General features: G+C 41.5%; 4 protein-coding genes across 8 annotated transcripts in view; all 4 read left to right on the forward strand.

The window, feature by feature from the left end:
* The window catches only part of gripap1 (GRIP1 associated protein 1), a 37,935-nt gene extending 17,635 nt beyond the window's left edge, over positions 1-20,300 (forward strand). For all 5 annotated transcript variants that reach the window (XM_063885814.1, XM_063885823.1, XM_063885840.1 and 2 more), the window contains 8 exons: positions 881-976; positions 2,095-2,151; positions 2,469-2,568; positions 5,123-5,253; positions 6,774-6,890; positions 8,401-8,494; positions 17,146-17,345; positions 17,890-20,300. In XM_063885814.1, coding sequence (XP_063741884.1) covers positions 881-976; positions 2,095-2,151; positions 2,469-2,568; positions 5,123-5,253; positions 6,774-6,890; positions 8,401-8,494; positions 17,146-17,345; positions 17,890-17,967 — 873 coding nt within the window. In that variant the 3' untranslated portion in view covers positions 17,968-20,300. The remainder of the gene's footprint in view (positions 1-880; positions 977-2,094; positions 2,152-2,468; positions 2,569-5,122; positions 5,254-6,773; positions 6,891-8,400; positions 8,495-17,145; positions 17,346-17,889) is intronic.
* A 33,646-nt stretch (positions 20,301-53,946) lies between these two features.
* On the forward strand, positions 53,947-99,948 carry kcnd1 (potassium voltage-gated channel, Shal-related subfamily, member 1). The gene is made up of 8 exons (XM_063881893.1): positions 53,947-54,153; positions 56,288-56,533; positions 58,521-59,233; positions 92,781-92,943; positions 93,295-93,378; positions 96,728-96,823; positions 97,664-97,914; positions 98,733-99,948. The coding sequence occupies exons 1-8, from the start codon at positions 53,998-54,000 to the stop codon at positions 98,938-98,940; spliced, it is 1,917 nt and encodes a 638-aa protein (XP_063737963.1). The 5' UTR covers positions 53,947-53,997; the 3' UTR covers positions 98,941-99,948.
* A 4,544-nt stretch (positions 99,949-104,492) lies between these two features.
* On the forward strand, positions 104,493-121,175 carry LOC134863386 (suppressor of tumorigenicity 14 protein homolog). Its single transcript, XM_063881881.1, is given in 20 exon segments — positions 104,493-104,861; positions 108,369-108,531; positions 109,160-109,221; positions 109,223-109,291; positions 109,600-109,670; positions 110,449-110,642; positions 110,765-110,800; positions 111,104-111,332; positions 111,546-111,682; positions 112,541-112,638; positions 112,728-112,828; positions 113,356-113,489; positions 113,600-113,704; positions 114,443-114,550; positions 114,668-114,784; positions 115,181-115,306; positions 115,661-115,844; positions 118,943-119,214; positions 119,716-119,852; positions 120,036-121,175. Coding segments are annotated over 20 exon segments (2,547 nt in total). The 5' UTR covers positions 104,493-104,819; the 3' UTR covers positions 120,198-121,175.
* A 3,401-nt stretch (positions 121,176-124,576) lies between these two features.
* ptpn18 (protein tyrosine phosphatase non-receptor type 18) overlaps positions 124,577-128,741 on the forward strand; it is a 21,288-nt gene continuing 17,123 nt past the window's right edge. The window contains 1 exon segment of the mRNA XM_063881905.1: positions 124,577-124,872. Within this exon segment, the coding sequence (XP_063737975.1) occupies positions 124,801-124,872 (72 nt within the window). The 5' untranslated portion in view covers positions 124,577-124,800.

Genomic DNA, 128,741 nt, shown 5'->3' on the forward strand with positions numbered 1-128,741 from the left:
GTGTGTGTGTGTGTGTGTGTGTGTGTGTGTGTGTGTGTGTGTGTGTGTTTCAGGAGACGCGTGTTTGCTTTTATTCTCCGTCAGGTGGGCGGCTGCAGCCTGGAGGAGGCTTTTTTTTAATGTCGATTTTTAGTCAAATTAATTAGCCGCAGAAGATTAGAGGGGAATTAAATGTAGTGTCTATTTTTTTAAATGAATCCCAGAGTCAGCTGGATTAAGAGTGAGGGGGCACCGCTCAGAAATGGAGGTTTAGACTTCTTTAAATATTTCCATTCAGCAGGAGAGCTCAGGGATCAGAGGAAGGAAAGTTTCTAAGAAGTGTTGCTGCCTTTTCTTTTGTCTCTCCTGAGTTTAGTTGGAAAGCGTCTTCTTATCTTTGTAAATAAGGGAATGGGATTTGAAGCGCTATGCAGAAATGGGAACAGTGCATGTACTGTGTAACCACAGGGGCTCCCAATTTTGTATTTATTTTTGTTTATTTCTTCAGAATTTCTCTTGAAAAATGTCTTCACGGATTGACAGAGATTGATGGATTTATAATCAATCATATTTGCCCAAATGAAATGATTTCACATACTCTTACTGACACTTTTCTGAGTCCATATCCATCAAAACAAGTAGATTAAAGGATATTACTAATATTTAGCATTGAATTGAAATTGAAAGTGTATTTCTCCAAAAACAATTCAGGTCAGGTCAAATTCCACTGTTTAGAGTCAAATCGTCAGTGCAGTCACGTTGATATACAGGATTTAAAAGTTTCACCCTGAAACAGAAGTAAAAAAGCGACTACGTAGGAGAGATCCACAGTTCCTTGTACTGTAGTCATTCAGAGTATGAGGAAAATACAATGCCCTCTCTGTGTGTGTGTGTCCTGCAGGAGAAGCAGTCGGAGATGGAGGGCTTGAAGCAGCAGCTGCAGGAGGTGGAGAAACAGAAGGAGGAACACAACGCCGCCATGGAGAAACTCAAACAGGTAACAACTGGGGAAACCTTCTCCCAATACAACTTACATACAAGTACTACTGCGACATGTACTAAGTATGCCTCTACCAGCAGTGGAGAAGTGAGAGTCAATAATCAGAAAGTATTTAAAGTATCTCACTTAAACATATAAAGTTAGAGGGAGTTCATGTACAATATTACAACCTCAAATGCCCCTAAAACTAATCGAACCCTCACTTCTAAATGCTCCCTTACATCAGTCTTAATTTAGGTTTGAATCAGTATTAGATGCTGTACATCAAATGTGGTACAAAGTAGTAAATGCATTTCAGAGTAGAATGAGTTGTCTAAAAGGAATTTAAGCTTTGACAAATTACAGTAACAGATCCTGTCGAGACCTATTTTAAAATCAGACTCAGAGTGCATCGTTTTAGCTTTAAAGGAACATTAAAGGGCTGTTTCACCTACAGATGCATTTGTTTTATCCCCTGATTTAAACTCAGGGTATCGGTGCAGAGAACTGATCTGGTTCCGGGGCCTTGTCTTCAAAAATATAACCTGAATTTTTATCTCTTTTTGGAGATTTCTACAGCTACTTCATTTATCAGCTCACAAACACTTTTGCATCTCTGACACACACACTCTCAAAGGTCTCATGTGACACAGATCTTCAGCAGTACCAAATCCAATTCAGAATGTACTTCCTGTGATACTTTTAGAGCTCTGAAGGGTCAGACTCTCAGACAGGTCTCCAGAAAAGATGGACCTATTCAACCCAAGGGACACTTTTGTGCCGCAGCTGCAATAGAAAGAAGGAAAGATGAATCATAAAGCATATGAAATATCAATAAGGTGCAAAATTCTGAAGTCTGATCAGGTTTTGGAGAACATCCTGACCTTCCCTTATCTCCTCAGATGTTTTTACACATTTGAAATCGTATGCTTTGCTTCTCCAGAAATGGTGCGACATAAATACACTATTAACTTAAAATCAGAAACCAGGAAGATAATAGATGCATAATCAGCGGTACGGTGCTATATCTGCGTCGGTATCTAGGAGAAATATAAACTGTATTTATTTTTTAAGCGTGGTGATATTCATGTCTGTCTCTCTCTAACCCCCATCGATCTGTTGTTGTCTCTCTGCAGGAGATAAAGGACACTGTGGACGGGCAGAGGATTTTAGAGAAGAAGGGAAGTGCAGCGGTGAGTAAATGTGCATCGACGGATGTTTCCACACACACACACACACACACACACACACACACACACACACACACACACACACACACACACACACACACACACACACACACACACACACACACACACACACACACACAGCAGAGTGATGGACTAACAGAGACACAGACAGACAGGTGGATGCTTAGAAAGTGTGGAATTTAAATGGAGATGAGTATATTTTGCAGATTAATTTAAGAGCAGCCATGCATGGAAACTAATAATTAGAAAGTAAATCTCTAACTCTTTGCATGTGTGTGTGATTATGTGTGTGTGTGCAGCTGAAGGACTTGAAGCGGCAGCTGCAGCTGGAGAGGAAGAGAGCGGACAAACTGCAGGAGAGGCTGCAGGAGATCCTGACCAACAGCAAGACCAGGACAGGTACCTGAACGCACCGTTAAACCCATCCCCCCTGCGCTGTCCCATCACACTCTGCTCTAACATGTCCACTAAGATGCACTTGTCAAAGTCTCTGGACAACATTCAGCCTTAACAGAATGCTAGATAAAAAATAGGCCCTCTGATCAAATGGCATCTTTTTCTGGCTTGGCGTTGGGCAGAGACTCCTCTAAGCATTTCATCGAAAACGTTTGCCTCTTATCTATACAGTACATTTGGTCTACTTTGTATTTGTCCCCCCTTGTTTTTTCACCATGAGCTCCAGCTGTAAGATACTTGCTCTCACACTTTGTATGAATGAGCTTCACCGCTCAGTCCGACAGTGGAATAGCAATGCGGATAATCCACGTGCAGAGATAACATAGGCAGAAACATCCAGGGTTCACTCACAAGCGTGCTTTTCGGCCTCCCATCTGAAAGACACCAGCTTCACCTCCAATTTCTACAGTAACGTTACCAGCGCTTCTGTTTGAAAATCAAACAACACGTGTACTAATCCGAGCAGCCACAGAAAAGTAAAGCTTTCAGAGTGCTAATTACACTTTTAAATAAGAACAAATCTTAGTCAAAATCAGCGGGAGAAACACTTAGAAGTGTTCTCTTCTTCTCGTTTACAAAATGAAATGAAAAGCCGGAAGTCTCATCACCAAACATCCATCAACAACTATTGTCCCTCTGTATCTCTGCCAAAAAACACCCACGATTTTAGGACTAAATCAGATCAGATTCAGCTGTTACTAATAAGAGGAACAACCCCAGTCTAGAGATGCTGACTCCAGCTCTGACTGTCTATGAATGGTTTTAATATCTGGTGTTTTTGATGCAAAGGCTGTGATTTTGACACTGAATTATTAGTTTGTTGATTCAGTTCTGATTGGATGAGTTGGCGGTGGAACACCTTTTTCTAAATGTGTGTGTGTCTATATTTAAACCCGACAGAAAGAGAACTGGTGAATGAATGATGAAGTGCATGAGGATATTGTAACATGGCTCACCTTGATGCATGAAACGGAGATACATGTCGTATTTCTGCAGGTTTCTGCTCTTTTAAGCATCTCTTCTGCAGCTGTTGATCCCCGTGGACAGTGGGGAATGGAACGAGCATTTATTCATGTTTTATTTTAAACATTTTCTGGGGATTTTGAGCGGTAAACCCTGTCCACAGACTGTCCTTGTCTTAATCATTTCCCATTTCTCTGCAACAAATGGATCTACTCTACCTCAGAGCTCCATTCACCGTCAGTGGAGCAGAGCCTGACGTGACATTGAATCTAACCGGAAGAGTATTTAAATCCTCCTAAATGGACGGCATTCTCCCTTTAAATGCTTCAGTAAGGAAAGACGGCAGTTCTTGGCGTGTGTGTGTGTGTGTGTGTGTGTGTGTGAGTGTGAGAGTCCTAAGTGGCTGAAATGTGATTGTAACGTGACCGATGGGTCCGATAATCGGCGGTGTGCTAGCCCTGCGTCAGGAAATTCTGGCCCAGTCCGGAACCTGCTGCTCAATATTTAATGCAGCGCTCTGATTCCAAAAGCTGACTTGGACACAGTGGCGTCTGCCGGCAAAACACACACACACACACAAACAAACAAACACAACACACACCTGCGCAGTCTCTCACATCTCTCTGCATTTTAATCGATTCACCCACAGAGTGTTTGTCTTGTTTCACATCTTTCTTTCTTCTTCTTTCTTGGACTTTCCTTTAATTATGTGCATTTTACACACACACACACACACACACACACACACACACACACACACACACACACACACACTCTCTCTCTCTGTCTCTCTCTCTCTCTGTCTCTCTCTCTCAAAACGGTGCAGGGCAGTCCTCAGCATCATGTATAATCTATGAGTGATAAATGTTTAAAAGGCTCTTCTGCACAAACCTGAGAATCAGACATTTTAAAGTAGCCTACTTATCCCTCTGCCCACTCACAGCACCTGCATTAAAGGGACAGTGCACTGCAATAAAGGGACAGTGCACTGCATTAAAGGGACAGTGCACTGCATTAAAGAAAGGGACAGTGCACTGCATTAAAGGGACAGTGCACTGCATTAAAGGGACAGTGCACTGCATTAAAGAAAGGGACAGTGCACTGCATTAAAGGGACAGTGCACGGCATTAAAGGGACAGCACCTGCATTAAAAGGGGGGTTCAGGGTATTAAATGGACAGTACACTGCATTAAATGGTGGGTTCAGTGTATTAAAGGGACAGTACACTGCATTAAAGGGTGGGTTCAGTGTATTAAAGGGACAGTACACTGCATTAAAGGGTGGGTTCTGTGTATTAAAGGGACAGTACACTGCATTAAAGGGTGGGTTCGGGGTCTTAAAGTGATAATAACAGAAACGTCTAAAAGGGATAGTCCACTGCATTAAAGTTTCTGGCCACTGACCTAAAAGGATTTCATTGTCATAATAAATTTCCCCCAGCATAAAAAAGTTCCATCCTCTCTTTTAGGTGTCTAAAATACATTTTGCTGCTGCTCTACCTCTACATGGTTGACCAATATTTCTCTCTCTGCAGGTCTGGAGGAGCTGGTTCTGTCAGAGATCAACAGTCCCAGTCGGACTCAGCAGACCGGAGACTCGTCCTCCGTCTCCTCCTTCTCCTACAGAGACATGATGAAGGAGTCCCAGCCGACCAATCAGAACAAGGTGGGTGGAGCCTGTGAGACAGTTTTGACAATTTTAAGTAAGGAGTCAATCTCCAAAGGCCTATATGGTAAAATGCCCTGATTCCACAGTACAAATACACTTGTTAAAAGCCTGGAACGCAAAACTGATACCCAAACCTACTGAAATGAAACATCCCATCCTCCTCTCTCTCTCTCGCTCCCTCTCCTTCATCGTATTCTCCTTCGATTTTCACTCCTCTCTGTTTTTGCGTCATCATTACAGTTGACTTTTGTTTTAACAGAGTCTTTGAAGTCCCTCGGCTGTTATTTTTACCCCCCATAGTGTCTCATCTTGTGTGTGTGTGTGTTTCTATTGATAGAAACACTGTAAATAGAGCAGACAGGTCCGTTTTATGTAACTGAGTTTTCTGTCAAAAACACGAGACTGCTGAGGCCACCGTCAGGTCAGTTTGCTGTGTTTCGGCGGTCGTCATTAACAACAGCATCACACAACAAATAAGAGATTGGACAAACGTCCAGTCACGACATATCCAGCCAGAAGTTGAAAAGGTGTAAATGCATCCGCCTCTAACATCTATTTCAGGTTTTTTGGTTGTTGCAGAAATAAACTTTGTGGCAAACACGTTTATGATACCTACAGCACGGTCACATGACTTCAGGTCACCTCCGCTAAGCTAAAGGAGGCTAATGTTGGGCTATAAAGGAACTACAGCACGGTCACATGACTTCACGTCACCACCGCTAAGCTAAAGGTGGCTAATGTTGGTCTATAAAGGAACTACAGCACGATCACATGACTTCAGGTCACCACCGCTAAGCTAAAGGTGGCTAATGTTGGGCTATAAAGGAACTACAGCACGGTCACATGACTTCACGGCACCACCGCTAAGCTAAAGGTGGCTAATGTTGGTCTATAAAGGAACTACAGCACGGTCACATGACTTCAGGTCACCACCGCTAAGCTAAAGGAGGCTAATGTTGGGCTATAAAGGAACTACAGCACGGTCACATGACTTCACGTCACCACCGCTAAGCTAAAGGTGGCTAATGTTGGGCTATAAAGGAACTACAGCACGGTCACATGACTTCACGTCACCACCGCTAAGCTAAAGGTGGCTAATGTTGGGCTATAAAGGAACTACAGCACGGTCACATGACTTCACGTCACCACCGCTAAGCTAAAGGTGGCTAATGTTGGGCTATAGAGGAACTACAGCACGGTCACATGACTTCACGTCACCACCGCTAAGCTAAAGGCGGCTAATGTTGGGCTATAAAGGAACTACAGCACGGTCACATGACTTCACGTCACCACCGCTAAGCTAAAGGCGGCTAATGTTGGGCTATAAAGGAATTACAGCACGGTCACATGACTTCACAATATTTGACTCGTTTCCATGCACCGCTCTATAAGCCCTGTTATTGACGCGTGCATTTCACACCTAAAAAGGCTGCAAGTGAGAACAACCTGAAGACATATTTCTCTCTGTCTTTGCCTGATGATATCTAATCACGTTTTTTCTGCTTTCTGTGTCTCAGTCTGGAGGAGGCAGCCCTCAGTCTCAGCGTCCAGCTGAGTTATCTGATGACGAGGTCGGGGAGTTGTTCCAGCGTCTGGCCGAGGTTCAGCAGGAAAAATGGATGCTGGAGGAGAAGGTGAGCCGCCACATCCCACCTGTCCATCTCTATTAGTCTACATGCCAGCAGTTCGAACCTGAAAATGTGCACCATAGTTTGATGTTAGAAATGTATAGTACGGGTCCCCAGCACATCAGAACTGCTGGATGCTAACTTGCATATGTTGAGCAATTTGCACAATTAGCTTATGCAGACAACAGCTAAAAGAGTGGCTTGACCGATTTGACAAATTTTGGTGTGTTTTTGAGTTATATTGAGGATTTTGAATCCAGTTTTGAGTGTCCTAAGACTTAAAGATCGACAAAAATGTATCAAAAGCAGCCGATCAGGAGTACAAAAACGGCCATTTTCTGGTTAAAACTGGATTTTTTTATCCTGAGAATGTCATAAATGGACTCAGCATGCCCAATAACCCCCAAAACCACTAAAGTATTGTCTAAGTTGGCCAAGCAATTTTTAAACTATTATCGGTGTATGCAAATTTATGCATAGTATGCTAATTGTGAAAATTGCAAGTTAGCATCCAGCTGTTTCAATATGCTGGGGACCTGTGCTATACAATTCTAACATAACAATTTGAGGTACTCAACATCTCCAGGGTCACAATTAGACTCTATGAGCTGCAGACAGACCTGTCAGTCTCTCACTGAACCCCGCTGATAAAAAACAACATCAAGATGTGTACAAAGTCAAGCAAACCTTCACCCTGTCCTGCTCTAACGTCTCCGTGCTGCCTCGTGACATTTCACCGCTTCATTTGATGCCTCGAGTCGACAGTCGGGTCAATGATAAAAAAGTTCCTCCTGTTTTTAGAAGGAGGTTTATGTTTGTAGATGCATTATTAATATCCTCTGCAGCATTCAACGTTTCTGATGTCTCCTCTGCGGGGTCGGGGCCGGGTCTCTGAAGACGCTGCAACAATTCATCTGATGGGTGATCGACGCGTTACTCACGGACACTTAATTTTGATCAGTAGTCGTCTGTTTTCAGGAAGTTATACAAAGCCCCGCCCACTTTCAGGTGTAAATCCTGCATTTGAGCGAAGCGGAAAATAATAGTCTTCACGTCTTAAAGCTGCGGAGTCATATATTGCACCTCAAACTACAAATAAATCCAGAGCTCTGGTTTCTTCACTTCCTCTCCAGAAAAAAGGAGAGTAAAGAAAGGATCAGAAATCTCAGTTTCAGTGTCAGCCTGCTGCCTGCCACTCGTCCCCGGCAGACCCACCGGACATCCATCCCCTATTTATTCTCCGTAAGCTGTCTCTGCCGTCTGACCAGACATCTGAACAGACATCTGACCACATCTCCATATTTCTGGACTCATTAAACCCTTTCTGACAAACAGAGAAACTGTTTTCTGGCATCACTTTAACATTTTACGGGGGAAATCTGCATTTTGGTTTCTGTTACCTGGTTAGGTAAAATCCTAGTGCATAGAAATAGATACTTATACTTTTTTAGTTTTAGTAATAAAGGTTATGAAGATGTTCTACTTTTTGAAACATCTCAACATTTTCCTCCTTCAGGTGAAACACCTGGAGGTGAGCTGCTCGTCGATGGCTGAAGACATCTGCAGGAAGAGCTCCATCATAGAGACCTACGTGATGGACAGCCGTATAGGTAACGCAACGCACACACACACACACATACACACACACACACACACACACAGATCATGAGTAACATTGGTGATGAGCACAGATTAAATGAGAAAGTCAGTAAAATGTCCAGAAATGAGTGAGTTTTGTTTAATTCAACAGAGTGAAAATGTAACACTAGAATATAAAGTATGAAACTGAAAGCAATATTTGAAAGGCGTGGATGATTGTTGGGCAACATGTTAACATATTCCAATATATTCCTGGAGGTAATGGAGGCAAAAAAGCTGAAAGTTGTTGCGGTTCACCATAGGGCTGCACAATTAATCAAATTTTGATTCACGATCACGATTTTGGCTTCCCACGATCAAAATCGCGTGATCGAGCGATATTTGAAATGTGTCATTCGGTTCATAGAACGCTCAGTATCAACGTTTTTTTCCAAAGCCAATCTAGCGCTTCTAGCGAGTGATGGAGAAAACAAGCGTCGTATACAACACAATACACAATACTGGGTTTTCGTTTTAAAACGGAGGCTTTTGGAAACGCTGCTGGCCCCGGGGCTGCTGCTTAGTGTGGACAGGCAGAAACGCAGACTTTTGGAAACGCTAACGTAGGCACCCATGAGCGCTTTCTGATTGGGTCTTATCGATCACGAGTATCCTTCTCTGATTTGCCACGCTCCTACCATGTGACCCTTCCTTACCCGGAAAAATTCAAATCAGCTGGGTATTGGGTCAGATCAGCTGGGTATCGGGTCAGCTGGGTATCGGGTCAGATCAGCTGGGTATCGGGTCGGATCAGCCTTGACTACCAGTGGTAAACATGGATAACGAAGTGAAAGCGCTGTTGACCTTGTTGTCTGTGGTAGCAGTTGTTGTGCAGGTAAATTCTGCATTTTATAATGCTGCAACTGCAACCGGCACGCGCATGCCCAGTATGCGTGAATGGTCACGTTTTCGTTTTAAAACTCCGGATTAAAACGAAAACGCAGTAGTGTGGACGAGATATAGACCTATTTTATTTTGATGCACAGGGATGTAGCACCTGGATGTGAAAGCAGGAATAATGAGCCTCTGTGTCAATAAAAAATGTTTTGGTTAAAATCTAACAAATAATCGTGATATTTAATCGTGATCTCAACATTGATTAAAATAATCGTGATTATCAATTTGGCCATAATCGTGCAGCCCTAGTTCACCAGGCAGAAAGTGTCTAATAAAAAGACACTGTTCAGTTGCATTATGGGAAATGTAGGATCCTGTGTTTTTAGAGTTGTAGTTACACGTTCAGACTTCTCAAATCTGAAAGAAGCTCTTTACTGAATCCTTCACGTGATGTAGAAAGAATACATTGCTGCTAACAGCCTCTCCTTCTTCTGCAGCGTCTTCAAATGCTCGGATTATACTTTGACGTTATTTTGCAGACAAATCATTGACTACCCGTCTTATAATAGCTTTAAGCAACACCACATTATGACCCCCCTGGTTCTCAGTGTTCAGAACTAAACCAGGTCCTGATAAAAGTGCATTCGTCGGCAGAAAGCTTGCCGCCTCAGCACGTCGTTCATCTGAAAATGACACTTCATTACAACCACTTTAATCCACGGCCTCAATTACCGCCACACACCGCTTTCCACGGACACACAGCCGGGGAAACAACACCGTGTGGTCGCTGATCAATGATGCGCACATGCAGCAGGGTATCTACAGTCTGAAATATCATATCCAACATTTAGTCCGTCTCTCTGTGAGAGTCCTCTGCCTCAGTGCTGCTATTCTTAGCTGATGCCGTGTGTGTGTGTGTGTGTGTGTGTGTGTGTGTGTGTGTGTGTGTGTGTGTGTGTGTGTGTGTGTGTGTGTGTGTGTGTGTGTGTGTGTGTGTGTGTGTGTGTGTGTGTGTGTGTGGGTGTGTGGGTGTGTGTGTGGGTGTGTGGGTGTGTGACAAGTGTTTTTTAATAACTCCTCAAACTATCAGCTGATTTATTTTTCAATTAAATACCCTCCCCCTCCTCCTCCTCCCCCTCCTCTCCTGTTCTTTATAATGAGCATTGCTGCAGACACACATGAATAATGCTGTATTAAACTATAACTATAATAAGAGGAACTACAGCTTTTTCTATTCTGGTTTCACTTTTATTTCAACAGTTGATCATATTAAAGTAAGTATCTACTCTCTCACATTGAAGCGGCAAAAGTCTGAACATTACGGATAAGAAACGAGGACAATCTGAGCTTTTGATGAGTCGATCGCCAGAGAAATAAGTCATTGTTTACTTCCTAACATAGTGCTTCTATTGGCTAGTGCCCAGACACATTGTACGTGATAAGCAAAGGGGCGGGACATCTCTATGCTGGTTGACCAATCAGAGCAGACTGGGGTCTGGTTTCAGACAGAGGGTGAAAAGAGGAGCTGCAGCACAGGCAGTCTGAGAAACATAAAGAGCTTTTGACATTAAAGCAGGAGACTCTTTAAAGTAGAGACTCTACATACTGATATACACCTGAACATCAGCAGGAGAGGACTCTTTAAAGTAGAGACTCTACATACTGATATACCCTGAAGCATCAGCAGGAGAGGACTCTTTAAAGTAGAGACTCTACTTATCTGATATACACCTGAACATCAGCAGGAGAGGACTCTTTAAAGTAGAGACACTACATACTGATATACACCTGAACATCAGCAGGAGAGGACTCTTTAAAGTAGAGACACTACATACTGATATACACCTGAACATCAGCAGGAGAGGACTCTTTAAAGTAGAGACTCTACATACTGATATACACCTGAACATCAGCAGGAGAGGACTCTTTAAAGTAGAGACACTACATACTGATATACACCTGAACATCATCAGGAGAGGACTCTTTAAAGTAGAGACACTACATACTGATATACACCTGAACATCAGCAGGAGAGGACTCTTTAAAGTAGAGACACTACATACTGATATACACCTGAACATCAGCAGGAGAGGACTCTTTAAAGTAGAGACTCTACATACTGATATACACCTGAACATCAGCAGGAGAGGACTCTTTAAAGTAGAGACTCTACATACTGATATACACCTGAACATCAGCAGGAGAGGACTCTTTAAAGTAGAGACACTACATACTGATATACACCTGAACATCAGCAGGAGAGGACTCTTTAAAGTAGAGACACTACATACTGATATACACCTGAACATCAGCAGGAGAGGACTCTTTAAAGTAGAGACACTACATACTGATATACACCTGAACATCAGCAGGAGAGGACTCTTTAAAGTAGAGACACTACATACTGATATACACCTGAACATCAGCAGGAGAGGACTCTTTAAAGTAGAGACTCTACATACTGATATACACCTGAACATCAGCAGGAGAGGACTCTTTAAAGTAGAGACACTACATACTGATATACACCTGAACATCAGCAGGAGAGGACTCTTTAAAGTAGAGACGCTACATACTGATATACACCTGAACATCAGCAGGAGAGGACTCTTTAAAGTAGAGACACTACATACTGATATACACCTGAACATCAACAGGAGAGGACTCTTTAAAGTAGAGACTCTACATACTGATATGAACCTGAACATCAGCAGGAGAGGACTCTTTAAAGTAGAGACACTACATACTGATATACACCTGAACATCAACAGGAGAGGACTCTTTAAAGTAGAGACACTACATACTGATATACACCTGAACATCAGCAGGAGAGGACTCTTTAAAGTAGAGACACTACATACTGATATACACCTGAACATCAGCAGGAGAGGACTCTTTAAAGTAGAGACTCTACATACTGATATGAACCTGAACATCAGCAGGAGAGGACTCTTTAAAGTAGAGACACTACATACTGATATACACCTGAACATCAACAGGAGAGGACTCTTTAAAGTAGAGACACTACATACTGATATACACCTGAACATCAGCAGGAGAGGACTCTTTAAAGTAGAGACACTACATACTGATATACACCTGAACATCAGCAGGAGAGGACTCTTTAAAGTAGAGACTCTACATACTGATATACACCTGAACATCAGCAGGAGAGGACTCTTTAAAGTAGAGACACTACATACTGATACACCTGAACATCAGCAGGAGAGGACTCTTTAAAGTAGAGACTCTACATACTGATACACCTGAACATCAGCAGGAGAGGACTCTTTAAAGTAGAGACTCTACATACTGATATACACCTGAACATCAGCAGGAGAGGACTCTTTAAAGTAGAGACACTACATACTGATTTACACCTGAACATCAGCAGGAGAGGACTCTTTAAAGTAGAGACTCTACATACTGATATACACCTGAACATCAGCAGGAGAGGACTCTTTAAAGTAGAGACTCTACATACTGATATACACCTGAACATCAGCAGGAGAGGACTCTTTAAAGTAGAGACTCTACATACTGATATACACCTGAACATCAGCAGGAGAGGACTCTTTAAAGTAGAGACTCTACATACTGATATACACCTGAACATCAGCAGGAGAGGGTTCCTTTAAAAAGTGTCAAACCCTCTCTGATATGCCACCGATAAGCCATTTACTCACTTCGTAAACAATGACTTTAAATATGTCTAAAACTCTGTGAATGACTGTGTGTAAAATGTCCTGTACAAAAAGTTACCCCCCCCCTCCCCCGTTTTCCTTCTCTCTCCTCGTTTCTCTCCCACTGTTTTCAATTTCATGTCTGACTGGTTTAATTCTCCTCTCCCTCTCTCTGTCCCACTGCCATTATCGCTGGAATAATGCTAAATCTAACGGCCAGTAAAACCCAGAGCTGCTCCTGCACGCTGGACTGTGTGTGTGTGTGTGTGTGTGTGTGTGTGTGTGTGTGTGTGTGTGTGTGTGTGTGTGTGTGTGTGTGTGTGTGTGTGTGTGTGTGTGTGTGTGTGTGTGTGTGTGTGTGTGTGTGTGTGTGTGTGTGTGTGTGTGTGTGTGTGTGTGTGTGTGTGTGTGTGTGTGTGTGTGTGTGTGTGTGTGTGTGTGTCAAACAGCTGCAGTATCAAATATTCAACACCCTCTCACACACAGCGTTATATACATCCAGCGCTCGTTTACATTCAGTTAGAATTCGACGCGTCGAGCGAGCGTGTCACCTTGATTGGAACCCGCCGCAGCGTTGCTAGGCAACAGTGTTAATCTAATGGAGAGCAGGTTGGAGGTTTGCTGCCTTGCTTGAGGGCACGTCGTCAGCTCCTGTTCAGAAACAAAGTAGGAATCAGATCAGAAACTGCAGGAGAGTACAACTACCATGCTGGGAAAATACTCCAAGTCGCATCTGAAAGCTGACGTAAAATAATCTAGTGTGCATTCAAATGTTTGACTATTATATCAACTGCTTCTGGATAAAAATGACAGCTAAATCAGTGGAAATGGTGGAGGTCCCAGCAGGTAGAAGCCCCCCTGATCCCCCATGATTCATAAACACAGCGGCTGATTTATAACAGCAGGAGGAAGAACTACTTTATCAAGTAAATATCTAATTATTTTTGTCCCAACCAAGAACCAAATAATCCTTGTGGTGAAAAAGCATCCTTTAAATCCCCAGAAGTCATCGAAAATAAATACCTAATATCAGACAGTAAAGTCAGAAGAGTAAAAGTCGTTGTTGTGCTGTAAAGTATTTCCTGTAAATGTGAAATAGTATTACTATATCTGATCTGATTCATATCACAGCTGTAGAGATTTGTGATTCCTTTATGAACTGTAGAATCGTTTTATCTGCAGAAATGCTTCATATTCTACGAGATGTTCGCCTATATTCGGACAATTTCATTCAGATTTTGAAAAAGAAAGTTGGCCATTAAACAAACATTTTTCCAATCTGTTTTTTTGATTCATTTCCCTTATTTTTGTTCAGATTTTTCCAGATCATTTTAGGATTTGTTCCATCTTTTTGGGTTATTTTTTCAGACTTTATTCACAGTGGGAATTTCGCTTTTTCATTTGAATGTTTTTCCTCTGGTAGAAACAGGTCCGATGAGCAGCAGCTGACGGGCTGTAAGTCATCGGGCAGTAAAACACAGATACACGAGTTCTGATGTAAAATATTTACAGCTCAAACTGCACCGTCAGCACCTGCTGTGTGTGTGTGTGTGTGTGTGTGTGTGTGTGTGTGTGTGTGTGTGTGTGTGTGTGTGTGTGTGTGTGTGTGTGTGTGTGTGTGTGTGTGTGTGTGTGTGTGTGTGTGTGTGTGTTGCCTCCACATGATGAACAGTTTCTCTTTTCTCCGATTCATTTGATCTTTCTGTCATTCCTTTCCTTTTTAACCCTACTCCCCCTTCATCTGTGTCTCTGTTTGTGTGGTTTTTTACGCAGCTGACACACACACACACACACACTCACACACACTCACACAGTCTAATTTTATGACATCAGATGTGATGAGTAAGTGTGTGTTTGGTTGTAAAGATGTCTTATTGACAACTGATCTTCATAAAAACACACAAATCAACATCTCTCCTCTCCTCTCGTTTCCTTCCCTTCCCCCCTGTCTGCCTCCCTTCCCTTCTTCCCTTGTCTCCTCTTATCTTGTCGTTTCCTCTCCTCTCTCCTTTCTTTCCTCTCTCCTTTCTTTCCTCTTACCTGTTTTATGTCCTCCTCTGTTAACTTCTGTCCTCACCTTCCCTTCTTTCCTTTCCTCTGCTCTCCTCCCTCCTTCACTGCTTGCTTATCTTTTGTCTCCTTTCTTCCTTTGTCTCCTTTCTTCCTTTGTCTCCTTTCTGGTTATTACATGTTTTTTCCTTCCTTGTCTCCTTATGTCCTTTCATCATGTCTCAACATTTCTCTTGTCTCCTTTCTCCTTGTTTCATCTTTTGTACCCTCTCCTTACGTCCTCCTCCCTTAACTTCCTCTTCTCTTGTCTCATCCTCTCGTCTTCTATCCTCTCACATGTAAAGACCAACACCCAAAACCATTTAAACTACTTCTTTACTTCCTGCTGTGTAAATAAACCCTAAATAATAATACCCACCCCCCCCTGTAAATCAGCCTCTCTGTGAATGACCCCCCTCAGCTCGCCTGACAGGTAGTGGACTCCTGAGGAGCGTCAACAGCTGTTTACTGTCAGCTCTCTGCAGACATCACATTCATCATCTCGTTACAGCGGGAGGTCAGAGTTTCCGAGGGAGAGGAGGAGGAGGAGGAGGAGGAGGAGGAGGAGGAGGAGGATGATGAGGATAAATGGTACACAGTATGTGGCCAAACGTATCCAGACAGACTCCCGGTGCAGCGGATTTGATGAGCTCTTTATACCTACAACTCTATTAACATGCCAGAAGTTAAACTACCCCCGACGTCAGGTGTGTCGGCCCGTTCACAGACCCTCTAACGCAGCCGTCACATGTCAAAGGCAGTCGCTTAATCGGTGGTATCACATGCAGCACCGAGTCGTACCACAAACTTGTTTTTACTCGTGCCATCTGTCGTGTCTCTATGCTTCCTGCTGGGCAAAAAACACAAAATCACAACAAAAAAAACTCCTTCAACTCTGGGATTTTAGCCTTTGCAGACCGTTTACATGCACTTAAACCTACAGAACACACTACAGGAGAGGGAAAACACACAAAAGCATAACAGGGCCTTTTATTCATGCTCAGGTTTTATTACCTGTGTTAATGTGTCTTTAAACTACTTAGATATTGTTGAAATGTGGTTTAATTTCTGTGCCCCTCTGAGTAAATACTGATGCTGATCATCGGGTTCTTTATCGTGTCCAGTACGTTGCTTTACGAACAAACCCCTGTTATTGAGATTCCATCTAAATGTGTCTTCACTGCTAATTAGCTACTCTGATGTTAGCATGCTAACGTGCTAACCTATGCAGTGTATGCTAACGGAGCTGCTGCAGGTGTAACTGTAGACTGAGTGGTGTTATCTGATCTGAGATGGGCTGACGCCATGCGGCTGTCGACCCCTCGAGGAAGACACAGACAGACGGATGGATTGATTGAGGAAAGACGAGGAGAGAGAGGGAGCTGCTCGTGGTTTAACAACGAGCTCCATCGGGACACCAACAGATTGTCCGTGTAGCTGAAGAGTTTCCCCCTTCAGTCAGACTTTTATTCCCTCTACTCATCGTCCCCTCCGGACAGATCTCTGCAAATTATTTTTGGGAGCTTTAAGGGAGCTGTCTTTAAAACACATTTAAAAAAGTTGCAGTGATTGAGCTGAAACCTGCAGGAGCAACAGGTTCATTACAGCTTTGCTATCGGGTTTAATGATCAGTACTTTGGGCCACATGCAGCAGGCGATAAACAGACACAGTTCCTCTGGTTTATGTGTGAATCCGACATCTGTTCCTCCTTTTTAAGTACAACATTTATTCCTGGGATTCACCAACGTTTCCTTATGTTTGGTCTCTTCCACACGCTTCCAATTTATGATAAAAGTGGGATTAATCCTCCAGCTCACCTGCAGGGAAAGAGCAGGTGTGGTCGGTTAAGAACGTAATGGTGCATCACGAGTTGACATCTCTGATTTGTTACTTTTCTAACAGCAGTTTAAGAGAAATATAAGTGAGATTTAGGAGAGCGATACGAGTCCAAATGAACTTCTACCTCAGTCTGACAGCAGAGCAAACCCAAACTGAGAGCGTTTCTCGTGATTCTTCTGGAGACACTCACTCAGTCCTCTCCTCCTCTCCTCAGATGTGTCGGGCAGCGCGGTGGGAGGTCACGGAGTCCACGGGGGACACGGTGGTCATGGAGGCTCTCTGGGGGAGAGAGGAGGTCTGGGCTCGGTGCTCCGGGACCTGGTGAAGCCGGGAGACGAGAACCTGAGAGAGATGAACAAGAAGCTGCAGAACATGCTGGAGGAGCAGCTGACCAAGAACATGCACCTGCAGAAGGTAACACACACACACACACACACACACACACACACACACACACACACACACACACACACACACACACACACACACACACAAGACTGAGCAGTGTGACATACCTGCCTCAAAGGGGTTTCTGGGTAATGTAGTTTAATGTTAGACAACATTACGTAACGGCTTAACTCAGCACGATGGGCAGAACATAAAGGTGTGTGTGTGTGTGTGTGTGTGTGTGTGTGTGTGTGTGTGTGTCGTGTGAGCGTGTGTTAGTGTGTGGTGGTTACTGTTCCCATGACAATGAGCAGGAACAGCACCGTTTTAAACATGTCTGCTATCTGAAGCGGGGGGGTGTAGCCGTGTTTTGAGGAGTGCGTAGGAGGACACATCACCCAGAGGGAGGTCCAGGTTACACACACACACACACACACACACACACACACTGCTTGACAGAGGACAGAAACAGTTCCTGTTGTTAAACTGAGATATTATGGTCTGTCTGTGGTGGAGTTTATCTGCTCCGTTTTAGAAATGTATTTTAACACAATAACCACTTTCTCTGCAGGACCTGGAGCTTTTGTCCCAGGAATTAGTCCGTCTCAGTAAAGAGAGTCCCGGTGGCGGTGCTGCCGGGTCGGGGTGAGACTATCACCTGGTAACATCCGTCCCTTCGCTTTCCTTCCCACTACTGTTGATCACCTCAGCTGGAGAGTTTGGGCTGGGCTCAGACTAACACCTGGCACCAACATTTCTTCCTCTTTCATTCGTTGCGTTTGTGACCTCAGAACGGTCGTCTCTCGAAGGAAAGAGGAGACGGTATGTTGTGAAGAAGAAGCTTAAGACAGGAGGGAATGGAAACGTTTGGTCAGCTCATTTGTGTCGCTATTGAATGTACTGTAATTAGACTGCACCACTCAGTTCCTCTGAGCCCTGGCTACAACCTGGAAAACAAACATTGTAACTGACTATAATGCTTTACTTTATGCTTGTTTCTGTATGAAGATTCTGTCTGTCTCCTGGGTCCTGGCTATGTCCTGGAAAACATTTGCCTGGTGTATAACTGAGTGAATGGTTTATTTTCTTGTTTATGTGCAGTAACTCTGTTGTGATCTGGCTATTTACTGGGCTTCCTGTCTGCAACTAAATACTTCAGTAGTAAATGCCCCGGGGTTTGGGGGGGGGGTCTGTCTATGACCTGGATTGAAGAGGTTCAGCTTTGGTATTTATTTTACCTGGGCTCAATATGACTTTTTTGGCCACATTTCTGAACGGTTTCCCCTTTTCGTCTCTTAGACACAAACACATAAAGAGAATAGAGTAAGATTTCCATTTATACATGGGAGTTAGTCTCAGCCAAGCTGCTACACCTACAATAATCAGCGAGCAATTCAAAGAAAGATGTCCAGGTCTGCAGCTTCTGCTAACAAACCTTCAACGCAAATAACGATGTGCGACACCATGCTGTGAGAAGACAGTTAAATAAAGAGAATGATATAAATATTCACATTATTTTCTGATAACTCCCTTGAACTTTAATCAGTGTTCATCGGCCATGGCTATGTCATGGAGCACAAACTGTAATCACATGTTAATTGATTGACTTTTGTTCCTTCCATTAATTTAGTTTTGCGGTTGTTTTTGGGCCATGGGTATGTCCTGAACATGATTTGTGTCTTGTGTGGATGTTGGAAAGACACGCCTGGTTATAATGTGGGACATTTCTGCATTTTTAATTTATTCTGCAATGAAACAAAAGATCCTTGTTGGAAACGCACCTCCGTCTCCTGTCACTAAATGTTACAGGAAAGTCATGGTTCAGGGTATTTGCTGGATTTTAAAGACTGTCCTCATCTGTAATGCATTTAGGACTTGGTGTTTTTGGGGTTTTATCCAAACAATATAAATGTAATACATTGATCAGATTATGTATAATTTAAAGGCATGAAAATATAACACATTCAACGCTCGTTTAGTTAAAAGGATCTAAATTATTCACTGCTTTTTAAAAAGTTGGTTTTGCGTTTGCCTTCACATCCTCCGGGGCGTCTGATTTATTGAAGTCTGGGTTGGAAATGTCTCTGAAATGGAAACTCAAATGTCTCGTCTCTTTGCTTTGTTTGTTTTGGATAATTCAGCTCTGTTGAATCACATGAACTGTTTGTCTTGCACTATTACTTTTTTGTGTGACTTATTTCCAGCCCTACTGGGGACACCAAACGGTGCAAAAAAAATAAGTGTTTTCTGTTGGGCTCGGTCTACTTCCTGCTTGAAACAACATTTTATTTTGACTGTATCTTAAAAATCTGTAACAAAAAGTTGAGTTTTCAACACTCACGCTTCCTGTCAGGCTCTGCCTGTGTTTGCTACATGGACCCTGACTACGTCCTGGGCTGAACCTCTGGCACAGGCTGCCTCTGGTGACCGGGCTTTGACTACATCCTGAATATTATGCTGGTAGCAGACTGTGCATTTTATGTTGTAACTGCCTGTACATTTCTGCTTCATTTTTTTGTTTGTACTCTGCAAAGTAATATACATTTCAGTCAGAACTTCTCAGATCGAATGAGAAAAACTTGACTTGTTTTCAGGCAGCTTTTATTCAACCTCAGATCCTTAAGACCCAAACGTAATGGCATTATTAAATATTTAAATGAGGTGAATGTAAAAAGAAATATGATCTTGATGTCACAGTGTAAATCTAATTTTAAACACTTAATAGTTAAGGGTTTAGCTGCACTGAAACACATGAAGGTTTTCCCTCTTTCACTGAGACTGACTGAGCGGGATCGGTCTATGTGCTGGACAGTGACTCGGCCCGTTGCTTTGTTTTGTTTGTAATGTTTAAATCTGTATGTGTATATACACGCTGTGATATGACTTCTAACTATGAAGAATCAACTGATCTATTTATGAGTCTGATGAATATGACGCTAATTATTGTAACATGAAAATATGATATAAAAATTATTGTCTGGAGTCGAGTCCGTGTTTTTCTCCACAAAGATAAATAAATGGAAAAACGTTGAATTTAAATCTAGTTTCAGTGAATTGTCAACGATCAACAGAAGCCTAGGTTAGAACCGATTTCTAGCTTTTTAATATCTTCCTTATTTTATAAATGATCAATATTTCTGTTGTTTTTTAGGGTTATTGGATAAGAGGTACGTTTATTAACTTTATGGGAAACTCTTTGGCCAGATAATGAGTGAATGAGACGTTATAAATATAGAGTGTGAGAGGATCACAAACAACCAAGCAGAATGGAAAAGAAAATTACAACAAAATATGAATTAAAAACAAGCAAATATATAAAGTGTTTAAGAAGTTACACTACGACCATAGTGCAATATCAAAAATCATACAAAGACAAGTGAGCTTTTGAAAACTAACTTTACACTGTTTTTATTTGATTGTGTTTCCGGTTTATGTTCCGTTTACGATGTTTTCTAGATTTATGAAATAAAAAATTGGACTTTTTATGATTTGGGGCTAAAACAGTAAAGAAAAATGATGTCTGTGGATTAAGTTTATCGTATTTACTTAAATATAGTTAAAAGGTCAAATAAATGTTCAGCTAAAATGAACATGGGGCAGCAGTGGCTCAGTCTGTAGGGATTTGGCCTTGGGACCAAACAAAATACGGAGTGGACTGGTAGCTGGAGAGGTGGCAGTTCCAAGTCCTGGGCACTGCCGAGGTGCCCTTGAGCAAGGCACATAACCCGAACTGCTCCCTGGTGCCGGCACTGACTGGCTACCTCTCCAAAATGCACGTGCATGTGTTCACCTGTGTGTCTTCGAACTTTCTTCTTCTTAACAAGAATCCCTGTATTTTCTGACGGGCTCTGTCTACTTCCTGGACTAAATGCTTAATAAAGGAGCGAGGAATGAGAGGAGAAGACATCTTTTTGGTGTTACTGTCTTAAAATGATGGTGAATGTCTCATGAAATCTGCAGAAAGTTGAATGGAGCTTTCTTCTTTTGTTCTCTGCAGGTGACTCTACATGAGCTCCCACAATGCTCTCTGTTTGTGTTGATTAAAACTCCTCAGTAAAGTTTTAGTGATGGAGGTCGAGTTTGGGGCCCTCCGGTGGGGGGAGGGGGGAGGCACTAATTAGCTGCCGGGCACTTCCTGTCCCACAGAGAGAGAGAGACAGATTAGAGGGGTGACGGGGTCTGCCTTAACGAGATAGCGCCTGATTGGCTGGGGCCGGGGTTAATTGAAGGGGAGGAAGTGGATGATGAGTTCTAAGAAATGTGGTTTTAATTAAACGGAAAGCTCGGAGGAAGAAGTCTGTCTGTCTGTCTGTCTGTCTGTCTGTCTGTCTGTCTGTCTGTCTGTCTGTCTGTCTGTCTGTCTGTCTGTCTGTCTGTCTGTCTGTCTGTCTGTCTGTCTGTCTGTCCGTCTGTCCGTCTGTCCGTCTGTCTGTCTTTTGTTTTTTTTGTCATTTTTAATGTCTAGTCTCGTAGTTTTTCTAATTTTGTGTAATTTTGAGTGTCTTTGCAGTTATTTGATTCTAGTTTTAGTCAATGTTAGTCTTTTTGTAGTTGTTTAAGTCTCTATAGTCATTTTGAACTACTTTGTTGTCATTTTGTGTCTCTTTGTGTACTATTTCTGTGTCTCTTTGTTGTCGGTTAGTGTAACTTTGTGGTCATTTTGAGTCCTCAATCATTTTGGAGATTCTATATTTGCTTTGTGTGTCTTTGTGGTAATCATGTGTATCTTTGACATTGCATGATGTGTCTTTGGGATCATTTTGAGTTCTTAGTTGTCATCATTTCTAGTGTCTTGTGTGCTTTTTTGACATCCGCAGTCATTTTGTGGGGGTAACAGTCATTGGGTGGAGGTTAGATCCTAGACCTTCAAGATCACACACACACACACACACACACACACACACACACACACACACACACACACACACACACACACACACACACACACACACACACACACACAGAGACAGACAGCAGCAGATATTATCTCGACATGTATCTCGTTCTATAATTAAACTGTCGTCCTTCCAGGATCAGACTGCAGCTGCATGAGACACACAACTCTGTCCTTCTTGTCCTACTACTGTTCTCCTATTGCTCACGCACACACACACACACACACACACACACACACACACACACACACACACACACACACACACACACGCTGATAAATATGGAGCTTATTTATTTTACTTCAAGTGCTGATGGTTAGTTTGTAAATCTTGTATATAATAATGTGATTTAATATATAATTGTATTTTTGCACTAAAACACGTAATCTGCAAATTATCAAATTACATGGAATAAGAACCTCAAAATGTAAAAAAATAAAACCTCAAAACCAGTCAAATGTATGTCTGTGTCACTAAACTGTAATTATAAAGAAGAGCATCAAGATAAAACAATACTAAAGTTAATTGGAGCTTCCGGCCGTTAGCGAACTCTAGCATTCTCGTGTCGCTATTAGCATTAGCTCCGGGTTAGCTTGGTAACAGTGATGGAGGAAGTGTCAAAAACCGTCAAAAAAAGTCTATTTGTAGTCTTTTTGAGCCCGGAAGTGTCTTTATTTCTCTGTGTTGTCATTTTATCTTTTTGTCGTCATTTTGTTTCTCTTTGTGTCTCTTATAATTGGAGCTTCCGGCCGTTAGCGAACGATAGCATTCTGGTCTTGCTATTAGCATTAGCTCTGGGTTAGCTTGCTAACAGTGATGGAGGAAGTGTCAGAAACCGCCGGAAGACAGCTGCTGAGAGACAGATACTAACGGCTTCACCTTCGCGGAGAAGACTTTCATAACCTTTAATAACGAAGGTAAGTCAGATACACTAAGTACTTTTGTTACAGGAAGTACCATTCTTGATGCGGTCCTTTTACTTGAAAGAATATGAAGGTGTGTTATTTTGAAACTATCTGAGTTGCTAGTTGCGCTGGCCTGCTACCACCCTATTGAGTCTTTGATTATGGACAGTTTTCTATTGATTCTTATCTAAAAACAGAGGGACAATATATATATATATATATATCTGACACAGATTATTTTTCTGAATGTCAGTTTTTGAAAATGGCAGTTTTTTTTTTCAAAATTATCAGTTTTTCCCAAAAATGAATTACTGGCCAAAAGGCTTTACAATTATTAAAAGTAAGCAGGGGAAACACACACACACACACACACACACACACACACACACACACACACACACACACACACACACACACACACACACACACACACACACGCCTAAATTGTACTAGAATATTTCTTTTGTTACCTGAAGTGCATTTTGCAGAAAGGTGAGATTTTAAATGTTGTATTTGTAATGTAATATTTTGACATGAGTGTATGTCAGTGGAAACTCTGCAGAAACCTGACGCTGTGTGTGTGTCCCTGCTGATCCTCTCTTTGTGTCCTACTGTTCTGACACACAGACCAACAGCAACATGTGTGTGTTACCTCACCTGTGCGTCTACCTGTTCAGACAGTGTGTTCTCTGCTGATGTAACCCGAGCCCTGTGTCTGCAGGACTCACTGTACGGAAATCAAACTCCTCTCTGTCCTCAGGCTGACGGCGGGCACGATCAATCATCTTATGTTTATGTTTAGTGGAATTTTAAATAGCTATTACCTGAAAAACTAAGTTTCTTTTTTGTTGACGGGTTTAGTCGATCCACAGAGAAATGATTGGAAACTATTTTGATTCTCCAGGTTATTTTAAAGCAAACAATGCCGTGTTCAGCCTCTCTTAATGTATATTTCCTGCTCCTTTTGAGTTTGTGTCAGAATAAACTAAATATATTTTAGTTTTTAGACTTGGATTTTGAGAACCTTGGATGGATATTTCCCCCTATTTTTTTTTTTAATCTTATAGATGAATGAACATTTTGACTTATTTATTTTAATTTCCCCTACTTCACATGTGTCCTACACTTCATCTTAAAGGTAAATATTGTACTTTTTAAGATACTTTAAATGTTTTTGGGACTGAAGGACTTCACTACTTCAAATTGATTTTCTGCACAATCACTACTGTGACTTTAAGTATTTTACTGCATCAATAAATACGTTTACTTTAAATACCTGTGCAGAAAGATATTTTTGCTGCACAGTACAAACGTTTACTTCAAGTACTTAAACTACATTTTACTACGCAATACATACTTTTACTTTAAGTACTTTAACTGCATTCACTGCACAAACTGCACTTATTATTTAAGTGTTTTAACTACATTTTAATGCACAATCAGTCATTTTACAACAAGTACTTTAACTTTATTTGACTACACATTCAATACTTTGACTTTTTATGCATTATACAAACTTAGATACTCCGAGTACTTGATTTTACAACACAACCAGCACCCTACTTTAATAAGCTTTATTTGACTGCACTGTTAATACTCTTCACTTTATTCTGACACTGATACCTACTAAAGACTACCTTTACTTAAATAATGTGTTGAATGCACGATTGTTTTTGCAGTGGAGTATTTACAGTGTGTTATTAGTACTTTTACTGCAGTAAACACTCTAAATACTTTGATTTCCAGCCTCTCTATGACCCAGTAATCGGTATCTTGCTGTCATTAAAGGAGCCTGATGCATCCTGTGTCGGCTCAGCTGTAGATCTGTCTGCGAGGCGTTCAGGGCCAACGCTCCTCTCAGCCAGAGGCAGCTTTATTATGTTGAGCGCTTGTCCGTCAGCCCACCTGTCGTCCTTATCTACCTGTGGATCAGCCGCTGAACCGGCAGTCTGTCGGAGACTTGGCTCCCGCCCCAGACTCGCTTTGTTTTGGGCTGTCAGACGTGACGGGGCCGCTCTGCCAGCTGGGAGCGCGGCGGCGTTTTGTTTGACTAAACATTCATTAGTCAGCAGCGTGTGGCGTTCAGGAGCCGGCCGTCTGCTGTAGGGATGCTGCACGGATACATGGAGCAGGAAGACAGTAGTAGTAGCTTACAGTCAATCTATAAGCTCATAATTTAGCTGATCATCATTAAGTCCTTTATAATCCATAGTGGTGTAGGAATGAGTCCTCAAACTTGGAAATGAGTCAGCAAATGAGCTCTTACAGGCTCCTCTTGTCTTGTATTCTTTATTTGAATGTGTTTTTGTGAGATGCACCCACATTATACTCGCAACAGATTTATTTGTAATAGTTTAAAAACCCTTTCCACTCTCTGTTTCCAGCAGTGGAAAATGTCCAACGTGTTTCCGCTGACCTGCTGACCGGATGAAAACTGACCCCTGATTGTTATCAAGGTACAACATCCCTTTCAGATCAGATTTACACTCAGAAATAACATGTAAACAATATTAAATAAATCAGTTTAAGTTTCCATACGAAGAGTTTAACATAAATGTGGTAATATATAGTTTTAAATGTCATTAAAAAACAATGTTTTATCAGAAAGGTGAGCAGTAAAGAGTCCTGAGTGTCAGCAGGAGGGGAACAGGATCCTGCTGCACTGATGAACCTCATTAAAACCAATCAGATCATATAGCAAAGAAAGAGAGGGGGGGGGTAGACGGACAGCAGGGTCATGTGACCTGGTAGTCAGGTCAGTCTGGCTCTGATGTCTGAACACACACACAACAAAAGAGTCAACAACACACACTCACCTGGGCACTGCAGTAACATGAAGCGCACGCCGAGGCCAGGCTCTGTTTTCAGCGGTGAAGAAAGTAGAAATAATGCGTGGATTCAAAATGTTATGGGTTCTTCGTGTTACCATGCTTCTCTTTCTCATTCCGTCTCGCGGAAATCAGGTCATTGTTTTGTGTAACTTTGCTAATAAAAAAACAGACAAATTGAACCAAAAGCAAACCCTCCTTGACTTGAATTTAAAACTACCTACAGTTACAATCAGCTACATTTAAATCAGCTGCTAATCTTCCCAATAAACCACATATGTTTTTAAATGAAATTAATTATCTTTATTCTATAAAATGTCAGAAAAGAGGGAAAAACATCCGTCACAACTATTAAAAAAGAGACGTTGAACCTTAATTCATCCCCAAATTGGAAATCCAGGTGTTGCATCAGCACAAAGACAGAAATAAGTACAGATAAAAACAGGAATCAAACCAAAGCAATTCATTTGAAGAGGTGAGGTGTATACATCTACTAAGGATTGAAGTAATCATACAATTAGTGTATTATCTCTGCAGGTAATCTGACACAATCAACGTACTACATTTCATCACAATTTATCCCATAATAAGAGGTAATGAAAGAAACCAACTCTACGAAGACTTGAAGTAGCCTCAAACTGATCGAAACACAACCAGAAACTGAGAAAGAAATAACAAAACAAAGAAATGGATAAAGACGGAAAATAAATGAAGAAATTAATCAAAGAAATGAGAGTGAAGCCTCCTACACTGTGTGTGTGTGTGTGTGTGTGTGTGTGTGTGTGTGTGTGTGTGTGTGTGTGTGTGTGTGTGTGTGTGTGTGTGTGTGTGTGTGTGTGTGTGTGTGTGTGTGTGTGTGTGTGTGTGTGTGTGTGTGTGTGTGTGTGTGTGTGTGTGTGTGTGTGTGTGTGTGTGTGTGTGTCTTGCCGCAGTGCCACATCTCCTCCCACTCTGAAGCTAAAAACAAATGCAGCGTGGCTCTCATTACACACACACACACACACACACACACCGTCCAATCAATACACTGGGGCCTCTGGGGGCTCACACTGCACTCTAAGTGTGTGTGTGTGTGTGAGAGTGTGTGTTGTGAGCAGTCAGCCATAAGTTAAGTCTGTTTAAGGCGGGTAGTGTAAAGTTGACCTGAGCTCACACTTTTAAACAACAAAACAACCAACAGAGGACAACAACGTGATGCCTTCAATGTCCTCCTCTGTGATGCCTTCACTGTCCTCCTCTGTGATGAGTTCACTGTCCTCCTCTGTGATGATGCGTTCACTGTCCTCCTGTGATGATGTGTTCACTGTCCTCCTCTGTGATGATGTGTTCACTGTCCTCCGGTGATGATGTGTTCACTGTCCTCCTCTGTGATGATGCGTTCACTGTCCTCCTGTGATGATGTGTTCAATGTCCTCCTCTGTGATGATGTGTTCACTGTCCTCCTCTGTGATGATGCGTTCACTGTCCTCCTGTGATGATGTGTTCACTATCCTCCTCTGTGATGATGTGTTCACTGTCCTCCTCTGTGATGCCTTCACTGTCCTCCTCTGTGATGATGTGTTCACTGTCCTCCTCTGTGATGCGTTCACTGTCCTCCTGTGATGATGTGTTCACTGTCCTCCTTTGTGATGATGTGTTCACTGTCCTCCTCTGTGATGATGTGTTCACTGTCCTCCTCTGTGATGATGTGTTCACTGTCCTCCTCTGTCATGATGTGTTCACTGTCCTCCTCTGTGATGATGCGTTCACTGTCCTCCTCTGTGATGATGCGTTCACTGTCCTCCTCTGTGATGAGTTCACTGTCCTCCTCTGTGATGAGTTCACTGTCCTCCTCTGTGATGATGCGTTCACTGTCCTCCTCTGTGATGCGTTCACTGTCCTCCTGTGATGATGTGTTCACTGTCCTCCTCTGTGATGTGTTCACTGTCCTCCTCTGTGATGAGTTCACTGTCCTCCTCTGTGATGATGCGTTCACTGTCCTCCTGTGATGATGTGTTCACTGTCCTCCTCTGTGATGCGTTCACTGTCCTCCTGTGATGATGTGTTCACTGTCCTCCTTTGTGATGATGTGTTCACTGTCCTCCTCTGTGATGATGTGTTCACTGTCCTCCTCTGTGATGATGTGTTCACTGTCCTCCTCTGTCATGATGTGTTCACTGTCCTCCTCTGTGATGATGCGTTCACTGTCCTCCTCTGTGATGATGCGTTCACTGTCCTCCTCTGTGATGAGTTCACTGTCCTCCTCTGTGATGAGTTCACTGTCCTCCTCTGTGATGATGCGTTCACTGTCCTCTTTGGTTATTTGTTTACTATTCTTGTCTATTGTGATTAAGCCTTATCGGGATGTTTTGATGCGTTCACTGTCCTTGTCTCATGGTGCATTCACTGCCCTATGGAACTTAATCTTTTGATGAGTTTACTTGTCTTCTCTCGTGATGCGTTCACTGTCCTTTCAATGATGCATTCAGTGTTTTTTTGTGATTCCATTACTGTCTGTTGATGTGTTTACTGGCCTCGTCTGGTGATGTGTTCACTGTCCTTTGGTTACGTGTTTAATGTCCTCTCTGGCGATGCGTTTACTGTCCTTGTCTGAAATGTGTTTACTGACCTCAATGAGTGGTGCGTTTACTGTCTCATCTTGATGCTTATATGTCTTTTAATGCGTTCAGTGTCCTTCGTTGTGATGCGTTTACTGTCCTCCGTTGTGATGCGTTTACTGTCCTCCGTTGTGATGCGTTTACTGTCCTCTGTTGTGATGCGTTTACTGTCCTCTGTTGTGATGTGTTTACTGTCGTCGAGGAAGAAAAGACAGCACAGCATGCTTACTTATGAGGCGTGTTGTCAGACATGTTGGTAGAACAATAGGACAGACTCTGAAACACACACACACACACACACACACACACACACACACACACACACACACACACACACACACACACACACACACAGGGTCTATATTTAGCGGACTGCAGCAGATGAAAACTCGTGAATTTTTAAAACTCTGTAACCCGACGTCCACCTCACTCTCTCCGTCTCTCCGTCAGAGATGCGGGGATCTCCGTGGCAACCCCCCCTGGTTTCCCGGGCGATGAGGGAGCCCTGTTTCATTACATCATCGTCATCGTCCATCCCTGAACTCCATCGCGCCCCAAATTCACCGTTAGTGTGTTTAGAAACAGCGCGTCTTCTGGCCTCAGTTTCTCAGGGCTGGAGACGCCTCATCCAACATGTCAGACATCCAGTGAACCGTCAGAAGACGCTCTTTCCACCGAGTTACACTCCGTCTTTTTCCTCTCGCATTTGAAGTTTAATAATCACAAAAAAGAATGGTTGAACCTGTGTTTTACTTCTTGTGCTTCAGGCACCAGAGTCCCTTCTGCAGCCGACCCCCCCCCTCTCTGAAAGTGAGTCTTTGGCTCGTTTTCATTTTAATTGAGTTTGTTTTTGAGGGTTTTTTCTGATGCACTTTATCGCAGTGTGTGTGTACATTTAGTTTACTGTGTTTACATTTTGTATTGTAAAGCTTTGAGTATTTAAAAAAAGAGCTCAATAAATTAAACGTGTTATAATTCATATAAAAAACATTCAATTTGACATCATTTCAAACCAAAATGATTACCAAGACTAAACCTGCTTAATTGTTTGAATGTCTTATCACAGAAGAGTTTACCCTTTAAATTAGTATTCTGTAAATCAAGAAATCTGATAAATTACACTTTAAAATAATATTTCATCATTTGATTTACTTGTTATCAAATAGAATGATAAAGAAATTGTGGAGAAGTAGAACCGTAACTTTAAAATGAAACGTACCATTTTGTAACTTTCCTTTTTTAATTCCCCGTTGTTTTACCGAGGATTCAGCTCATTTCAGAACAAATGAGCCCTTTGTTTTGGTTTTCGTTTCTGTAAGGTTCATGTTCACACTGACTCCTTATTGTTACTCTAATTGATGACTCTGTCACACAATTTTTGTTGGACTTCATGAAGTGTACCGGTTCACACTGAGGACACAAACACAACAGATTGATTGATTGATCTGGAGAAAATACTTAGTGATGCACGTACACGTAAACAAATGCATTGCATAGATATAAACATCGGGTATGCAGAGTTATTATAAGACGTGTTCCTGAACAGTCGGTTTATTTAGTTGTAGTTTGAGAATAGATGTGAGACACTAGCAGGATTTTAAAGCTACTACCAGACTTTTTTCACTGCAGCTTCAAGAAGGAAATTCATTGAAACGTGACTTACTGTAAAACACAGGTAGAGTTTCATCAGGCTCTTTCTCTCCAGGTTGATGAGAGTGGATCTCCTGCTGTGTGTGTTCTTTAGAGCTGAAGATGAAGTGAGCAACAACACACAGATGCAAGTGCTAACCCCAAGGAAGGAGACGGACAAAAGGACACATGGAGCAAAGAGAAAAGGTACCAGACACACACAATATGGTGTGTGTGTGTGTGTGTGTGTGTGTGTGTGTGTGTGTGTGTGTGTGTGTGTGTGTGTGTGTGTGTGTGTGTGTGTGTGTGTGTGTGTGTGTGTGTGTGTGTGTGTGTGTGTGTGTGTGTGTGTGTGTGTGTGTGTGTGTGTGTGTGTGTGTGTGAACTGTGTGAGAAGGAAGTGCCTACTAGCTCTCTTTAATCTAACTTGACCACCTGCTGACCTTCAGTGTGTGTGTGTGTGTGTGTGTGTGTGTGTGTGTGTGTGTGTGTGTGTGTGTGTGTGTGTGTGTGTGTGTGTGTGTGTGTGTGTGTGTGTGTGTGTGTGTGTGTGTGTGTGTGTGTGTGTGTGTGTGTGTGTGTGTCTGACTGCACACTCACATATTTTGCACTCTGTTAGTATCTTTCCTCACCTCCTCCCCTTTCCTATTTCCTTCACTCCAGCCTTCACTTAACTGCAGAAATGTAAACATTTTCTCCTGCCTTTAAATACATAAACCCTCAGATAGTCAAACCCCTCCTGCTCCTCCTCCTCCTCCTCCTCCTGCTCCTCTTCCTCTTCCCTTACTTCCTCCTGCTTTTAAATAGAGTATTGTTTGCATACACATAATAAAGCTCCCCCTCTTCTTCCTCATCCTCTTTCCTCTCCTCTCATCTTCACTTCCTCCTGCTTTTAAATTCATAAATATAACCCTTCAGTAACACTCCTCTTCCTCCTCTTCCTCCTCTTTTCCTCGCCTGCACTTCCTCCTGCTTTTAAACGCAGTCATAAAAACAAAGTAAAACTGCTCTTCCTTTTACTCTTTACCCACTTACTGTGTTTCCCGTCGATTTCCTCCCTCCCTCCCTCCCTCCCTCCCTCCTTCCCTCCCTCTATAAATCCATATCTTCTTACCTCCCCTCCTCTCTCTTTCTCCCCCCTCTTCACTCTCACCCTCTTTCGGCTCTTAAATCCACAACTTTGTGTCTGAACTTGGCTCATTCTGTGTGAGTGTCTCATCTATCATGCATGAGTGTTAAATTATAAACTGTGGGTCACTGCACCGCCCTTAGCTCACACACACACACACACACACACACACACACACACACACACACACACACACACACACACACACACACACACACACACAGATGGATATCAAGTCTCGATGTTATCTGAAGTTGTCCGTCCTCCTGCAGCTCTTCTTCTTCCTGATGTTTTCATGTCTCTCTATCATCTTTGAGGATCTGAATCTTCATTCTGCAGAGCACACAAACTCCCGAAAGTTGACATGTTCTTCATCTTCTTCGCACAAGATATGAAGCCGATTTGCATAAGATGTATGAGATAACTTTTGCAAACAATACAAGATAAAAGATATTGTTGTTTTTTTGGGCTTTGCTTATTACGATACGATACAATACTACTTTATAGTCCATTTCAAGTCTTAAAAGGTTCCTGCAACTCAGAAATGTCATTTGGAACATCAACAAGGACAAAGTGCTGTGACATGAAACAAGGAAACAGACATTAAACATAACCATTATTCTACTTCTTTGGTTTACTTCCCTAAATATCTGTATTTATGTTTGAGGTTGTGCTGTTGCAGCCACTTAATTTCCACCATTATCTACATGCAGCCTCTTTCGAACACTCAGAAAAGTCCTTTGTTTGCAAACTAAAACTATAGAATTTAATAAAAACATTGTCTGTAGCAATAGCTGCAACTTCAGTGTGTCACGTCTAAATAAAAACCTTGAAAGAGGAACTTTAGAGAGGAACAGTATTCATAGTGAACCTGCAGAATGCATCCTCGACGCTCGTACTGCAGAACGGGATTAATAGCTTTCAACCCATTTTCTAAAAGTTGCTTCCCAGAAAATGTCATGTACCTGGGATAAACAAGAAATCTGCTTTCGCCAACTTTTCCATGATAACTTAAATAAAGCAAGCAGAAATAACTCAAATACTTTATGGAGTTCTGCAACAGTGTTTCGTTGGCTGTGAAGGAGAGGAAATCTCATCTGAAGCCCATTTCATTACAGTTAATCTCATTAAAATGCATCTTATGTCAAATTTAAAAGGTGTATCTCTGTCCTGGGTGACTTTGTGTGATGCACTAAAGTATTTATCTACTACAAGTATCTGTTATGTTCAATAAGCTGTAATAATGTGTTGTCATTTACGTATGGGATCAATGTCATGTAGCAGTATTTCGAAGTGTGTCATCCGCATAGATACTTAAGCATATATTACGTTTCCTCGTAATGTTGCCAATTGGGATCATGTACAAACAAACTAAAAGTATTCTGGTTTGGACAAAACCCTAAAGACTTAAGTGGTCTTCAGGGTTTTGTCCAAACTGGGTAACAGGGTCTCTGCTCCACTGTGGGCATGCACCCTCAAATCAAAATGCAGATTTCCCCCGTAAAATGTTAAAGTGCTGCCAGAAGACAATCTCTCTGTTTGTCAGAAAGGGTTTAACGAGTCCAGAAATATGGAGATGGGGTCAGATGTCTGGTCAGACGGCAGAGACAGCTTAAGGAGAATAAATAGGGGATGGATGTCCGGTGGGTCTGCCGGGGGACGAGTGGCAGGCAGCAGGCTGACACTGAGACTGAGATTTCTGATCCTTTCTTTTACTCTCCTTTTTTCTGGAGAGGAAGTAAAGAAACCAGAACTCTGGATCTATTTGTTGTTTGAGGTGCAATATATGACTCACAGCTTTAAGACGTGAAGACACTATTACTTTCTACTTTGCTCTGATGCAGGAGTTTCACTGGGAAGTGGGCGGGGCTTAATTTGGTCCAGAAGTGGCGTTAGCGTGTCAATTTAAAAAATAAATAAATGCAATAATTAAACAGCAAAGGTGATCATGTGTTTCTGTCCTTTGTCATATATAATGTAAGTGTAGCTTCCTTCCCTTGAACACATGCTGTGTTTTGTCAGACCTTAATAACACCTGACTGCTCTGAATGTGAAGCAGCACTCAGGTGTGGCAGAGCAGCGCTAAGCTAATCCTGGCTCACCTCTGCTGAACATTTTACACCTCAGCATGAATCATTCATGGAGGGGGGAATCTTATAAAATAGACATGAAACAAACACTTACCTGCTGGCCACATGCCTGTAAACCCCGTTTTCAGGGTTTACAGGGCCCTAAATCCACTGAGGAGGCAAACACACGGACAATGTCCTAAAAATTCTGACTTTTTAAAAAAAATATTCGGACCTTTTACAAAAAATTCAGACTTTTTGGGGATTTCCGACTATTTCTTCAAAATGTTCACTTTTTCTTTAAAAAACTGATTTTTTTTTCAAATGTTTAACTTGTTTTCTAAATGACGCACTTTTTTCAAATTTCTGACTTTCTGAAATTTCGACTTTTTGGATTTTCCGACTCCATCCATCTTCTCCCGCTTATCCGTCAGGGTCTCGGAGGTAACAGCTCCAGCAGAGAGCCCCACACTTTCCTTTCCCTGGTCACATCAACCAGCTCTGACTGGGGGAATCCAAGGCGCTCCCAGGCCAGCGAAGAGATATAATCCCTCCACCTGGTCCTAGGTCTACCCCTCGGTCTCTTCCTAGCTGGACGTGCCTGGAACACCTCCCTAGGGAGGCGCACAGGTGGCATCCTCACTAGGTGCCCGAACCACCTCAACTGGCTCCTTTCAACGCGAAGGAGCAGCGGTTCTACTCCGAGTCCCTCCCGGATGACTGAACTTCTCACCTCATCCCTAAGGGAGATGCCAGCCACCCTGTGGAGAAATCCCATTTCGGCCGCTTGTATCCGCGACCTCGTTCTTTCGGTCATGACCCATCCTTCATGACCATAGGGGAGGGTAGGAACGAAGATGGCCCGGTAGACAGAGAGCTTTGCCCTCTGGCTCAGCTCTGTTTTCATCACAACGGTGCGGTAAAGCGACTGCAGTACTGCTCCCACTGCTCCGATTCTCCGGCCCATCTCACGCTCCATTGTTCCCTCACTCGAGAACAAGACCCCGAGATACTTGAACTCCTTCACTTCCCGACTATTTGTTCAAAATGATCACCTTTTTCTAAAAGATCTGACTTTTTTTCAAATTTCAAAAATGTTTTCCTCAAAAAATCTGAGTTTTTTTCTAAATGTTCGACTTTTTATCTAAATTTCGACTTTTGGGATTTTCCGACTATTTCTTCCAAATGATCACTTTTCTTCCTTGTGTTTTATTTTTCTGATGGTTTATAGATTTTTTGTCTTCACGGTCAACTTGTATATTTTCTACTCTGACGCTGGTTCTATTTTCAGATGTTTTAATTTCAGAATCGTCTATTGCCACTCTTTTCATTTTGATTATGTGCAATGCCTTGTTTTTTATGCTGCTGCAACTTTCACATTATCTTAAAACAAAGGAGTCCAATGGAGGTGATTCAGGCAGGGTTGTAGTGGAGAGAAACCGATGGGATTTTAGCCTTTGCAGTCCATTTTCATGCACTAACACCTATATAAAACCCTACAGGAAAGCAGAATAGGGACACATGAATTTCCCTCTGTCTAATTAAAAAACTGCAACTTGAATCTTTGAAATATCCCTGAAAGTGGAAGCATAATAAATAACGCGTTAAGGTTTCCAGATTAAATCCTGCTGCTCGTTATGGAGGAAATAATGCTGCTGTTAATAAAAATACCGTCCTGTAGGTAGTGATCCTTTTTCTACTCTTCTGTCCGGAGTTAAATAAACTCTCCTTCATACATCATCCTTACTTCATATATTATTATATACATCCACGCCCAGTCAGTGGGTTTATTAGTTTTCCTCTCAAGAGGCTCCAGACCAGACTATCAGACAGGGAGGAAGAGCTCGATATTGCAGATGGAGATTGTGATCCGACAGGGAAACGTTGTTGTGTTTGTTTACGAGATGAGTTTTAAACTTATGAGCGACGACAGGAAGTGACTCCTGTATTGGGAGGAAAATTAAATGCCTATATAAGCTAGAAGAAGGAAAAGCAGTTGCACTAATATTAAGGGTCACCTATTACTCCACTTCTTCGTGTCTTTTATACACATGTGTCCCCTCTGTGTTCTGAGACTCTGGAAGATTCAGGAGCAAAAACCTGTCTGAAAATCAGCTGACTGGATTTTGACCACTTTGCGATGTCACTATGTTTTTTTGGGTTGTATAACCATTAGCCAATAACCAACCAAGGAAACCCCACCCCCCACCTTATCACCTTGATCTCCTCCTAGAGTACCATGGTGTTTGTTTTTAACCAATCATCTCTCAGAGGGGCGCGGCCAGCAGCAGCTCATTAGCATTTAAAGCTACAGACACAGAATCAGGAACGCCCCGGGGGTGGATGAGATCCGGCCAGAATATGCTGAAGGCTCTGAGTGTTGAGGCACTGTCATGGTTGACACGTCTCATCAACATTGCGTGGAAGTCGGAACAGACGGGCGACCGGAGTGGTGGTTCCCCTTTTTAAAAAGGGGGATCAGAGGGTGTGTGCCAATTACAGAGGCATCACATTACTCAGCCTCCCCGGGAAAGTTTACTCTAAGGTGCTGGAAAGGAGGGTCCGGCCGATTGTCGAACCTCAGATTGAAGAGGAACAATGCGGTTTTTCGTCCTGGTCGTGGAACGACGGACCAGCTTTTTACTCTTGCAAGGATCCTGGAGGGGGCCTGGGAGTACGCTCATCCGGTCTACATGTGCTTTGTGGATTTGGAGATGGCGTATGACCGGGTTCCCACGGAGATACTGTGGGAGGTGCTGCGGGAGTATGGGGTGAGGGGGTCTCTACTCAGGCCCATCCAATCTCTGCGTGCGGTACTGCAGTCGCTTTACCGCACCGCTGTGATGAAAACAGAGCTGAGCCAGAAGGCAAAGCTCTCTGTCTACCGGGCCATCTTCGTTCCTACCCTCACCTATGGTCATGAAGGAATGGGTCAGGACCGAAAGAACGAGGTCGCGGATACAAGCGGCCGAAATGGGATTTCTCCGCAGGGTAGGCTGGCATCTCCCTTAGGGATAAGGTGAGAAGTTCAGCCATCCGGGAGGGTCTCGGAGTAGAACCACTGCTCCTTCGTGTTGAAAGGAGCCAGTTGAGGTGGTTCGGGCACCTAGTGAGGATGCCACCTGTTCGCCACCCTAGGGAGGTGTTCCAGGCACGTCCAGCTGGGAAGAGACCGAGGGGGAGACCTAGGACCAGGTGGAGGGGTTATATCTCTTCGCTGGCCTGGGAGCGCTTTGGATTCCCCCAGTCAGAGCTAGTTGATGTGGCCAGGGAAAGGAAAGTTTGGGGCTCTCTGCTGGAGCTGTTACCTCCGCGACCCTGACGGATAAGCGGGAGAAGATGGATGGAGACACAGCATCAGCACTTTAGGAACAGGGCTGAAAAAGAGGGGTTTATGGGATGCTACAATGATCTAGAGACAGAGGAAAGCACTCAAATCAGAGACAGGTTCTGTATATATCTGAGACCTGGAATATATCGTTGAGAAAGAGTAATAGAGGACCTTTAAGTGTATTTGGATATAAGCCAAAGTAAATGTCATTTAATTCACTTTAAAAAACTCTTCTTCATAGTGACTTTTTACTTCAGAAATCAGTATAAGAAATCCTTTATCTTCATCCGTCTTATCTACAGAGGGGAAATGACCAGCGTTACAACAGCAAAGGTTCAGAGCAGATAGGCAAAAAAAAAAGGATTGGATTTAGTATTATAAATAAAGAGGTCAGCACACATTACAGATAACTTTTAGGACCTTGGTTCTTCTTCTAGGTTTGTATACTAATTCTTCTTCGTTATTTGATGTCCTTATACTGTATCTGTTGCTTTGTGTTTCTGCAACACCTGCATTTCCTGTTCGGGGATCAATACGACTCAGTGTTGTTATACATCTTGTGTTTGGACTTCTTCCCCCTCTGGTTAGAAGACAGTGGAAGTGATTTACAGTTTTGTATTTAGATGAACTGCTTTTAATTTCATGCTGTTTCTGACAGACATAACTTCTTCTATCAAATAGACTTTTTGCAGGACTTTCACTTGTAACAGAGTATTCTAAGACTTCAGTATTAATACTTTTACTTGTATGAAATGATGCAGTACTTCTTCCTCTGCGTGTGGAGGTCAGTGTGAGCGGTCAGTTAACTTGTTGTCTGACTCTCGTCTCCTCCCGATGAACCCTGAGGACGTCTGGGAGTTCCCTGTTTGTCTGGGAAATGTCAGTCCACTCAGCACTGCTGCCTATATATAGACAGCACACACACACACACACACACACACACACACACACACACACACACACACACACACACACACACACACACACACACACACACACACACACACTCACTAGCGAATATCATCATTCACGTGTGTGTGTTCGTTTCTCCTCCCTTCTTCTTTATTTAAGTTCCCGTTTTCTTCCTCTTCCTCCAACACTGCATTGGGCTATCCTGAATAATTAATGAGGTCACACACACACACACACACACACACACACACACACACACACACACACACACACACACACACACAGTCAAAGTGTGTCTCCTCTTACGATCAATACGTCCACAAAAAGCCTTTCCTATGACCCTCCCTTCACTTCTTCTCCTCTTTCCTCCTGAAACGGCTTTGGGGGAAATTAAACCCCGTTATATTTCACTCTGCAGATTTCTGAGAAATGTTATTGGTCTTTAGCAAAGAGACCCATTCATAAAATCTCCTTTTTTAAGTGGAAGGTAATAGAAATGTTTATATAGATGTATATAATAATGGTTCTTCCTTTCCTTTAGTGTGTTATATAGGCTTTAGTGAAAGTCAATGGTCTGCATAGGCTCAAAGTTTCCTCCAAAGTGCCTATTTTCCTAGCGCTCCAACACACTGCTCGTGATAGTCTAAGGGGCGGGACATCACAACACAGCCGAGCAGACTGGGCTCTGGTTTCAGACAGAGGGTGAAAAGAGGTGCTGCTGCACAGGCAGTATGAGAAACATAAAGAGCTTTCTGAACATTAAAGCATGGAGACATGTCCCAGGAGTATGTCCTCTTGTGTCAACTTCAGCTCATAACTGTGTGTGTGTGTGTGTGTGTGTGTGTGTGTGTGTGTGTGTGTGTGTGTGTGTGTGTGTGTGTGTGTGTGTGTGTGTGTGTGTGTGTGTGTGTGTGTGTGTGTGTGTGTGTGTGTGTGTGTGTGTGTGTGTGTGTGTGTGTGTGTGTGTGTGTGTGTGTGTGTGTGTGTGTGTGTGTGTGTGTGTGTGTGTGTGTGTGTGCTTTTTAAGTTAACCCAGGGGAAGGCAGCAGGAGTAATGGGGACTCAAACAAACCTTCCCCCGAGTCCAAATGCCCCCCTCACTACCTGATTAAGTGTGAGAGAGTGTGTGTGTGTGTGAGTATGTGGGTTTCCCATCTTACCAATGCGGTACAAAGAAGTCAACACAATTACAGCTCAATCTTCACCACAAGTGGGAAAAAAAGGCGACAAAGAAGAGAGAGAGGAGCCGGGGAAACATTATCTATCGAATGGCAGTCTAATTATATTTAAAGGTATGTCTTTATTTTAAAACCAGCTGAACTCGTATTAGGTTTTGAGAGTAACAAAATACCTGACAAATACTTCTCGTTGCGTACATGAGTTACTTTTCTCAAACATTATATTATTCCAGGGAAATGATCTGTGGAGTTGCAGGATTGTTCAGTTGCATTATGGGAAATGGGTATGTACAGTTTTGGGGAATTTGACCCAAATTTAACGACAAAAAGTCAGGATATTTCCAACTTTGCTTTGTGACAGAGGCATATTTACTCAAGTACTGCACCTGAGTACAAGTTTGTTGTACATTAGTAAGAGTGTCTAAAGATTGCTTAAATAAGTCTGAAAGATATATGAATCCCATGATACACTAATGAAGTTGATTTGAAAAATATCTGCAGAAATGAATAATAAAAGATAAAGATCTGAAACTTCTGAGAAATGTCTAAAAACGTAAGATAAAAAATAAGAAGATCCATGATCACGCAAAGACAGTACAAAGACAGTACAAAGACAGTACAAAGACAGTACAAAGACAGTACAAAGACAGTACAAAGACAGTACAAAGACAGTACAAAGACAGTACAAAGACAGTACAAATACAGTACAAAGACAGTACAAAGACAGTACAAAGACAGTGCAAAGACAGTACAAAGACAGTACAAAGACAGTGCAAAGACAGTACAAAGACAGTACAAAGACAGTGCAAATACAGTACAAAGACAGTACAAATACAGTACAAAGACAGTACAAATACAGTACAAAATAAACGTACAATTTTCTATCATATTTTTGTAATTTATAAGATATAAAATATTTCTAGAAAAAAGTCAAAACTTTCCAAAAAAGGTCTAAAAAAGCTTCTGAAAAATATGTGAAATATGTACAAAAAATACCCGATAGTTTTGTTAAAAAACTGTCTGTTAATGTTCACGTAAAACATGTGAAAATGTCCAAACATTTCTGAATAAATAATTACAAATCAATAGAACCATTTGATGATTTTATATAAAACCAGTTAAAAATGGCATTCAAATACTATAAAGAAAACTGGAAAATAATCCATGAATATGTGAATAAAGTCCAAAAAGTTTTAATGATCATTTGTATAATTCAAAAGATTTGAAACATTTCTGATACGTGTCAATAATTTCAGAGAAATGTGTAAAAAACTTCAGAAAAAATGTCCTGATAGTTACGTTAAAAGCTTTAGAAAAGATTGAAGAGTTAAAACATTTAAATGGCAGTAAAATGTGCAAATAAAGTAAAGAAATGCAAAGAAGAAATATAGAATGTTTTTATAATTTATAAGATATAAACATTTGTGATAATTGTCCAAACTTTCAGAAAATGTGTAAAAATCTTTAGAAAAATATGTAAAAATGTCAAAAACATTCTGAATAAATATGTGCAAAACAAAACAAACACATGATTTGTATAATATGATTGTTACAGTATATAAAGGAGGTAGAAACATGTACAGCAGTAAAATGCAACATAAACCAGCAGTCATTTTAGAAACAGATAGATAGTAAAACACTGACTTTGAATACACTTATATTTCTTCTTGTATTTCATGAAGGTTTTCAAAGCCAGACTTTTACTGTAGTGTTTTTTCCACTGCAGGTTCTTGTACTTTTACTGCAGCGAACCTTTGCTTCATGTCCGTTAATTCTTCTTTTTATAGAAACTGTCCTATACGCGGGGAATACTAAATAAATTAAGCGTTCTTTTAAAAGGCCACACATGTTTTTCATGTCACACAACATTAACTATGAATGCTGCTGCTGACGGTCTCTCTGAAACACATCTGTCTGTTGGATTGTCTTTCTCCCTTCCAGGCATTCATGTTCAGGTGTCAGCGTTACATCACCTTCTGTGTGTACAGCAGGTAATCAACACTCAGGACAGTAACACACTCACACACACACACACACACACGTGCAGGGTTGTTCATCTTCGTTTCTGCACAAAAAAGTCCGCTTAGAAGCAGTTTGAGGAGGTAAAAGGACGTAAAACAGACAGAAAAACATAGTGGAAGCAAAGAGATGAAACCAAACTGAAGCCTGGAGGCGAGGCGGGGAAACCGTGGTTAGCTCTTTGTGTTGAAACAAGAAAAGATATCTAAAAAATGAACAAAAAGAGACAAATAATAATCATTTAGATTTTCATAGCGCTTTTCTGGGACTCAAAGTCGCTTTACAATATGAGGGAGGGTTGGGGTGGGGGGAGTATAAACAAATGATCCAAGAGAGAGAGAGAGAGAGAAAGAGAGAGAGAGAAAAAGCTGGAAGAATTAATGCCGAAAAAAAGATCAAATGTTCTTTTAACATGGCAGCTCCTTCACTTCTGATAAACTGCACACATTTGAATGTTTTGTTATTGTTATTTTATTTTAAGTAATTCATTTTTTATATTTTACTTTCTTTTTTGTCAATTTTTCACATTTATTTTAATTATTTTATTACAAATATTTCTATATTTTCTCATTATTTGAAATGTTACATCCTGATCCTCTTAATGTATTTAAGCCGAAGCAAATTCCTTGTAAACCTCCTAGGGCAATAAACAATAGAGCAGGCATTTACAGCATGGGGGGGGGGGTTAAAGATTAAATGTGTGTGGTTTATGAGATGTGTTTTATTTTGGGGTAATTACCCTTTAAGGATTTATTCATGAAGAACTGAAGCGTCTCAGTAAAATATTTTTCTCAAAAACATAAAAAATGGATACACTGTCCAGCTGTGTGTGTGTGTGTGTGTGTGTGTGTGTGTGTGTGAGTGTGTGTGTGTGTGTGTGTGTGTGTGTGTGTGTGTGTGTGTGTGTGTGTGTGTGTGTGTGTGTGTGTGTGTGTGTGTGTGTGTGTGTGTGTGTGTGTGTGTGTGTGTGTGTGTGTGTGTGTGTGTGTGTGTGTGTGAGAGAGTGAGACAGTCGGACAGCTGACCACGTTTTTTTTACATTCATTATTCATATTTAACTGAACTGTGTGTGTGTGTGTGTGTGTGTGTTCATATCCATCATGGATGCAGCTCGTTGTGTGTCTGTGTGGGCGGATACAAATGCTGCACATGTACCTCCAGGCAGTGTGTGTGTGTGTGTGTGTGTGTGTGTGTGTGTGTGTGTGTGTGTGTGTGTGTGTGTGTGTGTGTGTGTGTGTGTGTGTGTGTGTGTGTGTGTGTGTGTGTGTGTGTGTGTGTGTGTGTGTGTGTGTGTGTGTGTGTGTGTGTGTGTGTGTGTGTGTGTGTGTGTGTATCTTCTACATTTCCTCAGTAAATCGGATGAAATCTTTATGTTTCCTGGAGTTGTGTGTTTCCTGCAGATCGAATCAGATTAATGTTTGTTCCAAATGTCTGAGCATGCTCACTCTGTGACTTACAGTATGTTACTACGTTTATTGGTGAAATGAAGCTGTTGATTGTACACAGAACATATAGAAACAAACAATAACAATAACAATATGTTACTCACAATCACTCGCAGTGTTTGAGGTTTAGACAACATAATATCTTCAGAGTGTTTATGCTTACAGAGGATATTTAAAGTGTGTAGACTAACAAGCAGGAGTTCTACTCAATGCTGCGCTGTGTGTGTGTGTGTGTGTGTGTGAGCAGTATTTTGTCTCACTAAATGTTTCAGCTGGCGTGTTTCTCTCACGTGTCTAAGGGAACAGATGAAACTTGACCTCCTTCACGAGCTGCAACCGAAACCTGCGTGATCACACTCAAGCTAAAAACTGTTTCTAAAATGAGTGTGTGCACATCAAAACATGTTTCATTTCAATTGATCAGCATTCAACATCAGCAGGAGAGGACTCTTTAAAGTAGAGACTCTACATACTGATATACACCTGAACATCAGCAGGAGAGGACTCTTTAAAGTAGAGACTCTACATACTGATATACACCTGAACATCAGCAGGAGAGGACTCTTTAAAGTAGAGACACTACATACTGATATACACCTGAACATCAGCAGGAGAGGACTCTTTAAAGTAGAGACACTACATACTGATATACACCTGAACATCAGCAGGAGAGGACTCTTTAAAGTAGAGACACTACATACTGATATACACCTGAACATCAGCAGGAGAGGACTCTTTAAAGTAGAGACTCTACATACTGATATACACCTGAACATCAGCAGGAGAGGACTCTTTAAAGTAGAGACTCTACATACTGATATACACCTGAACATCAGCAGGAGAGGACTCTTTAAAGTAGAGACTCTACATACTGATATACACCTGAACATCAGCAGGAGAGGACTCTTTAAAGTAGAGACTCTACATACTGATATACACCTGAACATCAGCAGGAGAGGACTCTTTAAAGTAGAGACACTACATACTGATATACACCTGAACATCAGCAGGAGAGGACTCTTTAAAGTAGAGACTCTACATACTGATATACACCTGAACATCAGCAGGAGAGGACTCTTTAAAGTAGAGACTCTACATACTGATATACACCTGAACATCAGCAGGAGAGGACTCTTTAAAGTAGAGACACTACATACTGATATACACCTGAACATCAGCAGGATATGTCCCCTTAGTTTTCCACTTTCATGGTTAAACTTACTTATTAACTTCATCTAAGTTTAATAACTTTAAATATTTTTGTGAAATGAAGACGTTTCAACTCTCAACACAAATTGAAAATGAGCCAAAACACATGTGGAGGGAAACCGGCTTCACTCTCTCTCTCTCTCTCTCTCTCTCTCTCTCTCTTTCCTTTCTCTCTACATGATCTCCCATCAGTCTGTTTAATGTGGAGCAGTGTGGGTGTGTGTGGGTGTGTGTGTGTGGGTGTGTGTGTGTGTGTGTGTGTGTGTGTGTGTGTGTGTGTGTGTGTGTGTGTGTGTGTGTGTGTGTGTGAAAAGAACAGCGAGGGACACAAGGGAAAGAAGAAGAGAGTGACAACGAACAGAGAGAGGGAGAGTGAGAAAAAAGGAGATGGAGGGGAGGGTCGAGCAAGCAAATGGGAGGTGGAGCCAGCCTGTGTGTGTGTGTGAGAGAGAGAGAAAGGGGAGGGATGACAGGAGATGTAGTTGTTGCAGCGGCAGCAGAGCAGGACTGATCTAAGACAGTAATACAACTCCTCCTCCTCTTCCTCCTTTTTTATTATTATTCCTCCATCTCTCCTGCATCCGTCCGTCCTATTTCCACCTGGAACCAAAACAAAAAACCAACCTGCTTGTTCTTCTTCATCTTCTTCTTCTTCTGCTTCTACTTCCACACCTTCATCATCATCATCACCATCTTCATCACAGTGGTAAGTAGGATGGAAATTGTTCCACTTACAAATGCTTACATGCCTCTGCTGCTGCTGAGAATAGAAAAAGAAAGGGAGCGGAGAAGTCGAGAGGAAGAGGAAGAGGAGGAGGAGGAGCAGGACGGGACGGAGGGGAGGAGAGAGGGCAGAGTTTGGAGACTAAAGACTAAAAAGATGAGGAAGAAGAGTTGACATAAAGAGAGGAAGAGAAGGTAGAAAGATAAGAGAAGGTAGAAGATGTTTAACTAGAAATACAAACTGGAAGAAGAGTAACGTCTGAGAGAGTCCTTTGAGTTCTTTGATATACAAACTTGCAAAACAGGACAGAAAAATGTCCAAAAACAAGTGCAGCAGACCAAAATAGCTAATTGGGAGTGTGTGTTCATCTGCGTGTGTGTGTGTGTGCGTGCATGTGTGTTGAAGTTGACGTAATTCGGCGGTATGAATTAGTAATGAAGTTCTGTGTGTGTGTGTGTGTGTGCTATTAACGGTGGTTAGCATTCCGAAACACACACCTGCATGCCTTGCACACACACTTTTCATATGCATGCATGCACACACACATTGTGCTCATTAATATCCACACACCTGCCACTCCTGTTGTCCTACGAACGATATATTATACTCTATCTGGAAGTTTGTGTTCCACTTTTAAGTAATTTAATGGCGTTTTAAAGATGGGTTTCATTGTATGGAGGAAAGAAACCCGATGCAAAGTCACAGTTCTTGTTTCATGTCGAGCCGTGACGAGTGTCGGACGTCAGCTGGGATCTGTTTTTCGTTTCGGTGTCTCTGTAATGTCTGACTTCCTGTCTGTGGCTCTCAACTCAAAGCCCATTGGTTGCTTTTTCCAGATCTTTAGCGTTAGCGTTAGAAATACACAAATATAGTTTCATGTTTCAGAAAGTCTCCTAAATTTCCTACAAAAGTCACTTCAGTTGTTTCAAAAACAATAGGAAGAGTGCTTTTGTTGGGGACTATTTTCAGCGGCGGGTTAATCCACAGTTGGTGCTCGAGTGAGTATTTATGGCGGCTCGATGGTGTTAATGGGAGAGTGTCAGAATAAACTCCAGTGTGTGTGGGTGTTCATAATTACGGAACATGTCACTGAGTGCAGTGAGACTCGTTGGTGTGTTTCTATTGGACAACAATAGAGCACGGAGGAGGAACATATTTCAGGCTTTATTTGTTGACTACGCTAGGGATGTTTTTGATTCAGATTGTCCAGTTGGTTTCTCTGCAGGATCACGGAGAAACTACTGGTCTGATTTCCATTACATTTGTTGTGAGGGTGTAGCAAGGGCCGAGGAAGGGCCCGTGAACGTTAGAGAGGATCTCTAACAGATAGGGGCAGATAGTTCATCTCTTGGTTTGAGTCTGTGCATGTGAGCAGACCTATCCATTAAGAAATGTCTTTGAAATTGCTGTTCAAGGGAGGCCGAACGGAAAGCTTTCCAGTGATGGTTGATGAGGCGTTCATGTCATGTTGCTGTATCGTTACCACCAGTTTCGGTCTGGTAAATGGTAAGAAAATTCCGTCCAGTGTGGCACAACAACTAAAACAGAATGTCCAAAAACTGAACCAACGTGGACGCTTCCTGTCACAGACGTGTTGTGTTTGAAAGTCTTGTTTCTTTCGTCCTACAGTTTACCAAACAAATCAACAAAACCAATTCATGTTTTCTCTGTTGTATATTTACCATTGGAAACCATTCAAACTTACACATGACGAGCGAGTAAGTCTGGAATCGTTGAACGGAAACAAGGTTTTATTTCAATGTTGCAGACAGTATTTCAAGCAGCTACTTTGACAGGAACACAATATGATAGCAGCTGGTGTTTGTTTTTGAAAAGCGGCCAAAACAAACTCGGGTTTAATAAAGAAGTCGATCAATCAGCTGAGAAAGGTCACTAAAACGTTGGTTGTTTTTCATGAAAGATAACTGGACAAATCCATTGTGTTTTCTGAGCCCGATTCAACTCCACCTTTGTTGTCTTTTCCATTGGAAGTCTCTTAATGTGAAACAGCAGTTAGCGTTAGTTCCGTTAGCATTAGCTTTGAGTTTATCCAGTGTGTGTACTGCTGCAGGAGAGTCAATGGTAGACGGATCAGATCAGAAATGAAAAAACGTCCTGTCATGCACCGAAAAATGTCATTGCTAGCTGTCGATCTGTAATGTGTGTATTTGAATGCAGCGCAGAATTAGAGGACTCTTCTGGTAGAAAAACAAACTACTACATGATGGAGAAATCGAAAATATACATTGAGTAATCATTAAAGAAAACTAAATGGAGTAAATTTGGAGTTTGATTTGAGGAAAATAAGGGTGATCACTGTAGATATCAGGCTGTAACAGATATGTTCTTCATGGTGCGCAACCGCTGATACCATTCGCTAAACACAAAAACACTTAAAGACAACAAGTAATTATCTCCATTATCCTGTCGGGAGATAATGTGTGTGTGCATATGGGCCGAGCAAACTGCTGGAGCCATCAGCCTAACAATCCTGTGACCATTTATGATCAATGGCTTTTTAAGGTTATTTATTGACTGGTTAATACCTTCGTTGACTGTGGATTACTCTCTCCTCTTGGACGTATGCTTCAGTCGCAGTCAGCAGTTCTGAAACCAACATTACCCTGGACTTTGTCATGGCTCAAAAGCTGACACCCAGGGAAATCTCATTATGAACAGGAGCTTCTGCAGATTCATTTCATACTTGACATGTAACTATGTAATAACATTTGGCTTTATAAACTGTTGCAATGAGGACGCTTCAGTCACATGACTTCACGTCACCACCGCTAAGCTAAAGGCGCCTAATGTTGGGCTATAAAGGAACTGCAGCACGGTCACATGACTTCACGTCACCACCGCTAAGCTAAAGGCGGCTAATGTTGGGCTATAAAGGAACTACAGCACGGTCACATGACTTCACGTCTCCACCGCTAAGCTAAAGGCGGCTAATGTTGGGCTATAAAGGAACTACAGCACGGTCACATGACTTCACGTCACCACCGCTAAGCTAAAGGCGGCTAATGTTGGGCTATAAAGGAACTACAGCACGGTCACATGACTTCACGTCACCACCGCTAAGCTAAAGGCGGCTAATGTTGGGCTATAAAGGAACTACAGCACGGTCACATGACTTCACGTCACCACCGCTAAGCTAAAGGCGCCTAATGTTGGGCTATAAAGGAACTACAGCACGGTCACACCACGGACCTTATTTCAGGTATATAACAAAAAACAAAAGTATGCCAAGTTATTTTAACATCCACCACCATCTTTACTGTCAGGTAGCTTTCATCTACTTTTTCCTTCTGTTCCATCTGCTTCTACAGTTTCCCGTTTTGATACTGTATTTGTACTGTGTGTGTGTGTGTGTGTGTGTGTGTGTGTGTGTGTGTGTGTGTGTGTGTGTGTGTGTGTGTGTGTGTGTGTGTGTGTGTGTGTGTGTGTGTGTGTGTGTGTGTGTGTGTGTGTGTGTGTGTGTGTGTGTGTGTGTTTGCTGCAGAGAAGTGCTGCTCACTGATGGTCGTCTAATGGTTTCACACAAATCCTCGGTCTGACTGGCCATGTGATTCTCCTCATCTGTGTGTGTGTGTGTGTGTGTGTGTGTGTGTGTGTGTGTGTGTGTGTGTGTGTGTGTGTGTGTGTGTGTGTGTGTGTGTGTGTGTGTGTGTGTGTGTGTGTGTGTGTGAGAACAGCAGTTTCCACTCCAGCAGGAACACTTTCTTCTTCTCCTTACTTACTACATACAGCCTGGGAGTGACGGCACTTTTCCTTTTTTAGTTTAAAGGAGCAGTGTGGTTTTAATTTTTTTAAGAAAACCCCTCTTTCTGTCTTTACAGAATCAGAATCCAGTTTATAGCCAGATACCTTTACACATACAAGGAATTAGCTTTGGTGTATGATGGTGCCAACACAAACAAGAAAAAACAAGTTGTAATTATTCACACGACGTTGAAATACACAAATAAACTAAAACCCTAAAATCTTTCAGTACAAAAAGAAGAGCAGGAAGGAAACTACAATATTTGAGTCAGAAATCTGTTCAAACGAACACTTCCTGTTCACTGTCTTATTGATCTTGTGATCGATCAGGACACGTCTTCTCGTCTGAGACATGTTGTTGATCTGTTATTGATGTGTTGTCGATCTGTTATTGATCTGATAGCTCACAGTATTAAAGCAGACGCAGCTGGACTAACGTGTGTCAGCAATGGATCCTGTTTCCTTTTCTCCAATAAACATCTGTAATTCACCCCTCTGTGTTTTAGAAACACGTTTACCCGACTCTGTCTGTCGGCTCAATATTGTTGGGAGGCTCTTAATGTGTGCAGAAAACACTGAAATGTAATCAATTAGAAAATGATATAATATTCAGATAAATGTCTGAACAAGAACTAAATTTAGACCGACTGGAGGAGATCTGGGTCGAGAGGAACACTCTTCATTAAACACATTTATTGCTGACTTTTTTTCATTGTCTTCCCAAAAAAACATCACAAAAATGTAAAAATATAGTAAAACTAAATTAAGACAAGAAAATTCTAATATTTTATAAGTCTATATTATACTGGCATAGATTCATGTGAATTAAAGTCAAAATAATGAGAATTAAATGATTATAATACTTATTTAAAAAAGCTATTATAAAATCTCAATATTGTCAAGCTGTGAAAATCATCATTTGTTAAAATATTTCGTGAGAATAAAGTCTAAGTTGTACAAGAAGAAGTGACTAGACTGACTTTTTAAAATCTCCAACGTTTCTTTGCTAATAAAAGTAACATACGTCAAAAATAACACACATATATATATATAGAGCTTTTCATTTGTAAAATATATTTTTCATCCACATCTTTGCCTGCAGGAACACAGGTTTCGAGGAGTGTCTTTTTTTGGTGTCACCTTACACACACAGCTGTATTTACACACCTGTGTCGTTCACACACAGAGCAGGAGCTAGCGCTGCGTTAGCTTAGCACAATGACTGGAAGCGGAGGGAAACTGCTAGCGTAGCTCCAACAAAAGAGAAAAACAAGCCTTCAGCTTTATTTATGGTCACCTTTCAAACAAAGTTACAAAAGTGCTTTCACATGAAAACAGAACATATTTAATACACATGAAGAATGAAATTGAGAGGAAATAAACCAATTATTAAACATATGGATTAAAACCAACAAACAGTGATTAAACATGCACGACATTTTCAAGATATATTTACTTTGAACGTTTCTTTTTTTTGTGCCCAAATGTTTTTCAAAGCACTGTTTGATTTCCTCTATCAGTTGTATGATGATGAGCTTTATTTGTATAGCACTTGTCATGCATCAGGTGCAGCTGAAAGGGCTTTAACAACAAGGCACACATCACAATTTAAAACAGCAGTATAACACTTTACAGACACAGCAGTAGAAGGTATGACAGAAAAAAAAAGAATGAAATGGGGAACGCTCTCGGTAAAATAAAGGAAGACAATATCAATAAATATGATAAAATATAAATACCTATGAAACAAAAAATCCAACTAAAATCAAAACCCAAATAACACATCATTAATCGAAATGTATGAAAGTCCAAACCTATAAAATAAATAAAACAAAGGGAATAAATGGCCATTTAAAAGGAGGAGTGTCGCTAATAAAGAGCCAATTTAAAAAGATGTCCTGTCGTTTAAAAAAGTCCACTGAGTGTGCCTCTCTGATATTTCCTGGTAGGGTGTCCCACAGTTTGGGAGCGTAGTGAATAAAAGCTTTTAAAACAGATAAAAATGGACTGATAGTTGAAGGGATAAGACGTGAACACAGTTTTTTGTGCAGCTTTGGTAGAAAAGACTAGATCAATATGAACACATGCTGCAGAAACCTGCTGAGTCATCAGAAAAACGTGGTGATTTTTGTATTTCATCTTCAAATAATCTTCTGTATAATCGATAGTGTTGCAAAAGCTCTGTCTACTCTTCAAAGAAGCCCCAAGTTGCTGATGCTTCTTCTTCTCTTTTGTTACTGAAAAGATAGAAGTACTGGAAATACACCGATCCGTTACCGGAAGCTTCCACGGCTGAAGGTCGGTGTGAGTAAACTGCTGATCCCAGTGCTGTGTCTGTGGATCAAAAGCCTCATGTGGAGGCTGTAAATTTATAATGTGAAGCTCAGGAAACACTTGATGTCAGCAGGGGTTCCCACAGGGACAGCCAGAGGGACAGTATGACTGGAAACATGCAGACAAATAGAGGACAGAACTCAGCAAAAGTGAACCAAAAAAGAAACGTAAAGTCAAATTTGTATCGTACCGTAATATATCACCTTTATAATGTTGCTGATTATTTGTCCATTTGAAACACTAAGCTGTGGATACATGGTAGGATTTTGGAGTCAATCAACCTTTTAGCCACTCTGTGAAGCGCTAATGAGCGCGCATTTCCCTTTACAGTGTCCGAAGCTGGTTCTTGACCACACTTCCCAGTACCCCTTTTCTGACAAGCTAGCAATTAGCCATTTTTGGAGGCTGCTGGTCCATTTTCAATCTCCTTGTTTAAAGTAGAGGATTATTTTTTGCATTATGCTACAGCTGATGAGCCCTTACTGGCAGCCACCGATCCTAAACTAGAGTGTGTGTGTGTGTGTGTGTGTGTGTGTTTTGGTGTGCTTACTGGTATCTGATGCAGTGTTGTGCAGCTGCAACACAGAGAAACCAGTCAGGCTGAAGATTCATTCATAATTTACACACACACACACCCTTTTTCTGAGGAAGGGCAGGGCAGGTGCAAGTGTGTGTGTGTGTGTGTGTGTGTGTGTGTGTGTGTGTGTGTGTGTGTGTGTGTGTGTGTGTGTGTGTGTGTGTGTGTGTGTGTGTGTGTGTGTGTGTGTGTGTGTGTGTGTGTGTGTGTGTGTGTGTGTGTGTGTGTGTGTGTGTGTGTGTGTGTGTGTGTGTGTGTGTGTGTGTGTGTGTGTGTGTGTGTGTCTGTAATGAGGGTGGCATACCGTAGATCTACTGATGGTCATTCAGCGCTGGAGAGGTTAATGTTCCAGATTCACTGCGATTCAAACCAAACCCGAGGAAGGCAAAGTGTTATTACTCCCACTGTGGACTTTATGCAATAACCGCCGACAATAACTTTTCATCTGACGAGCGGCAGCCGCTCCACGGGAAAGTGTATTGTGGCGGGATTATTGAATGTGGGACGCAGAGGGAGGAATAAAGAGGGCGAGGCGGCCGGCTTTGTGTTTCCTCTGCAGGTTCCTCCCATCATAAAACACATCTTTAATAACCTGCAGCTTTATATCTTCAGCCCTAAATACATGAGTAACCTTCAGGGGAAGTTAGAGACGGAGAGCGAAGGATCGATAGAGAGCTGGTTTTTATTTCATTTAAAGCATACTGTATTCCTGCTTCTGTGCCATTCATGCATGCTATCAGGGGATTAAAAACAGCATGTGTTTGTTAATAATTACTAAATTAGCCATGTAAAGTTGTTGTCTCCTCAATTTATTCTAAACGTCATGAAAGCAGAACCAAAGTCCTTTCCAAAAATGGTAATAAATCACAATTTTCCGCCCCGTTATTTGGGATCTGCTTCGAAATTTGATGAATTCTTCTTTGACTTTTGCTAAATCAAATGTCATAAAATCAGTAGAGAAATAGACAATATTATCTGCAGTAAATCCTTTATCAGGCTGACAGACAAATCAGAAGACAATAACAAGTCTGAAGCCTCCTTTAGCAGAGGAGATTACAGACCTGCTAATTCATTACGTGCATTTTAATGTATGCTCCTGCGCTGATGGTGCCTGCTGTCAGCTGAGGATTCTGCAACGTTACAAACCACATTTGTGTTTAAATAAATGATGAATACATCTTAAATATAGCTCCCTTACCCTCATCACAGTTTAAATCTTTAACTGGAACTTATTTAGCACACGCTCTACGCTCTCTCCATGTCTCCAAACTTTACATGCAATATGATAAATATTGAGTGTTCAGCTAGTAGACGATGCATTTGAACCAATCCGGTTGTGATTCTTGATTTAAATGACTGTATTCTTCACCCTGCATGCCAATAGTTGAGGTATATTTTAGTTTCATCCTCTTCCAGACACTTCTTTCTCCCTTAGATCTCCTCTGAATGCTCCTCCGTTTCAACCCTTCTCCTCCTGTCTTCATCACTCCTTCTTTCCTTACTATTTTCTCTACCATGCCTCCTCCACTATTCCTTTACTCAATCTCTCTCCCCCTTTTCTTTAACTATTCTTAGCATTCCTAGTTTTCTCCCATATCCCACACCTCCTCTTCATCTAATTTATTTTACATCTCCTCTCTTCTCCTTTCTTTTGACAGTTACCTTTATCTCCTCTCCTCCTCCCCACTTTCCTCCTGACCCTTTCGCCTCCTTTTCACTTCACTTTTTCTGACTTTCTTACCTTCTCCACATTACCCTTTATTTGTACTCCTACACCTCCGCTCTCCTCCTTTAGTTTTCTGTACTATCTTTCTCCTTCATTTTATTCTCCTTCTGCTCCTTTCTGCTTTTTATGTTACCATTGCTCCCTTTTCCTGTTTTGCTACCTCCTTTCTTTTCATCTCTTTCCTTTGCTTCCTTGTTCCCTTCTATCTCTATCACACCTCCTCTCCTCTCCTTATTTCTTTCCTCTTCTCTCCTTACCTCTTTCTCCTGCTTTCCCCCCTCACATTTTCACCTTTTTCCTTCTCCAAATGTACTCTACCACACCTCCTCTCTCCTCCTTCCCTCTTAAGTACTAATCCTCCTTCTCCTTTGACAGATTTATTCCTCCACTCCTCTTCTGGTTTGTCTCTCACTCTCTGTCTCTTTTCTGTTTGTGTGTCTCCTGACAGGACGGCCATACATGGACATGGAGTAAAGCACCTCCTGACGCCTCCTCACTCCCAAACACTCCACCTCCTCTTCCACTAATGCCCCTCGGACAGAGAGGAACAGTGAAACACAGAAGGAGATAAAGGCAATTAGAAAAGGGGTAAAAAAAACAGCAAGCAAAAGCAGAAAGAGAAAGAGAAGAAGAGGAGACATCCATAATCTCCACTTAGAGGCAGGGCGGCCATTCTGTCTATCTTGCAACTTCAGGAAGCATCATCACAATTTAATAAGAATTTGAAAGGCTGCGGCGCTGCAACAGACCGTCTTCAGAGGAGAGCGAGGCTGCAGACACAAACGTTTTAACGCTTTCCTTCCTGGATTTATATCTGTTTTTTGTTTTTACCCTATGAAGTCCCAGCAGCAATAAACCTGTGACGGCAATATCAGATTATTATTATTTCACACATGTTCTGCTCTGCCAGGACTGCTGAGAGTTCAAGAAATGATGTTTCCCCAACAGGAGAGTCTGTGTTGTGAAGCGGAACATTTTGTTATTTAGGAGGAGAGGACGTTGGCTTTGCACGGCTGAACGTTTGCAAAAGAATCCAAAAAAGGAAATATATTTCCAGCTGATTCCTGAGGGTTTTATAAAGTGCCGGTTTACCCCGAGGAGCGTCTTGCAGGCCAAGAGGAGTTTTCCAGGAAGCCTGTGCACACCTGGAGGAAACTCTTCCAAATAAAACCGGGATCACGTACCTGTCAGATGCATCGGCTTTCTCCCTCTCTAATGCCACTTCTTTCATGGCTTGACACCTAACTGACCCCTCCCTCCTCCCCCCTTCCTCCCCCTTCAACATGTCCACCCACCTCCTCTCTCGCCACCCAGAGAAGTGAGGCGTTAGTTACCTTACCTCAGGTTCATTAGCTCCACCCTGAGCACAGAAGTCGAGTCTCTCACAGGTGGGGGGCGTGCTGATGCAAGATGGCGGCCGGGGTGGCGACGTGGCTGCCGTTTGCGCGGGCGGCGGCGGTGGGATGGCTCCCGCTCGCCAAGAAGACGATGCCCAAACCTCCCATAGACAACTCGTCCAAATCAGATGAGATCCTGTACGTCAACGTCAGCGGCGTCCGGTTTCAGGTGAGTACTGTCGCCACTGAGCATGCTCCAAAATATGTTGGGGGAGGATGATTTCGCCTTTTCTAAAAGACTTGCATCTTTGAAACAATATGCAGATATTCTGCTGCAACTTTACCTGCTTCCAAAGTGCAAAAAAGTGTTAAAGAGGTCGAACTCGAGCAGTCACACTGTTTTAAAATGGGATTTTAGTGGCTGGGACTGTTTTCCCTTTCCTGTAGTGTTTCATATATGTTTTAGTGAATGTAAATGGTCTACAAAGACTAAAATCCTTGTGTTCCACTCCCCCCTGCCTGACACACCTCCATTCCAGAACATAGCAACATTACAAACGTACTAATAACTTACCTATCAGATTAAAAGGAAATTGCAGTTTGACACGAAATGCTACGCAATCGCCCCGTTGACTTCCACCTCTATATTTTTCCTCACTACGAAAGGATACACAACTTCCTGCGTTGACAATAAAACCTTGGCACTTGATTTCCTGTAGAAATCCTGACTTTCTTGTATGTACAGGAAGTTCTCGTGCAGATTTAGGACATATTTTAAACAGGTATTGATTAGCATTATCTTAGTGTGGGGTTTAAAACTACATTACCCATGAGCCCTTGCTGTTTTCCAACCAGAGCCTTGGTTCAAGGGTTGTTTTGCGCCACTTTCAGAGTGGATAGATTTTGATTGATTGTTATATTCCTCTAATTTCAGCTCCCTTGGAGGCCTAGCACCAGAATCTGGAGCTCTCTGATTCGTTTCTCACAGCAATGCTCTCTGGGTTGACTCTTAAAGTCGTTACGGACGCACGCTTAAATATTTGCCTTTTTTTTAATGAAGCAGAAATAGTTAGAAGCTATTACAAAGTCAATAGCTGTCCTAATTTAAAATATGATCACACTGCTTCTATGAGGGAAATTAAAAGCAGTTTTACTACCAGGGCTGCTTTCAGAGATTCATGTTGCTCTTAATGTGCCGCTCCGCTCCTGCCTCCGAGGCAGAAGGTTGTAAATAAAAACTGTATGTCTAATCAATATGCATTTAGGCTGAAAACACAACAGACCGGCTCTGCAGCAGAAACAGATTTTGATGGCTTTTAAGAATCAAACGGCACAAAGTACTTTCTGCTGCGTCGGCAGAACATGGAGAAAAAGTTCCTGTCAGACTTTGTCCTAATTCTTTAAAGGTTCTGGTGGTATATATAGAAAAACAACATACAGTAATGCCAAATAATATCATCTAAGCAAAATGCCCTACTTCACTGTTACAGGCAGTCAGAGACGGTTCAATGCTCCAATCTTTCTCTACATCTCAGATTAATGGAGTTTGTGTATGTGTAATGCAAGGAGCCTTTGTGATTTGTTTATAAGAAGTGAGGAAGTTATTATATTTGGTCTTGTGATTTAAAAAAAAGTTTGTTTCTGTGTTTAATTACAGCCACAACATGTATTTTTTTTTTTTTAAACACCCATGATTCAAATTGGCTAGCGCTCCAACGTGATAGGCTAAGGAGCGGGACATCTCTAAGCGGTTGACCAATCACAACAGAGCCAGCCAGCTAACCAATCAGAGCAGACTGGGCTCTGGTTTCAGACAGAGGGTGAAAAGAGGTGCTGCAGCACAGGCAGTATGAGAAAAATATAGCACTAAAGCACATAAATATAAGATAGATAGATAGATAGAATGGGAGGATGAAACCCTCTCCATTAGTCACACACATGCACACAGCAGAGCACACACAGTGAAACTAGTCCTCTGCATTTAACCCATCCTAGCACTAGGAGCAGTGGGCAGCTATCGTGCAGCGCCCGGGGAGCAATGGGGAGGGGGGGGATTGGAGGTGTCCGGTGCCTTGCTCAAGGGCACCACAGCAGGGCCTAGGAGGTGAACTGGGACCTCTCCAAGTAGCAGTCCACTTTCCATTTTTCAAGTCTGTTCGGGGACTTGAACCGGCGACCCTACGATTCCCAGTCCAAGCCCCTACTGACTGAGCCACTGCTGGACAAATATAAATATATGGAGTTCCGTAGTTCTCTTTTTACATCATATCATTATAAGAAACACCCCTCAGATTGAATAGTAAAGCTATCGATTGTCCTTTAAAGAGTTGAACCAAAGCCTCCTTTCTGTTGTCTTTCTGCAGACATGGAAGAACACTCTGGACCGCTACCCGGAGACGCTGCTGGGTTCGTCAGAAAAAGAGTTTTTCTACAACGAGGACACTCAGGAATACTTCTTCGACCGAGACCCCGAAATGTTCCGGCACATTCTGAACTTTTACCGCACGGGGAAGCTTCACTACCCGAGGAACGAGTGCATCCAGGCCTTCGACGAGGAGCTGGCCTTCTACGGCATTGTGCCCGAGATCATCGGGGACTGCTGCATGGAGGTAACGCTCCACTTCCTGTTCAGCGCAGAGGAAATATTGGTGTTGTTTTTTAGAGGGTTGGCAAGATTCCTATGAAGGAGCTGCAGTTTGTTCACCGTAAGTCACAGATAATAAATGAATAACTAAAATACAAACATATTTAAATTAGTTATGAACATTTTAGGTGTTTTGTATATTTTCTATTTATCTTTTATATATTTTACGTATTATTTATATCGTGTTTTAATATATTATATATACTGTATATTTAATCAATTCCTGATTTGTACTCAATAATGTACCTAATTTAATCTTTGTGATTTTTTAATAATTAATGATCATTTGGTTATTAAAATTAACAACCAAATTAATTATTAATTATTACTATTTAAAAAAGAAGCCGTAATCTGGGATTATTTTTTACTTTTTTACCTATTTTTCTTAATGTGAATGGGAAAAATACTGTCCACACGCAGAAGAGGTCAAGAATATATTGTATAGATCATCTTCCACAATAATTCAGTGCTTCTTCCCTACTTTCGTTTTACATTGACAGTCCTGTAAAAGAGGACATACTGCTCTTACTCCCAGATTACATTTTGCCCGTGCGTCATTACTCGTGTTCTTGGGTTGATGCGGTGACCTTTGTCTTCCTGAAGCTCGACTGTAATGTTGGTTATTCTGCTGCTGCACTCATTAAGTCTCTTTGGAGAGGAGATCTTCAGCTAAATGAGTAAAGTGTAAAAACATGGAGTGATCTGAGGAGGGGGGGGTTCTGACAAGCGCTGCTGTCAGACTTCATTATAAAACTCATTAACACGGCAGTAATGAGCTGAAACACCGGAAGCATACATACAAGAGAGTGGAGCAGGGGAGATGTTTCTCTGTACGCTGGTGTTAACATTGCGAGGGCTCCCATTACAAAAAGCCAATGGGATTTTTCCTTTGGATTATTTCAGAAAATATTCTCTGTGGCAGACAAACTTTATGATACTTATTCAGCAGGATAATCTCCACATATTAACACCACACCATGATGTAACAAGCTAACGTTGGGCTGTAAAGGAACTACAGCACGGTCACATGACTTCACGTCACCACCGCTAAGCTAAAGGTGGCTAATGTTGGGCTATAAAGGAACTACAGCACGGTCACATGACTTCACGTCACCACCGCTAAGCTAAAGGTGGCTAATGTTGGGCTATAAAGGAACTACAGCACGGTCACATGACTTCACGTCACCACCGCTAAGCTAAAGCGGCTAATGTTGGGCTATAAAGGAACTACAGCACGGTCACATGACCAGTGGGGTATTTACTTACGTATCAGAAGAACATTGACCTCCGGACGAGGTAACAGGAAGTGCTAAAATCCTTACTGTTTCCGGGTTTTAGGACTCATCCTTGCATCTTTTCATGCTCCATACTTTAGGTTTCTGAAAGCTATATTATAAACGAGCCGTGAACAAGTCATTTTCCTCCCAACTCGAATAACAAATCATCCCAGAGCTTTTCATATAACCGTTCGTCACATTAGCTTCTTCTTCACAGGCTCTTCTATCTTCATATACTTGGTTTTACATCCTAACCAGGGCACTGACTAATGAGCTGGAAATACATTCCCTCACATTTGGCAGACAAATCATGTTCACAAATGTTGGTTTAACTCTGAGAGAGATTCTCTTTGCTGGATTTCTTCTCTTTCACTTCCCACACAACTTCCCATGAGAAACAGTCCACATGCTTTTTATTTTTATACTGCTCGTAATTTCACAGATTGTGCTGCTTTTTTCCACTGGTAATTGTTGAGGCAAAAACATTTCAAGGACCAAATTACTTCCATTGAGACCAGTTTATTAATCACTCTCGAGGTCACCGGCTTCTGTAGGAGTTTAAAGTCTTTCTATTTCTTTAGCGATAGTTATCTAACTGGCTTGGTGGCATTAAATACATTCAAAATCTCTGTGAGAAATACTTGATCTTGCCTCCCTCTCCTTCCTTTTGTGCAGGAATACCGGGACAGGAAAAAGGAGAACCAGGAGCGTCTGGCGGAGGACACGGAGGCCAACGAGGGGATGGACGCCCCGCTGCCTCCCAACAGCACCTCCCGGGAGCGTCTGTGGCGAGCCTTCGAGAACCCGCACACCTCCACCATGGCTTTGGTCTTCTACTACGTCACCGGCTTCTTCATCGCTGTGTCCGTCATCGCCAACGTGGTGGAGACGGTGCCGTGCCGGCCGCACAAGGGCAGCGCGAAAGAACTGCCGTGCGGCGAGAAGTACCATCTGGCCTTCTTCTGCATGGACACGGCCTGCGTGCTCATCTTCACATTCGAGTACCTGATGCGCCTGTTCGCCGCGCCCAGCCGCTGCAAGTTCATGCGCTCCGTGATGTCCGTGATCGACGTGGTGGCCATCATGCCGTACTACATCGGTCTGGTGATGCCGGAGAACGAGGACGTGAGCGGCGCCTTCGTCACGCTCCGGGTTTTCCGCGTCTTCCGCATCTTCAAGTTCTCGCGCCACTCGCAGGGCCTCAGGATTTTGGGCTACACGCTGAAGAGCTGCGCCTCCGAGCTGGGCTTCCTGCTCTTCTCCCTCACCATGGCCATCATCATCTTCGCCACCGTCATGTTCTACGCCGAGAAGGGCACCAAGGGCTCCACCTTCACCTCCATCCCCGCCTCCTTCTGGTACACCATCGTCACCATGACCACGCTCGGGTGAGTTGAGCATCATTTTGATATCGTGAGGCAAAGAGAAAGGGTTTTTTTACATCTAGTTTGGCAAGAAATCCTCTGCAGGAGTTTAAAGTTTCATAACGTTCTGTACTTTTTTTCAGACATTTGACTTTAATGGTAATTGGATTCGAGCTCTATCTGTTCCTACGGTGATGACCCTGTCCATCATCTTGCCTCCTGTGCAACTTTAAGAACATTTCTTTCCTTCATTTTCTCCACACCTAAACGAGTGCAGTTCTGTGATGCAGTTGCTATTTTTCTTATGGATTAGGTACGCTGAGGTAGTGATGGTTCTTACAGAGGTCCAGTTTCCCAGTCAGGGCATTGGTTTGTGCCGGTTACTCTAGTTTCTTGGATGTAATTCAAGGAAAATCCACTGGATCTGTGGCAGGATGTTGTGATTGGGGGATAAATATTTATTCTAATGCCTTAAAATTGCAGATTAATTGTGGTAGCGTGGTCCCGTTGACATCCCCTCGTGTGTATACAGTGATTATTGTAGGCCGACTTTGGAGTTAGCGTCTCATTTGATTCCTCGATAAAAAACAATGTGAATTTTCCATTGAATTTTTGAATATATTGCAGAGAAAATAAGATTGAATTGAACCAGTGGGGTATTTATTAAAATATTTACTAACATATTATACCTTGTTTCAGGCTAAGAACCAAAAACACATTCAGAAAACAGGAAGTGCTTAAACACTCACTCGTTTTCCTGGGTTTTAGGACACATTCCTGCAATATTTTCTTCTCCGACTGCTGTGACACACACTGCTGTGGCTGTTAATACTATCACCATGGCAACTTGAGTGTGCGTGTGTGTGTGTGTGTGTGTGTGCGTGTGTGTGTGTGTGTGTGTGTGTGTGTGTGTGGGATTATTGGTTGTTATTATTGGTTACGGAGGAGTTTTACAATCTGTTTTTCCACCAGAAAAAGAGATGGAAGTGTGAAAGTGCTTCTCCAGTGCGATGGTGTATCTTCACCCTGCTGCCACCCACAGGCACGCACGCATGCACACACACACACACACACACACACACACACACACACACACACACACACACACACACACACACACACACACACACACACACACACACACACACACACACACACACACATATACTGCAGCCATGTGGACGCATAGTGTGTGTTTCAGTGTGTGTCTTCACCCTGCAGCTCTCCACCACTGATCTATTATCTGCTGTTCAAAGAGCCTTTGGAAACATCAGAAATAGAGAGTGAGTCAGTGAGTACATAAGCTCTGACTGTAATGCTTTTAACACACACACACACACACACACACACACACACACACACACACACACACACACACACGCACACACTCACACACACACATTTGGCGTCGCTCCTCTATATGGCTCTATACACCTACCTGTCTGTGAATGAGGGAGATGAAGTGTGTTGGGAAGGTGTGAATGGGAACGTGTGAATGACTGTAGTAAAAACCAACAGGAGTGTGAAGGAGCTTTTGTTCGTTTTATTGAATGAAAAAGAACGTTTTTATCCCATAAACATTTCTAAATTCAGTGGGAATCAAACGTCTTTTTTATTTATCAACTGTAATGTGTCTTTAGCTCTCAGGTCTCTTATTTTGGCGGGTGTTGGTTGTTTCCTGTTCACTGAAATCTAACTAAATGATTGAACGGTTTTGGTGACGTTGTCCTAGAGACTCGATAGATGGAGGCTTTTATTCTGAAAAGCTGCCTCGCATATCCCTTCCTCTCCTCTCCTCTCATCTTCATTCCTTCTGCCTTCTCCTTTCCTTGTTTCCTCCCCTTCTCTTCCCCTTTCTCTTTCCTTCAGCATCATACCTGTCACTTCCTTGTTTCCTCTCTTCTTCTTCTTCTTCCTTCTTCTCTGTCCATCTCCTCCCCTCTCACTTCCTTGTTCCCTTTACTCTTCTCCCCTTTTCTTTCTTCCTCCTTCTCCCTTATCTTTACTCACTTCTCCTCCTCCTATAACTCTGTGATGTTAGCCTCCAGTGATGATGTGACAGGGATCTGGTATTTCCTTGGAATAGTTTAATAAAGGGAAGTTGTTTTGCTGCTTTCTTTTACCTCCCCCTTTTTTCTCCTCTGAGGTACTCCCTGTTTCTTTCAAGGCAGTATTTCTCCGCTCTCTTCCTCCTTCTCTCAGTATAAAAAGGAGGTGTTCATTGTATCACAGAGATCCAGATGTTCAGAGAAGCATAAGAAGACTCTTTTCAGACTCAGCATCTGCACGTTTATTCAAGGCGTCACAGAGGAGGCTGACGAACCTCTCCAAACCACAGGGAACCTCTCCAGTACGTGGAGTTCAGACTCTTTATCTTTGCTCTACTGCATGTCCTTCATAAATATTACAGACCCTGTTCACACGTCACTGAATAATCTGTTTGTTTGAATATCACCGTGCTTTATCGTTGCTGTGAGCAGTGCTCACGGTTCAGGAGGTAGTTTAGCATCTCCTCCTCGCCTCTGATTTAAAAACAGTGGATAAAGTCTCAGCCTGACGTTGAAAATCAGAGGCTGCACGCTCTTAGGCTGCCGCTAACGTTAGCTCAGCTTGTTTCTCTGGTACCTTCTCATCCAGACGTCCCATCACTAAAATATTCCATCCAGCACAGCGTGGAGATGTAATCCATCCTCCTGGTCCTGGGTCCTGGAAGTCCCCAGGGTGAAATTAAACGGGCAGTGGCTCTCGTTGCTCGAGGGTGACTAAACTTCTCACCTTAACCCTAAGGGAGATGCCAGCAGCCACCCTCCGGAGAAAACCCATTTGGTCCGCTTGTATCCGCGATCTTGTTCTTTCGGTCATGACTAAAACCTTTCATCCAATTAAAATCTAGAGCTTTTAGCACCAAGATGTGAAAAGTGTTGCTTTGAACTGATTAAAAAGACACGTTATGGCAGCTTCTGACAGACAACGCTACCCAGTCACAGGAGAGGAAACAAAGGTATTTGTAAAGATCAGATGAGATGTACCTTTATTAATCCAATTCATCACAAGGATAATACTAATAAAAATAACAATGATATACAGGTAAGTAACGGTTTTAAATGGGCTAAATATGTGTTAAAATACATACCGTACATTCTATATTTATTCTATTTAATATTTAATATTCCACACCTTCACATATTTATTGTAATATACTGCTTTATATTTTGCTGTACATTTAGTCCAAAATAATATTGAAATGCTATTTTATTGTTTTGTAATTATATATACCTTATATGATGCTGCAACGAAAAAATGTCCCAAATTGGGATCAATAAAGAACTTCTATTCTATTAACGGAGTATTTCGGAGCTGCAGAAGTATCGTATTCTACAAATGTAACATAACATCTTTGTTTGGTACAGATCCTGCTCTCCTTTTTCCGCTAATCGATCTGTTTCACCTTATTAATATTTCAAAAATGTGTCCTTTATGATGAGAATGGTTCATTTCATATTTGGAGTTTACGCCCTTTCTGCAATCTGAAAAAAAGCACTTTTGTTGATGATGGCAAAATGGAAAATCAGCAGGACTTTAAATGTGTTTGTAATTAAATTAGCTGAAATGTGACTCACAGAAACGGCCCTTTTTAATGCGTTGTTTTTCTGGTTTTACTGGAGTTTTTGAAAAGAGTTTCAGAAGGTTTCACAGCGTCGTGATCCAGCAACATTTATTAATTAAATTCAGCTTAAACTCGTTCTGGGTTTTCTGCTCCCTCTTTGTTCACTTTGCTATCATTGTTTTTCATCATACTGTTTTTATTGCTTTGCTCCTGTGTTTTATCACTGTGCAAATAAACTGGAAGTGAAATGATAAACCCTCCCCCTCCAGAAGCAATAATCCGCTGCCAGGAATAACATGCAGCCGGTTTGTGTCTGGACTCCAGATAATCCACATTCCCCTCACGGTGCTCTGATCGTAACAGAACAACACCTTTCAGAAGAACAATTCATCTGAATCTCTCCGGAGAAATCCCCGTTCAGGCATTAACGAGCTGAAATTATCTCGCAATGGTTTCTGCTCACGTGCTGCATGAGAGAGAAGTCAAACAAATACAAATTAGAGAACTCAACCAACTCCGTTTTGTTGATTGCTGTAATTTTTATTGCATTTCAGAATATTATAATCATTCAAATAAAGAAACCGTTAAAAGGCTCATATTCTGCATGAGAGAGAAGTCAAACAAATACAAATTAGAGAACTCAACCAACTCCGTTTTGTTGATTGCTGTAATTTTTATTGCATTTTCAGAATATTATAATCATTCAAATAAAGAAACCATTAAAAGGCTCATATTCTGCTCACTTTCAGGTGTATATCAGTATGTAGAGTCTCTACTTTAAAGAGTCCTCTCCTGCTGATGTTCAGGTGTATATCAGTATGTAGAGTCTCTACTTTAAAGAGTCCTCTCCTGCTGATGTTCAGGTGTATATCAGTATGTAGAGTCTCTACTTTAAAGAGTCCTCTCCTGCTGATGTTCAGGTGTATATCAGTATGTAGAGTCTCTACTTTAAAGAGTCCTCTCCTGCTGATGTTCAGGTGTATATCAGTATGTAGAGTCTCTACTTTAAAGAGTCCTCTCCTGCTGATGTTCAGGTGTATATCAGTATGTAGCATCTCTACTTTAAAGAGTCCTCTCCTGCTGATGTTCAGGTGTATATCAGTATGTAGTGTCTCTACTTTAAAGAGTCCTCTCCTGCTGATGTTCAGGTGTATATCAGTATGTAGTGTCTCTACTTTAAAGAGTCCTCTCCTGCTGATGTTCAGGTGTATATCAGTATGTAGTGTCTCTACTTTAAAGAGTCCTCTCCTGCTGATGTTCAGGTGTATATCAGTATGTAGTGTCTCTACTTTAAAGAGTCCTCTCCTGCTGATGTTCAGGTGTATATCAGTATGTAGTGTGTCTTTATGTTTCTCATACTGCCTGTTCTGCAGCTCCTCTTTTCACCCTCTGTCTGAAACCAGAGCCCCAGATTGGTGCCACATGAAGGAGGATTTAGAATAACGAGAAAATAGTTGGACTTTTTAAAAAGTCTTTATTTAGAAAAAACGTTTTTATAAAAAGTCAACATTTTTAGGAAAAAGTGATAAAACATTTAGCAAAAAAATCTATAAATGTGAAAAAAGTCAGATCTTTTTTTGCAGAAAATGGCAGAATGCTTGTTTAAACTTTCAAATATGGATATTTTTTGCTACTCTCAGTTGATATCTTGTTGTAAGTGATCATCTTTGGGTTTTTGAGTCGCTCAACAAGACATTTAAACTCACCTTGGACTTGGACAAACTAACTTTTTCAGTATTGTGTGACATTTTATAGCTCAAACTAATGTTTTAATTGACAAAGGGATAATTGTGTGTTGCTGCACTCATTGAGGTTATGCACGGGTCATCATCAATATCAAGTTTCAAGGAGAAACCCAACGTCTCCTGACTGTATTTCCTCATAAGAATCCCTCCCACATTTTGTCGGGGACTCTTTAGTAATCCATTTTCTGGTTATGGCTTTTTTACGAGCAGTTTGTGGAAAAGAAACTTGTCACGAGGATTGAGTTTGTTTGAAATACGTCCTAAATATATTATATTTATATATGACAACTATTGATTTTGATCTCCTCTGCTGCTTCCAGACAGTAAGGTTGAATTACATCACAGTCTTCAAAGTTTTTTTAAATCTTAATGGTCAGAAAATCACATCAGGGTTTAAACTGAGTTTATTAAAAACCATTAATCTGGAGATAATTTGATCTTTAGTCACGTCCTCTTTCACTCTTCACTCCGACATAAATCACATGAGGCTAAACGGCGAATAGAAGAGCGACTTTACTTTGTCTGCAGAGTGTGTGCTGCTGCAGAGCACTTTACCATCAACATTATTTATAAGAACACGAGGGGGAAGCGGCCATTTCCTCTCAGGAGCAGGATGTATACGAGTCTGAGAGCAGGCCTTATAAAACTGCCGGGATGGAATTATAGACCATCAACGCATCGCACACTGTTAATGTTTTAATAGAGAGGAGGGAGGAGAGGGAAGGAGAGAAATCTAAAGGATCTAATCTAACACAGAGAGAGTGTTACAAGAAATGATGTCAAGTTTCAACGGTTTATCTCCTCCATTTTCTCCAGCTGGGAAACACTAGGCGGCCTAGCCTTCCTCAAGCCTTCAGGCAAATAATGTGAAGTTAAATATCAACAATATCCACCTTGAATTGGTACTTATTTAAAGTCAGCGTTCCAGGAATTTATATCCTCCTTTAAAAGAGTAACCGTGAGAGAGACAACAACACGATTCAAAAGTTTAGAGAGTCCTCTCCTGCTGATGTTCAGGTGTATATCAGTATGTAGTGTCTCTACTTTAAAGAGTCCTCTCCTGCTGATGTTCAGGTGTATATCAGTATGTAGAGTCTCTACTTTAAAGAGTCCTCTCCTGCTGATGTTCAGGTGTATATCAGTATGTAGAGTCTCTACTTTAAAGAGTCCTCTCCTGCTGATGTTCAGGTGTATATCAGTATGTAGTGTCTCTACTTTAAAGAGTCCTCTCCTGCTGATGTTCAGGTGTATATCAGTATGTAGAGTCTCTACTTTAAAGAGTCCTCTCCTGCTGATGTTCAGGTGTATATCAGTATGTAGAGTCTCTACTTTAAAGAGTCCTCTCCTGCTGATGTTCAGGTGTATATCAGTATGTAGAGTCTCTAAAGAGTCCTCTCCTGCTGATGTTCAGGTGTATATCAGTATGTAGAGTCTCTACTTTAAAGAGTCCTCTCCTGCTGATGTTCAGGTGTATATCAGTATGTAGCGTCTCTACTTTAAAGAGTCCTCTCCTGCTGATGTTCAGGTGTATATCAGTATGTAGAGTCTCTACTTTAAAGAGTCCTCTCCTGCTGATGTTCAGGTGTATATCAGTATGTAGTGTCTCTACTTTAAAGAGTCCTCTCCTGCTGATGTTCAGGTGTATATCAGTATGTAGAGTCTCTACTTTAAAGAGTCCTCTCCTGCTGATGTTCAGGTGTATATCAGTATGTAGTGTCTCTACTTTAAAGAGTCCTCTCCTGCTGATGTTCAGGTGTATATCAGTATGTAGTGTCTCTACTTTAAAGAGTCCTCTCCTGCTGATGTTCAGGTGTATATCAGTATGTAGCGTCTCTACTTTAAAGAGTCCTCTCCTGCTGATGTTCAGGTGTATATCAGTATGTAGTGTCTCTACTTTAAAGAGTCCTCTCCTGCTGATGTTCAGGTGTATATCAGTATGTAGAGTCTCTACTTTAAAGAGTCCTCTCCTGCTGATGTTCAGGTGTGTATCAGTATGTAGTGTCTCTACTTTAAAGAGTCCTCTCCTGCTGATGTTCAGGTGTATATCAGTATGTAGTGTCTCTACTTTAAAGAGTCCTCTCCTGCTGATGTTCAGGTGTATATCAGTATGTAGTGTCTCTACTTTAAAGAGTCCTCTCCTGCTGATGTTCAGGTGTATATCAGTATGTAGTGTCTCTACTTTAAAGAGTCCTCTCCTGCTGATGTTCAGGTGTATATCAGTATGTAGAGTCTCTACTTTAAAGAGTCCTCTCCTGCTGATGTTCAGGTGTATATCAGTATGTAGTGTCTCTTTATGTTTCTCAGACTGCCTGTGCTGCAGCACCTCTTTTCGCCCTCTGTCTGAAGCCAGAGCTCGGCATGAACTCCAACTTCCACCTGATATATTCATCTGTTCATTTATAATTCTACACTTAGTCTTCATTTGTTTTTGTATGAAGTTTACTGTAGGTGAGCAGACCGTTTGATAGCCTCTAATGTTGTCTTTAAGCATTATTTACATATTTGATTCACTTTTCTGAGACGAACACATACATTATGTATTCATTCACGTATTGATTATTGAAGGAAAATGTTTCAACAGCAAGCAGGGACTTTAAATAGGGACTCCAACTGGATAAATCTGTGCTCTATACTCTGTAAATACAGTATATAGCAGAGATTAAAGTGCTCCCAGTTAAGACACTCATACGTTTCTCTTTTAATAGCTTCAGTAGCTTTTATTTTTATCCGTCAGACGATCAGAAAGTCTCATTACACCGAGAGAAGAGCAGTCCTTATCTCCCGTCAGCCTCGCAGAGATTAATGAGCCCTTAAAGGCAGGTGTGTACTTCACACAGTCTTCATTATTCCCACAATATCTCACTGTCCTGAACTCAACGTCATGTGATCGTGAGACACAAAGGTGACCGTTGTTTTAAGACTCATTAAAGGTGCACTTCATAGTGTTTTCATCCCCGTCTCCTGGTGTTCCTTAGTATGTTTATTGTCAATCAATCAATCAATCAGTCAATCAATCAATCAATCAATCAAATGTGGAGATTTAGTAATTCTAAGTATTATTTCTATGTTTTCTGGCCTCTCTTTTACACAAAACTGTATTTTTACATCTCAAATGATGCCGTTGTGTTTGGGAATATATTGGAGACTACAGTAGTGGGAGACTACACATTTCCCTGGCTGTATTTCCTCAGTTTTGGTTCAATTTTATAAGTATTTTATCACATTTCTTAGGATAAAAACCCTTAAGACGTAATATATTTTGTCGCACAGTTTTAAGAACCAATAGCAAAAATAATCAATAAATTGTCATTTCATTTTATGCAATTTTATCTCTCTGTTGTCTGGATTTGGTGACCTTTGACCTTGTGATTTTTCCATCACTCCTTGTTCAATCTGCTATACAAACCCCTCCTGTTGACCTGTGTAAAATCTGCTAAATAACAACATTAAATTAAAGTTAAAGATGATGTTTTTGACTTCAATTCTTCCGTAGATATCGCTATAATATTTCTCAGCTTTGCATTATGTTTCCCATTCTTAATGTGGAGTGAAAATATGATGTTATAACAGCTTTATTTAAAAACTAAAGAAAGGCATGTGTTTCTTGTCTCCCGCGGCATTATGGGAATCGGAGTCCAACATTTGCTCAGTGTGTGTGTGTGTGTGTGTGTGTGTGTGTGTGTGTGTGTGTGTGTGTGTGTGTGTGTGTGTGTGTGTGTGTGTGTGTGTGTGTGTGTGTGTGTGTGTGTGTGTGTGTGTGTGTGTGTGTGTGTGTGTGTGTGTGTGTGTGTGTGTGATGTAACAGGTCACACTTGTATAATTTGATGTTACACAGCAGGAACATGACATTTCCCACAGCTCTGGTCATCGTGTTGCTAATCCTCAGGTCATTCTAATTATTCTAATTATCAGTGAATGCTAATTGAGGCATTCAAATATTCATGAATTATTTCACATGGTGTGCGTCATCTTAACACACTTCCAGTTTTTTCTTGTGAGTAACAGAATACTTAGTGCTTAATAATGAAATGATACTGTGTTGGATATCAGAGAATCAAACACACTCAGGGTGTTGTAATCGGTTTTTCACTTTAAGAAAGGAGTTGGTTTCCAAAGCTGTGGTTGCTTCTGTAAATGGACTAAATGTTAAAGTTTTACCTGCATAAAATGTTTAGCCTTGCAAACTCTTCACATGTTTTGACAAAGTGTCCCTAAGTAAGTCTTGAGTTGAAGCCTCAGTTGCTTTTGATAAATGTGCAACTTAAATACAGTTTATTAACCTCACAGAAAAGTAATGAGGCAGAGTTACAGACAGACATACCTCCTAAAATATCAAATAACAAGTTGGCATTTGCATAAACTGATCCTGTTGGACCTTTATGTTCCTCTGAGGCTTAACGTTAAAGTCAGTGACCTTTGTAGTGGTGTGTGTGTGTGTGTGTGTGTGTGTGTGTGTGAGAGTGTGTGTGTGTCATTATTCATACAGCAACATACTGTTATTTTCCACCTGCTTCACATTCGTGTTCCACCGCCACGCTGCTGACGCACCCCCATCTCACATGCTTTAATCACTTCATATTCTGTCTTCTACACAGAAACACACATCCCTGTTTTAAAGATTCAACTTATTATAATAAAGTTTGTTCAGATTAACCCTCTCAAAATGATTCAGTGGTTCACCGTCTACCTGAAACACTTTCCTCAGAGGAGTCAGAGAGGAGGAAATTAAATCTCAGCTGTGAATCCACCTGTCGACCCGCGCCGTCCTCCCATCATGCACCCGTCTCCCCCTCAGCCTCTCCTCTGTGCTGTCTGCAGAGCTTTCTCACTGAGCTGTGAGAGGGAAGAGGAGGATCACCTCTGAGCTGTTTAGTGAAACATTAAGAGGGAAGGGCAGAGGCAGACACATATGAGAGGAGGTGACTCATTTTCTGTTTGCTTTTACAGGATGTGTTGCACCAAGAATGACACCTTAAAGTCCACGAGTACGTTCCGCTTCATGTGGTAAAAGCAGAAGTAGTAAAAGTAGTAATTATGTTATTAGATGACATGTTTATTAGCAAAATGGAGTCTAATTTAAATTAAAAACCTTATGTTTAATAGATGCATTATACAATATTACCCTGACTCTTACAAAATGAAGTTCCCATGCAACCAATAATGCACTTCACAAAAGAAGATCATTATTGGGCTTTAAGTTAAACATTTTAAGTGTGTAGTTTCATCCAGGGTCATCAGAAACACCAGGCAGCCAATCAGAGCGCAGGAGTGTGTTGTAGAGTCTGAAAACTGTCGAACCAGAAGTGTGTCTGTGTGTGTGTGTGTGTGTGTGTGTGTGTCCCAGTTTCGTAGAAGACTGGACTCTGCAGGGAGCGTCTATCTGTCCACACCTCGCCCTCCTTCTCTACTTCCTGCCTTCCTCTCTTACCTTTTCCTCCCTCACTCCTTTATTTTTCCTGCTGCTCCACTGTGCCTCTTCCTCTTCCTCCTCTTCCTCCTCCTCTTCTCTCTGCCCTCTTTCCATCCATCACTTCCTCCTCCTTTACCTCTCAGTTAGCAGGAGTCCATTTGCGTCCACAGATTATATTTTATAGTCAGGAAAACATGCCTCAACATTTGTTCTGATTCGTTTCAAGTTTTTTAATCTGATACAACTTCTATCAACAGCCCATAATAGTCAGGAAACACACTACAATGTTTATTATAAATATCTTCCATAACATAATTCCTTAAACTGGTTTCCTATACACTATCTGATATTTAAATTTGTACGATGTTATACAAACAAGAAAACAGATTTGGTCCCGATGTTCATCCAGTCGTTTCGTGACTCGATTTGGTTGCTAGGCAGATTAGAATACATTTCCCTCCCATTTTACCTTTCCTCATATGTGCTCTCCTTTCTTTCTCTCCTTCTCTCCTTACTCCCTTCTTCCTCTTCCTTCCCTCACTATTCTCGTCCTCTCAATTTATGATTCTTACTTTCACTTTCCTTCTTCTGTCTTCTTTCCTTTCCTGTTCTCTTCCCATATTCCTCCCTTCTCTCTCCTCTCTCTCTCCTCTCTCCCTCCTCCTCCCTCCTGACCCTAATTGCTGCAGCTGCTCTGTCTGGGCGAGCGATGTTCGGATAAACAGATATAAAAAAAGAGAGCGAGAACTTTTCCTCTCATCAATTATTTCCTCTTAGTGTCTGAGTGCCCCCTCCTCCTCCTCCTCCTCCTCCTCCTCCTCCTCCCCCTCCTTCCCTCATTATCCTCCTCTTTCCCTCCTTATATTTTTCCTCTCTCCTCCCTTTCCTCCTCCTCCTCCTCTCTTGTTCTGTTATATTTGTTCCTCTCCTTGATTCTTTGACAACTCTATCTTTCCATTTACTTTCCTTTCTCCCTCCCCTTCTTCCTTCTTCCTGCTCCTTTCCTCTTTTACTCTCTTTCTGCCCACACATCCTCATCTTCCTCTTCCTCCTCTTCCTCCTCCTTCACTCGTTATCCTTTGCTGTATTTCGTGCTTTTCTTTCTTCATCGCTTGTCCACACTAATTTAATTTTCCTTCGCTCTTCTCCTCTTTTCTACTTCCGTATGTTTTTCCTTATAGCTTATTTCCTCCTCCTCTCTCCTGTCTCCTTTCCTTTTACCCCTCTTCCTAATCCTTTCCTTTTTACTTTCTTTCTGCCCACATCCCCCTCTTCTTCCTCTTGCTCTTCCTCCTCCTCAGATTTTCCTTTCCTCTCTTCCCCTCCTCTTTACTTTCCTCCCATTATTCTTATTCACCCTCTATTTTCCCCTTCTATACCTACCTTCTTCTCCATCTGTATTTCCATTTCCTTTTTTTATTTCGTGTCCTTTCCTTTTCATATCTTCTTACTCCTCCCATTCCTCTGTTCCTCTTTCTCTTTCCTCTCCTCCTCCCTTCTCTTGAACATGCCTTTCCACTTTCTTCTCTTCCTTTTATACCATTGTCCACTTCCTCCCTTCTCTCTCCTCCTTTCCTCCTGTAGTTTGTAATTATCCAACAACATGTCTTCTATTTTACTTCCTCTTCCTTCTCCTCCCATCTTCTTCCCTTCCTTACTTTTCATCTTACCTTCGTCTTTTTTGTCCTTCCTTTCTCTAAATCTCCTCAATCTTCCCCAACTTTACACCCCAATTGGTGTCCTTATTTCCTTTCCCTAAATCCTCTTTCTCTCTCCCTCTCTCTTTTCCCCATCGTTCCCTCCTTCTTTTACTCCCTCACTCTGTTCTTTTCCCTCCCTTCTTCCCCTCTTCATGTGAGAGATGTGAAACATTTAACACACATCATGTGATATTTAAACACACACACAAAGATGGATTGTTTCTGTCACAAGTGTGTGTGTGTGTGTGTGTGTGTGTGTGTGTGTGTGTGTGTGTGTGTGTGTGTGTGTGTGTGTGTGTGTGTGTGTGTGTGTGTGTGTGTGTGTGTGTGTGTGTGTAGAGTAAAAATAAACACAGAAATGTGGATTATGCAAAATGAACAAATAAAAGACATTAGAGACGCTCTGAAACAACGTGAGCTTCTTCACAGCGATGAATCCAATGCCGGTTATAACAAAGAGAGAGAAAGGGGGCGGTTTGGTGGGGGGGGGGGGAAGCAGAAAAGAGAGTGCGTGGGAGATGTAAATACCAGAGAAAATGAGAGGGCAGAAAATAGGAAGAACAAGGAGTAGAAACAGAGAGAGATGGTTTTATTATCTGGGAGCCCGAGGCCAGAGTCCACAGAGAGTGTTTGGATTGTTCCGATGCTGAGGAATAATCCGTGTTAATATAAACTCTACTTATTGGTTTATGTGTGGAGTAAGTCCATCAGAGGCAAGGGGTGGAGGGTCCGCGTGTTGCGCAGAGGTATGGATTTATAAAACACTGTAAATCATCATAATATCAACAAACAAAACCTATCCCTTCAAAATAAAAGTCCAAATATGCCGTTTTTGACTTCCTTTTAACACAAAATAGAACGATAGTCCTACATCCTATATAATTACATGCTAACAACATTAATGTGGGACATAACAATATTCAGCCACAAAGTATACTGATTAACATATAACTTTGGGGATGATCGTCATGTGTTTATACATTTAAAATAACTTCTTTATGTAGAATTTAGCCACCAATTCCTTCAAAATAAAACTTCCCTTTAACCTGACATATAAAGGTGTTTCCTAATCAGACGCCACAATCTGCACGGCTACATTATTTTACTGCTTAAACTTAAAAATCCACATTTTTCTGATCGGGCTTTTGACCTTATTTATAATGCACTCAAGTACTAGGAAATCAAATGATGTCATTTCTCAGGATATGCAAATAAGGAATGGAGTCATTTTAAAGTATATTTGACATGTTATGACTCCCAATCATCTTAATCTGAACAGTAGAAGTCAGTGTGTTTGTCTGTTAACTCAGAGGAGTCGTGTGGTATAGAGATCAGTCCACAGTCTGCAGCCGGAGACATGACAGCGTGATGTTACAGTATATCACACATGAGTATTGTATTATGATCCTTCAAAGGTGGCTGATGGATCGGATATCTCAGTGGCGGAAACCTGCTTGAGACTGGAATTACATCGGTGTGTGGGTGGGGGTGTGTGTGTGTGTGTGTGTTAAGGCTTTTAAACATTTATTTGTGGTTTAACTCCTTTTAGCCAGAAATAGAAAGGATGAAAAGACAAAAGGAAAGAAAGCAGAGTCGGGAAAGCTTTAAATAGTTCAGTGAGAGCTTTCTGATGTACTGTATGTACAGTGTATGAATCATTTGCTATGGTTCCGTTTGATCAAAGTCAAATAAACTTTATTGGCATGAAAGACCAAAAACATATCGGAAAAGCAGCACAAAATGTTGGTAACTTTGAAGGGTGATAAATAAATACACGACGATGTTCAAATATCAAAAATCATTAAGTCTGGTTGACTTCACTGGAGCTTGTTTTTCCTTTATCGAGCTAAAGGTAGAGGTTTCAATTCTCTCTGTTGTCTTTACATAGTGACAGTTTAGCCATCCTTCGATCCTTCTTACCAACACTCTGGTCTCCTTAGCAACGGTCTGTTCTCCTTGGCAACGGTCTGTTCACCTTAGAAACGGTCTGTTCTCCTAAGTAACGGTCTGTTCTCCTAAGCAATGGTCTGTTCTCCTAAGCAATGGTCTGTTCTCCTTAGCAATGGTCTGTTCTCCTTAGCAATGGTCTGTTCTCCTTAGTAACGGTCTGTTCTCCTTAGTAACAGTCTGTTCTCCTTAGTAATGGTCTGTTCTCCTTAGTAACGGTCTGTTCTCCTAAGCAATGGTCTGTTCTCCTAAGCAATGGTCTGTTCTCATAAGCAATGGTCTGTTCTCCTAAGCAATGGTCTGTTCTCCTTAGTAACGGTCTGTTCTCCTTAGCAATGGTCTGTTCTCCTTAGTAACGGTCTGTTCTCCTTAGTAACGGTCTGTTCTCCTAAGCAATGGTCTGTTCTCCTAAGCAATGGTCTGTTCTCCTTAGTAACGGTCTGTTCTCCTTAGCAATGGTCTGTTCTCCTAAGCAATGGTCTGTTCTCCTAAGCAATGGTCTGTTCTCCTTAGCAATGGTCTGTTCTCCTTAGTAACGGTCTGTTCTCCTTAGCAATGGTCTGTTCTCCTAAGCAATGGTCTGTTCTCCTTAGTAACGGTCTGTTCTCCTTAGCAATGGTCTGTTCTCCTAAGCAATGGTCTGTTCTCCTTAGTAACGGTCTGTTCTCCTTAGCAATGGTCTGTTCTCCTTAGTAACGGTCTGTTCTCCTTAGTAACGGTCTGTTCTCCTAAGCAATGGTCTGTTCTCCTAAGCAATGGTCTGTTCTCCTTAGTAACGGTCTGTTCTCCTTAGCAATGGTCTGTTCTCCTAAGCAATGGTCTGTTCTCCTAAGCAATGGTCTGTTCTCCTTAGCAATGGTCTGTTCTCCTTAGTAACGGTCTGTTCTCCTTAGCAATGGTCTGTTCTCCTAAGCAATGGTCTGTTCTCCTTAGTAACGGTCTGTTCTCCTTAGCAATGGTCTGTTCTCCTAAGCAATGGTCTGTTCTCCTTAGTAACGGTCTGTTCTCCTTAGCAATGGTCTGTTCTCCTTAGCAATGTCTGTTCTCCTAAGCAATGGTCTGTTCTCCTTAGCAATGGTCTGTTCTCCTTAGTAACGGTCTGTTCTCCTAAGCAATGGTCTGTTCTCCTAAGCAATGGTCTGTTCTCCTTAGCAATGGTCTGTTCTCCTTAGCAATGGTCTGTTCTCCTTAGTAACGGTCTGTTCTCCTTAGTAACAGTCTGTTCTCCTTAGTAATGGTCTGTTCTCCTAAGCAACGGTCTGTTCTCCTAAGCAATGGTCTGTTCTCCTTAGCAATGGTCTGTTCTCCTTAGCAATGGTCTGTTCTCCTTAGTAACGGTCTGTTCTCCTTAGTAACAGTCTGTTCTCCTTAGTAATGGTCTGTTCTCCTAAGCAACGGTCTGTTCTCCTAAGCAATGGTCTGTTCTCCTAAGCAATGGTCTGTTCTCCTAAGCAATGGTCTGTTCTCCTAAGCAATGGTCTGTTCTCATAAGCAATGGTCTGTTCTCCTAAGCAATGGTCTGTTCTCATAAGCAATGGTCTGTTCTCCTAAGCAATGGTCTGTTCTCCTTAGCAATGGTCTGTTCTCCTTGGCAACGGTCTGTTCTCCTTAGTAACGGTCTGTTCTCCTTAGTAACAGTCTGTTCTCCTTAGTAACGGTCTGTTCTCCTAAGCAACGGTCTGTTCTCCTAAGCAATGGTCTGTTCTCCTAAGCAATGGTCTGTTCTCCTAAGCAACGGTCTGTTTGCCATAGAAACGGTCTGTTCTCCTAAGCAACGGTCTGTTTGCCATAGAAACGGTCTGTTCTCCTTGGCAATGGTCTGTTCTCCTAAGAAACGGTCTGTTCTCCTAAGCAATGGTCTGTTCTCCTTAGAAACGGTCTGTTCTCCTTAGCAACGGTCTGTTTGCCATAGAAACGGTCTGTTCCCCATAGAAACGGTCTGCTCTCCTAAGCAATGGTCTGTTCTCCTTAGCAACGGTCTGTTCCCCATAGAAACGGTCTGTTCTCCTAGCAACAGTCTGTTAGCAAAAGTTACCAACCTCTGGAGTGTCCAAAATCAGAGTCGAGTATTCAACTGATCTGTGTAGTAATGTTGCCTATAAAGTAGAAAGTGCTGTTTGTTTGGATTTATTCCAAAACATAGAAGTCTCCATTATACAACTGGGAAAGAAATAAGGAAATAAAGTCCAGGTTGAAATATGACGTTACATTTAAGATTCAAATCTTGACATTACCATTTCAAGTTCAGCAAATGGTCAACAGTGTGAATGAATGTTTAATGTACAGTTGGACCAGCTCAGCAGACATCAAACCCCAGTGGAGTGTGTGTGTGTGTGTGTGTGTGTGTGTGTGTGTGTGTGTGTGTGTGTGTGTGTGTGTGTGTGTGTGTGTGTGTGTGTGTGTGTGTGTGTGTGTGTGTGTGTGTGTGTGTGTGTGTGTGTGTGTGTGTGTGTGTGTGTGTGTGTGTGTGTGTGTGTTATTTTTGGAACGTTCTGGTGGTTTCTGAGTGTATAGAGGTCTAAATTTAGCTTTGCACAGCTTTCCTGCTCACATGTCATATTGATCCTTAGTTTATATTTACATTGGGGGCGCAAAGATCAATGTGGAGTCATTGGATCACTCTGCTGCATCACAGGGTCGAGTCCGGGTCACAGCGGAATATCCTTTAGAGTTTTATTTTATGGAGGGTGGTATTTTATATCCATAACGCCGTCAGTCACGTGCATGCTGGGAAGAACTGAAGCAGGAATGCTGACATGCTGCAGGGTTGTGGTCTAAACTTGAGGTCCATTATCTTCTCTTAGTTTTGCACCACTCTCACCTCCTTCCCGAATGCTGACGCAGCAACACTGACAGGGCGGTGTCGTCTGCGTACCATATGATGCTGCATATTTTTGAGCTGGTTTTGGCAACCCTGAACCTCTGGGGTCAGAAAGTTAGAGATACAGAAGCAAACCAAAGTGTTGAGGCTTAAAAGGGTCCGTTTCCAGATCACATGATTAAAAGTAAGTGACCGTGCTGTAGTTCCTTTATAGCCCAACATTAGCCTCCTTTAGCTTAGCGGTGGTGACGTGAAGTCATGTGACCGTGCTGTAGTTCCTTTATAGCCCAACATTAGCCTCCTTTAGCAAAGCGGTGGTGAGTTGAAGTCATGTGACCGTGCTGTAGTTCCTTTATAGCCCAACATTAGCCACCTTTAGCTTAGCGGTGGTGATGTGAAGTCATGTGACCGTGCTGTAGTTCCTTTAAAGTCTAAGTTAGCTTTTTCCTTCAGAAATCATAAGGTGGTGTTAATATGTGGAGATTATCCTGCTGAACAAAACGTGTTTAGTATCATAAACGTGTCACAGTCAGTTTGTAAAACACCCTTTGTTTCCAAACTGGTCCAGTGTACTATATTTATAACAGGGCATCTGAATGATTTTTTACAGTTATTAAAAGTTGAATCTATTCCGGTCTGAGTCTTTGAACCTGAAAACCTCTGCAGCTTTAAATAACAGCTCTTGTTGCTGAAAATAGACGGAGCGTGACTTCATTCTTTCTATTTATTTTCTGCTTTCATTTGCTGTGACGTAGCCTCCTTTCTTTCTTCACCATCGCTTTCATTTCATTCTGGTTGGTTCTCTTTGTTATGTCTGCACCCATCTTCCTTTATTTGTATTCCTTATGCCTTCAGTGCAATTGCATTTAATTTTATTCAAGGCTCAATTGAAGAAGCTATATCCAGGTATTTACAGTTGCTCTCTGTTTGCAGACTTGTTACATTAATTACTGTTTGATTAAGATTTGCATGTCAGTTAATCTTCATTGGCTCCCGTAGTTCACATTGCATTGTGGGTAAGGTAGGCGACAGGGGAGAACTATGTGTCGTTTGGCTGCGTTGATTTGGATCTTTTTTATCTGAGTGGTCCAGTTTGAGTCAGACAGTGTTATAGGAGTGTAATGATAAACCAGACGATCCTTTCTTGAGATAAAGCTGTCTCTTCTTCCTGTGTGGAGAGTAGTTCAGTTATCCTTCTGAATATATATAATAATAATATATAATATATAATAATCAAATGTTAGAAATGTAAACTTTGTGTTGTAGAATTGACTCTTTCCTGCTTTCCTATCCTCACTTCGTATCACTTGGGGCGACATGTTTTTATATTTAGCGTGACTAAAATAAGTGTGGGAGTGACAGCAGCTTTCAGCCTTTTGTTTTAATGTTGGAAGTGGACAGTTATATTATTGTCTAGTCATGACGTGAATATTTTAACTGTCCTACGCAATATGGGAAATAAAAAGGAGCAACAATGAAGCAAGAAAGGAATAAAAGACAAAGCAAAACACAAAGAGGACAAGAGAGGAAGGAGGCTGTGATGCAGGATTTGAGTTTGCTTAAAGAGTCAGATCTCCTTCACCAGAGGAGGAGAAAACATGGAACAACCATCCCTCCTCCTGCAACTTTCATCATCACTCCATCAATTAAACATGGAAGTGGATTACACTGGAGGAGGAGAAAGGAGAGGAGAAAGACATGAGGATATAGGAAAGGTGATGGAGAGGAGGGAGGGAAAGAGGAGGAGAGCAGGGAGGCTTTTAGCAGCCGGCTGTAACCGAGAATAGAAGTTTTTGAGGAGGAAAAAAAAAAACGAGCCACCGATCAAACCGGACCGGTCGATACAGGTGTCCTTGAACAATGCTGGGTCCGTCGGTCCGAGGCAGAAGAGGAGCCTCAAGTGGGAACATTTTCCACGGTTATTTTTCTAATTAAATGTTGCATAAGTGACATTTTCTTTTAACCACAGCAGAAAGAAGTCATGAATGTAGATGATGAGACATGGACTCCCAGGCATCGACTTGCATACGGCTACAGTACGTCCTTACAAGAAACACAGACTTTATTTTGGTTTTCTTTCACAGTTTAAGAGTATCTATCATTTTGAAAGCTGGTAGGTCTACACAGTATGTAGATGTACAGCTGTCTGTATGAAAAAGAACGCCTGAAATGTTTTTATGCCTAATTTACAGCACTGTGTCGCTGGACCTGCTTCCATGTCAGCATGTAGCCCTGATCAATCCAAAGTATTTTAAAAGTGGTTTGCTTAGTTTGCAATTAAATTGAAGTCAAATCTGTTTATTTTGGGTCCATACCAGTGTCGTAAACAGATGATTTGTCCCTGGTGTGCATAAAGGATCCCGTGCTAAACATTATACCTGCTAAACATCAACATGTTAGCATCGTCACTGTTAGCATCTTTTTCAATCAGTGTTTTGTGTTGCGTTTGTTCCCAGGTATCTCTTCCAAAGGAAGGTTTGACCTCAATGAATCCCCTGAATAAATGAAGTTAAGCTAACAAACTAAAGAAGAATGATCTGAAGCAGCAGTTTGGCTCTGCTGACTCTATAAAACACTCTGATGCAGTTAAGATCTTCTTCTCTGATCGGAGGGACCACCCCACGGTTGATTTGCCCTTCCTGCTCTCCTCTATAACCTAATTACCATTGGCTGTCTGTCCCTCTATTAGATTGTGATTGGCTGGCTCCAATGTTACAGGTGGGAGATAAGAATCGGTCTGTGTGTGAGATTGGCTGCTTCAGCACTAATGTAATCTTATCTGCTCCAATCGGGAAGCAGCAGACAACCTCTTCTGTTGGTTTTTCTACTTAAGAGTCAATTCTGGTTGTCTCCTTATCTCCTTCTATTTGTGGTTATTTACCTTTTTGTTTTCTTCTTTAAGCCCATACTCAAGCACTGTGAAGTTCACTGTCAGGTACCTTTTTTATACTGTACCCCACAACATCTCAGAGGGGAAATTGTACTTTTACCTCGACTACATTTATGCAATGTAAACCAGTTATCCTAGAAAAGGGCAACCTCGATTTAAACACACTCAGTATCTTGAGTAGGAAGGTTAAACATCAGCAACTGAACCGATATTTGACACATCAGATTTCAGTCTTGCTTCCGATTGTTTCAGAGCAAACAAAACAGTTTTTCTTAAGGTTGTTGATGACATAAGTAATGTTGACAACGGACTTAAAGTACTGCTATCTCCTGGCGCTGTGCTAGGTGGCAGCCTGTTGCAGCAGCTCCCTGTGTTTTATAGATTTTGTCTTTTTTAACTATTTATTTCTCGTTATTTGTGAATTTATTTTGACTGTTTATTTATATTTATTTATATTTATTTTTACTTCCTTTTTAAATGCTATTTTATTGTAATTACATTGGCTTGTTTTTATGCTGCTGCAACAAAAAAGACCTGAATTGGGATCAATAAAGTCTATCTATCCATCTATTCATCTATCTATCCCTTAGCTGCACTACGGACATGATGGATCTACTGGAAAGGCATGGAAAGATCTTGATCCATCTTAATTTCCAAAAAATCACAATTAGTGTTTGGGGTCCCACAAGGCTCCATCCTGGGGCCTCTTCGGTTTTACCTATATATGGTTCCTCAGTAGCTTCCTTAGTTACATCAACGTCAACAGATTCTAATATAGCTATCCAGCAATGTGTGTCAACCCTCTGCTTCCCTATCCGCTATACTTGGAATACATTTAATGATTGGATGGCAGCAAACTTACTTTATCTGAACAGGGAGACAACTAAGATGTATGTAGTTAAAACACAACTCAAAGAAACTCATACATATGCTATATGAAGTTATTTAAGGAGCTATCCCTATACCTGCTGCAACACCATAGTGATACACCTAGTTTGCACGCTGCAGTTCTGCTTCTCTTACTTGAGTGAATGATCCGAGTTTGCTCCACCTCTGGTCCGTGTCTTCGTATCGCGGCTCGGTGCAGGATGACATAATCCTGACCATGAAATATTTAAAGTTCTGGGAGAGTGGTTCAGAATAACCGGGCTGACCCGAGCCTCCTGAGAGACCCCCCCCTCCCCCCCTTTCTAAATCCTTTAGTTATTACGACAGATGACTCCGGCTTCTCGGAGGGTCGTCAGCAGTCTGACAGCTGGTCAAACAACGACGCATTCTTCAGTGCATGTAGGCGTTCTTGTTGTTCATCATTTTGACGCTCTAAACGACTGACTGACTGACTGACTGACTGTCTGTCTGACTGACTGACTGACTGACTGTCTGACTGACTGACTGACTGTCTGTCTGACTGACTGACTGTCTGTCTGTCTGTCAGACTGACTGACTGTCTGACTGTCTGTCTGTCTGTCTGACTGTCTGGCTGACTGTCTGTCTGACTGACTGACTGACTGACTGACTGACTGTCTGTCTGTCTGTCTGTCTGACTGTCTGACTGACTGACTGACTGACTGACTGTCTGTCTGACTGACTGTCTGACTGACTGACTGTCTGACTGTCTGACTGACTGACTGTCTGACTGTCTGACTGACTGACTGACTGTCTGACTGACTGTCTGACTGTCTGACTGACTGACTGACTGTCTGACTGTCTGACTGTCTGACTGACTGTCTGACTGACTGTCTGACTGACTGACTGACTGTCTGACTGACTGTCTGACTGACTGACTGTCTGACTGTCTGTCTGACTGACTGACTGTCTGACTGACTGTCTGACTGACTGACTGTCTGACTGACTGACTGTCTGACTGTCTGACTGACTGACTGACTGACTGTCTGACTGACTGACTGACTGACTGACTGTCTGACTGACTGACTGACTGACTGACTGACTGATTGACTGACTGTCTGACTGACTGACTGACTAACTGTCTGTCTGTCTGACTGACTGACTGACTGACTAACTGTCTGTCTGACTGACTGACTGACTGACTGACTGACTGACTGACTGACTGACTGACTGTCTGACTGACTGACTAACTGTCTGTCTGTCTGACTGACTGACTGACTGACTGACTGACTGTCTGACTGACTGTCTGACTGACTGACTGACTGACTGTCTGAGTGACTGACTGACTGACTGACTGACTGTCTGTCTGACTGACTGTTGTTTCTCAGGTTTTTAAAGGAACACTGTGTAGTTTTTCACGACTGCTTTCTTAAGCCTAAGTCTTTAAGAACATTTATTGCAAGGCCGTGTTCCTGAAAATAATGACTGACCGCATAGATATAGAAACATGGACACCGAATGTGATTTAACATACTTTTGTTCCTCCAACATATTGGAGCGAGCAAAGAAGACAGACCTCTAAGTCATTTATTGAATCCTGAGGCGGGTCAAATACATTTAGTTTAATGTTAATGTCAGGAAATGATGCAATGCATGGTATACTGATCTCTAAACCCACTGTATTTCATCCGGACTTTATTCACTGCATGCACAACCTCAGTTCTTAAGTTTTATTGTGCAAAATTAGATAACATTAGATGTATTCTCCCCAGGACCACTCTATTCAATTTCACAGCACTGTACATGCACACAATATACACACACTATATAAACAATAACAATATAGACCACAGATAGCCACACACATGGCCTGGTACGCTATTTGATTCATTGAGGGAACATTGCGTAATGACTGATTTGTTTATTCTGTTATCTGCTGAATACAAGCTCTCTAATAGCCACAAAATACAGAATACACTAAAGACAAACACTTCAGTTTCAGGTCCACAGAAGCATCGTGTCAGGATCAGAACAAACTCTGGTTTCATTTACTATTTTGTGGCTCATTATGCGTCATTATGATGTCGTGTTTAGTTTTCCTTTTGCTTCACTGCCCTCCTCTCCCCTCCACTTATTTCCTCGTCCACTTTTATCCCCATTACTCTTCTTTTCCTTCCCTTTTCCCGACATCTTCTTCCTCTGCTCCCTCCTCCTCCCACCCGACCGGTATCTACTGACGGAGCCCCGTACATAAATATTATTTCACAATCAGATCGTAAAGGTACTTTGTGGAGTTTCTGTATACAGTACATTCAGTGTTTCTTGTCCAAACTCTTTAATCTGTTTGATGTGTTTATTTCATCATTTGCGCAGAAAATGTTCTACTTTTAGAAACCTGCAGTGTTCACATGTTCGTAACCTTTATCGAATCCCTGAGTCTCGAGACGGAAATCTTTTACCCAAGGGAAACATGTGGCAAAGAATAAAATAAAACCCATCAGACAGAAAGTAACATCATCGAACACACACACACACACACACACACACACACACACACACACACACACACACACACACACACACACACACACACACACACACACACACACACACACACACACACACACACACACAAACACACCAAGGATGAGACTGATTCCAGCTCAAATGAGGCTGCTGCATTTCTCGGTTACATGAACTTTTCCATTTTCCCAAGAGGACTAGATTATTAAAATCGAGTATGCTCTGCAGATTACTTTAAGTATTTATAAGTCCAGGGAGCCTGAAGGAGAGGGTTTTTCCACAGTTCAGTGCAAACCCTGGTAACCTGGTATGGAAGCCACCAGGTGGAACAAAGCCGGGGCAAAATGTAAAGATCAAGTAGACCAAACCAGCGTACAGGAATGAGTGCGGGAAGGAGTAGTTATGAATGTATAAGACTATGGTACCAAAGTGTAAAAGAGGCATCAAAGATTACGTCACAAACTTTATTTAAACCTGGATGTTAATTCACTGCATGCACAACTTCTATTTCTTAGATTTGTATCGTGCAAAATGGCCTAATGAGCTGATTCAGTTAATGCAATTCAATGTCCAGAATCAGTTTTGGACATGATGGGTCTGCTAGAAAGGCGGGGAAAGTGGCTTAATCCATCTCAATTTCCACTCCAACAATCACAAGTTAGTGTTTGGGGTCCCACAAGGCTCTATCCTGGGGCCTCTTCTGTTTTACCTATATATGGTTCCTCATGAGCTTCCTTAGTTGCAAAAAATGTCAAACAGCTTTTCTTCTAGCTATCTAAGAATGTCTTTCCACCCTCTGTTTCCCTATCAGCTATATCAGATGATTCACTGCAGGCACAACTTCTATGTCTTACAGTTGTATCGTGCAAAATGGCCCAATGAGTTTGATAATTGATTGAATTACGGCAATTCAATGTCTGAGAGGGAAATGAAGTTGCTCTTGACCACAGTTTATGTTCTGGCACTCACTCCACTCACTCTTAATTGAGTTGGATGAGTGTTTAGGGTTGTAAGTGATGATTGGAAGGCAAATGATAGATTTTTTTTTGTGTTGCTTTTGGGAGAATCCCTGTCATTCTGCCTTTTTAACTTTGATCCCCTTATGACAAACCTAATGAAAACATACAATAATAAAGCCTTTAACCCGCTCGTACATTTCCCTGAACCTGTTTTATTTATAATTAAGAGTTACCTGATTCAATAATGACGAAAATAAGAATCTTTCCAGGTGTGTGTTGGAGGGGAAATTGCTCTTGACCTCAGTCTATCTCCCGGCCTTGACTCCACATGCTCTTATCATATTCTCAGATACAAGATATTCTCCTGTACCTCTTCTCCTTCCTCCCACTTTGTCTCCCCTGACCTCTCTCTGTTCTCTCCTCCTCTTTCCTCCCCCTTCCTCTCATCTGTCCTCACTCAACCTCCCCCCTCTCTCTCTCCATCCTCCTCATCCTCCTCTTCTTCCAGCCCTCTCCACTTCTGGCTTTGTGTCAAACAACCACTCGATGTGTTGTCCTCCTCCTGCTGCTGCAGGACGGAGACTTGGCTCATGCAGCTGCAGATAATGACCCCAGAGAGAGTGGGTGAGGGGGAGGAATCGGAGATGGTGTGTGTGTGAGGGGGGGGGCTGGTATATAGAGAGGAGAGAGCAGAAAGGGCAAGCAAGAAAGAGGAAGGAAAATGTATAGAGTGAGGCCGCGAGGGATGGAGAGGAAGAGAATATAAACTTTCTCCTCCCGTTTTCTACTAACCAGCTACAAGCGCTCTAATGCTACCATCCATTATTCAACATTAGCAGCTCCAGGCTCACACACACACACACACACACCCACACACACACCCACACACACACACACACACACACACACACACACACACACACAGCTACACACACACACACACACACACACACACACACACACACACACACACACACACACACACACACACACACACACACACACACACACACACACACACACACACACACACAGCTAAGTCTAATCAACTCTCTGTAGTCAAAACCTCCGACATCTTACAAAGTAACTTCAGTCCTTGTTGTACTGACCTCTGCTGGTTCGATATCAGCTGCAGGGCGGGTCGAATATTAATGGTTCAGTGACTGTGGCCAGAAATAGAATAATAACCAGTTTTATTACAATATTCTCCACGAGGATAAACTTTATTGAATGTCAAAGCAACGAAGGCGCAGACAGAGTAACCTCTAAAAGTTGTTGCCCCTCAACAGCAAGAAAGTAATTCCAGATGTGATTGAGTTATTTTAAATCCTTTTATTGTGATTGAAGTTGAATTTGCATGTTTGAAAAACCACATTTGAGGAATATAAATGATTAAAATTATTGTAATTTACCTGGAAAGTTGAATTTATGAACCAAATATAATGAGTCATAAAGGCATTATCAGAAAGCCACATTAAATAGAGTTATTGCATCATGTTTTAATAACACTGACATACAAGTGTGTGTGTGTGTGTGTGTGTGTGTGTGTGTGTGTGTGTGTGTGTGTGTGTGTGTGTGTGTGTGTGTGTGTGTGTGTGCGTGCGTGCGTGCGTGCGTGCGTGCGTGCGTGCGTGCGTGCGTGCGTGCGCAGTAACGCTATTCAGGTCAGTGAATAGCGTTACTGATGAAATGATGTTTTTTGTGTGAGCGGAGTTAAATATAAATCAGGCTTCATTGTGTGTGTGTGTGTGTGTGTGTGTGTGTGTGTGTGTGTGTGTGTGTGTGTGTGTGTGTGTGTACGTGTACTGCATAATGTATATATAATGTATGTTTGTATATACATACAGTGTGTAGGAGCTTCATAACACAAGGGTTGGGGTTATCTCAGTAGGTTGAACATGCTTTATGTGTCTGTGTTTGTGTGTGTGTGGAGGGGGGGATGGGGGGGATGCCTGCGGGGGATTCTGGGCAGTAATTGGTTGAACTCTTGACCTTCTTGTTTCTTTTACCTTTATTCCTCGTGCAGACTAAAAACCTCTGCACAGGAAGAGCGTTCTGAATCAATCCGAAGATGTTTTTAAGCTCCTTTAGAGACGCTCATTGATTTATGGCTCAGAAATCAAAGTACACTCCACACACACGCATGCACACACACACACACACACACACACACACACACACACACACACACACACACACACACACACACACACACACACACACGCATACACACACGTTCCTGATGAACAAACTTTAAATTACTTTAATCATACACAACTCTGACTGCTGATGTTTGTTACAAGTTCATTAAGTGAACTCCATCACAACACACACACACACACACACACACACACACACACACACACACACACACACACACACACACACACACACACACACACACACATACAGTAAAAGCAAAGCTAATTTATGGTCCATTAAAGGAACATTGTGTGTAGTGTTTGGCTGCCGACTCAAAGCTGCTGCAGAATTATTGCTGCTCTCTGGTAGTAAAACACACACACACACACACACGCACGCCAGCAGCCTGATGCTTTACAGCTGTATGTGTATGCTTTTAAAACCCACTTTATTGTGTGTGTGTGTGTGTGTGTGTGTGTGTGTGTGTGTGTGTGTGTGTGTGTGTGTGTGTGTGTGTGTGTGTGTGTGTGTGTGTGTGTGTGTGTGTGTGTGTGTGTGTGTGTGTGTGTGTGTGTGTGTGTGAGCATTAAATGAAGCTAATTGTGTGTATTATTGGAGGTCCAGGGTCATTCAAGGATTCAAAGCTTATTGGTTTTTTAACAACACAATGAAATGTAGCCTGTATTGTGTCTTTTATTTGCATCAGTAGCGACCAAAACACAATGGGTTCTCTGGGAAAAACAGTACCCACTACTCATAATTGCCCCAACAACTATTGAATAATAATCCCATAATGCTGGTGGACACTAACGAGCATCATTTCACGTTTCCTTTTGCAGTTTTTCTCAGAATTCGGTCAAAATCGGCGATGCAATTGGCTGTAATTCTGGCAAACGACATGAAACTGCATCTCTGGACTCGGGATAAAAGGCTCACAACAAGAGGGTTTCACTGAATGTTGAAGTGGTTATGATTTAATCAATAATTACAGCTTTTTCTCCGCTAAAGTGCCTTTTTCTCTGAGGCACTTAGCGCTCACGATCACTCCTGGAATATCCCAGTAGCTGACCAAACATTGGTCACCACGGTGGCCCGTGGTGTCGGTGAGAGCTTGTGGATGCGTGATATTTTAACTTGAATGCACTTGTTAACAGACAAACTAAAAAGAGGTGGACAAAATGGGCCTTTTAGCGTTCCAGATGAGCCATAAGTTTGGTTATCAATCTGGGTTTTATGGCCTTGTCTGTGACCGATCTGGTGTCAGGTCACGGTGATTCTGTTTGATGTAGGTTAGCTTCTTCTGTCCGCTGGGAGCTGAGCTATTATCGGATCAATTAGATCGACAGGGACACACACTCAGGGCAGTTGTAGAGGACATGTTCAATATCGTGCAACACAGTGGAACAACGCGGCAATAAATGCTCACCTTTGGGACGGGTATAATGCCCAATATTTTGACTCAATTGGTTTTATTACTTCTAAATCGTTGTTGTTTTATTAGATCTATTAGCTTTAGCTTCACTTCTTCCCTTTTATATGCTTTCACATCACTTATTATATGTAATTCTGCTGAGTTTTCAACCTTTAAACAAGCTGTAAATTGGTTAAGTTTGGAAAGAATGGGATTTAAAAACATAGGTCCAAAGATATAATGAGAAACACAACGTATGCCGTGCTTATGGGGTCATAATGAGGGTGGTCTTCAAGTGGTGTTACCTGATGATTGTGCATGATTTGTATTTTCTCTAAACAGTCAGAGTTGAACGTAGCGCATAAGGTCAATAAACTGTGGTCTAACGAGGCGGCAGTGAGTGAACAGCTGGCAGATGCTCCCCGTCTGCACAGCTTCATTCATTTGCATTTATTTCTGCATTTGCATTCTGAGCTGTACTCTCAGGTCTGTCAGCAGCTGGTTCCACGGCACCAGGAGTTCGCACCCTTCCTTTGTTTTTGCACTCATCGATATCATGTGGCATTTATTTGCATATGAAAAGTTATGAATATGGGAATATGCAGCTCATAATAGATGACATTTCTTAAACCAACAATAATATCTCAACATTTTTAGCTGCTAAACTGACCCTTTGGCTAACGGTAAAACAACATGTTTGGCTAGGGTGACCAGACGTCCTCTTTTGCCCGGACATGTCCTCTTTTTATGTCCTGTCCGGAGCGTCCGGGGAGGTTTTATAAATTCATGAAAACGTCCGGTTTTCACAGTTTTTCATGGGACCATTAAACGTGTACTTAAATTGAATGGCGCTTTGCACAGAAGTCTACTGTACTTAGACTCCCCCCCCCAACAATCGCAAGTGTCCTCTTTTTCGCCACCTCAAATCTGGTCACCCTACGTTTGGCTTATAATGAATATAGAATATAGACCTTATTGTTTTGGCTGCTGAAAAAGCATGTTAGCTAATCTATATTCAACTGTTTAGTCCTCAATCTGAACGTGTAGCGAATCTGAACCAATTGTTTTAGCTGCTAGCTAAACTTACCTGATAGCTAACATGAATTTTAGCTGCTACACTTATGTGCCCAACTTTTTAGCGCCTAAACTTATTCATTAGATACCCTGATAGCATTAAGCTAAGCAAGCTATACATAGTTAACCGAGAGTTCCCAGTTAAGCCGCTGAACTTACTAGTCAGCTAAATTAGCTTAAATCCAGCTAATTTGATAGGCTAACTGATCTGTTAGCTAAACTAAATGAGACAAAGCTAACCTCAAGCTAACCTGGACCATTTACTTTTGTTATGATGATTTATAAGTTGAACTGAATTGAGCTGTTTCAATTCCTAACTTGACCCTTACTGATTTTAGCCAACACATGGACCCATAACATCACTTTTTTAGCCCTTTGCTGAAAGATTAGCTAACATTTAACCGCTAAAGCTGCTTAAATGCACAGATTTGAACCAAAGTGTTAAATAAAGCAAAGATAAATAGCTTTTTAGATATGGAAATGTTATATCCCCTTCGTCTGACTACTTTATTATGTTGTTCTTTATGCTGCACTTAGGTATTTGTGGTATTTATGAACACAAACACAGCTGGTGTCCCCCTTGTTGTTATTTTACAAATTGTACATCCTGAAACAAAGCCTGAATAACTGAGCAGTTTGTAGAGGAATAATAACAGTAAAATGTCAGGGAAGTGTCGGGATCAATACCAGGGTCCCGTTGATGTTCGGGGTGGATTCAGTTAGTGATCCAGCACAGATTCATCCCGGCTGTTTGGCCACAGTCTGACACCTCTGTCGATTCTTCTCAGCGCTTTTTGCCAACAATTACAGATGACTTCTTTTCCGCTCAGGCCTCTCTCGGCCATTGATCCGCTTCCAGATGCCAATATCGCTCGGTGCTGAGGACGATGGAGGTCCAGTAAAACTGACCCGAGTGCTGTCATCACTCGGAGACTGAGTCTGAGCTCCCACAGTTACAGAGCAAATTACTGTCAAGGATTCACTGCTCAGTGTTACAGTAAATTAAAACTAAGTAGACAATTAGGTTTCACAGAACACCACTGGAGGTTCTGCATGTTGAACCCATTAGCTGCTCATCACGTCTGCTGAAGTTTCAAGTTCTTTATAATCAAGTGGAGCAGTCGTTGGCAATGAAAGGCTTCGATCTACTCCCACAATGCTCTTTAAAAAAGACAAATATTAAAAGGTGGAGGAAAAGTATCATTAAAAGAGATTGTGAAAGGTAATTTTAGGCCTCGATGTGTGTAGACAAATCAGTAGACTGAATGTTAGCATGAATCCAGTAACAGTATGCATAGCCAAAATTAAGCCCCGCCCACTTTCAGGTGTAAATCCTGCATCAGAGCGAAGCTGAAAATAATAGTCTTCACGTCTTAAATCTGCTGAGTCATATATTCCACCTCCAACAACAAATAAATCCAGAGCTCCGGTTCCTTTACTTCCTCTCCAGAAAAAAGGAGAGTAAAAGAAAGGATCAGAAATCTCAGTCTCAGTGTCAGCCTGCTGCCTGCCACTCGTCCCCGGCAGACCCACCGGACATCCATCCCCTATTTATTCTCCGTAAGCTGTCTCTGCCGTCTGACCAGACATCTGACCCCATCTTCATATCTCTGGACTCATTAAACCCTTTCTGACCAGCAGAGATATTGTTTCCTGGCTTCACTTTAACATTTTACGGGGGAAATCTGCATTTTGGTAACCAGTTTAGACGAAACCCTGTTAAATGTGTAACCCAAAGTGAAGTAAAACACGACTGAAATCAGACTAAAATAGAATAATCCCTATAATGTATTTAAATGTAATGCGTAATGTTTATAAACGCATTTAGAGTTTGAATTTATCCTAACAAGTCTCCAACAGCCTCCCTCAAACATCAGGAGACTCATTATGAAACATTTGTTCACTCTGCACTTCTTTCAAATTGGCTTTTAAAGTACGGGGGGGGGGAAAGTAAATTAGCCCTCAGATATTCAGATATGAGCATTAACTCTGCAGACAGGGTCGTGGCCTTTTTTCTGGAGGACATAATCCACTGCAGCAGGTACATCAGCGCAGGCCGCACTTCATTACCTGCTTATCTGATGTTCTGTACGGACTGCAAGATTTGCATTTTAGAATAAGAAGAGTTTAATACCACAGAGAGATGGACGTTATTCAAGAAAAGAGGCAAAATGAATGACTTAATCCCCAGGAAATTTACAAGAAATCAGTAAGAAAGTAAACTAACGTCATCTGTTAGATTTAAGATTGCTTCACTTCGCAGTTTTTCATTCCTCTCCATATCTACACAAAAACATGTGTCTCCAGATAATTGGATTTTTTTTGTGGGAAATTGAAGGTTGAGGTGTTTGTTTATGAGTTGAAAGAAGTAACTTACTTTTTAAGATGTAAATAAAGTCTTAAACGCATCGTCACAAAGCTGAATACTGCTTTTCTGGGAGAAACGCATGAAAAAGTGCATTTTCAGAGAGACGTGGAAAAAGCTCCAAACATTTGGTGATCTTGAAGAATATGATGCAACCAATTATAAAAGGGAATACCAAATCTAACTCAGTAACATGCTGACAGTTTTGGGAAAAATATCCAAAGAATATGTGAATAAAGTCTGAAAATGTCCCGAAAAATATCATTAAAATGGATCGAAAATATGATGAGCCAGCAGTATGTGATGCATTGCTGCAGATTATCTTGTAAGCAGTATATAAAGGAGCTTAGAACATCTACAGGAGTAAAATGCAGAAAGAAATTGGAACAATATCAGAATAATATGTGAATAAAGTCTGAAAGATTCCCTAAAAACGTCTGAAAAAACGTACCCAGAAATATCTGAAATATTTCTAAAACTATTTGGAAAATGTCCAAAGAAATGTCCTATAAATATGTCTGAAAAGGTGACTGAAAATCTTTCAAAAAATATGTAAAATAAATATGTTAAATGTCTGAAAAATGGACCAAAGATATGTTAAAGCTGTCTTTTAATAATGTGAAAAAAGTCAGAAAGATATATGAAACAAACGTGGTGATATTATAGAAGATGAGGCGTTGCTGCAGATTAAACTACTCAACAGTTTATAAAGGAGGTAAACACATCTGCAGCAGGATAGTATTTTTACAGTGTGGTATTAATACTTTTACTGCAGATAAGGATCTAAATACTCCCTCCATCCCCGAGAGAAACGTTGTATATCTACTGTACATTAACGCTTATACTCTATCCAATATCTGCACTTGATGGGAGCAATAAAAAGCCCAATCGCCGCTTGTTTTATCGTCTCAACGTTAGATATTATGAGCGGGGATCCGCTATTCCTTGTAATTGGAATCAGCAGCTGTAATAAAACATAACACTTACGTAACAATCCTCACAGGTGAAGCTGTTGCTGTTTAATGACTGCTACCGTAAAATGTGGATCAGCAGCTGTAAAGTGTCTGAGCAGAATCACACAAACCATCCTGGCCTTCTGCCCACTATCTAATCTCCTCCTCCTCCTCCTCCTCCTCCTCCTCCTCCTCCTCCTCCTCCTCCTCTTCCTCTTTGTCTCACTATCTGTGATTTATGGCTCTGTGCTATGAAAGGTGAAGGCCACAACCGGCAACTTGTGTGCACGTGCAGCAGCCAGGGAGACAGTCATATCTTGTACAGCGTTTACAGTTTGTGTCTCTGAGCTGTTTCTGTTTTGTGTTTAACTTCCTCTCCTTCCACCTGGCTAGAAAGTCTCTTGAGGCCTTCAATTGAAATGTTGCTTCTTTGGCTGTTTGGGTTTTCCCTTTCCTGTAGTGTGTTCTATAGGTTTTAGTGCATGTAAATGGTCTGCAGAGGCTAAAATCCAGAGGGAGTTTGTTTCCCCCTGTGTGAAAAGCCTCCTTCGTTCACAGCAATGTAGAAACAGTATTCGGATCCTTTACTTAAAGAGGCCCTGTTATGCTTTTTTGGGGGGTGTTCTCTTTACTGGAGTGTGTTGTACAGGTTTGAATGCATGTAAATGGTCTGCAAAGGGTAAAATCCCAAAGTTGTAGGATGTGGGTTGAATCAGAGCCCCCCAATCACGAAAGAATGGAGATGAATAATAAATGAAATGTATTTAATAGGGAAGGTTTTCATCTTCCTTTAAAGTCAGAACAGCTTTCTTAGAAGTTGGGACCGTGTTGTGATTGATCAACTAATTAGAGAAGGTTTGAGTGCATGTAAATGGTCTGCAAAGCCTAAAATCTCTTCCGTGAAATCATTTGACATCATTGTGCTCCTATCGGCTAACGCTCCGTGCATGTCTCCCTTTTAGTTGTTTATTTTAATGTCTAAAAGAAGGACACCTTGAGTGAGAACATATTAAAGGGACTACATATCCCATCTGTCCTTGCAATGTCTGACGAATCTCCAAGATGAGCTGGAGGACAGAAACATGGATGCTTTTTGATTTACTTCCTAGATAAGTTGCAGATAATGGAGGTTTTGTTCTCCATGTTTGCTGACGATGTGACTGTTTCCCTCTCTGCAGGTACGGAGACATGGTTCCCAACACCATCGCCGGGAAGATCTTCGGCTCCATCTGCTCCCTGAGCGGCGTGCTGGTGATCGCCCTGCCCGTCCCCGTCATCGTGTCCAACTTCAGCCGGATCTACCACCAGAACCAGAGGGCGGACAAGATGAGGGCGCAGCAGGTCGGTTACTAATGATCATTAAAAAAGATTAATAATGATGTGTTATGTTAATAACGATAAGTCGGAGAAACTTCCTGCAGAGCCTCGGACAGTTCTCATTTCTGGATGCACTCTATAAAATCTCATCCAAAAAAAATCTGATTCACCAGAGAAAAGATGAAGTATGACAGGCTTTAACCTTAATACTCCTCTGTGAGTGTGTGTGTGTGTGTGTGTGTGTGTGTGTGTGTGTGTGTGTGTGTGTGTGTGTGTGTGTGTGTGTGTGTGTGTGTGTGTGTGTGTGTGTGTGTGTGTGTGTGTGTGTGTGTGTTGCTGACGGTGCTCTTCTCTCTCCGTGTCTCCGTCCAACAGAAAGTGCGTATGGCTCGGATCCGCATGGCCAAGAAAGGAACAGCCAACGCCTTCCTCCAGTACAAAGAGGACCGAAACATCGGGGTGAGACACACACACACACACACACACACACACACACACACACACACACACACACACACAGTCAGTCGATAGTTTCTCACTATCGAGCAGGAAGGGTGGATTACGTTCCGGTTACCTCAGAGAGTGATGGAGCGAGATGGAAAGAGGACCAAAGAATAGATAGAAAATGAGAAAGGCAGCCAACTATTTTAATTAAATAAATAACACATTTAACTACAAGGTGCTTCTTAATCCTTGACAAAAAACATAATGCATAAGTGCAAAAAACTCAATATAAAAGGACATTTAAACACATGTTGGATCAAAGAGTGTTCTTCTTAACTCTGACAAAATGAGTAGTTACTTTTATTTCTGTATACTGTAATAAACATTTTAAATAAACATTTAGATTATTGATTGTTCTTCACATTTTTTATTTAACTTCCCTCTGTTTGTTGATCTATTTTCCCAAAATTAATTAATGTTTTTAATTCTGATTAAGATTTTTTGCTAAAATGTGGCAATTTTGACATCATCCCCTAAACTCCAAAACTAAGAGATGTGACCCATTTAAAATGAAATGCCAATCTAAATGTTTGTCAAAGAAAACCCCATAGCCCAGCGTTACCGGTGCCATAGGTCCCAGACAGACAGTCAGACAGACAGTCAGACAGACAGACAGACAGACAGACAGACAGACAGACAGACAGACAGACAGACAGACAGACAGACAGACAGACAGACAGACAGACAGACAGCAGCAGCAGCCTGGCAACACTCAGCAGACTCCAGTATTTGGACCCTTTACTTAAAGGGGTCCTATTACCCTTTTGGGGGTTTCCCTTTATATAGGTTTTAGTGCATGTAAATGGGCTGCAGAGGCTAAAATCCCCATGTTTCCTCCAGAGGGAGTTTCTCTCTCACACACTCCCCACCTGAAACGCCTCCACTGGACTCCTTTGTTTACTTCTAGAACATAGTGACATCACTGTGGAAAACTCACGCTTCTATTGGCTATCGCTGCAACACATTGTAGGTGATAGGTTTAGGGGCGGGACTTCTCTTAGCGGTTGACCAATCACAACACACTCGTCACATGATCCCAACTTCAAAGAGAACGTGTTGGACATTAAAGGAAGACCTTTGCATTCAATATATTTCATTTATTATTCACCTCCATTCTTTCATGACAGGTGGCTCTGACATAAGGATTTTAGCCTCTGCAGACCCTTTACATGCACACAAACATATAAACACACTACATGAAAGATAACCCCCCCCCCAAAAAAGCACAATAGGGCCTCTTTAAAACCTGAAGGAAGCTACTGTACTCCAGCGTCAGACTTCTGTTTCCTATTCAGCGTATAGACTTATCCCACTTTCTGCGAAAAGAAGATATTTGAGTCTCCAAGAAGAATAAGGAGGGTGTGGAAGTGTCGGTGAACTCTGCCACCGATCTGAGAAACTTCATCTCTCAGTTTCATCACGACTCCGAGACTCTCTTGGTTTTATCTTTTTACTTTCAGTCAGAAGATGAAACATTTACTGGGTTTCAATGTTTGATCTGTGAAACGGCTTTAAGCTGCAGGTAGAGAGAGGATGGAGCTCTCACACACACACACACACACACACACATCCAGACATTGTCCTAATCCCTCTTCTACTCTCGGGAAGAAAAAGAAAAGGACTTTTGGATTTAAAGAGTGCGTAATGAGGAAGCCGAATACGAGAGACGTATAAAATAAGAGGATGAAGGAAAGGAGGGAAGCAATGGAACGATGTGAGGAGAGGAAGAAGGAGATCAGACTTCCTGTTTGAGTTATCTTAATAAAAGATGGGAAAATCTGCCTTTTGTTAAACTGACGGGTTGAAGAGGAAGCAAAAGATACGTTGAGTGATGACTGTGAGAGATTTAAATGAAAGGAAAGGGATTTAAAGATTAGAATAGTTTGGATTGGCCTTCATTCATTGAAGTTGTTTTGTGGGGAAAGATGTAAGTGTAGTAAAGGTTAAATGAGCAGCGGTTATTATTCATCAACTATTTAAACCAAAATATCCATCTTTTAGTTCTTCCTGTTAATGTAGACTTCTCCAACAATGATTACTTGCTAAAACATTAATAAAAGTTAACCTAAGGACAGATCATGGGCTCATTAACGCCTACATTTGCACTGAATGTTGCGTGCACATGTTACAGTATTCCAGTCAGGGTTTCCGATCTGCCGGTCAAAGTGACCGGCCGAGGTTTCACCTTCCGGACATTTTGATAACACCACGGTCAAATATTCCATCGTTCCTAATTAGGCTAGTGTAGAAACATTTGAAGTAGACTAGTAGCTTACAAAATGACAATTTGACACACAAAAATAATTTAACACATTTATTGGCCTTACTTTCAAATAATTACGTGAACACTTATTGCGCAAACGACCCCGTGCATTATTTGCACGAGGTGCCCGAGTTAATTTTAAGAGACGTATCTGATGAACCAATCATCCTTCCATATATATCAAACAAATAAAAAATAAATACAAATATTTCTATTTAGTTTAATAAACTAATCCCCCTTACCCACATACAATTAAGACTTTTAACAGCCCAACAATAGGCTACACGTAAGTTATATCAACGGTCTTGACGTGCACCTGATATGGTGCGGTTTAAGTAACATTTTAAATTAATAGGCATGAGGCCATCAAATTATTCATAGGCCTACACTGCCTCGTAGCCTATAATTACACTACTTTTTACGGTTTTTGGCAGTGTTGAGATTGGCAGCTGCCGACATGAAATCGAAAGTTTGTAATGTCTCTCCACAACTTGCGATGCGCATAAGGCTACTGTGTTACTACATTAGACTTAGCCTAAATGGTAGTAATATTCTGAAAATCAAATTGAGTTAGATAGAGGGATTATTAGTCAATTTCAAACGGACACTTTGACCGGTGAGATTTCATTTTCTCGGACATTTTTTTTTTTTCCCGGCCAATGTCCGGTAATTACCGGACAACGGAATGTCTGATTCCAGTGTCTGTTTTATGCAGATGGGACCATTTTTATATTCCCCTAACCAGACTCTACTTATCTCTAATCTGCCTGCCATAGGATGTTCTCCTCGTCCACTCTTACTACCCTACCAGTGTTCCAGTAGCACCCTGCAAATACTCAGAAAGTCTTTTAATATTTATAAAATACCAAGAAACCCAACCTGACTTCAGGGCTTTATTTATCTTTTACAAGAAAATGTCTCCTGGTATTTTTGTCCTCAAACTAACTTTGAATCGAGGAACACCAAGGTTGTTCTTATGATTTGTCCACTAACGTGTGTATATTCTACTGTGTGTGTGTGTGTGTGTGTGTGTGTGTGTAGGACCCTGACGGTGACAACTCGGCTCTGTGTGTGAAGAACAGATCAGCGTTCGAGCATCAACACAACCACCTGCTGCACTGTCTGGAGAAAACCACGGTGCGGATCCAAACCATCTCACGGCTCACATCGTACAGAGAAATATCTGACGCTGAGATCTCTGTTCACACCTTCAGAGTTTAACACACCTTCAGGATCTCACTGATTAAATTAAATATGTAACTTCATTTTAAATTGATCAGAGTGACAGAAGTTTGGATCCATGTTTTGAATCATTGTTATCTCTCTGGTTTTTCGGTCATTGGGAAAGTTTATTCGGATTCAGAGACATACTGTAGCCCTGTGCATTATTATCTCCCTAAAAGCTCTTTGTTACTTTTTATTATTTGACTCCCCTTGATGCAGTTATATTTTCTATTAATTTTTCTCATTATTATTTATATATTTTTTTATTTGTATTTCTTTCCTCTTTTATTTCACATTTACATTTATTAAATTATTATTTGATTGTGAAATATTTGCACTAACTATTCAACTGTCACCTATCACTTATGGTTATATTAAAACACTGCTGTAAAATACACATTTTTACATATATATCTGTTTATAAATTGTGCTAAAATGTGCAGTTTTACTCAAACTTTGTGTATTTACCATCATTTAATTGCATTCCTAAATGAAGCAACTTACATGAAAGGTGATTTTCCTGCCTGGGATAAATTAGGCTGTGTGTGAGTCTGTTCTCCTGGTTTGTATAAATATATTTGTTTTATTATAAATAATGATTTAATTCTAAATGGAGCAATGTCACAAAATCCAATTTCCCCCCCGGGCATAGATTTCTGATTCTGATCGGATAAAAGCTGATCTTGATATAACCTTTAACTCTTTGAATCATTCGAGTGTCTCACCTCCCCCCCCGCTCTTCTCTCCGGACAGAACCACGAGTTCACCAACGAGATGAACTACAGCGAGCTGTGCATGACGGAGTCGGTGGGCTACAGGACGAGTCGCAGCACCTCCCTCTCCAGCCACCAGGGCGCGCAGAACAACTCCACCGGCTGCTGCCCGCGCCGCGCCCGCCGGAGAGCCGCCATGAGGCTCGCCAACTCCACCGTGTCCGTCAGCCGGGGCAGCGTCCAGGAGCTGGATACCCTGCACCTCAAAACCACCTCCATACCCCCACAGACGTAAATACAGCGACGCTAATGAAATAATATCTAAAACTAAGGGCTGCACCGGATAGGTCAAATCTGTCATGGTCCCTTCATCGTTTACAACAGCTTCTTTTATGTCTTCTCTTTTGCATTTCTATTTATTGTGTTTAAAGCTGGCATTTCTGCACAGCTGCAGATAAAAATGCACTAATACTATATCAGCTATTTTCATTAAGACCTTTTTAGAACATTTCCCAAAAACTACAGAGCATTACATTACACATGACTCTGCTTTAACCCATGTTTGTTGCTGTTTAGCCGTTAACACAGAACCGTGTCTGCAACCCAGAAAGACACACATCTGTATCATATAACAGCGCCTTAAATCACATGTGCAAACCCAAAATAATGATGAGTAAATACATATTTAGGACGAGGATGTCATCAAATATAATGACAGACGAACTTTGATAGAAAATTCCATTTTATCTGAGATATTTTCACAAAGCTGGAGGCTAGTCGACGGTTTTTCATGTTTGTTTAGTTCTGCTGGGTGATTTAGGACTTCTGCACGGTTTGTATAATCTGAGTTTTTCCCCCAAAAACACAAATTACCAGCTGTGCAAATCTAAGCTAGCTCCCAGAGCATGATGCAGTTTCTTATAAGTCAAGAAAAGAGTGAAAAATGAACTGAATCTGGAGAAAGAGATGAAGACTTTTCTTGGTTTCCTTCCTTCCATCGTTCTTGTTTTACCCCATCGTTAATTGTTTTGCTCGTTAAAGATAACCCCCTGTGTGTGTGTGTGTGTGTGTGTGTGTGTGTGTGTGTGTGTGTGTGTTCCCCTCCTCAGTCGCTCCAGTCTGAACGCCCAGATGTGCGACATGAAGCTGAACTGCGGGGATCAGGATTTCACCGCCGCCATCATCAGCATCCCCACGCCGCCCGCCAACTCCCCCGACGAGAGCCTCCCCCCGTCGCCCGCCCCCATCCTCGGCATCCTGCGCAACACCCGGGCCACCGCCTACACCCAGGACTCCGTCAAGATCTCCTCCTTATAACCTCCGACCCCCACCCTCCTCCCCTTAGTAACCCTCCCTTCCTCCCCCTCTACTGCCTCCCTAATAACCTCCAGGGCACTGCTGGCTGAGATTTCGGGGACAAACTCGGATACTTTGGACTTTGGGTAGCTCTCACTTCGTTTTCCCTTTTTTTGTGGATTAATGGAGATAAACTTGAGAAGAAATGGCCGAAAAATACAGGAAAAGATGCAAAACTGGAGCTAGGAAATCAAGCAAAGGTAGAGGACTTTGTAAATGAACTGTAAGGTTTTTCTGGATCCTTCCCTTCACGCACTTCCTCCCCTGCACAGACCCTCTGAACCTCATTGCACAAATCTCGCTGGGATTCATTCAACGGAAGAGATGCCAAGACTCCCAAAGAAAAACAATTAGCATCCCGAAAACATCTGACTTTATGAGCACCACTGAACGTAACGCTCTACAGGAGAGGTGCAGAGGGACTCTTATTTCTGCTGCTGGTCTTGGAAATGTATCTGAAGGACGGTTAAAGGATCCTCTGTGATTGGAAAAAGACGAGGCGAGCCGCAGACAACCAAACAACCCTCAGCGGCTCCTCAAGGCTACAACCTTTTTTTGATTTCCTCTGATGTTTTGGGTTGCGGGGAAACGGGTGACAGAAAAAAATAGAGGCGTACAGATTAGAGGACGGCCCCTTTTCTTGAAGACCTTTGAGACTTGATTGCGATGAAAACAATGGACCTGTTTTGCTTTTAAAATGTACAGGATGAAGGTTTAAAAAAAACCAAATTGTGCAAGAAGAGGATGATAAATGAATCCCAAATCAGACGGAGTTCAGGAGGAACGGATGGACGATCTCTTCACTGGCTCAGCAGCTCAAGCCACTTCGGGTTTAAGGAGCGAGGACTCGTAAACTTTTATCAGAATGCAGTTGAACGACGAGGGAAAAACTTGAAAGATTTTGGGACCAGACGCTGCTGAAACGCATGAGTATAAACTGATGTGTGCTGAGCCCGTTCACCCCCCCCCCCCCCCCCCACACACACACTGAGCTGATCTAAGAAGCTGAATGTGGCTAAACTGAGCACAGGAGACTGGTTTTCTAACAGAGACTCAAGAAGGGGATTGAATGATGGATTCTGGGCTGGATTAATCTGGTCTGAGATGGACTTGTCTGGTCTGGCTGTAGCTTCACCCTGACGTCCAGACCCGGGAGCCTTTTACTTTTTTCAAAATATGCAACATTACAACAAGCAGGAAAAATAGCATCGACAAATGAACATAGTAATACCAATAATAATAATGTGTGTGTTATAAAAAAAACTACAGTAAATATTGCAGGGAACTTAATGTAAAGCTACGTAGAAACCCACCAGATCTGTTCAGAGAGAACAGGACAAGCTTTCTGCAGTAGATTTCCCCGGGAGAGGAAGAAACGCAACGAGGAAAACTCTAAGGCGAGGGCAGCCGGTGACGTGCATTCTGGGTAAAAAGGGTTGTTTTTCAATTAGTCATGAAGATCAGTCTGCAGAGGTTGAGGTGTTTCAGTTCTTTATTTATAATTGATGCTCCATCGTTGACACCAAGGAGTAAAATAACCATTGCTATTATGACTACTGTTATATAATCAGCACCTTATGGCTTTGACAAAAAAACTGCAAAGCAAATAGTATTTATCTTTAATTTAAAGAGCCAAACAAACTGTATTTATTCTCTAAATGTATAGTCTTTATTAGCACAATTCAAATTCACTATTTTATAAAAAAACAACAACAGCTTAAAATCAATAAAAATGACAGTTTGTAAATAAAACATGTAGTTTAGATTTTAAATTGAAAACTGAATTAAATGGCTTTTTAATTATGATATTTTCAGTGGATCTCCTGGCCATATTTGTTTAACCACAGAAGTTAAGAGATGAAATCCTTCCAGACATTAAGATGTTATCTGAAGGTGTGATTCCACTTTTTAATTTGGTCTTTACCCAGAATTCTGCATAGTGTGTTTATTTAATAATTGTTGCATTTATTTAGGGTGCAAAATATCAATTTGGCAATTATTTGTGAGTATATATTTCTAAATAATTTGCATGGTCCCTTTTAAAACATTAGATTTTATTAAATATAATAAAACAAAAGAGAGGAGCAGGAATTAAAACACTCTGCAGCTGTACTTTGACCTACAGTCCAGCTTTCTGCAGGTGTAATCTCATGCATCACCTCTAGGTTCAAATCCAGATGTGTTTTAAAACCTACATGAACGCACGCCATCGGCCAACAGACTTCAGCTGCCAGTGTTTCAGCGAAGCGTTTCCTCCTCGACCGTTCCGAAGCGAGTGTGAGTGAGCGACGGGAGAAGGCGTACATACTGTAACATATTTTGTATCATAAACGTTCACCTGCATCTTCCAATCAAAAATCCTCAAATAAAAAAAACCCCAAAAAAGACAAAAAAAGTTAGAGAGTCGTCGCCGGGTTTCTGCGCGGCGTTCTGTGCATGAGCCTCGTCCGGTAGAAGTAGCACTACTGACCATAGGAGTTATCAACCATAGCAGAGAGGAAACACACCACACACATCTCATCAGCTGTTGTTTTGCATGTTTCATTTTCCTCTCCTCTCATTGGTTTGTTTTCCTCTTCCTCTTCCTCCCGCCCGATATCTTTTCAAGACGAGTGTTTGCACCACGAGAAATAACAACAGATTATATAAATGAAAATCATTCAGGCATGTTCCTCGCCAGAATGCAAAGTGTACGTGTGCGTGAGTGGGGAAGTGTGTGTGTGTGTGTGTGTGTGTGTGTGTGTGTGTGTGTGTGTGTGTGTATGATGAGCAGTCACAAATATGCATGGATACCGTTATAGGTATTTTATCTGTTTTCTCCTGCAGTTTAAAGAGAGTCGACTGAGAGGAGACGAGCAGCAGGCGTCTGCTCACTGGACGGAGGTTCCTAATTTATTTTAAGCTTTGTCAGTTTTTATTTATAAAGTACGTCTTGAATAGTTCTGTCTTTATGTTTTCATTTGTTCAGTTGCTATGGCTCTTAGCTGGACTTTGCATATTTTATTCTAGTGATAAATACAACTAGTTTCTGAAGTACTTAGCACCATAAAAGGTTAGAATTATCCCAAATAAAGGTCCATTTACGAGCTTTTTCAGGGACGTTCAACCACAAAGTCTTTGCTGGTAATGGAACTTTGCTAAAATGTGGTTGTGATTGATCGTTAACAGACAGACAAGTTCATTGGACCCCTTTAAGATCGTCATTTTGGATGGAATTTACGTCATTCTTGAACAAACCCAGATTTTTTCAAACATTTTAAGACCTTCAAATATTGACAAAATTCCCTTTAATTAGCTATTTAAAACCATCCCAAATAAAAAAGCCAAATGGAATGAATTGATGTCCCCTTTGGCCTTCCATACAAACAGCATTTATTAAAAGGGATTCCCCTTTTTTGTTATTTTCTACTTCACACCCCAGGGGTTTAGAATGTCTCTTCTGAAATGCTGAATCAAAAGGAGTTGAGTTACTTCTCTTGTCATTTATTTTCTCTTTGGTTGACCCTGGATTTTGCAAACAACCCATCATCATGTGAGGAGCAAAGTGATTTTAATCTGGTTTCAATCGTTTAATCTCCGTCGTGTAGCTCTGACATCGCTGCCACAAACAGGAAGCAACTGAAGGGAGTCGCACTGAGCACACGACTAGGGTCAAACCCCTCCACAGGGGGTCTGTTCTGATTTGATGGGGTATGAAACATATTTTTTTATCACACAGTTGGTTATATCTCTGGATTCTTCCTCGTTTATGTGGAAATGCATAAGAAAACATTCATTTCAAAAAGAAAAGAGAAGAGTTATGGGTTATTCGTGCAGTTTATGGGATGTTTCTCACTGTTATGCATCGAATATAATAAGGAATATCCTTTCTGCTTTGTCAGGGGTTGTCCCTTTACCCAAGGAAACAAGATGATAACCACTGTCTTAAAAAATCTAAAATATCCAGGTATTACGGACTGTCGTAGGAGTCCAGTTCTGATAGAACCGGGGTGACATTAGTAACCTAAAGATGATTTACAGCATGGGTGTGTTTTTCCTGCTAAAACAGGGTGTTAAATTGCTTGTAAACTTTCCAAACGCTGCATCTGAAGTGTTGTTTATGCAGCTCAATTCCTCTCCTTCAAATATAGCTAACTTTATTTATCTAACAAAGCACATTGGTCTCATGCAGAGGAGAGACAAAGGGAGGTGAATAAATAATAAAATGTGAGTGTTGGGATGATGAGCAGCACTTCAGATGCCTCTATGTTCTGTCCAGTGAGCTGATGTTGCTGTGCAGTCTCAGAGAGAGAGCGAGAGAGAGAGAGAGTGAGAGAGAGAGAGAGTAAAGGAGAAAACAGCATTAAAGCACAGAGGTGTATATTCCATTCCACTAATAAAGACAACAGAAATATGAAACATGTCTGCCTGTTTTCTGTGCATTTACTCAGAAAATTGTCTGATTTACAAACTATTCATTATTTATTGTAAGTGTAGAAACTGATGGAACAGCGACCTCTAGTGGATGAAAGGTGGACTACAAGTACATTTACTCAAGTACTGAACAAACACAGCTGCGATACCGGCGTTAAATAGACCTTAATATTATTCTTCCTGTAGTGTGTTCTATAGGTTTGTGTAGAGACATTACATACTGATATACACCTGAACATCAGCAGGAGAGGACTCTTTAAAGTAGAGACTCTGCATACTGATATACACCTGAACATCAGCAGGAGAGGACTCTTTAAAGTAGAGACACTACATACTGATATACACCTGAACATCAGCAGGAGAGGACTCTTTAAAGTAGAGACACTACATACTGATATACACCTGAACATCAGCAGGAGAGGACTCTTTAAAGTAGAGACACTACATACTGATATACACCTGAACATCAGCAGGAGAGGACTCTTTAAAGTAGAGACTCTACATACTGATGTACACCTGAACATCAGCAGGAGAGGACTCTTTAAAGTAGAGACACTACATACTGATATACACCTGAACATCAGCAGGAGAGGACTCTTTAAAGTAGAGACTCTACATACTGATATACACCTGAACATCAGCAGGAGAGGACTCTTGGTGCAGCTGATGAAGGTGGAAGTTATTTGTGTGATCATATACTACAGAGTATTTGAATCACCCCACTGTACAGCAATCAAAAATGTTTCCTGCTAATCTCTAAAATGATAAAATGAGCTTCTGATTATATTTTATGCTATTTATCTAGATCTGAATCTTTAAAGTTACCTAAGCTGTCAAATAAATAATTTGGGTCGTACCCTATTTAAAAGAAAAGTAAAATCCTTCAATAAGCAGCAGGAAATAAGTAAAGGAATAAGTAAGAGTCTCTACTGTCCACCAGAGACTCTATTTAACACCAATACTTTTAAATAATTAAAGTAAATACAAAGCTCAAAGCAGGTTCTTTACCATATGTCTCCATTGTGCTTTATCTGCATACAACAGCTGTGAGGCGTTCATTTGTGCAATGCATCATGGGAAAACGGGTGGTTTCGCTACCTGCGGTGACTCTTCACTCCTTTATCCTCTCTGGGCTCTTTCGTGATTCCACCTTTTCTGTTCCGGGGTGCAGTTCGGTTCTTCTCCCGTTGTGAACGGGTTTCATTTGGCTCCGATACTCGACCCGGTACCAGCACCGGGACCAGGATTACAAACTCACTGTAAAGACCTCACAGAGAGGATCTTTTTGCCGTATTTTCTCCACTTTCTTTCACCTGTTCCCGCGGAAAGAAGCACCTGTCGCACCTGAGGGAACAGAGAGGAGCTGGAGAAGGAATACTCCTAAAAACACATTTTATAAAAGAGGGACAAACTAACTTGTAATCAACATGGATTTAATGGATTCAGGAGAGAAGTTCAAACCGAGACAGGTCAGTTCTTACCTGTAATATTAACCCGTCCGTGACGTCAAAACCCGGACAGGTTAGTCGGTTTCACCCGAGATAAAATACTGAACCCGAGGGGAGTTTCTGTGTGAACATGAAACATAAGAGATCAGTCAGATGCGTTTACAGTAATCTATAGTGGGTTTTAGCACGGAATATATTGGGGTTTTCAAATCGTTTGTACTGTTTTCCCAGCAGGCTGCAGTGGTTTCAATGGTTTATGTCATTAGTAAGGGTTTACACACTATCTGTCAGGATGGTGTTGGATTACAGTGAAACACAACATGTACTGGACATAAAACAACCCCTAAAAACTATGAAATATATCAATTATACACTATACAGATATTACTGCTCCTAATGTCACTCATTTAGATAATATGAACCACATAAATGAAGTAAAACACAAAACTCTTCCTGTGGTTTGAACTGGTTTTAATGGCTTTGTTTGGTTTGTTTTAGTCTGTAATAATGATGACACTAAAACATACATGAGACTTAAGACCGTGTCTATTAAATAACTTAATGAAGCTCACAGAAAATACATATTGACCTTTTTTATATTTGCTAATTTGTCAATATTGTCAAACATGTTGATAATTATTATTAATCAATGGATTAAAACACACGTTACTTCATCTCAAACTGTCAGTTGATTATAGTTTTTTGTTTCTTTTGAGAAGTGACTTTTAGGATCTAGAAAAGCGCTAAATAAGTAATTCATTAAGAAACCACTCAAACAATCAAACAACAGCTTTAATATTGAAGTACAATTGGAGGTACTCCAGGATTTCCATGTTCTGCTCATTTATACTCTCAGTGGAGCATATTGTACTTTTACTGCACATATTAATAATACAAAATATAATAAACCAATAAATGATGTTGTAATATTAAAGATGATCTTCTAGAGCAATCAATTTCATCTGTTCAAATTCAGAAAATAGCAAAAATCTGCAGAGAAAAAAGCAGTAAATTAGCAAAAATAATCCATATTTTAGGCTCAAAACTACGTGTTTAGACAGTTTAGCATGAAGAGTACTTTAATGATGGTACAAATAGTTTGTTATTGTTCTGTGTGTTGACCCGTTGTTGCAGATTGAATGTTTAATAGTTGACTCTCTGTGCACACAAAGGTACGGTGGCCCTGAAATGCCAGTCAAAACCACATTTCAAATAACACGACATTTCGTAATCACTTCACCATCATTGTGTTTTGTGAAGTGCTGAAATGCTAACAGCCATGCAAACAGTTTTTTGGGGAGTAGATCTGTGAAGAATAGTTATCAAACTGTCCAAATGTTACGGTGGCCCTGAAGTGCCAGTCAAGACGACATTTGACAAACGTGTGGACCGGAGGGTGAGGGGGACGAGCATAAGTTTCACTTTTATTATTTCAGTTCCAGCTTTTGTAATGGAGAGTATCTGTCTCTCTGCTGTGCTCGTTCATAAAGCACAAACAGCACCATCAGAGAGCACGGTGCAGAGGAGAGGCTCGCAGTAGCTTTATAGGAGCTGTAGTTCCCCACAGCAGACGCTCATTAATGACTTCATCATCGATACGTGGGATAGTGTCGGTCAGTCGGATTCTCAAAGCTCCTCTTTTCCTAAGTCCTTTTGAGTTCTCCTATCCACTATTCCTTAACCCGGTGACCTTTCACACAAAGGTCAAGGAGTAGACGATAGGGATAGACGATAGGAATAGACGATAGGGATAGACGATAGGAGTAGACGATAGGAGTAGACGATAGGAGTAGACGATAGGGGTAGACGATAGGAGTAGACGATAGGAGTAGACGATAGGGATAGACGATAGAGACGATAGGAGTAGACGATAGGAGTAGACGATAGGAGTAGACAATAGGAGTAGACGATAGGAGTAGACGATAGGAGTAGACGATAGGAGCTGATTCTTTGACAATTCGATCGTACCCCTTGTTTGTGATTGGACAGAGCTAGCAGTGTTTCAACAGCTAGCTCTGTCCAATCCCAAACAAGGAGTGTTCTCCCTAAAGGAATACCCTTTCCCTAATTTTTGAAATGTTGAAGTGTTTTTTTGTAGGGTTTTGTGAAATGTTGTTTTGATTTGCACTTCAGGGCCACCGTATGATTAGCCTAGCTTAGCACAAAGACTAGAAACGGAGGGAAAATGCCAGCGTCTCCACTTCTATCTGATTTACATGGTGTGTGTTGAGCTGCATTTATCTATACAGAGACATTGTGGTTCATCAGAAGCTCGTAAACAAAGTGTGTGTGACGGTTTGGAGGTGCAGCTTCATGTCTCGGATGGAAACAGGGTGTGTGTCGCAGGATTAAACAATCAGTCATCAGCCGAGAAAACATTCCTAGCACACACCCTGCCACACTTTCTCAGAATAAACAGGTTCTCACACACACAGCCACACACACACACACACACACACACACACACACACACACACACACACAAGAAGCCACAGCCACACACGTAACCTGTAAAACCTTGATGTTGACTTGAATAAAGGGATTGAGGGATGTCAGAGACTGAGTCTGCTACAGTAAGTCGTGTATGGCGCTAACGTTAGCTCGTGACAGTAGCCTCCAGTGTTGCCACAAGCTAAACTATGAGCATCGTGTCTTCTACCTCTGAAAAGCTTTCTGGATGTTGTCCAACTCTTTCTGGATATTGTATTTCTGATTCTGATCCTCCTTCATTCTTCTGGGTTGCTCTTCAGTGGAGGCTTCCTGCAGGATATTAGTCTGGTTTTTCAGGGACATCTTACATTTAGTAAAAGATCCAATTCAAGCACTTTTTCTCTCTGAAATGACCTGTGATTGGCCAAAATATCCTACAAAAAAACCACCTTTAGAACCATGAGAAGATGCCCAGGGCTAGTTTCTGTCAGACTGCTTGAGTTACACTACGCTCAGAGGTTATTATGGATTATTTTGACCAAGAATGTGTTGTCTACCTGAGCTTCATGAATCAAAAGCTTCTCTTTTTGATCCCTTAGAGCAGCGTAGACTATAAATACAGACTACATGTCATCCTTACTGATGTGTATCCAGATATTATGTGTTTATCTCTGAGCTGTGACAGCATTTACACTTTAGGGACGTGTCCTTCTACAAACACTGTCCCAGTAACTCTGTCTTAGTCACTGGGAACCTCTGAATCTAGCCCCTGCTGACAGAGTGTTCTGTTGTAGTGACCAACAACAGCTGATGTCTCAACAGATAACACTGAGGCATTTAGAGACACATAAACCCCCACCCCACTTTAATTATATCCTTCTTGTAGACTTTGTTAGCTGTAATTTGGCCCTTCATTGTGTTTGCTTGACAGATAGTCTACAGATCCCCCCCTCCTTATACACATCAGACAATCAACTCCCCTATCATCCTTCAAACAAGCCCTCAAAACCCACCTCTTCAGACTGGCTTGTCCCATGACATGATATAATAAATCCCCCTTTTGGATCCATAAACTTTATCTTATCCATCTCATCCCAGGACCCGGACTGGGACGCCGCCACGCTGTTCCTCCCGGCCTCCGACCCCGAACACCTGCAGAAGAAGCCGGGTCAGACAAGGCGGATGTGGGTGGGGGCCGGCCTCCTGTTGGCTGCTGCTGCTGTCGCTCTCATCACCGGACTGCTGGTCTGGCACTTCCACTGTGAGAGCAGATATCAAACTCGTTACTGGACAATCACTCCACCTTCTTCCTGAACGGTTCCCACTGTAGTGTGTTTGCTGGTGTGTCAGCATTTCTGCACAGATGTGGAAATGAATGTAAAATAATTCAGATGTTCAGAATGTTTTATGCACCAAAACAAAGGAAACAATTTGGAGTTTCTAGGCTTTGATTTGATCAAAGTGACCCCTGAGAATGAGTGTGACTAATAGAAGCTTTAATGAGCTGATTAATTAAAGGGGACGAGAAGGGAAAAGACTGAATCACGTTTAATGGGGATTATTTACAATTTCTAAAGTTTAATTTAATTCTTTTTGTGGAGTTCAGTGTCCCTTCCTCGAGGGTCTTTTCATTTCAGTTTTCATTTAGCTATTATTAAAAATAGAAACCATTTCTATAACATGTCAGAAAATAGTCAAATAAATCAGAAAAATATCTCCATGAAAAAAACGACGACGTTAAAAACACTATTTATAAAATATCACACACGCTTCAGTCCCTGCAAAAATATGCATAGTTGCTGCAGGTTTTGGGCAAATAATTCTATTGCTATTGGATGTTCATTAAGGATTTATATTCTGTCCCAGAGTTTAACTCTCCGTCTCTTCAGTGCGCAGAGACGTCCGGGTGCACAAGGTTATCATCGGCTTGATGGGGATCGACAACCAGCCGTTTTTTTGCCGAGTACGAAGATCCAGAAAACCCCAAATTCACTCACCTGGCCTCTCTGGTCACGAAGCAGGTGAGACGGATATTAATTTACTCAAGAACTGTGATTTAGGAGTACTACATATACTTCTATGCCACTATCTTTATTCTCTACATCTATTCCACACTCTGTTAATAAACACACATGACGTGCTACAGTGTGAGGCACTACTCGTACAGACAATCTACAGCATTTAAAGGATCAGACCGTTGTTTTTTGGTTTTTAAGATACTAGGTTTACTGCAGTGAAGGATTTCCATCACAGGATTTCAGTATCTTTACGGTACTGACGCCGGACAGATATGATCCTATATTTATTTTCTGTGCTTTTTCTCTTTCAGCTGAAACTCATTTACTCCAAAAACTCGGTGCTCGCCAAATGCTTTAAAGGCTCCACAGTGCAGGCCTTCAGGTACCACACGCACACGCACACGCACACGCACACGCACACACACACACACGCACACACACACACACACACACACACACACGCACACGCACACACAGTCTAATGCCTTCTCACTGAGGCACAAACGTCACCCTGAGTTGCAGTTAATGAAAGAGTCGCTGAACACTTATCCACTCCTTTGAGTTAGTAAGTGATACGTAGAGTCACTTCATCATCTGTTGACTCAACTGAAGAAAAGACTAGGAGCGATAAAGTATATTTGTTTGCAGGCTGACTTTGTTTTTGACCTCCAGTTAAGCTTTTTCCCCACGTGCACAAACTCAAGAGGCTTTTATTGTGAAACATCGGTACAGGAAGTGTTGAGAGTAAAGTTGTTGCTAGGCAGAAAATGCATTCAATTAGTAATTAAGTTACAGCAAAGGGTTATAAAAACACTAAGCAGACAAATATGAATAATTAATTTTCACAAAATTGCTTTGTCTGTCTTTCAAACACAACCTCTCAAGGCCTAATTTAAAAAACGTATGTTGGGGGGTGCAGGTCAACAGTGTCCCCTGCTTTAAGCTAGGCTAACCACGTCCTGACTATAAAACATTATAAAATGACATCTAAATGTATTAAAAAAACACTGAGACAGCCAAGAGACTATACATTAAGGCGATTAAAATGTGGATAACACGGGTATCAAATACAAGACAAAGAGTCCCAGTGCAGCATCAGATATGAACAGGTATAAAATACACTGTAATAAAACACCAACTCTTAACTCTTGAATCTGCAGCGAGGGAGACGGCGGCACGGACAGCGTCATCGCGTATTATCAGTCAGAGTTCGACGTCCACGTCAACCAGCAGGAGGCGCTGGACGAGGCCATCGAGTCCCTGCATCCTGCTGAGTCCAGTCGTTCCAAACAACAAGGACGCATCCTGCTGAAGCCTGCAGACGCTCTGAACGTCCACAACGTCGTGTCACGAGGTCCGAGTCTGTCCCAGATCGAGTCAAATTAGACCTTATTATTCATTTATTTAACAGGGACATGAAAGTATGTAACTTAAGAATATGAGTCAATATTAAGATTGTATCTGTTCTGTTCACAGCTATAGACCCACGCTTGAACAGGGAATCCTTATTCGGTGAGTTTTGTTCTGATTTCTTCAAATTTCTTCAAATTCAAGGTCTCAATACTTTCCATTACTTTGACAACTAAAGCCAAATATTTATTGGCACTTTTTAGGGTTTATTCCACATCTGAAATGACTGAAAGTACATTTCACTTATTGATATCTTTTATAGGGAAATGTTTGAACATATGTGTGAAATGTAATTTAGTTAGAAATTGATTGACTTCAGATCGATGTGATGTCATGTTGTTGGACCACAGCTGTCCGATCAGAAGTAGAGTTTTTCAAAGTGATTTCCCCCGGTTTATTTTCCAGTGAAAAAGTCCTTTAACCTCCACGTCAGTCAGCCGGGGGTGGTCCTGTCTCCGGGGTTTCCGGACTCTTCGTACCCTCCGAACGTCTTCCTGCAGTGGAGGCTCCGTGCAGACCCCGGGCACCGAGTCCTGCTGGACTTCCAGACCCTGATCCTGGAGGACGACTGCAACCAGGACTTCATCCAGATCTACGACTCCCTCGCCCCCATCGGGCAACGCGTCCTCACTGAGTAAGAACCTCTTACTTTAACAACTTCTCCAATTAATCCTGAAACCATCTGTTGATTAATTGATATAACTTAGGAGGGGAAGTACTCAGGTTAAATGTGTGTGGGAGAGAAACTCCCTCTGGTGGGAACACTGGGATTCGAGCCCCTGCAGACCAGCTAAAGGCCTCTTTAGTCTCCTGGTGTTCTGCAGGACTAACTCCGCTCTCTCCTCAGACAGTGTGGATTTCCTCACGGCTCTCTGTCCTTCATCTCGTCTGGAAACGTCCTCCTGCTGACTCTGATCACCAGCGAGCAGAAAAACTTCCCCGGATTCAGAGCCAACTACTCCCAGATCCCCCTCACCCAGCAAAGTATGACAGGAAGTAAAACAACTACAGAAAATTAGAGATATTGATGTTCAATACTAATCCACCACAGCCCATTTTCCCTTGTCATTTTAAAGCTTCATCTTGAGTCACAGTTTAAGTTTCATGGCTAAATTTGCTCTGAAGATAAATTCCCCTTCCCCACGAGCCCTCTCTCTGTACAAGGAAACAGCACATATTGATTTAATGTACATAAATGCATATTTTATATTATTTAAAGTCATGTTTCAATGCTCCTTCTCTCTCTTTGTGTGACAAACTGAATATCTGTTGTTGAAAGCATCGTCTTCACTATTTCATTCAATTCAAAAACGATCAAGCAACCCCAAAGATAATGAGATTAGATGTATTGTCCCCAGGGGGAAATTAAATTTCTCAGTACTGTACATAAACCACTATATAAACTACAATAACACAGACAGCAGCAGATAGCGACACACATGGCAGTTAAACAGGTAAAAGTGATAATAAGTTCAGTTCAGTTTCTTGCAAAATTTCCCACCTGATTCCAGATTTGTGAAACGAAAAAGCTGCATTTTAAATTGAAATAATGTCAGCAATCGTGCAAAACAAATGCTGGTAAAATATGCACGTGGTTATCTATTGTAGCTGGTAACGTTCACCAGCCATTTTCCAGTGAACAAGAAAAAGCTGCACACCTGGAGGCAAAATATGACCTGAAAGAAGAGGTTAAACTGCAGTATTTTGCTCCAGGTTTTATTCTTCCTAACCTCTGGAGTTTCTCTCCTGTCCTCCTGATTATTGCAGCATGTGAAAGCTGACATTTTCTGATGTTCTAGAAGTTGATTCTCCTCAGTCAAAGTGTCCTGAATGTGTTTCCAGAGTGTGGAGGAGCGCTGACTGCAGACAGAGGCTCCTTCTCCTCGCCCTTCTACCCCTCCAACTATCCTCCGAAAACCACGTGCGAGTGGACCATCGAGGTGAGTAACCATTTGAGCTTGTTTATCAGGAGTTAGTCTCATGTCTTTTATTGTCCCTTACAGGCTGCCACTGTCTCACTCTGTTTCAGGCTCCAAAGGAGAAGTTCTTAAAGGTTCAGTTCAACAAGTTCTATCTGGGGAAATACAGCAGCCAGTGCCAGAACGATTACGTGGAAGTCAACGGTCAGAGGTGAGCGCTCTTCTCCCTTGAAGAGAAATGAATGTGAAATCTGTGCATGATGAAACTATAACACACCACTGTATAGTATAATACACATGTTATATATAGTACTTCATTTCTATTATATTTATAAAAATATGTATTTAATATCTTTCAATATTTAACTTTAACTTGTTTTTTATACATTTATTTATTTTATTTATTTATTTATTTATTTTATTTATTTTATTTATTTATTTTATTTATTTTATTTATTTTATTTATTTTATTTATTTTATTTATTTTATTTATTTATTTATTTTATTTTATTTCTTATGTTTATATAAATACTTAACTTTTATTTTTATGGACAATTAACTTGAATTTATTTTGTTATGAATATTTGTATTATATTTTGTCATTTTAAATCAAATTCTACTTTATTTATTTTATTTATTATTTCTCTTTTATTCTACTTCATTCCAAAATGGATTTCAGTGTCACAAAACCAAATTAAATGTCCTGTTTTGAGTCTTCTTTGTGTCTCTGTGTGATAGACTGTGTGGCAGTAAATTAAGGAACACCGTGGTCACGAGCCGGAGCAACAAGATGACGATCAATTTCAAATCGGACTCGTCTTTCGTGGACCAGGGATTCACCGCCGAGTACGAAGCGTTCGTCCCGAATAACCGTAAGACCGATTCCATTTTAATTTGACAACTTCTTGCAACTTTCTCATCCATTCCTTCAGTTTTTAGATTTATCATCTTCCTTTTAATGTTCTGTTTTGCTGTTGATCAGCGTGTCCGGGGAGGTTTCAGTGCACCAGCAACCTGTGCATCAACCAGACGCTGCAGTGCGACGGCTGGAACGACTGCGGGGACAGCAGCGACGAGGACAACTGCCGTGAGTCCGAAACACACAAAATACAAAGAGACCTTTTAGCAGGATGGATTTCTTTCAGCTTAAAACAATCAAACTCCAGGACTATTCACCTGTCATCCTGCTGCTGTAAACACTGACTAGAGCAGCCAACGTGTATGAATACGCCACTGAAAATAGTCCCTAAGAAATGCACCTTTTCCTCCTGTCAACAGCTGTTTCTGGAAGCTTTTCTGGAGATCATTTTGTTTTTATGACACTATTGCTGCTTTCACATGAGCTTTAGGTCGTAATGTAGAAAGGAAATAGCTAGGTGTGTTAGCTAATTCAGTATTTATCATCTGAAGATGGCAGTGATTATTGAATTTGTCCCAGAACAGATCAGTAAAATGTTGCCTTCATGAGGATGAATGCTAATCAATCACTTCTCTTACTAATTTACATCACTCTACGTGGAATAATTGTTCCTTCCCTTACCCTACCATGCTACAAATGACCTGTGAGCATTACATTGATATGCAACACATCAATTAATAAAAAGTATCTTTGAAACAATCCAACATTTACTTGCCTCCCCCTTGTTTCTGCAAAACACAATACCAACGTTTTTGCAGACTTTTCCAAGTTGTTGAGCGTTCATTGGATTTTTCCCACCACGAAGGTTTATATCTTAGGGAGAAACTAAAGGACTTGGAGTTGAGAGCCACAAACAGGAAGTCAAACACACTGAGGGATTCACTAACAGGTTGATTCTTCTCTCAGAGTGCGTGGAGGCTCAGATGAAGTGTAAAAACGGACGCTGCAAACCCAAGTTCTGGGAGTGTGACGGCTTTGACGACTGTGAAGACTACACTGATGAGGAGAACTGTGGTGGGTGACACTGAACGCACCAACACGAGCATCTCCGCTGAGAGAATCCATCATGAATCTGTCTCAATAATGCAGATGGGGTTTAAACATATCTCAATGCTTCTTTTTCCTTTTTAGTAAAATGCAAACCTGGAGAGTTTCACTGCAGAAACAACCGCTGCATCCCCGAGAATTTGAAGTGCAACGGAGAGGATGACTGCACGGACGGATCGGATGAGTCCAAGTGTGAAAAATGTGAGGAAAAATCCCAGTTTAATCAAAGGAATTCAGTTTAGGCTTGTCACCACCACAAGCCTTTGGTATTAAACTGAGCATAAACTATCCTAGCCTGCAGTGTCTACCTTCTACTTTTACTTTGTTTAAGTCACTAAATCTCCTGACAGAACACCATAGTTGAATTCTACCCTGCCTGCACATTTTAACACACTGACATGGTGGAAACAGAGCAGCTAATAGTGGTAGCAACAAGTATGCCATCTCTTAGCTCTGCACAGTGTCCCGGTGATAAAAGGAGAGGAAAGAAACTAGCGTGACGGCAAAAGGCAGTTAAAACGTATTTCAAATGAAAGGAAACCACGAAGCAGTGTGTTTCTTTCTGTTGTGCTGATGGTGTGTGTGTTCTGTGTTCAGCTCTGGTGCTGCAGAAGTGTTCAGAGTTCACTTTCCGCTGCGCTAACGGACGCTGCATCAGTAAACTGAACCCGCAGTGTGACGGAGAGCCGGACTGTGAGGACGGATCTGATGAGGACAACTGTGGTACGTTTAACACACACACACACACACACACACACACACACACACACACACACACACACACACAGTAATAGCTTTTTTAAGAAGCAATTTCAAGGTATTTGACAACTTGATACCATCTTTTTCCTCTACTACGCCTCAGAGAGAAACTATGTTGACTTCTAACAGCTTTAGATGAAACCATTGGATAATAAACGTTTCGCTTTTAACCAAGATTGTCATTATTATGAAACTGATTCATAGTTTTTGATCGATACAAACACACACATTGAATCCACTTTGAACGTTGATCAGGACCATATGAACACCTTGTTATCCTTGTGTCTTCACGTCTGTATCTGTGTGTTTGCTTTTCAGCGTGCGGGACGCGGCCGTACCACAACTCTCGTATTGTGGGGGGTCAGGCGTCCCGGGAGGGGGAGTGGCCCTGGCAGGTCAGCCTCCACATCCGGGGGACGGGTCACGTCTGCGGGGCGTCGGTGCTGAGCAACCGCTGGCTGCTGACCGCCGCACACTGTGTGCAGGACAGCGGACCCAACAAGTATGACTCATTCAGGCATTAATTCTGATATTATCACACGGTTTAGTTGAATACTTGATTCTGATTGAGAACATGTGACACGTTGTTGATTCAGTAGTACAGACCGCTGTCGAGGGCGTTGCTAAGGAGCATCAAGAACGGAAAGAGGTTAAAGGACAGAGCGCTGGACGTCAGATAACAGAAGAAGACAGACAGGAAGTAAACACTAACAGGAACAGCAGAAGAAGACAGACAGGAAGTAAACACTAACAGGAACAGCAGAAGAAGAAGACAGACAGGAAGTAAACACTGACAGGGACAGCAGAAGAAGACAGACAGGAAGTAAACACTAACAGGAACAGCAGCAAAAGAAGACAGACAGGAAGTAAACACTAACAGGAACAGCAGCAAAAGAAGACAGACAGGAAGTAAACACTAACAGGAACAGCAGAAGAAGGCAGGCAGGAAGTTAACACTAACAGGAACAGCAGAAGAAGAAGACAGACAGGAAGTAAACACTGACAGGGACAGAAGAAGACAGACAGGAAGTAAACACTAACAGGAACAGCAGAAGAAGGCAGGCAGGAAGTAAACACTAACAGGAACAGCAGAAGAAGAAGACAGACAGGAAGTAAACACTGACAGGGACAGAAGAAGACAGACAGGAAGTAAACACTGACAGGGACAGCAGAAGACAGACAGGAAGTAAACACTGACAGGGACAGCAGAAGAAGACAGACAGGAAGTAAACACTAACAGGAACAGCAGAAGAAGACAGACAGGAAGTAAACACTGACAGGGACAGAAGAAGAAGACAGACAGGAAGTAAACACTGACAGGAACAGCAGAAGAAGACAGACAGGAAGTAAACACTGACAGGGACAGCAGAAGAAGACAGACAGGAAGTAAACACTGACAGGGACAGCAGAAAAAGACAGACAGGAAGTAAACACTAACAGGAACAGCAGAAGAAGACAGACAGGAAGTAAACACTGACAGGGACAGCAGAAAAAGACAGACAGGAAGTAAACACTAACAGGAACAGCAGAAGAAGACAGACAGGAAGTAAACACTGACAGGGACAGCAGAAAAAGACAGACAGGAAGTAAACACTAACAGGAACAGCAGAAGAAGACAGACAGGAAGTAAACACTGACAGGGACAGCAGAAGAAGACAGACAGGAAGTAAACACTGACAGGAACAGCAGAAGAAGACAGACAGGAAGTAAACACTGACAGGGACAGCAGAAAAAGACAGACAGGAAGTAAACACTAACAGGAACAGCAGAAGAAGACAGACAGGAAGTAAACACTGACAGGGACAGCAGAAGAAGACAGACAGGAAGTAAACACTGACAGGGACAGCAGAAGAAGACAGACAGGAAGTAAACACTGACAGGGACAGCAGAAGAAGACAGACAGGAAGTAAACACTAACAGGAACAGCAGAAGAAGACAGACAGGAAGTAAACACTGACAGGGACAGCAGAAGAAGACAGACAGGAAGTAAACACTAACAGGAACAGCAGAAGAAGACAGACAGGAAGTAAACACTGACAGGGACAGCAGAAGAAGACAGACAGGAAGTAAACACTGACAGGGACAGCAGAAGAAGACAGACAGGAAGTAAACACTGACAGGGACAGCAGAAGAAGACAGACAGGAAGTAAACACTGACAGGGACAGCAGAAGAAGACAGACAGGAAGTAAACACTAACAGGAACAGCAGAAGAAGACAGACAGGAAGTAAACACTAACAGGAACAGCAGAAGAAGACAGACAGGAAGTAAACACTGACAGGGACAGCAGAAGAAGACAGACAGGAAGTAAACACTGACAGGAACAGCAGAAGAAGACAGACAGGAAGTAAACACTAACAGGAACAGCAGAAGAAGACAGACAGGAAGTAAACACTGGCAGCAACACGGTCTGGGCTCCGCAGGGTTTAAGGACTTGTTAGTGGATCAGAAACTGAACAAACCTCGATCAGTGCCAGTGGCGTAGCTAGGCCTCTTTTAGCCGGGCTTCATCCCCCCTAAAATGTTTTAAAGCCCACCCAAATAAACATTTTGAAGAAACAAAAGGGGCATTCAGTCTCATTCCCCTTTCTGAAGAATAAGGTTTTTAAATGAAATCCTTTCTCTTAATTGTCTTTGGTATATTTAATACTTTGATTGATTGATGTATTTTTCATATTAGTGTTGAGAGGTGTTCCCCCTCCCCTTACTAACTCCACAAAGTTCTATTAGATGTAGCATCTTAGTGTTGCTCTCAAAGTGCACCAGATGCATGCAATTCACTTTAAAATGCTAACAAAATTCTGAACGGGGTCAATGCCCCCCGGACCCCCCTAGAGGGTGTGAAGTCCACCCTACTCCTACCTATGGGGATGTAGTGGCTTTGCTCAGTGCAAAACTCCCAGACTTACTCCCATCATCGTGCCATCTGGGTTCCTGGTTATTGTACTACCATGCAGGTGCCCCCCGCACACAGCTCCACCTCACCTCGGGGCTAAACGTAGCTACGCCCCTGCGGTAAAGATGTTGTTGCAGTTCCAGCCGTTGAGCGGAGGTTTTTTTGTTAGCGGAAGAAATACGATCATTTTTGAGTCAATAAAATAATTTGAATTAAGTCGAGTCGTTAGTTTGTTTAGTTACTTACTTAACAACCGCTGACATGTCCAAATCGACCAATCAGAATCGAGTATTCAACTGCGCCAGACATCGAACAATGAAACTAATAAATAAATACAGAAATAAAATAGTGCAAGTTATGAAGGAGACGTGAAATACATACTGAATAAGATGGGCTAAAGATAGAATGTAAAATAGGCGAATAGAATACTGCTTAATGTAATAACAGGTGGATATGTTGCTACATTAAGGGAAGGCATGTTTGTAATTATATATATGTTTACGAGTAAGTGTGTGTGTGTGTGTGTATGAACAGGGTGTGTAAGAGTGTATGAATATTTGTGAAATCATCTGTGTTTTATTCGAGCCATAACGGAATCTGATCTGAAGTCATTGCTTTAATTTATCTCTTTTTCTGGTAATTTCTACAAATACTTCCTCCATCAGACGTGACCTCTGACCTGTTTTGTTTTTTTTGGTGCTGCAGGTACTCCGAGGCGAGCCATTGGGAGGCCTTGCTGGGTCTGCATTTTCAGAATCAGATCAGCAAGTGGACGATGAGGAGGAACGTGAGGCGGATCGTCGCTCACCAGGACTACAACACCTTCACCTACGACAACGACGTGGCTCTGATGGAGCTGGACTCCAACGTCACGCTCAACCAGAACATCTGGCCCATCTGCCTGCCCTCGCCCACCTACGACTTCCCAGTGGGCCAAGAGGCGTGGATCACCGGCTGGGGCGCTACCAGAGAGGGAAGTGAGTGAAAACAGGGTGGAAAGTGGTGCAGGAATGAGTCCTAAAACATGGAAATGAGTCAGCTTTTTAGCACTACCTGTTCACTTATCTGAATGTGTCTTTGGTTGTTAGCCTGATATAAGGTGGTATAAATGGTGACGTGAAGTCATGTGACCGTGCTGTAGTTCCTTTATAGCCCAACGTTAGCCTCCTTTAGCTTAGCGGTGGTGATGTGAAGTCATGTGACCGTGCTGTAGTTCCTTTATAGCCCAACATTAGCCTCCTTTAGCTTAGCGGTGGTGATGTGAAGTCATGTGACCGTGCTGTAGTTCCTTTATAGCCCAACGTTAGCCTCCTTTAGCTTAGCGGTGGTGAGGTGGAGTCATGTGACCGTGCTGTAGTTCCTTTATAGCCCAACATTAGCCTCCTTTAGCTTAGCGGTGGTGATGTGAAGTCATGTGACCGTGCTGTAGTTCTATACATACTTCACATGTTTCTGACGTTGGTCATCTTGTCCCTCAGGTATCACTGCGACCATCCTGCAGAAGGCGGCGGTTCGGATCATCAACAGCACGGTGTGTAAGGGTCTGCTGGAGGACGTGGTCACCGACAGGATGCTGTGTGCCGGGGTCCTCAAAGGAGGCGTGGACGCCTGTCAGGTAAAAAACACACAGCTACATGTCTACCTCCTATCAGAAAAGATCATGTTTACTAATGCATTCCAGTAACTAGTAGATTTTTCTCTCAGCTATAGTAGTTTACATAGTTCCTGTGTTGGATCCTACAGAGTTTAACCTCCCTGTCTTCCTCTGATGTAACCCTCCTCTCTCTGTGTCTCTCAGGGTGACTCCGGGGGTCCGCTGTCCATCACCGGCTCCAATGGGCGGGTCTTCCAAGCCGGTGTGGTGAGCTGGGGCGACGGCTGCGGTCGCAGGAACAAACCCGGCGTCTACGCCCGGGTCACCAAATTCCGCAGCTGGATAAAGGAGAACTCAGGAGTGTAGAGGAAGGGTATTCCTCAAGGATATTTATACCTGGAGCTCAATGACTCTTTTTTTTATTGAAAGACGCAGTGACACCTGTGAGACAGACTTTCATTTTAGAGGTTTTTTATTAAGTTTACAGATCTTCTATAAATCAACAGAGCAGTTTGGAGGAAGCTGCTCTCTTCTTCTGCAACTAAAACACTTTTCAGACAAACATGATATGGTTCATGTTGGGGAGCAGGGAGATGTATATATTTTGCTATAAAATACTTTATTAGAACAAATGTTGATGTTTGTTTGTAACCGAAACTCTTGAAGTGTTTCCTCTTGATGCTCAGTGGTGAAATGTAATTATGTACTTTAACTTCAATACTGTACTTGAGTACACATTTAAGGTACTTTACGTGAGTATTTCCATTTACTGCTACTTGAACTTCACGACATCTCAGGGTACTTTTTACTCCTACATTTCTCTGGCAGCCTTGGCTTGTGTTCTTTCCCCCTATTTCCTATTTGTTGCTTTCTTATTGAACCGGCTATTTTATTGACATACATAGAAGTAGAATATATTTTACGTGTGATGATTACACCAATAGATTTAGATGATTTATCAATAATTATCATCTTGTTATTGGAATAAATGATGCACTGTATATAGCATCATTCTCTTTGTCACCAGAGCAAAAGCACAAATGACTTCATGCTTGCAACGCTTCTTCAGGTAGGATCCAGATAACTGCCGACAAGAAGCGCTTTCTCAGGAGTTGCTGTGTTGTGTTGTGTTGTGTTGTCCTTCCCTGTGTTTGAGATCCTAAAATGTTCAGTTTTTGTTACATTTCTTCTTTTTAATCCTGTGTTTTGCCCTGTTTGTGGATACACCTTTTCTGTATTTATTGTGTACAAAGTTTCCTCCTCCACCTGTCTCTAAGGTTGGGTTGCAGGATTATTGAAAACTTTACAGATATAGTAATAAAATGAAAAGGATTCTAAACACAATTTAATATTTAATGAAATATCTGTTGTTTTAGTCATCTCTTAAGTTTCTCAGGAATACGTTGGTGTGATTTATTTTCCAGTAGTCCTTGCACGATGAGTGTAGTTTGAATCCTCAGTCTCTCTGTTAATATAAAGCATCCCTCACTTGATCATGAAACTGAGCAGTGTGTTCAGCTTCCTGAAGTGTTTCCTGTTATTTGGGTGTGTAATTTATCCAGAGGCCACTAGAGGTCGCTGCTGCACCGGATTTTACTCCATTAAATAACAAAAGGCATTTCCTGCCGCACAGGTAAATATATTTCAGTCCCTTTAGAGGAGCTGGAGCTCAGTTTCACCCGGCGGGGAGAAGTAAAAGTAGAAGTACTCAGAACTTGTACTTGAGTAAAGTAGAAGTACTCAGGTCTTGTACTTGAGTAAAAGTAGAAGTACTAAGGTCTTGTACTTGAGTAAAAGTAGAAGTACTCAGGTCTTGTACTTGAGTAAAGTAGAAGTACTCAGATCTTGTTCTTGAGTAAAAGTAGAAGTACTCAGATCTTGTACTTGAGTAAAAGTAGAAGTACTCAGGTCTTGTTCTTGAGTAAAAGTAGAAGTACTCAGGTCTTGTTCTTGAGTAAAAGTAGAAGTACTCAGATCGTGCTCTTGAGTAAAGTAGAAGTACTCAGGTCTTGTACTTGAGTAAAAGTAGAAGTACTCAGGTCTTGTTCTTGAGTAAAAGTAGAAGTACTCAGATCGTGCTCTTGAGTAAAGTAGAAGTACTCAGGTCTTGTTCTTGAGTAAAAGTAGAAGTACTAAGGTCTTGTTCTTGAGTAAAAGTAGAAGTACTCAGATCGTGCTCTTGAGTAAAAGTAGAAGTACTCAGAACTTGTACTTGAGTAAAAGTAGAAGTACTCAGGTCTTGTACTTGAGTAAAGTAGAAGTACTCAGATCTTGTACTTGAGTAAAAGTAGAAGTACTCAGAACTTGTACTTGAGTAAAGTAGAAGTACTCAGGTCTTGTACTTGAGTAAAAGTAGAAGTACTAAGGTCTTGTACTTGAGTAAAGTAGAAGTACTCAGGTCTTGTACTTGAGTAAAGTAGAAGTACTCAGATCTTGTACTTGAGTAAAAGTAGAAGTACTCAGGTCTTGTACTTGAGTAAAGTAGAAGTACTCAGATCTTGTACTTGAGTAAAGTAGAAGTACTCACGTCTTGTACTTGAGTAAAGTAGAAGTACTCAGATCTTGTACTTGAGTAAAGTAGAAGTACTCAGGTCTTGTACTTGAGTAAAGTAGAAGTACTCAGATCTTGTACTTGAGTAAAGTAGAAGTACTCAGGTCTTGTACTTGAGTAAAGTAGAAGTACTCAGATCTTGTACTTGAGTAAAGTAGAAGTACTCAGATCTTGTACTTGAGTAAAAGTAGAAGTACTCAGATCTTGTACTTGAGTAAAAGTAGAAGTACTAAGGTCTTGTACTTGAGTAAAAGTAGAAGTACTCAGGTCTTGTACTTGAGTAAAGTAGAAGTACTCAGATCTTGTACTTGAGTAAAGTAGAAGTACTCAGGTCTTGTACTTGAGTAAAGTAGAAGTACTCAGATCTTGTACTTGAGTAAAGTAGAAGTACTCACGTCTTGTACTTGAGTAAAGTAGAAGTACTAAGGTCTTGTACTTGAGTAAAGTAGAAGTACTCAGATCTTGTACTTGAGTAAAAGTAGAAGTACTCAGGTCTTGTACTTGAGTAAAGTAGAAGTACTCAGATCTTGTACTTGAGTAAAGTAGAAGTACTCAGATCTTGTACTTGAGTAAAGTAGAAGTACTCAGATCTTGTACTTGAGTAAAAGTAGAAGTACTCAGAACTTGTACTTGAGTAAAGTAGAAGTACTAAGGTCTTGTACTTGAGTAAAGTAGAAGTACTCAGGTCTTGTACTTGAATAAAGTAGAAGTACACAGTTATTGTACTTGAGTAAAAGTAGAAGTACTCAGATCTTGTTCTTGAGTAAAGTAGAAGTACTCAGATCTCTTACTTGAGTAAAGTAGAAGTACTCAGGTCTTGTACTTGAGTAAAGTAGAAGTACTCAGATCTTGTACTTGAGTAAAGTAGAAGTACTCAGATCTTGTACTTGAGTAAAAGTAGAAGTACTCAGAACTTGTACTTGAGTTAAAGTAGAAGTACTCAGGTCTTGTACTTGAGTAAAAGTAGAAGTACTCAGGTCTTGTACTTGAGTAAAGTAGAAGTACACAGTTATTGTACTTGAGTAAAAGTAGAAGTACTCAGATCTTGTTCTTGAGTAAAGTAGAAGTACTCAGATCTCTTACTTGAGTAAAGTAGAAGTACTCAGGTCTTGTACTTGAGTTAAAGTAGAAGTACTCAGGTCTTGTACTTGAGTAAAAGTAGAAGTACTCAGGTCTTGTACTTGAGTAAAGTAGAAGTACACAGTTATTGTACTTGAGTAAAAGTAGAAGTACTCAGATCTTGTTCTTGAGTAAAGTAGAAGTACTCAGATCTCTTACTTGAGTAAAGTAGAAGTACTCAGATCTCTTACTTGAGTAAAGTAGAAGTACTCAGGTCTTGTACTTGAGTAAAGTAGAAGTACTCAGATCTTGTACTTGAGTAAAGTAGAAGTACTCAGATCTTGTACTTGAGTAAAGTAGAAGTACCAGAGTGTAGGAATACTCTGTCACAGTGAAAGTATTCTAAATGTTCCTCCAGTGAAAGTAGAAAGTACTCTCCTCTAAATGTACTTAAAGTAGCGACAGTAAAAGTAGTCATTGTCTGATTGGTCCATTTCAGAATAATATCTCTGATATGTTTTATAATGATTGATCATTAAAGTGTTCTCAGAGCTGGTAAAGGTGCAGCTAGTTTGAATGGCTTTGTATACTGCAGGGTAGCTGCTGGATTTACTGCAGGTGAACTACAGTCTGATTTAAGGGAGATTATATTTACCATCATTCATCCTAATCTGCCTAGCAACTAAAGGGATTAAATACATGTAGAGGAATAAAAGTACACCATTTACTTAGACTTGACAAATCTATAAAGCACATTTAAAGACATTTTCAATCATGTGACATATCTTTCACATTTGAAGGGGATCTATGAGTTTACGCTTCCCCCTCCTTATCTACTCTTTCGTTTGCGTTATTAGATCTCATAAAATAAAACTAACCGGAAAGGAAGTTACTCTACAAAAATGTGAAGTAATCATCAGACAGGTTCTGTCATTTCATTTAGAGTTTCTTCACACTTCCTTGTTCTCTAGTGCGCATACACACACACACACACACACACACACACACACACACACACACACACACACACACACACACACACACACACACACACACACACACACACACACAGAGGGGAGGTGCAATATTATCTAGAGTTAAATTATTAACTAACAGGCAAAACTGAGACAGAGGTGAAGAGAAACTGTACAGTCAAAGAGAGAGAGACAGAGGTTGTGTTTGATCAGCCACACACACACACACTCTCATGAACATACACAAACACACACACACACACTCTCACGAACATACACACACACACACACACACACACACACACACACACACACTCACTCAGAGGACGTCGTCTCAGGTGTCCGATGTGTTTTTCAGTTTTTTGTTGGATGTTTTTGATACAACATGGAGCTGCTGCCCTCCCTGCTCTCCGCTCTGAAGGCTATAGATTCTGCGACTCTGGATCAGGAATACAATGTGAGTGTACACCTGTGTGTGTGTGTGTGTGTGTGTGTGTGTGTGTGTGTGTGTGTGTGTGTGTGTGTGTGTGTATGTGCGTGTATGTGTGTGTGTGTGTGTGTGTGTGTGTGTGTGTGTGTGTGTGTGTGTGTGTGTGTGTGTGTGTGTCTGTGTGTATAACGACGCCGTAAGGACGTCTCTGCAACATGAGGACTATTTCACAGCCTCAAGGTGCAACAGTTAAGTAAAGGCTTTCAAACAACCACTTTATATTTGTGTAAAAGCTTAAAATAAATCAAGTTAGTTCCTTTCAACTCCTATGAAATTATATTTACTGAAATCTGACACAGGCTGCACAGCTGCTGCATTAGAGTTAATAAATAAATAGATTTCAATAAAACTTCTCTCTAAATGTCTCTAGAAGTGAAGTGACAAACGAGCAGCGCTGGTGTGTGAGGTTAATGTGTTAATGACTGATGTGTCACACACACACACACACACACACACACACACACACACACACACACACACACACTTTTGTATGTTGTAACCTTCTTTTACTTTACTTGTCTGTGGTTTGTCTGCATGTACTCTTACTTGCTGCACAAACAGACACTCACTCAAATGGTGTCAAAATACACACTTCAAAATACATCAAAATACACACTTCAAAATACACACTTCAAAATACATCAAAATACACACTTCAAAATACACACTTCAAAATACACACTTCAAAATACACACTTCTTTATGTCATAACATCTATTTACATTTCATGAATTAACAAATCTTTGTGTTTGCATGTCATCATATCAACTAACACACACACACACACACACACACACACACACACACACACACACACACACACACACACACACACACACACACACACACACACACACACACACACAGTTGCGTTCCAGGAAAGGCTTCTGTTTTAGCTGTGGTTTAGTGTATCTCTATTCAAATGCTCTGCAGTCAGTGAACAGACGGAGCTGTGTTGTGCTTTGGTTGTGTGTTTTACACACTGGTCTGCTGGCATCCAGTTTTTGTTGATTGAGCGTTTATCCCTTCAACTAAATAAAAAGCTTTCAGCGATTTAAGATTAATAAATAAAGGAGCGAAAGAGATGAAACAAGGAGAGGAGATAATGTTTAGTGATCCCAACTTGGGAAAACATTGTGTCACAGCAGTGATAAAACAAGGCATTGCACATGATGTGAAAATATAAAAGAGTAGAAAATAAACAAACATCAAACATCTGAAATGAGAAAATAAAACAAAACAAAAAGTCCAGTTATAGGAGAAGTGAAAACCAAGCAAAAAGAGGAGGAGAGGAGCCGAGGAGAGAGGAACCAAGGAGAGGACACAAGGGCAGGAGACAGGTTGATGAGGGAGGTATAGACCCTTGATCAGAGCATCCTCCATTCAAACGTTCTGCTACCGAAAAAGAGCACACGGCATGTTTCAAATGGACCAATCAGCTTCGAGTATTCAACCGAGCCGTGTGATAAAACTAAATAATCCATGCTAGGTTTGAATACACATACATTTTTCAGGAGAGTTCCAGGAAGTAAACTAAGTTTGTTTGAGCTGCTCGTTGGATAACAATACGAGAAGACAAAAATATCAACAATTTAAAAGCCTATGATGTATTTGCATCGTCAGTTCGGACCTAAAAGTAAACTCTGACACGTTTCAGCATCAAGTCTTGTTGCACTAGTTGCAGGAATTAAGGTTGATAATATTACTGCATGCATTCTGCAGTACATACTTTGTAAGAGAGTCTGTTCATCATGTGACTGACAACAGGTGCAGTCGACCCAACCTGCAGGTACTGAAAAACATTTGAACTACGGTAGCTTTTGTTTATCTTGTGTGTGTGTCAGGGTTTGACTGCCAAGGCACAGTGGAAACAGGTGACTTTCTGCAGTCCTGATATCAAAACTGAAAGTTGAACACAGGATTTCGTTTACAGATTACTCCCTTATCCTTATCTATCAAACACACACAACGGAATAAATCAAACACAGTTCACTTTTTGTTTTACAAGCTTTCTTATTTTAATCAGATTCAGAAATCCTTTACTACTCCCGGGGGGGGGGGGGGGGAACTGGTTTTGTGAATAAATAAAGTGGAAGAGAACAGTAAGGAAAAATGTGCAAAAAAAGATCAAATACGATGAATGAACACAAGGAAGAAATACGACCAGTAACCTTTAAATAAAAACAAGTACAGAACAAACTACAATTCCACTCTTCTTATTAACACAAGGAACTTTGCCCTGAGCAAGACCTGATCATACAGAATAACTAAAACCTCTGTGAAGCTGAAATCAGCTCTTTATATTCTCTATTATTACACGGCTTGGTTGAATACTTGATTCTGATTGGTCAATTTGGACATTCCAGTGGTTGTTAATAATCAGCTAAGAGATTGTTGCTAAGGAGAGCAGACTGTTGCTAAGGAGAGCAGACCGTTGCTAAGGAGAACAGATCGTTGCTAAGGATAACAGACTGTTGCTAAGGAGAACAGACTGTTAGGATGATAAAGGGACTATGTGCAGTCATATCAATCCGCAGAAAGAAGTCCGGTCAATTTAACGTCTGCTGTGGATGACAAACATTACTTTTGATCAGAAAGGGAATCCTTTTACACAGACACACATTCAAAGAGCTGTGGTTCAGACGTAATGATTATATAGAAGAAGAAGAAGAAGAAGAAGAAGAAGAAGAAGAAGAAGAAGAAGAAGAAGAAGAAGACATACTTTATTATTCCCTTACAGGGAAATTGCTTTCTCTACTCTGTTGACACACATTAAACACACAGAGGAAAGTACAGTGGGGCAAAAAAGTATTTAGTCAGCCACCAATTGTGCAAGTTCTCCCATTTCAAAAGATGAGAGGCCTGTAATTTGTATCATAGGTATACCTCAACTATGAGAGACAGAATGGGGAAACAATCCAGGAAATCACATTGTAGGATTTTTAATGAATTTATTTTCAAATGATTGTGGAAAATAAGTATTTGGTCAATAACAAAAGTTCATCTCAATACTTTGATATATACCCTTTGTTGGCAATGACAGAGGTCAAACGTTTTCTGTAAGTCTTCACAAGGTTTCCACACTGTTGCTGGTATTTTGGCCCATTCCTCCATGCAGATCTCCTCTAAAGCAGTGATGTTTTGGGGCTGTCGCTGGGCAACACGGACTTTCAACTCCCTCCAAAGATTTTCTATGGGGTTGAGATCTGGAGACTGGCTAGGCCACTCCAGGACCTTGAAATGCTTCTTACGAAGCCACTCCTTCGTTGCCCTGGCGGTGTGTTTGGGATCATTGTCATGCTGAAAGACCCAGCCACGCTTCATCTTCAGTGCCCTTGCTGATGGAAGGAGGTTTTCACTCAAAATCTCACGATACATGGCCCCATTCATTCTTTCCTTTACACGGATCAGTCGTCCTGGTCCCTTTGCAGAAAAACAGCCCCAAAGCATGATGTTTCCACCCCCATGCTTCACAGTAGGTATGGTGTTCTTTGGATGCAACTCTGCATTCTTTCTCCTCCAAACACGACGAGTTGAGTTTTTACCAAAAAGTTCTATTTTGGTTTCATCTGACCATATGACATTCTCCCAATCCTCTTCTGGATCATCCAAATGCCCTCTAGCAAACTTCAGACGGGCCTGGACATGTACTTGCTTAAGCAGGGGGACACGTCTGGAACTGCAGGATTTAAGTCCCTGGCGGCGTAGTGTGTTACTGATGGTAGCCTCTGTTACTTTGGTCCCAGCTCTCTGCAGGTCATTCACTAGGTCCCCCCGTGTGGTTCTGGGATTTTTGCTCACCATTCTTGTGATCATTTTGACCCCACGGGGTGAGA

This window comes from Eleginops maclovinus, chromosome 1 (genome assembly GCF_036324505.1).
Source record: "Eleginops maclovinus isolate JMC-PN-2008 ecotype Puerto Natales chromosome 1, JC_Emac_rtc_rv5, whole genome shotgun sequence".
Lineage (NCBI taxonomy): Eukaryota > Metazoa > Chordata > Actinopteri > Perciformes > Eleginopidae > Eleginops > Eleginops maclovinus.

Bases quoted from the DNA above. Each gene is read 5' to 3' on its own strand.
- kcnd1 (XM_063881893.1), top strand. From the start codon at position 53,998: ATGGCGGCCGGGGTGGCGACGTGGCTGCCGTTTGCGCGGGCGGCGGCG. The intron at 93,379-96,727 runs GTGAGACACACA...GTGTGTGTGTAG, and splicing joins AAGAGGACCGAAACATCGGG to GACCCTGACGGTGACAACTC. The intron at 96,824-97,663 runs GTGCGGATCCAA...CTCTCCGGACAG, and splicing joins ACTGTCTGGAGAAAACCACG to AACCACGAGTTCACCAACGA.